Genomic DNA, 144,179 nt, shown 5'->3' on the forward strand with positions numbered 1-144,179 from the left:
AAAGTGGACGTGACTGACTATGTGCCTTGGCTGCTATGATTGGCTGGTGTAGCGTGGAATTATTTTTCATTGTTCACTGGAATCCAATGAATGAGACAATTAACACCACACTCACCGAGCACTTCCTGTTTTGGTGTGACCTTGCCATGGCAACTATGACGCCAGCGCCTCCTGCTTATGTCATCAAATGTGGGCATGTGTAACTGAGGGCTCTCAGGGAATGATACTTGAAATGCAACTTACACAATAAATGATTTAGAGAAATACACAAATCAGAACATCTTGAATCTTTATTTAAACTTAATCTTTAGATGGCAGCAACAGGTATAAGAACAAACTGAAAACAAAGAAAACCATGCCGTATTAGTATCCATTGAAGCCTAGACTTAGATAAGCTCCTCTGCACAGAGGAAGTACACCAGTTAAAGTCTGCCTCTCTCACAGTAGAGACGTACATGGCTTCACTCCTGCCTGATGCTGGGCACCAGGTCTTTGCATAGAGCTGTATGAGCAGCGGACTCTCTGCTGCCACAGTGTGGACACTGTGAGCAGTGCTGGTCTCATGAATGATTGTCAGTGGAGATCAGTCCTCCAAAGGATTCAGGCATGTGCTGGGGCCATTTCCTGTGCACACAAATATTCACACATGATATAATTTACCCCCTCCCTTCCCAGTCTACAGCCACACAGTGGCACAACAATACAAATCAAATACATAAAAAGATCACAGCCGTCATATTTATAAAGGCTTCATAATATAATGTAACATTATTTAGCTATAATACAGTCAGGCACATGTACAGAGGGCAGAGGAGCTGTCTACAGTAACCAACATACAGGAGGTATATGGCAGGAGCTTTGGAGCCACTGGACAAGCACTGTCCTATCCCTAATTAAAACTTCTACAAACAATCCCAGGATGGGGACAGTGTTACCGTGGTGACGACAGGGGTGTATAAACAGAGTCTCAGCAAAACACTTGAAAAGCACCTCCTCCATCTTTATGAACAAACACAGCCGCGCTCATAACAGGAGTGCACAGAGGAGAGCCCTATGCACACATCTGTCCAAACGCACCAGCAAGGAGCTACAACGCTAATGCTAACGCTACACATAACTTAGAAGAGAGCAATGACAGATACTTAAAACCCCTCAAGCAACATTTCCTTCACTCTGTTGCATTCAAGTTTCTAAATAAAACTGGGTAAAAACAAAATTTCCAAATAATTTTACATCCTGTGAGTTGTGAGCATGAATTATAAAAAAAACTGTTGAGAACAAAATGTTTAGATTAATGTAATTTAGCATCGGCATAACCTGAAAACATAACTGAAAAACAGACTTCTATTTCTATTAAACTGGATTTACAGTAGTATTGATCTTAACAAGCAAACATTAAGATTTCACACTTCCAATCAATGAATTAACAAAAAGAAAATATTTTTGCAACTCTACCAGAGAGTGTGGTATTTTTTTTTACTTGAATACTTTTTTTTTTATACAGCGTTTCATAGGCAGATCCTCGGTTGAAAATTGAAAGTGGAGAGAGGCGGAGTTAGTGCTGATAATACTAGACTAAGAATAGAGCAGCAGTTTGGCCGGCAACTTCTTCAAACAAAAATGCCATGCAGTTACTAAGATTGGCCATAAGAGGGTGCTGTATCAACCAGTAGTCTTTCCCTTCTATTGCTTCACAGACTTGCACAATCTCTAATAACAGTTCTTAAGGGCAGTGTCCAACATTTGCTTACAAAATACAGTTTTTGTACTTGATAGTCCTTTGGTGAGATTGTCAGCTGTACAAGGCAGTTAAATATCTTCTTTTACTCCAAAAATAAATAATAATTTTGTGGTATCTGTTATTAATTTGAGTTATTTGATGCTGGGAAGATACCAGTCTCAAAAAGTCCAAGATACTTTATTTTCCTTTGCACAAAAAAGTTTCTTCTTTCTTTTACAAGTGATGCATTGTACACCGGTTCTTTAGACCTCATTCCAGACAGGCATGCCAGTTCCAAGGAAATGTTTCTAAGCAGTGAGATCAGAAATAACAAGTTTCTCCATTTTGTTTCCAATGTCACCTGGGACGTGCAGTTCTTCTGAATCATAGTCATCATCAAATGACCTGCCAGAACACACAGACAGACATAAGATTACAGTAAGTGTTCATCCAGTTCTTCCTGTAAATGAGTGTGTTTTAGGTCCATATGTAAAAAGCATGCAGGGCTGTGCAATAAATGAATGAAGGTTTAGACTGTGTTCACAAAAGACTAAACTAGGACTTAATTTGGAAACTGGACTAATCCAGGAATAAACCAGGATTTTAACAGAACCAAAAACATAATTCCAAAAATTACAATGCAATCTAAGGTTGCACAATAGATTGAAAAAAGATTGATATCCAATACAAAAAAATCTATATCACAAGAAGCAAAATAAGTCACAATAACAGGTTAAGAAATTCAGAAATTTAAATTTAAAAAGGCAAATTTTAGTTATGATTTGACCAGTTTAGCCTTGTTTTAGTATTGGTTTAGTCAAATCAGTGACTAAACCAAATTCTGTTGTTAAGTTTGATTCTGTTAAAATAAAATGTTATGAGATAATTATCACAATACAATTTTTTTTTTCTTATATTGTGCAGCCCTAATACAATCAAAGTTATGCTACATATGTTGTAATATGAATGAAATGAAGTAACTTATTGGAGAATGGGGTATGATCAAATCAAAACTTTTTCCTTTCATTTTGTCTTTATGTACATTAACTCCTTAAAAATAACCCAAGAAGTTAAAACTTTTTCCTACTCCCTTTTTATGCATTATATTTTTATGACAAGTTGTGTTTCAATGGCCAAAATTAGAATACACATTCTACTTATACAGTGCAGTGAAATGCAGTTCAACATCTAACCAGAAGAGCAATAAAGGAAGTACTACATTTTCTACATATAACATGGATATATTATATTTTGTTGTTATTGTGCAGCTATATTAACGTATGAGTGAGTGAGTGCTTATACCCATCATGCAGCTGTTCGTTTGCCGTCTCCTCGGCGACCAGAATCTCATATTCCTCTGAGGCATATTTGTCCCAGTCTGACGGCTCCGGACCCTCGCTATCGATGTCCTGCAACAGCCACAAATACATGAGGAGGAGGAGTTGCTCAGATAGACTTACAAGTATTTGTGCTGTGTACAGAACTGCTTTACACGGACAGAGAGACAGTGTAAGAACTACAGTTTAAAGGCAGGGACTTTTCAACATACAGTAGGCCTAGGATTGTCATGTTATATGGAACAATATTTTTGGGAGTCAATATTTATCATGGGTACTTTTTCTTTGCACTGTTGGGATTTTTTTTGTTGGTTTTTTCTGTCAGCATGACCTGATTTGAGCTGAAGATGATTAAATTATAAACGAAAATCACACAAGTGTATCATTCGGCTAATTGTTTATTGCAGCTCAACAATATTGTACATTTAGAATACTTTTTTGTGAATAATTCTGCTTTATGGTTTGATTCCAGTATTATTGTGACTTCACCAATATAGCGCACTTCAAGTAGGACTAAATGATCTGATAATATTTTTATAATAGCAATGAATAAATGAAGGGATTTATTCATTCATTCATTAGGACAGCTATATAATCTTATAATCATATCTTTTTGTTACTGAAAAATTATTTAATGGTGACAGATACGTTATAAATTTCATCTATTGTTTTATGTTGATCTAAAACCATACTAAAAATGTAAGTTAAACTACATGCAACACTGCGTTACTTTCTGGATGATTCTAATAAAAAGTACAAAGCATACTTTCATTTCAGTCTATTTTATGGTAAAAAAGTTACATGGAGGTGCTTTAATATGAATTGTTTAAATTAATATAACATATTTTAATGGACAACATTTGCCTTTTTAAGCCCCCTGAATTGATTGTCATTATGATATCAGATAGAGCAAGTAAAAATTAAACCTTGACAAAATTTCTCATTACTGCCAAATACATAAGATCCATAAAATTGTGAGCTTTTTAAAAATTTTTTTGGTGATGAGTTTTACCTTTTGAACAGCGAATGGGTCCCTCTGCTCGTGGTCCAGATATTTCTCCAGGTTAAAGAAGGTATCGAAAAAGATATGGGCCATTCTGCACTTCTTCAGATCACTCAGTGTAATCCTCCCTACATAGACAGTGACACATATAGTACACCACACGCAAGCTTTAAGTCATTTTAATGAGCCCACGATCATTACATAGTGAAGATATGGCACTTAATACAGACATTCCAACAGTAATTCAAAGATCCCTGGTTCTATTTTTACTACAGCTGTTGTGTCCTTTGGCAAGACGCTTCACACACCTTGCCTCGAGTGGGCGGATGTGAGATTGTGGTGACTGGAATATGTGTACACACAATTTATGCGAACCTGCCTCTGTTATTATTAAATCAACAACATGATTTTACAGATTTGGGTCAAGGTACATTAGGATTAATGGTCATACATCACGCAACATTGACTCTTGTGAGCTTTAAGCCATGTTAGAATGTTGCTGCCTCATCAAAAACAGACCTGGAAACCCTTTATTATTATTAGTCTGTCTACATCTCCAAAGCTCAAATGCTCTGTTCCACCTTGTGATGTCATGTAGTGGTAGTTTTCAAGTTAACAGGTAGTTTTTGCCTTTAGTTCAGTAGAAATTGGCAATTCCCGGGCTGAAATTATTCAAATGATTACAGTTTAAGTGTATGGAGTTTTGTGGATTACCACATGACATGTTATCTGTTTGAGAGAAGAAGTCAGCCTAAATATGCAGAGTTAGAGTGTTAAACATGTGTGAATGAAACAAAACACAACTCCAGATCTGTTTTTAATGAGGAAACAAGAAAATAAATGCCAATATCTTGTAACACATATACAATTTCTTATACTGGGAGGCCGGGAGGGAAAAATGCCTTGCACAAGGACACAAAGGTAAAGAGTTCAAATTGGCCCAGATAATATCAAGTTAAAGCCAATGACACCCAAAGGCCTACAGCAGCACCCACCTAGATTCTCTGGTTTGACGAGATCCAACATTTGACACAGCAGATCCTGGAAAGGCAGAGGTTCTATTCCCATTCGCTCCATTCGCTCACACTGCTCCTCATAGAAGTACTCCAGCTCAAACATGGACAAGACTCCATCTCCATCCACATCCATGCATCGGAACCAGTACTCAATACTAAAACACAAGCAAAATACTGTGTTAAAGCAAGATAACAATCATAAAATGTTACCAAAATTAAAGATGCGTTGTGTGTCCATCAAATGCTTTTCTCCATGGAAATGTTAATGGTTTGTCTGGAATGTTTCAGAGTATGATATTAAACTTTTCCTTCTTCATATGAGCTATAAAACCACCTGTAACTAAATAAATGTAGGGTAGAGCAATTTAATGTCATACTGTGAAACATTCCAGGCAACGCAATGACATCTCCATAGAAACAAGCAGGTGACAAACCCCCAACCAAGTGGGGTTAGTGCACCTTTACTTACTTTACTTTCAGAAGAAGAATCTTAAAATGTATATGTGACAATTGTATGTGACAGTTACCTTGTGGGGTTTTTCTTGTCCTCTTCAGAAATGAGGAACCAAACGAATTCGGCGTAGCTCATGCGCCCCTCTCTCTGCACGGCGTTACCCCTGGCAACCACACAGACAATTAGAGCGAATACTTCCACAAGGATAAATAATCATTCCGTTTAGCCTTTGTACTGGAGATTTTTACTCACCGAGTCACAGCTCCAGAGAACAGCCTCTCTATGATTCTGTTTGAAGAAGCTGAGGATTGAAAAGGCACAGTGGATACAATGGTGAGTGATTGTGTATTCAAGTAGACGCTGTTTATACACAAATCATGTTCTAAAACACGAAAAAATACAAGATTTGAAGTGAGTGAAAAATTATTAAAAACAGGCAATGACTCTACTGTACTGGACTGTATCCAGCTACCATTGTTTAAAAAGAAAAGTGAAATTCTGATGGGCTTGGTTTAGGAGAAACTGGCTTAAATATAAATAGTCATTACTTTGAGACCCTGTGTGACCCTGCCCTGCCACGTATTCACACACTCAAGCGGTTTTCTTTAGCTGTAAAAGTGTATTTTTGAATTGAACAAATGCAAGATGATAAAATGGCAACTAAGAAATAAAAACTAAATATTACATATTTTGAATGGTGCACAAAACCTCAAAATATGAACTGGACGCTAGAACCAATGACAGTCTTCCTAGGATTAATGTCATAATGAGGGACATTTCAGGCAAAGTAATAATATCTCCATAAAGACAAGCAGATGGAGGATGCTCCACAAGAAAAGTTCCCTAATGCACCTTTAACTGCAGTACTGAACTTTGAAGTGACGTCATGCGGGTGTTGTTCAACATGCATGTGTATTGGAAGAATGTTCATCAGTTACCGTGGAGACACAATGCAAACACACAGACAAAAAAAGTTTAAGATGAACTGAAAATACAAAATAGATTTAAACAGCACATTTTCAGGAGCATGTGATCAATATGAGCGTTCATGGTGCTGTTTAGATGTTTGATTTTCAACAAAAAGGTGAGAGTGAGTAACAAAAAAAACTGTTGGGTAATTCAAGAGAGCTTGTGGCTGTAATGTTATTTGAGAGATACTTGTTTAACAGCATAAATCCTCTCACCTTTTGTAGTTCCAACTAAGTCAGCTCTTTCTGGTCAGATTGTGTTAAAATAAAACTCAGGCAGAGCATGCCTACAGTTAGCATCGCACCCACAACATAATAACTAAATGATATCTAACCATGATCGTTGTATCTGGAGAGGTCCTTGAGGTCTATGTAGAGGTCATGGTCTGTGTCCAGCTCCCAGAACTTGCAGTATATGACGTAGAAGTGTTCGTACGAAAAGTAGTCTGTGATCTGGTTTATGTCGTCCTCTTCCTCCAGAAGAGCCAGAGTTTGAAGGAAGTTACTCCTCCGCAGCTCCGTTGTGGTGATGCGCCCGGACCAGGAACGGTTCACAATGTAGTATATCCTCTGAATCACCTGAGAGGAGGGTTTTTTATTATTAAAGAGCCCAAATTGCGCTATCTTCTCTATGATACTGTATAATGTTGTTTCCACATCACAAACATACCTGGTGTTGTGTTTTGTTTAATTCATGCAGTTAACACACAAACCCTGCGTATTTATGGCTCTTCTCTCACAATGAAACACTCCCTTCCACCTTGTGATGTCATGTCCATACACCTTCACTAGAATCACTTGAATGATTTCAGACCTGGAATTGCTAATCTCTACTGAAATAAAGGTAAAACGTAGCTGTTAGCTTGAAAACGTCCGCTTCATGACATCACAAGTTGGAACAGAGCATTTTGAGCTTGAGCCTGTAGACAGGACTAATACAGGATTTCTCAAACATGTGTAAATGAAACAAAACACAACTCAACAAGATTCTAACATGGCTTAAAGCTCACAAAGTAAATTTTTTCAGTACATTTTTTTGAAATATAGAACCTGCTGTGATTTGAATATTGAACTTATTATGCCATTAAGAAATATATTAGCCACAAAAAATAATATGATTCCTTACATTAGTATTTGAATGTTAAAGTATAGATAATGTATGGATATTCTGTATCTGTATCCATGTGGGACAATATTTGATTCACCAACTCACAAGCAAATGTTTTGGAATTGGAATTTGGATAATACATTCAAATACAGGCTATGTTATATATTTGCATGAATGAACAGTACATAATAGTCACAATAAGTTACAACTTTAAACAACTTTATACTCTCTGTACAATACTCCTGGTCTGTTTTAAAAATGGCCCATGAGTCCAGAATAAAGAATAAAGATGATGATGATGAATACAATTTATTATCATGTCTTAGTGCATTTTTCTTTCTTCACTTACAAAAGGGACCATCTGCTTTATCTCTGTCTTGTTAGAAGCAGATACCACAGGGCACTGGGGGTACATAGTTCCACTGGCCTCCTGTTACTCATCAGTGGGTCTAAACTGAATGACCTGTCTTAATATGGGCATGTGGGGGTCTGGACCTCCAAAGCAGAGGTCACTTCCGGTCAGAAGGGGGCAGTGTGTTTCCGTGATGTCATTACAGCCTGACGCACAGACAGAGGCTTCTACTGCATCACTGACGAAGCAGCACAAGGTCTGACCAAACTCATCTTCATTTGACATTATGGTGTTTTGTTATAATTATGCTAATTCCAATACTGTATTAAGCAACACTTATACTAATGATTAAAGGGGCTATAGTATGCTACTTTTTTGTTCTATGTTATAATGTTGTTTTCTCCTCACAAACATACCTGGAGTTGTGTTTTGTTTCATTCACACATGTTTAACACACAAACCCTGCATAGTTAGGCTGAGTTCTTCTCTCAGTTTGAAAACACACTGTTCCACCTTGTGATGTGACGTGGTAATACAGGAAGTGCTCCACTGTGTTGTTAAACTCCACACACCTTCACAAGAATCATTTGGATGATTTCAGACTTGGATTTGCCTGTCTCTATTGAACTAAAGGTAAAATGTAACTGTTAACTTGAAAATGCTTCATGACATCACAAGGTAGAACAAAGAATTTTGAGCTTTGGAGATGTGGACAGACTAATAATAATAAAAACGTGTGAACGAAACAAAACACAACTATATTTATGTTTTTAATGCGGTAACAAGATTCAAACATGGCGTAAAGCTCACAAGAGTCAATTTTATGAGTTTTGTCTGGTTAATACTACAACACTTGAAACTAGCACAAAAAAAAATGACCAATAATTATAGTTATTGTATTCAATATTATGAAAAATCGGGTGTATTTTATTTAATTTAAAGGATAATTAAACCAAACATATTTTTACCGTCGTGATGTAGCGGGAATGGAACTCAGGTGCATCCTTCAGAAACGTCAGTCCAGGATGTGTGTCCACGATGTCCTAAAATTCAAAACAAGAGAGAATACATTTTAAGATGTACTGTTTAACTTTTGTCAAAGACAGTCGGTCATCTACCTGTCTCCGGGGACATGTTATTGGTTGGCCTAGATTGTTCCACAGTATGGCACTGAATGTAACAAGCACCTGACACCACCCAGCAAAGTCAGATTTGAGGAGAGGCAAGTCCACTCACAGCAAGAATTCATGCTTTCAAAGTACTTTTTTGTATAAACTAGATACTTTTAATGCCATACAGTGGAACAATAACATCTCCATGGGAACAAGCAGGTAGCAGACTCGCCACCAGAGAAATTGCATGGTGCACATTTAAGAGAAAATAAAAATGGTAATAGTAGATTCAGTGACAATGAAGTAAAAAATACATTGTCATTATTTGGGTGTTTTCCTACACTGACAGGGATTCAATGGTAAAATAGACTCTATGTTTCTTTCACAAATACTGAATGAAACACGACCCAAAGCCAAACAAAGAAAAGGTGATTTGATCTGTCCTTTGTACCTGAAGCAGAGGGATGAAGTCCTCTTGCTCCAGGAAGTTACACCCGGGTTTGGCCAGCAGATAAATGAATCTGGACGCGTCGTCATGGCAACTGTGCAGCAACCTGGAATAAAAGAGAGGAAGAGATCATTATCATTATGTGGGTCTGATATAGGCCTAAGTTATAAGACTCATGCACAAGCTCATAAAAGAGAATATATAGGGTGTAACTTTTTTGATACATACAATTTATACATGCATACACTGTAATAAGGTAAAGTTAATAGTTGAATTCAGATTATGTGCCATGTTTTTGCTGGCCTAGCTTTGAGTTGCCTTTTTTATTATAATTATTTAGTTGGTCTAGCAGTAGCCTGACATGTTTCACAAGTACATTATACATACATCTTACTCAATCCACACATAACCTTGTTGGCTGAAACTAGACAAACAAATATTGAAACCAATTGGACACACGTTAACAGATATTTTGTTGTGTTTAAAGAAAAAAATCATATACTATATTTCCGTATTAGTAATTTGATATGCTTCAATCTGTTTTGTGAATTTGTGTAGATATTTTATTTCGTGGGACTTCTTACTTTCTCCATGTTGCGATGAAAGAGTGAACAGAGACAAAGCCGGTTCTCTCTCCTCCTGCTGCGTAGAACATGGGGGCCTTCCAGTAAAGTGGACAGCCACATGCCTGAACAAAAACACAGCATATACAGTCATTATTAATACAACACAAAATACTATACAGTACTGTGTGAAATTACAATAAAGACCACGAAAAAAAATTATGAGAATCAACAATAATTTGCATCTATAACTTTTTATACATCACTTACTAAGAGAGCAACTGCCATTTTTTGGATCTATATATCTATTATATGCAACATTTTGAAGACTTTTTGCTCATTGTACAATATCTTGTTTTAATTTGGTAATCACTATGGCAACAATTCTAATAATAATATAATAACAAATGAAGGAGAGAGGCAAATGGCTATTATGCAGGTCTTTGCTGTAATAATAGGATCATGAGCCACATTACTATAACTGATGTAATCTGAAAGTTAGCAGCTGATTAGTTTATGTACATTTTTTGTCATTGTAAGACACGGTTTTGTGAAGTATTTACCCCAGAAGTGCCTGATTTCAAATTTTAATTCATGTCTGTTTATTGTTTTTATAACATTAACACATCTTATTATTTTGATCTGTGTACTTTTGTATATTAACTCTCCCTTTTTCTGTCTATGTGTACAGAACTAGTTTCCAGGAATTTGACCGGGCCGTCCCTCGTATGTTTTATGCTTTATCGCGTCTGCTTTCTAAGAACTACCGGACATCACATGCTCCTGCTACTGTCCTCACAGCTCTCTACAACAGTTGCTACACAGCTGACCTTGGCTATCTTCCCCATCTCGTAAATGTCTGCCTTCTCGTCCTCGAACTCGGTGAAGGCGGTTTCTATGGTAGCGATGGTGGCGTCATGGTTGGGGGAGGAGCCTATCACAGGAAGCCCGCGGGGGAAGTAGAATCTGGGAAAAAGAACATGGCAAAGTCAAATATTAGAGATTATAAAGAGGAAAGGAAAATATGCCTTGCAGTTTTTAAAATCCTGTTTAATACTTTTACTTAGCCTCAGTTTTTCACTTACTGACACATGATGAAAAACTTTGAAACCCATACATTTCATTAACAATGTTTATAATTACCATACCTATAATAAGTATGTACAAATGTATATAATGCTAAAAAAGTTACCTTGAAAAACATTCATTCTTACTGTGAGTTGTGTGTTTGGTTCTCCAGTGATCTGACCTGTAACTTCGCTGTTTGTGTGTATTTAGTTTAATGCCGTACTGTGAAACATTCTAGGCATCTCCATGGAGACAACCAGGTGGCGGACGCATAACGCTCATTTAAAAGTGATTTATTAACGTTTCCAATAATAATATCATACTATAATATATCATTGATTGAAATGAACCTACCTGGGAATGTTGATGGCGGGAGGGGGTGGGGTGACGATGACCGGGACGGGGGGCGGGCTGGGGGTGCGCGTTGCTGGGATGACCGTGAGCTCCGCTGGGGCAGGTGCGGCAGGAGGGGTGATTGGTCTCTTCTCTGGTTTGGACTGAACCTGGATATACACAAAAGAGAAGAGGAAGTCAGCAAGAATGACAAAGTGAGAATCCAGAATTATGTGTATTGTGCAAATATTAAAGATGTTATGTGCAAACTGAGGTACTGTAACAAAAATAATATACTTTGGAACTGATTAAGTTTACTATGAAAAATCATCACAGTTCATTTGAGTGGGCTCCATTATCCTTCAGAGTAATGGGGTGACACTATTTAAAAAAGCAGTCGTGTAAGTTTTATACAGCGAAAACTACGTCATAACAAAGCAATGCAAACATGTAATGTTAGAAGTTGTAGCACAGACAAATCATCATGGAAATAATACTTTAGTTATGACCTTGTCCATGTTTAATTCTGGGTTTAGTTCCAGTTTAATCTCAATTTTTTTTCAATTTTTTTGTTTTTGAAAGTGTGAAAGCCAGTAAAAATGCTATTAAATTACCTTGCTCTTCAATACTAAAGCAAGTATCGATAACTAGAGCAGCTTTTGATACTAAAGGCACATTCACAGGCCAGAAATGAAGCTTTTCCTGAATAACTTTAGAATGATCTTGAGCTTTATCAGAAAAAGTATAAGAGCACATAGACTAGTATATGCCCATGAACCATTATGGAATCTAACTGGACAACTGAGATAGACCGAGAGAGACAGATATAAGACCACATAGTAATATAAAAGAATATGATTTAATGTTGAAAGTCACATGTAATGGTATTGGTATGGTGTTGGAATCAGTATTTAATATTGTGCCTGTTCCTTAGTATCGAAATCGAGTCTGAAATTTTTTAGATTGTGACAACACTGCAATTTTGCATATGTATATCAGTGTACAAATAATTCAACATTAAGTCACCATTTCTGACAATAATAATAATAAAAAAAAAAAAAAAACTGTTAGAAAGAAGGAAAAGAAAAGTTTCAAATAGTCAGAATAAATTTTTTTTTTTTGGACAAATGTACACTTTAAAAATTAGACAGCCCTTATAACCAGTCTGAATGAAATAGAATTGTCCAGTGTGTCTTCCTGGTACACTGCCTGTGTCCCTGTGGTGTGTATTGAGAAGGACAGCTGGAGCAGCCCCTCCCTCTCTCCTCCAGCGTTCATTCTATCACTCTATTCCTACACCTCCTCACTATAAATACCCCTGTGGTATCTGCCCGGGAATAGTGCGTTGCCCCTGGCATGTCGGCGCAGCAACAAAATGCAACCGCTGTTTGGATTGGACAATATTCATGCCAAAATGTGTGAATATGGTCGGTGTTTTATTAAATTTATGATGAAATTTAGGGCTCTTTACATATTTTTTTAGTCCCATTTAATAATAATAATAATAATAAATGTTATTTATATAGTAACTTAAACATCTCAAACTGTGTGTGGATTCAGCAATATGAGGGCAATGGACTGGCTACAAAATTATACTAAATTGTTATTTTTAAGATCTGAAAATGTATAATATCAACTAGGCTATATCCCCTATATTCCTATAGAGTATCCAAAAGGTTAAAGATAAAAGTTAAGTGGATAAAAAATATAAACTAGGTATAAAGAGACATTACTGCTCTGTTTAACTTGACTTTAAAACTGCACTAGTATTTAAAGATGCATAATGTAACTTTTTGCATGTAATATCCCACTGTATGGCATTATCTCATCTCCATGGAGACAAGCAGGTGCAAGTTACAGGTCAGATCTGTGAAGAGGTGACCCCACTCACAGCAGCAATGTATGTCTGTTCAAGGTATTTTTGAGCAATAAAACTCTGTGATTGAATAAATGCATTATAGAGAAGATTAATGCTATACTGTGGAACATTCAAAAGCAAAGCAGTAACATGTTCAGAGAGACAAGATTTTGGCGGACGCCCTAAAAAAGTTAGATAGTGCGCCTTTAACTTTAAAATGAATTCACTTTTTTCTCAGATTTTTTTCTCCAATATATTTACCGTATATATATTGTAGAGGAGTTTTTTCATTTGTAGAAAGTAAACATCAAATTTTTTCTCCAAATCTTCATGATAAATTAACTGTACTAACTCGTAACATTGATTTTAATATTTTCCATCCAGTCACAAACCTGTTGCTGCTGCTGATAGGACTTGAGTCTTTTCTTGAAACGGGATGGGAGCACAAAGTCACAGCCTCGGGCCAGAAAGGCCAGCTCCCCCCTGAGGTCGGGGTCCCTACGAAGAGACGTCTCCTGGATCTTCATGGTGGGGGACGAGACTATAACCCCCCCACCTGTGTTAGCCACTAGTAAGGCTACTGTCCCAAGATCGGACACTGGAACAACTCTATGCTAAGCTAACAATTTCGCTATGTCCACTTGATGATGAGTTAGATAAAGTTCAAGAAAAAAAATCCAATATTTCAGAACAAATTCCAAGTCCAAAACCAATTTTCAAATCCAAGGATATCCGAAGAACACTGCAGCAACCGCCAATGATTACAATATTATAACCTGAAATAACAGCGGTCCAAGTTTTTCAAATAAGTCCAGGAATATATGACAAAATCCTATATCTCTTCCCAAATCCAAGCACATCCAAAGCTAATCCATAAATTTCAGATAGACATCCCAGAAGACTAGTCCATAAAATAAGCCAGGAAAATCAAAGCAGCCCCATCTCGAACTGCTTCTCTCCTCGGACTTCCAGTTGTGGCCCAGTCCTGTGCTTCTCTGGTGTAGCCTCCCTGGTGCCTGCTTACAGCGCCCTGTCAAACTGGGCACGGAAATCTGAGCCGAGTGGGTGACAACACACACGGACAGTCCCCAGCACTTGCTCGAAACTGCCCCAGGGGGAGGCGGGGCAGGGGTGAGAGAGAGGGGCAGATAGAGCGCGGGGGTGAAGGGGGGCGTGCTTGGGCCGTGTTGCACATTAGGGTGTACGTGTTTTGCAGGCTTTTGTTTGGCTAAAGTTAGAGGCTAGTCAGCTAGTGCGGTTGGCAAGCGGAAAGTTTTTGGCATACAGGAAGTGTGGGTCAGCGGTTTACTGTAAATTGATTGGACGAAGTGTTCTTAAACGTGTTTCCGTGGAGATAAATTGAGCGTGTGTTGATTCAGCAGCCAGCACACCTGTTGTTAGATCTGTTGACATACAGTAATGCCATATGACTAGTGCGTATTTCAATGCATTCCTCTGACTGGAACAGCGGCATTGATAATACGCACAGTCAGTCGTATATACTGATCCACACTCCAAAGTATTGCAAAGTGATTTCTCTTATGTGTTCGCACTTGTCGTTGGTTTAGCTCTGGTTTAAGCCCAGGATGCTGCCAGTGTTGTCACCATACTAAAATTTCAAACTCTATTCCAACGCTTAGGAACAGAAAAAAAGCATAATCTTTTTTTTATAGACACTCCATGAGCTTCAGCAACAATTTATCTCTTGAATGGGGAAAAAGTCCCAAAAATTTGGCACAAAGATGCTGAAATCTATGAACACTTGACACTTTCAATGTTACCATGTAGTCTAATAATAGTTCTGATAAAGCTCATGTCAAGTTTTTTCCAGTTTATGTACTTTTTAATCAGCGGTAGTATCAATATTTCTTTGTCTGTTATTGATTAGTATCTGACTTTTGATACTTTTGACAACTCTATTTACAGATTTTGACAAAATTGTGAAAAATCATAACATTACAACTTGTACTCATGCTCTTTGAATAGTAGGGTTGTGCAAAAATATCGTTTAATGTGATGATACAGTATTGATATTGTGGGCTGCTGTATCAATATATCGCCAAGAGTTATTTAAATTTTATTTTACTAAATTATTTTGTTACAGCGCTACAGTTTTGTTGCTTGTTTAGAGGAAGGAAACTCATGCACACATTTGACATTTTCACTGTTTTGATGATTTAAAATTGGTATGTTTCATATAAACTTTGGTTCATATGGTTTAACAAAGACTTTTCGTATCACAGCCATGATTTAGCCATTATTTTTTACTGAACCGTATTGAATCGATTTATAATATATCGTACTGAATCAAAAGTGCACTGTATCGAGATATGTATCGTATCAGCAACTTCTTAATTATACCCAGCCATATTGAATTGAGAAAATTTAGTATGATGCACAAATAAAATACAAATATAGAGGTCTCACATTTCTCAAACCTGAAGGATCACAACATATTGATACAGCTCATCATAACCATACTGTATGACCAAATTTTGAATATACACCACTACTACTTAAAACTTATTTTATATTTGATTATCTATATCTATGTACAAAACTTTACTCACAAGACCAGGCCTGCATAGGAGTGCATGCAAAAACAACTATTTATGCAGAAAAAAACCCAAAGAAAATCTTAAGCTAAGTCAGCCACTCAAACTTCTCCTTTCTGCTGTTGTCCAATATAAATTTAAATAACATAAATAAAATAGAAACCAGAGGCCAGAAGCAGTCCTAGAAGCTATACTTGGCTAATATCTCAAATATCAACTAAACCTTTTCACAGTCCAGCATGTCTTTTTAGAAGCCTCATTAGTCACTTTTATTTTAAGGAATATTAAATATGGTGATGCTACATTTGAACATCTTACTATAAATGACTCTAGAGCCAGTACATATGCTGCCTACTGTAGAATTACTTATACTTATTCTGAGCGGCCGCTTACAGAAATAGCTCGTTAGCCTTGTTATCTCACTGCACATAAATTGAATTAGCACAGATGCCCTGCAGACTTTGTGCACAGCTGAGGGGACAGAGCCATATGAGGCCATAGTTTAGCACCCTGCTCTGAACAGTAAGGGGTGCATACTGGAGCATAAGGGGAGAATTCAGGAAATAACAACTGGACTTCTCAAACTGTATTCGATGCTCTGTAAATATCAGAGGTTACATTGACTTTCGAAGAACGGTTGTAACCAGAATCATTAAGTGAACTATATGTGACGGTCTCCAGTGGCCTCTCACCATACCAAGAGCTTGTGAAAGTGTGAAACCAGATTGAACAGCATCCATAAGTAGTCCCATTCTCTACCAGCCGTTAAATAGTATTACTAAAGTAGAAGTAAACGTACATGGGTAAAAGTATTCCGTGAAATTAATGTAAAATGTATAATCTATTGTAGCTTAATTAATAAATTCCACTAACATAATTGAGGACATGAACCTTTACCTACTAACCTTGAGGACTGGCAGTTCTTCCCCACAATCTACTACATTCTGCCCTTGTGTCCTTGGGCAAGATACTTTCAGTTCCAGCATCTGCGGCTACCATTGAGTGAATGACCTGTAGACTGTTTGTCAAAGCTGTAAAGGCATTATTGTTATTTTTTCTTTAACGGTGCATTGCGTAACAGCTCTAGTGGAGGATCCGTCACCTGCTTGTCTCCATGGAAATGTTATTGCTTTGCGTAGAATGTTCCACAGTATAGATTAAGACAAGATTAGACATGAGGGAAGCAGGTTACAGCACGACGCTACATTACGATTCAGATTTGTGGAGAAAAGAAATTATTGGATTTTTTGAGCAACAGAAACACCTGTGATGAACAAATGCAAGATGGATATGTTTGGACCCTCCACCAGAAAGGTTAAGCGGTTCACCTTTAAGATTGTGTTATAAACCTAGCCACCGAGTCCAAAAATAATGAATCATGTTGTATCTATGCTAATTGTTGTTTACTCTCTCCATAATCAAAGTCATGTTTGGTTGGGTGACCTTGCTTCCGGCTCCTCGCTGTGTAAACTGTTAATGTCTCTTTTCCACTGCCAAATGGTGCGTGTCTGGCCAATGAATAAGTGACTCATCTCTCCCACGGTGCAAAGCAAAATGAAATAAATTCAAATAAAAAGTCTTGTATGGAAAGCTGTATGAGTGTGTGTTTGGGTTAACTCTCTACCCGCTGCTCCTTTGGATTCTTTCTGACAACTGTGTACCCAAGCCAAGGTCACATACCAACCACCCCCACCGCACACCGCACTTCTCACCTCCAAACAGCAGGGGGAAACATTATACAATCACTATCTGCGCTCCATCAACAAATGAGCACGATCCTCAAAGTGCTTTCCAAATCCCCCTGTATCCAAGATCATTGACTTCGCTTCCTCTGTTCGACCCCATTCACTTCTCCGTGCACTAGCGCTATCGTAAATCTCAATATAAGGAGCCGTGCATGTGAGTGTGCACGTGAGGTTGTGTGTTTTGTGTGTGTATTTTGTGTGTGTGAAACAGATGCCAGCGCACAGTTGCTTGCTCTTTTCCCATCCGACTGACAGTGGCTGTAACTCAGTCTTCTCAACGTGCCTCAACCTCGTCCCCGGGGCTAAAGTTTCCTCCAAGCTTTCAAAAAATCAGGTTAAGAATATTTGTACATAGCATGCCGCTAATTTGAAAGAAAACTGGCAATGTGTTAAGGGTTGAACTTTAAATTAATTGGGATGGTTCTGTAATTTAAGTGGGGATATTTAATACTGCTTTCTGTTCCCAATGGGACGAGTACACAGGGTCACACTTGAAAGTAACAAGAGGTCACCAAGTTATGCAGAAGATATAAATCAAATATTAATTTACAGAGGTGTTTATGTACTTATAACCAGATAGATATGCTTACTCAAATATTGTTAACACCCCCCATACTTCTACTACTATTACCTTATATAATGTTATTACAAATTATCAAAAAATGTGCAGTGATAACACAAAACGAAACACTGCTAATTTGCTAATAGTAAAATCATAACTTGTTGTATAAGATATTTATTATGCCAATTATTCACTGTCACCATGGAGATGTGTTGTTGTTGGCTGGTCTCTGTTTTGGTCACATGATCTCAAGAATGTGGGTAATTTTAGCTGCAGTGAAAAGTAAGAGGTACTGAAAAAGTAAACAGGTTAAAGTATACAGTATGTTTATGGAAAATAATATTACTTGAATAGAAGTTTTAGTGTTACAACTTCATTTACTACTTCTAATACAATTGCAGATGGTACAGTTTGGTGGCTTTTCGGTTGGGGGTCCGTCACCTGCCTGTTTCTACGGATACATCACTACTCTATCTAGAATGTTCCACAGTATTAAACAGCTCTACCTTATATTTGTTAAATTACAGATGGTTTTATAGCTCAAAGATACCAACAAAAAGAGGCATTCTGACTGTGAGCAGGTTGCCTCTTCACAGATCTGACCTGTAACTTGGCCAAGTTTGGTCTCCATGAAGCCAGAAAGCCATACTGTGAAACATTCCAGACAAAGCAATAACATCTCCACAAACAAAAGAATTTGACGGATCTTTCACCAGAAAAGTCGCCACGTTACCAAATATACCATTTCAAATTAATTGTCTTTATTAATGTATCTGCTTGTAATATTTACTTTGAGATGACAGCTAGCAAAAGTTTCAGCGTGGTTTACATACTTCTTAAGTACACTGTGTAACTTTTCTGGTGGCTGTGCCTGGAATAATCCAAAGTATGGCTTTAAACTGTATCTATCTCAATAACAGGCCAAGTTGCAGGTCAAGAACCCGATGACAGAAAGTAAAAAAACTATAATTCATAAAAGAAAGATTGACAGATTGCAAGACAAATTGTGAGTGCATATTAAAGGTGCATTGTGTAACTGTGTCTGGTGGAGGGCCCGTTATGTTACTGCTTTGTCTGGAATGTTTCATATAGCGTTAAACCTTTCTAAGACTAAACCAGACCAAGTTACAGGTCAGATCTGTGAAGAGACAACCCCGCTCACAGTCAGAATGCCTGTTTTTATAGCTATTTTTACCTATAAAACCACCTGTAAATGGTAAGAGCTGTTTAATGTCATACTGTGGAACATTCCAGGGAGAGCAATGAAACAAACAGGTGAGGGACCCCCAAACAAAAAGTTACACAGTGCACCTTTAAACTCCGTATTTGCCTTGATTGGCTTCAGTGGAGAGGAACCTTGCCTTCCAGTGGTTCACAGAGTTTGAATAGTGAGAACATAACAACTTCCTCCCAGAGCTCAGAGATACACCTGCTCTGAAAGGAGGGAGAGAGGGAGAGAGGGGAGGGAGAGGGGGAGGGAGAGAGGCCTGTCTGCTGCTGTAAAATTATCAGAGTAAATATAGAGCACACTTTTTTATGTTTATTTCAGCTGCAGGCGCTGGGCAGACTCCACATAGTTAAAACACAGAGACACGTGGCTCACATGAGGGGCAGAGGCAGAGAATGGGGAAGGGCATTCACTGAAGATTGCACAAAGACCAGAGTTTGTTATCATGGACATATTGACTCAACACTCAAGCTTTTGAAAACATTAAAATTACAATATTGGGTTTTTTGAGAAATAGAAAATCTGAACTCTTCTTCAGACCTATTTATTCTATTGTGTATTTTTTGTACAGTTTAAAAGAAAGAAGAAATCTTACCTCTATGTTATCAAGTATTTTTGGTCCATAGGAAATCATTATTAAGAGTAAAAAAAAAACAGTATAGCCTGCCCTAAAATTATATTTGTAATATAAGTAACTGCATAAGTAGTAGTAGTAGTACTGGTTGCAGCAAGTACTTCAGTCTAATTTACATGCAATATTTTTTTTCACTCAAGTACTAATCTTTATTTTCTTGAGTACGATTTAAAGTGCACTATGTAAGTGCACTATGTAACTTTTTCACCTGCTTGTTTCTATGAATATGTCATTGCTTTGCCTGGAATGTTCCACAGTATGACTTTAAACAGCTCTACATTACATTTATTCAATTGCGGGTGTTTTTACTGCACCCATATACCTAGAAAAACAGGCATTCTGCTTGTGAGCGGGGTTGCCTCTCTGCAGATCTGACCTGTAACTTGGTCTGGTTTGGTCTCCATGAAAAAAGAAAGGTTTAATGCCATACTGTGAAACATTCCAGACAAAGCAATAAAACCTCCATTGAAAAAATGACATTTGACAGACCCTCCATCAGAAAAGTTGCACAATGCTTTAAGTAACTTTTTTACTGGACCAAATATTACTTTTCCAAGGTCTACCTAAACGCCAATCTCTCTCCGCCTGCAGTTGTTCGTCCCATGTCTAAATCAGTCTCCATGGTGACGCCCTCTGACCTGGAATGCTAAGAGAGGAAACGCAGTTCTCACCGCGTCTCGATTCTTTTATATCCTGTCTCACTTCCTCTCAAGAGCGACCCCTCCCCAAACCACAGTCGCCAAGGGGACTCATCCAAGTCCTGCTCCACAACACGAACTGACCCCTGAGTGGAAAAAGGAGAGGGGCAGTTCTTTCATCACCACACAGTCAAGATACTACATCAGGTCGAAATATATATATATATATGTATATATATCGTTGAGAGATGCAATGTTTGAACTGTTTTACTGGTGATAAAGACAGGAAAGAATAAAAAATAAATAAATAAAGGGCCCATATTATGCAAGCTGATTTATTTTATAATGTTGTTTCGGCATCATAAACATATCTGGAGTTGTGTTTTGTTTCATTAACTCATGTTTAACAAAAACTGAAAACACTCCCCTTGTGATGTCATGTGGTAAAACAGGAAGCGCTCCACTGTGTTTTTAAACTCCATACACCTTCACTAGAATCATTTGAATAAGTTCAGCCCTGGAATTGCCAGTCTCTACACAACTAAAAGTAAAAAGTAGCTGTTAGCTAGAAAACGACCACTACATGACATCACAAGGTGGAACAGAGCATTTTGACCTTTGGAAATGTAGACAGCCTAATAATAAAGGGTTACTCAAAGTGAGTGAATGAAACAAAACAACTCTGGGTATGTTCTCAATGAGGTAAAAGTATGGCCTACAAGAGTCAATTGCGTGTAATACAGGACCTTTAACTTTTTTTCATTACTGTGATATCAAAACTGGCATCAGAATTTTGTCTGAAAATATATTATCACTAATGCAAAATTTTATTTTATTTTATTTTATTTTTTTACAAGTGTATTTGTGTCATGTTGTGCTGGAACAAAACTACAGATTTTGTCATTTATGGTTACGCCATTGTGAAATAGGTCAGCGTACCATCTCTGTTAGATATTGTGCATGCTTTTGTCGGCATGTGAAAAATATGCTCTCTAGCACAAAACTGAAAGGCGTTGCTATGGTCACCCAGCCACAGAATCCTTGACACATGATCACTATAGAGTGGTTTATATAAAGCACTTTTCTCAAAAATATAGAAAACCAAGATGAGCTTTTTCCTATTCTGCACAAAGAATTACTGTTGTAGTATTTGACCAAGTGAAAATCTATTATTTAAAGACTGCGATATTTCAGTGTACCTAGGCCTGTCACAATAACCAATGTTGACGCATGATATAATGCTACAGAGAAATACTGCAATAAATAATAATAATGAAACTACTTCATGCCACTGACACAAAACAGGATATTCTCAGTAAAATGCTTTTTAAATGTACTGCTTAAGAAGTTATTTAGTTATTCTAACCTCTACGGCTCAAATCTTACATCTTACATATTACATAAAAATCTCCCCACTTTTGCAAAGAACACATGATAAATACTAACCCCCAAAAATGGTTGTTCTATTTATCCATACACTGATATAAATGGACATAGCTAACACTCTAGTCGCCACATTCCAAATAGGAAGTTCGCATGCGGGCACTTCAAGCTCCTCCTGACCCTAGCTCCCATTGACTTACACTGGAATATTGTTGTCCCTCTCTCAGTAACTGCTGAAGTAATCCTCATAATTTTGGTCTTAAAATGTGCGTATTAACCCGCTCTACATGATACTGGTGTTTTTCTTCCACTCTTTTGTCAGTCCTATTCATAATATAGAGCCTGGCCCAAACTTCGCCGCTGTAACTGTTTCATTTGAGTGGAGCTGGACGCTATGGGCGACGTCACACGCTTAGTCCACTTCTTTATACAGTCTATGCATTTATCTTATATTGAATAACACGTTGAGGAAGTATTTGTCGTGGCATGCCTAAGACTACAGTACACCAGAATACCATAACTGTTTCAACTCTAACATTTAATTTAAAATCTTTTCCATCAGACAAACCCATTAACACTTGTTGCTTAATTGCGTGTTGGTGGGATGGCTGCCCAGCTCCAGGACTTGAAAGCTCAGACTGGCCCAAAGGAAATACCCTGCTGTCAACAAACAGTGTTCAATAACAACAAAGTCCACATAATATCCTTTCATTTTATTTTTACACTCCTGGCTGGTTTTGCATTACCCTGGCCAAGTCTATCTTAGGGCCCAGAGTAAGTGAGAAACTGTGGACTCAGGGAAGGGCCTCAATGTGCTGAAGTCTGGAGCTACAGCAGCAATTTTAGGAATGCATCGAATGAATAAACAAGATTTGAAATGACAAAATACTGACAGGAAATTATGAAATCTTTAATAGGTCTGAACTGTGTACAAATTATTAAATGATTTTTTATTATACAGCCTGTTCTCATAAGGAAGAGGTAGATAAGTGCACAAGGTAAGTACATCGTATATAAAACCAATAAACAATGTTTGCATATTAGATATTAATTGTGTAGTATTGTTTAATACTACTACTACTACTACTACTACTACTACTACTACTACTACTACTACTACTACTACTATTACTATTACTATTACTATTACTACTACTACTACTACTCCTATTACTACTGCTCCTACTATTGCTACTCCAGCTCCTCCTGCAACTAATACTGCTGCTATAACTACTTCTGCTACTAATCCTGCTACAGCAACTACTCCTACTACAACCACTACAACTACTACGTCTACTTCTACTACATTCATAGGTTTAAGAATGATGGAAATTACTCCAGTAACCATGGCATGACAATTCAAAACGGAATACTCAAAATTTCGAAAGGGCAAAGGTCTCCAAGATGGCGCCTATAAACAAGAAACAGAAACCTATGAGTAGTAAATTATACACATTTGATTTGAAAATATTTGTAGGTAGTAGTAATATTAACTATATTTTACTACTACATACTAACACTGATATTGTATCTCGTGTGAATGTGAATTGCAATAGATGTCCTCAAATACTCCTGTCAGTGCATGAAGCCTCCTGTAGATGGCGCTATTGTTCCCTTTTTGATTTACTTGACTTCAACCCAGTAATAGTTCAGTGAGGTTACAGGATCACTAGAGGGCAGCACCTCCCAGTCTCAGTCTATGGACACAAGCCCCATAAAGCTGACTGAATAAGAGGCAAAAGCACTGATCTGGTTTGAATAAATCAACCAGTTTTTCTCATAACAGATTTCAATTCATTAAACATGAAAAAAAAACTGTAACAAAAGTGTAAAAAAAATAAAGTCAAGCACGTCCATATAGTCAATATTAGCTACACAAACGATGTTAAAAGAGTTAAAAAGTAGACAGACTGTAAAAGCAACAGAAATGAAAACAGATGGAGGGAATAAATAATGTTACCAATGTTTCAACCAGTTTTTCTCATACCAACTTCCAATTCATCAAACTTGAATGAAAAACTGAAGAAAAGTATAAAATAATTAAGCCTAGCATGTCCACAGAGTCAATATTAACTACACAAACAATGTCAAAAGAGTTAAAAAGAAGATAGACTGTCGAAGCAATAGAAATGAAAACAGATGGAGAGAATAAATTATGTTACAAGTGTTGACTCAGAGCTGCAGTTTTTCTTTCAGACAAAAATACGTATAAATGTGACCCTTTGACTGTGAGGGCTGTGAGAATCTGCATTTTCACACGTTTGTGGAGTCATTTTGAGCATAAATCTGCATTTTTATCTTTGTACGTTTTCAGTGTTGTCGCTTCTCTGACAACTTGAAAACTAGACAAAAGAAAAACAAAAAAAAATTAATTAATGTCTGTATATATTCTGTAACTTCTGTAAGTCTTATATACCGCTTCTATAACAATAACTACTTCTAGCTACTAATAACTACTACTACTTGTTACTAGTACAACTACTACCACTTCTACTACTACTGCAAGTGCTGGCCTACTAATACTATTAATACTATTACTACTATATTACTACTATTACTACTATTACTACTACTACTACTACTACTTCTAAAAGAAGTACTTCAGCTACTAATTATTTATCTGTACAAATATAATGTAATAACATTTAATTTATTAAAATAAGTTCAAGAATGCAGCAAAGAAAATAAACAGAAAAAGGCCCAAGAGGCAATTCTGTCTGTGTGGGTAGTCTTGTTTATCTAAAAAAACAAACCCTTTAATGTGCAAAAAAATATGATCTTTTTGGTATGATAACAAAAATAGTTTCATCATTTACTTAACTTGATTTATTCCTAATATAATTCACCTTGAGCTCCCCTAGAGCTGCGGTTAAGAAAAGGGCAGTGGTGGACCATAGCAAACTGGACTTAAAGGTGCATTGTGTAACTTTTCTGGTGGAGGGTCCATTGAATGCTTTTCTCCATGAAGATGTTATCTCTTTGTTTGGACTGTTTCATAGTATGGCATTAAACCTTTCTATCTTCATGGAGACCAAACCAGGTCAAGTTACAGGTCAGATCTGTGGAAAGGCAACCACACAAGCAGATGACAGACCTACAACCAAAAAGCTACGTATTGCACCTTTAAGTAAAAAATGTAGGTATCTGCACTTTACTTAAGTACAGTTTAAAGTGAATGCTTTTTACTTTTACTTCACTACATTTGAGAGCAGGTATCTGTACTTTCTACTCTACTACACTTTTGAACTGGACTGAAAAGTAAAACTACTTTTTATTATTGTATGAGACCTGCTGAAAAGGCTAAGGCTTTTTATTTTTATGTCTGTAGTTTGAGCAAACACAAACATAAAAAAAATAAAAACAGCTATAAATTCAGTTGTTTATATTGAAAAAATAAACGTTGAAAAAATCAGCATTTATTAGAATCACTACATTTGAAGATTTATAAGACCTCAAAATCTATGCAAAATACTTTAACTTTTTGCTCTTGAGATACATTTTTATATGGGTTTTTTCATGTGGTACTTTTACTTTTACTTGAGTATTTCTTTGCTCTGGCATGTGTACTTTTACTTAATTAAGTAACAAAATCAAATACTTCTTCCACCCCCGGAAATGGGTGGGTCTTAACTGTATCCTAACTCATTGCCAATTTGCTCCCATAATAAACAACTATTGTCTAGACACATTCAAAGACGACCACACCCAAAAATCAGCTCAAACTGTTATATTTCTGTTTCCATAAGCCCACGATAATTCACCCTACACGAACCAATCAGATCGCGGCATTCATGTTACGGGGCAGGGGAATCCCAACACTTACAGGGCTGCCTATAAACAAGTTTTGGAGGTTTCCATGGTAACCAGAAGGGAGGGTCTGCAAAGTTACGCAGTGAATCCTCCCACGATAAGGCTTAAACTACAAAAGTGACATGCAGTATTTTTAAAAGGGGAACTTAGTCTCGGATTTGTACGCAGTGGAGAAATGCGTTGGAGGGTTGCCTGGTTTGGGAGTGGTGAGTTGTGTTGTCTAAGGGTGTAAGAGCCTATAAATAAGTGGGATAAATGTGGGAAAACAAGCCAAATGTGAATGAATGCTTGTACAATTTATAGGCAACAAGATTTAGGGATCTCACAATAGTAAAAAATGGTCCCATAAAGTAGATACTGAATCCACTGAGCAATAAAGAACTATTTTATGGTAAAGAATGGTTATAAATGCAGTCCTGACCCCCTTGTAACTGAATCTAGTATCTTCGGCCCTACAAATTTAAAGCTGCACTGTGTAACTTTTCTGATATAGGGTAAAATATGTGGAGAAAGGAGCCGACTCACATTAAGAATGCAAGTTTTCCAAGTTATATTTTGAGCAATGAAACCATTTGCAATTGAATATACTGTATGCACGATTATGTAAGTGAAGTTTAATGTCACACTGTTGTAGCCCCGCCTCCCTTCCCACCAAAAAAGTTACACAATGCAACTTTAACACATTTTCTATTATAAACTGAGATGACAGGACACAAACAAAAGCCGGTTTAAAGATGAAACTGAAAAATGAGCCTGCATGGATAACTCTGTCACATTTAAATGCTGTAAATCAGGGGTCTCTAATCTTTTTCCTCCGGTGAGCTACCTTTACAAAAAGAAAATGCCAAAGAGCTACTCATTTTAGCAGTAGGATGACCAGATTTTCAAAATTCATAACTGGGACACACCCAGGTTGGGATGGTTGATATAAATAAAACTGTGAAAAGAGCGTGCAACATAATATGAGGCACTTCTGACTTTTTTTTTTTTTTTTTTTTTTTGCTTTATTGTCATTTTCTGTATTTTGGCTAAACAAATTAAAATTTATGCTCCTCTTTACTGTTGGGGAGGATCAGATTAGTCAAAAATGGTGATAGTCCCGTTTTAGCCCTGGTTTAGACCTGATGTTGTCCTGGTTTAGTGTTAGTTTAGTCCTGGTTTAGATCAAATTGGTCAAAAATAGGAACACCTGTTACATTTCTTGTATAAAACTGGGACAAATCACTGGTTTTGTATAAATCACAGGGCTCAAAACTGGGACTGTTCCGGGCCAATAGGGACGTCTGGTCACCCTATTTAGAGGTCACAAGAAACTGAATATAGGAAAGCCTTAGATGGGGAACGGCTAGATATACTTATAAAACATAAACCTTTATCCATTTATTAGTGCACAAAGTTAGGTAGTAATTAGTTAGTTAATCCAGAAACCCCTTGGCAAGCTACGTGGAAGGGGGTGGAGAGCTACTGGTAGCTCCAAAGCTACAGGTTGGAGACCCCTGCTGTAAATAATAATAAAATGAACAAGGATTTGGGGAGAGTACTGCTCAAGTAATAGTAATTCAAAGAGTAACTAATATGACAAGAACAAGAATTTTATTAAAAACTTACCCAAGTAAAAACTTATTTGTATAGATGTACCTAAGTACTGAGTGCAATCTCCATGTAGCTAATCATTATGAAACATTTAAACTTTAACTCATGTCCACAGCAAAACAACTTCTTCCATTACACTATTTTTCCTGATGTAATATATTCTGTTGCAAGCCCCGTATTGTCCAAACACCTGAACCTTGCATGCTAGTACTTCAGTGTATTGGAAATGTCCTTTTATCATAGCAACCAAGGCCTTTTTTTTTTTTACATTGTGTGTGGACCGGTATAAATAAACCTATTCACTTGTGCTTTTTTTCTGTGCTTGGCCAAGGTTCTGCCTGTGACCTTATTTCCTGTCGGAGCAGCCGTGGAGCGATGATGTCACCCCATTCGCCGTCCCCCCTTAAAATCCCTCCTCCCTACACACACACACACGCGCGCGCACACACACACGTACAATGTCATTCTGCATTCAGGGCCTGTCTTTTTGAATGTCTGCTCTGAGAATTCCTCCCGACTCAATAGGTGTTTTTGTCCAATTGTATTTGTTTTAGCTTTTTTCTCCTTCCTGTTATTTCTTTACTCATGTGTTTCTTTATCACTCTGCTCTTTTGAAATCACGCGGCGCTGACTATCTTGAAGGTTAAGAGGTCACTTCCCCCATTTGTCTCACACGCAGATAGTGAAGGAACATTCTCAGTCAAAAACAAGGTTCAAGTCTGCATGCAAAGTAATTAAAGGTGTACAGTGTAACTTTTTTAGTAAAGCTTCTGCCACCTGCTTGTCTCCATGCAGGTAATATTGTTTTGTTTAGAATGTTCCGTAGTATGACATTAAACTTATTTCCAGGGAGACAGTGACACTACCAAGTCAAGTTACAGGCCAGATTTGCGGAGTGGTGATCCTTTATCTTAGTATCTTTTGAGTGATACAAAAACCTGTGTATTTCAAAAAATGCAAGTACTTAATGACATACTGTCTAAGATTCTAGTCAAGACAAGCCCATAACTGACTCCCCACCAGAAAAGTTACATAATGCACCTTTAAAGGGCCCATTTTACGCCCATATTTTCTGATCTATGTTATAATACTGTTTCCTTATCACAAACATACCTGGAGTTGTGTTTTGTTTCATTCACTCACTCAGGTTTAACACACAAACTTCTCTCAAACATAAAACACTCCTTGTGATGTCATGAACTAAAGGAAAAATGTAGCTGTTAAGATGGAACAGAGTATTTGGAGCTTTGGAGATGTAGACAGACTAATGATAAAGGGTTACTCAAACATATGTGAATGAAACAAAACACAGCTCCAGGTATGTTATATGTTTGATGAGGTAACAGCTTTATAACATGGCTTAAAGCTTATAAAAGTCGATTTATGAAATATAGGACCTTCAAACTGTTATGGTTCAACTTACCAGCTGGTCATAACAGTGTGACTTTTACATTGTGTTTAGAATTGTCTCATATTATTCTGATTTCAAACCGTAACTGCGATTCAACCGTAGCAACTGCTAAAAAAAAGTGGGATTGAATAGCCATTTGACACACAATAATTCACTGCAACATTACACATTTTCTCCAATCTTGTTAAATTTCGAGTTGGTTTTAAAATGATGTAATGTTTGTAACTAAACCCCTCACATAAATAGACTGAAACCCAACAATTTCTATTCAGTACTTAGATCTACATAGTTCTCTTTGACAGCTACTCAATGAAACCATCAGTGAATGATAAATGGACGGTTACAGCTGTAAATCAGGCTCCACTACAGTCTACACCTAAGAAAACAAGAGCCAGCGGATAAACATGGATACAGTAATTCAGCTTAAATATCAAGTTGCAAAAGGAATTGAAAAAAAAAATGCTTGAATTGCCATAATTTTTGCCTTTTACAAACCCTTCTAATGGGGCTGAAGGATTTGGTATAAATGTGTAATTGTAGTTTTTCAGACAAATAAAGTGATCATATTTACAGTTTAAACATGTCCAAAAGCATTAACCTTTGAGAGGGAACGCTGAAATATTAGCTAATGGATTATCTTAGAGAACAAGAGAGGTTAAAGGGCCCACACTACTTTACTGACTGATCTCTGTCATAATGTTGTTTTCTCATCACAAGAGTACTTGGAGATGTGTTTTGTTTCAACTAAAGGTAAAAGGAGCTATTATCTTGAAATGTACCATTAAATTACATTACAAGGTAGAACAGAGCATTCTAAGCTTTGGAGATGTAAACAGACTAATAATAAAGGGTTACTCAAACTGTGTGTGAATGAAACAAAACACAACTCCAGGTCTGTTTTAGAGGAGGTCAAAGCATTTTAACTTGGCTTAAAGCTTTCAAGAGTACTGTATTTTTCAGACTATAAGTCTCTGTGGAGTATAAGTCGCACCAACCAAAAAATGCATGATGAAGAAGAAAAACATATTCTTCATCCTCTGTGTCACTTCTGAGCAACTCTGCGACCTCCAGAGGTAAACGGAGCGCCGCTTCCTCTTCTGCGTAGCTCTGATCAGACTCAGCATCAGTTCCAGTTAGAATTATTCCGGCCTTTCTGAATCCCGGCAGGATGGTTTCAGTTGTCTTTATGTTTGTTTAATTTTTACATTGTCAGTGATACAGAAGTAGTGGTGTGATCGTCTGATATGATACCAGGCAGGACAGTGGCTCTTTCCCTTTCTTCTGCAGCCGACATGCACAGTAGAGTGCGAAGTGACAGTGGTACAGGAGAACACAAGCCTAGAGCGCCCTCTCATCAGGCAAGGCAAGGCAAGGCAAGTTTATTTGTATAGCACAATTCGTACACAAAGTAATTCAAAGTGCTTTACAGAATAAGATTAAAATCATAATAAAAACAAATCAAAACATAAATAATCACGAAGATTAAAATAAAAAAAAGAAAGACATAAATTGGAGAGAAGAGTGCAGTGAATCAGTGTGAAAATTTTAATATGTAAATTGCACCAGAGTATAAGTCGCAGGACCACCCAAACCATGAAAAAAAGTGCAACTAATAGTCTGATTACATTTTTGCATGATATAGAATCTTTGAGGTACACTTAATTGTCCTTATCATCTCCAGATCTTCAGCTAGTTCAGGACTACCTTAGCTGGGGATGTCTGAACTAAAAAAACAGCTGATAGTTAGATCACAGACAATGAGGGTATATCAAGCCAAATTACAATTCAGATCTGTTGAGAGGCGACCCCACTCACGGTACATTTCCCAAGATGTTTTAAGTATAAAAAATCGCACATAATGAAACAAATGTCATAATCCCATACTGTGGGAAATTTCAGGCAAAGCAACATAGACAGTGAGATGGCGGATCTACCCTCCACCCCACTAGAAAAGTTATGCAGTGTGCCTTTGAGCATTTTAATATCTCTTAGATAAATGAACCTTTCTGCCATTTTCACTAGTTTCAAGTACACTTTCAACAACCCATAACAGCACCACTATAGTCTCTCAGTCTGATGTATCTGATTTGTCCTTGCTTCGCCTCCTCTCCGCTCATTGCCTTCTTGTCTCCATGGTGTTTCAAGTTAAGTATCTGACAGGTGCAGAAAGCCCTGTATTAGCCTGCCAGCTCCAAAATCAACAGTAAACACTTTGAGGAAGGCCACATATCCGGATGTAACGTCCCACTTCCTCCTCTGGGCAAAAACCATGTGGAGAGGGCCATAGCTACAAGTCTCCAAGGGGTGGACAGCACAAGTGGCAGGGCTACTTTGAGCGCAAGGGGGGCTTGGCTTGTTTACACTTTGATTGGCAGTTTAATGTGGCGCTGAAGAAGGGGGCGGGACTGTGTTAGGGATATATTAGCATAATTCCCAGAGTGCCAGTGGTAAGATTGAGTGTCCCAGAGCTATTCCTAAACCGTGACCTACAGTAGCATTGGCTCAGTTTACCACAGAGGCCAAAACACTAAGGCTGCTTTCACATTAGAGCATACAACACTTCAAAATAAGGGCTAAACCAGTACTAAACCTGGTCTAGACCATGACTGAACCAGGACCAGAACAGGACTGAATTAGGACTAAAATCAGAAGTAAACCTGGATTAAACCATGACCGAACCAGGACAAGAACAGGAGTGAATTTGGTCTAAAACTAAACCTGGAGTAGACCATAACTCAACCAGGGCTTAACTGTGACTGAACCAGGACTAAACTAAGAATAAACCAGAACTAGACCAGGACTGAACCAGGACTATGATTTGACCATGGCTAAACCAGGGCAAAACACAGAACTAAACCAAGACTAAACCATGACAGAACCAGGGCTCAAACCAGACCTAAACCAGGACTAGACCATGATCGAACCATGGATAAAACCAAAATTAAACCTGGACGAGACCATGACTGAACCAGGACTCAAACCAGAACTAAAACTGGACTAGACCAAGACTGAAACAGGGTTAAAACCAGAACTAAACCTGGACTAGACTATGACCAAAACAGGACTAGGGTTAGTGCAAGACTGAACCAGGACTAAAATGAGAACTAAACCTGGACTAGGCTATGACTGAACCAGGGTTAACCAAAACTAAACCTGGACTAGACCATGACAGCACCAGCACTAAAACGAGAACTAAACTTGGACTAGACTATGACTGAACCAGGCTTAAAACCAAAACTAAACCTGGAATAAACCATGACTGAACCAGGACTAGGACTAGACCATGACTGAACCAGGACTCGACCATGACTAAACCAGGACTAGAACAGCACCAAACCAAGAAACATCATATAGCATTAAGAAAAACAGACACTAAGAAATCTTGAATCTTAAAACTACACAGTGTCACTGTTCTGGTGGAGGGAGGCACCACTTGCTTGTCTCCATAAAGATTTTTTTACTTTCCCTCAGATGTTCGACAGTTTGGCACTTACCAGTCTCCATGAAGACCAGTGGTTACAGATCAGCTCTGCAGAGAGTTGTATTTTGTTTCATTCACACGTTTGAGTAATCCTGCATTATTAGAATGTGCACATCTACAAAGCTCAAAATGCTCTGTTCCAACTTGTGATGTCATGTAGTGGTAGTTTTGAAGTTAACATCGACCCTTTTACCTTTTGTTCATTAAAGAGTGGCAATTCCAGGACTGAAATCATCCAAATAATTGTAGTGAAGATGTATGGAGTTTAAAAACAGCATAATATGAACACTTTAAAGTAATTTCTGAGCAATAAAAACACCCACTCAATTTAATAAACCCAAGCAGACAAAAGTTACAGCGTGCAACTTTAAATCTTCAAGTCTATATATCAGGACTAAACCAGGAGCCAGAACAAGTGTGAACACAGCCATACACTTCAATACCCTGACAGTACAGTAAAGAACATAGTGATTTGCTATGGGGGTTTGGTTTTAACTTGTGATAATTTGTGTGCAACCTAAACAAGAGTCAATTGTGATTCTGAGCCAACATTTCTCCGGTCATTGAGACAGGGGCAGTTTCATTTACACCCTGGCGACAGAGAGTCTGTTAGCGAGATGCCATAGTACAGAGGGGGGACAGATTTAGGTCCAGCTCTCACCTCACGCTGCCAGGACCGACAGGGGCACGCAGGGGTAACTGTACCGTTAACACCCCCGACGCCAAAGCACCACCCTACGCCCGCCACAAAGCCACGCCCCCCCTGTCCTAAATCCAACCAACTCTCATTGGAACGGTCTTCCCTCCACACAGCAACAACTCATATTTACCCAGACCAAAATAAACCAGGGGCCAATCACAGAGGGGCAAGAAGAGATATCAGTGAAGATTGATACCTGGCCATGGGAACAAAGAGACATCAGGGGAGAGGGGATGAGTGATGTTGGCGATAACTAGGCTACTGCATTACACAGCAAAAACAGTTGAAATGGCTTGAATTCAGAATATTAAAGGGCCCATATTTTCTGAACCATGTTATAACATTGTTTCTGCATCAAAAACATATCTGGAGTTGTGTTTTGTTTCATTCACACATTTTTAACACACAAATCCAGCATATTTAGTTCTTCTCTAAAACTGAAAACACTCTTTTCCACCTTGTGATGCCCCACTGTGTTTTTAAACTTCATACACCTTCACTAGAATCATTTGGATGATTTCAACCCAGGAATTGCCAATCTCCACTGAACTAGCTCTTCACTTGAAAACTATCGCTTCCTGACATCACAAAATGGAACAGAGCATTTTGAGCTCTGGAAATGTAGACAGACAAAAAACAAAGAATTACAAAACACAACTCCAAGTATGTTTTTGATGAGGTACGGACATTACAACATGGCTACAAGCTCTATAAAAGAGTCTATTTTGCGTAATATAGGACCTTTAATATTTTGCCAATCCCATGTCACTGGAGTAAGAAGTTGTATTGCGAGACATATAGAAAGTAGCAGTAGTTATTAAGTTAGTAAAAATGCAGAATTTGGCTGACAAATGCCACAATCTGTTATAATGATGTTTCGGAGATGATTGGAGCAGTCTGCACTCACGGCAACGGAAGGCTACCATGGCAACCTCACAAATAGGTGCCCTACATATCGGCGGGGCATTGGGTTACACTGCTCTGTAAACAAACACATAAACAGAACAGGCTACAAGAGGTGCTACAGAGGAGGATGTGTGAAGAAAAAATTAGCAGCAGTCTAATTAAGAGACACAGGGGTCAAGACAAACACGTAAACATGAAAAGCCTGCTTCTCCAGGGCCAGTGTTAAAGTGGGGGAGTCGGTCAGGCATCATTACTGTAATTGTAGCTCTTTTTCAACGCCCACTTCAAACGCATTATAACCTCCCCTTTTCTTGGTTTGTTTATGGAATAAATGGTGCTAAATTATGGGATGGGGATGACTGAATGAAGGTACACAAACTGGATTGTAAAGAGTTTTAGGTCATAACAAACTTAGGTCCACAAAACTGTAACAATATGAATTTCAACGATGGAATAACATGATTGCTTTTTGATTGCTGTATATTTTAGTGAGCAAAAAACTATGGTAATTTTCCACTTAAAGTTGCATTGTATAACTTTTGTGGGGGAGGGTCAGGCTTTGTCTGGTATTAACCCTTTCTATCTTCACATAGACCAAACCAGACCAAGTTACAGGTCAGATCTGGGGAGAGGCAACCCCGCTCACGTCAGAATGCCTGTTTTTCTAGGGATTTTTGAGCTATAAAACCACCTGTAATTGAATAAATGTAAGGTAGAGCGGTTTGATATCATACTGTGAAACATTCCATGCAGAGCAATGACATATCCATGGAAACAAGCAGGTGACGAACCCCCAACCGAAAAGTTACATAGTGTAGCTTTAAAGAGCCTGTATGTATTTGTTCCCATGTATTTGAGTAAAACTGGTCTTGCCCCAGTACTGAGACATATATATGTAGTAAAAGCAGCTTTCGAGGTCAAAATAAGTCTGCTGTCAAATCAGGAAGTGCATGTTAGCATTCTAGTTGTTGTTAGCAGAGGCCCTGATCTCTGAAAGTTGTGAAAAGTGCTCATAAACCTCAGATTGCCTAAGATATGTGAGGAATAACTTTGAACCACTGCAAACTGTTTAAAATGGACAGTAAAAATCAAGTCTTTAAGATGCCTTTGAAATAGTCATTTATGAGGTATTAAAAGGATTTGGGGATTTGTAATGCATCCAGATAAATCCCAAATGGTTTAGCTGGTCCTGCTACTGGGGGTGCGACAGGAGGGGGTCTCACCCGAGAAGTAAATCAGTGTAGGACCGCCACTGCTTGTATTTTTTTCCTAGATTCGTCTCGATTGACTTGTGGTGTTTGTGTGTTGTTTAATGTGGTCCCTTTGCTTACAATCTGACCACATTTGTATGTTCTTTTCACCCAATTTTAGTCCTGGTTCAGTTCTTGTTTAGATTAGGTAACTCTAATTCAATCCTTAAAGATCGCAAACTTGACTCTTGTGAGCTTTAAGTCATGTTAGAATGTTGTTACCTCCTCAAAAACATATCTGGATTTGTCACATGTTTGAGTAACCCTTTATTATAAGTCTGTCTACATCTCTAAAGCTGAAAATGCTCTGTTCCACCTTGTGATGTCATGAAGCGGTCGTTTTAAAGTTAACAGCAAACTTTTACATTTAGTTCAGTAGTGATCGGCAATTCCAGAGCTGAAATCATTCAAATAATTCTAGTGAAGGTGTATGGAATTTAAGAACACAGTGGAGCACTTCCTATATTACCGCACACAACTCCAGGTATGTTTTGGATAAGGACTCAACATTGCAACTTATATCAGAAAATATAGTTCAATATAGGCCCTTTAAATGCAAATCAAACCATGTTACATTTCGTTTAGTAAAGACAATAGTGTGATTTTAGTTTATAGAAGATGACACATGTTGCTTCACTTCCCTTCTCTTCACACCGCCTCTGTACCAGACAACCCCAAATTACCTTAAACACACACACAAGCTCTCTCTCTCTCTGGATAACAGCGCATGGAGCCAAACACCAAAACACACACTATGAAGCAGGAAATGTCAACAAAGCAGAGCCACTTCTCACACAATAACTGTTTTCTTCTATAAGAGACGTCCTCCTGTGGATGGGGATGTTTATCAAAACCATTAAGAGTCTTCGTCAAGGCCAATTCCGCAACAACAACTAAAGACTTAACAGAGATGGAATTCTTAATAAGCGGCTGACAAAGTATTCTTTATGATGGCAACATGCCTTTGAATCCACACAGATCATATTGTGCAAACAGAGGAAAGCAATGTTGACATAGCCTTGCATATTTGAAATAAGTTATATCTTAAAGTTTGTATATTGTGTGAAATTAATTCCGTGAGTGAGCTTTGAGCCATGTTAAAACATTTTTGGAGTTGTGTTTGGTTTCATTCACACAAGTTTACACACAAATCCTGTGTATTTAGGCTGAGTTCTTCTCTCAAACAGAAAAGACTCTTCGAAAACACTGTTCCACCTTGAGATGTGATATGGGAAGTGCTTCACTGTGTTTTTAAACTCCTTACACCTTCACTAGAATCATTTGGATGATTTCTATCCTGGAATCTCTATAAGTAAAGGTAAAATTTAGCTGTAAACTTGAAAACTACAGCTTTATAACACCACAAGATGGAACAGAGCATTTTTGAGCTTTGTCGATGCAGACAAACTAATAATAAAGTGGTACCGAAACGTGTGTGAATGAAAGAAAGCACAATTCCGGGTATGTTTTTGAGGTCACAAGAGACAATTTTGCATAATAAAGGATTGTAGTTGGATGTATTGACCAATATTAAGCCACGTCTCTTTTGTTTACTTGTTAAAAATAGTTCTGGCTAATGTTAACTCAGTGATGTTACAGCCTGCTAACCACACCAATGTGTTTTTCCTACCAATCAAAAGCATTACAAAATCAAACTCTCTATATTCTAAAAATATATCATCAAAGCTCCAAACCTCATCAGCAGAGAAGCAGTTCACATCAAAGACTCACTGAAGGCCATGTTAGAAGGCTAAAAGTTTGTGTTAAATTGATTTCCTCAGAACTGATATCTTTTAGACTTGATTTTCAAACTTTATGGCCAGTAATAGAGATGGTTATTTGCATAGAGAGTGGGCAAGTTAGAATCTTTTATCCTCTGTAAAAAGAATTAGTCTGGTCTGTATGGATATGAGTTCGGTTTCTGATGAGGAGAGGAGTTAGAATACAGTTAGATTAGGTCTATAAGTGAGTTACCATAGACTGTTATTTCCTTTAGACCGGTGTTAATATTGCCAACTAAAATATTTTGTCATAGTTTTTGTCAGCGTAATTTTAACTGAAAACGAAATTTAAAAAGTAGCCAAATGATAATGACTAAAACACACATTTTGTTAACTTATAGGTGCACTAACATTTCTAGTGGTGAGTACGCCACCTGTTTGTCTCCATGGAAATGTTATTGCTTTGTCTAGAATGTTCCACAGTATGGTATTAAACCTTTTTATCTTCATGGTATGCAAACCAGACCAAGTTACAGGTCAGGTCTACGGAGATGCAATCCCGCTCACAGTCACAACGTCTCTTTTTCTAGGTATTTTTGAACTATAAAACCACCTGTAATTTAATAAATGTAAGGTAGAGCTGTTTAATGTCATACTGTGGAACATTCCAGGCAGAGCAATGACATACCCACAGAAACAAGCAGGTGATGGATCCCAACCAAAAAGTTACTTCGTGCACCTTTTAGTTATAGCTAAAATTAGATTTTATTTTATTTTTTACTAAAAGCACTGATATTTTCTTTAAATACTAAAAATTAAACATCAATCTACTAAATGAACAAGTGCAGACAAGTTCCAAGTTCCACTTTTCAATCACCGACCCACAAACCAGACCACAAAGCAGTGCGGTACAACTTACCATTGTAAAAAAATAAAATAAAATAATTAAAATATATTCTCAGGCTGACTAAGACGTTATGGATTTAGTTTAATTGTCCTGATTTGGTTCAAAATTGAGCCCATTTTGGTGACTCTTTTGGTCATGTTTTCATGATTTCATGCAAGTTTAGTTACAGCTTTAGTCTCAGTTTAGTTCAAAGTCTCTTGATGGTGAATGTGCAGAAAGTGAACTCAAACTGACTAAAATTAGACTTTTATTGAGAAGACTAAGATGAAAACTAACCACTGACAAAATGACCACAGCTTTAAACCAATGCAATTTCAAAAAGCTTACAACATTACAACATTATAACAAAAATATGGCAGAATAAAGTTATCACTCACCCTGATCACTTCTGGAGTCTGCTGGATGAGAAGAGTCGACCCACTGTCTTTCACCACACTGGACACATTGGCCCCTTCACTTCCTGGTTCTGCTGTTGTCGTGGAAACGTGGGGCGGAGCTTCGGGTACAGGCTCTGATACAGTCAGAGGTGCTGAGGAATGCAAGCTTGCAGGTGTGGAGGAGTCTATTGATTTCGGCAACGGTTCTGATATGGTAACTTCAGTAACTGTAGGTGCTTCTGTGACTTGAAGAATAGGTTCTGGGATTGAGAGAGGCACTTGTTTAGGGGGAGTTTCAATCTGGCAACCAGGCAAAGGTTCAGGTGCACTTTCGGACATGTATGTTGTTAAGTGGGACTGTTTTGGTGGGATAGCTGGCGGTATTTCACTTGACAACAGGATCTGATGTTATTAGCAAATTTTCTAGCGGGGTATTTGACCTGCTAGTAGATGCTAACGTATCTTGAAGCAACCTCATCACCTCTCTCTCTTTGCCACTACTTCTTTCAGCACTTCCTGTACTCCCAGCCCCAGAGTCAACCAGTTCTTGAGCGAAACTTTCAATGCTTTCCAAAATCCTCATCAAAAGCGCTCCGTCTTCCTCCTCGCCAACTCCACCTTGGTTGCTTGGTTCAACGTGGGACAAGGCAACAGGAATTGGAGACTTTGACCTGGGCCCATTCATAGATACAGGCTTCTGGATTTGAAATTGCGTTGATTTGGGTTGAGCGAAACCATCATTATTACTGAGTTTATCCCGCTTCCTGGTCTTTGCTGGAAGTGGCGGGTTGCTCATACTTTGCGATAAGTTTTCTAAGTCCATCAACAGCTTGTCAATATCTTCGTTTCTATGCGTAACAGGTTGAGGCGTTGCCAGATTTGGTGGGGTAGAAGCAGGAGGCCAGCTTGGACTATAGCTGGAATTAACTTGTGGATTATTTGACATATGAAATTGCTGGTTTAGCACAGGCCCATTTACGTTACTTGACTGTTTTGGAGGAATTTCGACCATTTGTTCAGGCGGGTCTTCCTCTTCGATATACAGGGCCTCCATTGGGGATGCTGGGGGTGTGTGCGTGTACGGAGGCGTAGGAGAGGTGCGGAGAGGCGAATGAGAGGGGGAGGACGAAGAGCTTGATGAAGAGTACGTCACAGATGGGACAGTTAATGTGTGTTGACTTACTGACGAATGCTGTAGACCATTTGTAAGTGTAGGAGTGCGTGATGGAGAACTTATGGGTGATTTCGTGTTAGAATCTGGTTTCAAGGACGAAGAGATGTATGATTTTGTTATGGGAGGGGACTGGACTACATCTTCGTAGCGGGGTGGTTGTTCGTTGCCGAAAATTGGCGAGAAAGGCGATTGCTGAAGTGAGTGAAGACTGTTCACCAACTCCGCAAGCTCGCTATGCCCTTGCCCACTGCTGAGGCCTTCCAAATCCAAGGGTAGTCTTTTCAGATAGGAACTAAGTCTCGTCATCATCGCTCGGTACACACTATCAGGGCTGGCTCCTCCATCTTCGTGACCGCCGCCTGCTTTCCGGCGAATGCACTGCTTGATAATATCGGTGCATTTCTTCAAATCTTCCGAGCATTTGAGCAGGATGTCCAAACACGCACGGATATCCTCCCCTCCACCGCTGCCCGCCTCCGCTCGCGTTTTCTCCAGCAAACGAGCGATGAGATTCTCCTCCCCCATGGTGCTACGATACAAGGACGTAATCGTGTTCATGCTCTGGTCTAGGGAGCTGATGCTAGGGAGGCTTCCAGTAGAGCCCCCGCTTGCTTTGGTAATAGTGGACAGGTTGCTTGAGTTTCCTTTCTGTTTGGCCTCCTCTAAGCTTTTACCTAACCCAAATGACTGCACATTCTCATCATTGGAAGTACTTAGCCCATTCGTCATCCCATTAGCAGCGCCATTAGAAGTGACAGTGGAGCTAAAGTGCCCATAGATAATCTCCAAGTCTGCGGACCGCCGACTGAACGAATCCGGACGCACTTTCCGCCCTTTTCTAAAAGTGACATGATTTGAGGATGAGAGGCGGAGCTTGTCAAAGGAGAATTCTTTTAGCTTCCCACTGGCTAAATTAATAGCTTCTTCGGTGATATCCTTTAAACTGCCGGACAAGTTCCCAATAGATCCACTTGATGCTTTTTTACTTCGCAATGTGGATGTGTCTTCGCCTATGGACAAATTACCACTGCTCCCAGCTCTTTCCAGACCACTGCTGTACCCGCTATCTATTGAAATGCTTTTACCATGATTGGACAAATGTTGACCGATATTTCTAGACTGTACGGATGCGTTGTTTGCATCTTTGTATGTTATTTCTGGAGCAACAAGCAGCTCAGAGCAGGTTCCTCTATGGGCCAGGGTGCAGTCCAGTCCCTGTGATAGCGCCCCACATGGCCCAGAGCAGTAGTGCACGGCATGGGAGTGGGCGCGCCTGTCCACTACCACGCTATTGTAACAGCTTATACTGCTAACCACAACACGATATGCAGCTGCCATGATTGCGAATGTCCAAATGAAATGTCAACAAAAGATAATTATAAAAGTGATATTTTCATCCAGTTGATAGGAAGAAAAAGTTAAGGGTCATCTTGAAATAAAAACTAAAAATTTAAATTTAATGAAATAATCCAGTTCGCAATGGTTAGATTAGTTGTTGCACAAGTCCCAAGACAGGATAAAAATGTTTGCAGCCAAGCAAATAGAAAAGGAAAAACTTGAACTCCAAAATTTGCAGTAATAAAACAATGCAGCAAACCAAAAAAAAAAATATCAAAAATAATCCAAGAAATGCTTTAAATTCGTCACAATCCTCTCCTCTTCAGAAATGTTTAAAATCTCCAAAGCTGTGAATAGCAGATGTACAGTCCCTCCTCTCTCCACAGGCTCCCCTCTTAACAGCCCTTCATTACCCACTAATGACAGTCGTGATGGGGGCCACAGCGGAACATCCAGCTGGGGGTCTCATCACCCATCCCTCCTCACCCGTGCCCCCAGAGGCCTAATCAAAGCTGGGGGAGACTTCAACCACCGTCATACCCCCGGTGCCGGTACATCCCATGGGTAGTGATTTGACAAAAGTCCCCCTTATTTTTCTATTTGGATTGGTTTTGAAGCAGATGTGAAATAGTAAAAGATGGGTCGCAGATGGTTGGCTGAAGCTTGCTCAGTGTGGGCCAGTCACTCCGAGTCGCTACGTCTCCAAATCTCAAGAGGAAAGCAAAGGAAGTTTTTGGATAGGACAACGCCAACTGCAAGAGAAGAGAGAGATAAAATATGTTAGTGAACTATTCATTACAGATGATGAGGTGTAGACAGTTGAAAAGCAACAAAAATACACGAATGGCAACCAAAAATGTTCATTTTATCTTCTTGTATTGAAAAGAACAGTGGCTTTGCAGGGCTGCAACATAAATCTAAATCGAAACGTCTGAATGGACCCAATTAGCAAATTGCAAAGGCTGCAGTTTCTGAAGTACTGTAACTTCCTCCACAAACAAAATATCCTGTCTTGTTCTGCATAAGAACGGCTAACACTGTAGTTTAGATCTGTACAGACATATTCTGAAATATGATTCCTGAATACATTTGTCAGTTCAGTCTCTATAGTCTCTTTGACAATTCTTCTCAACACGTTTAAACATTCAAAAAGAATCTTATTATTAAAACATAAATTGCAATTTGATATTTTCCCCACATTGTTCAGCCCTGCTTTGCAGCTGGAATATATCAACAACTACACCTCCTAACTTATTATCTGTATAAAGAGCCAAAGTTTGTGGATGTTTAAGTGTTTCTTGGAAAACACTATACTGATTTATGCTCTGGCAAAACAATGTTGAATTTGGTATGTTTTTGATTTTCTTATTCTTAGCAAGTTTTCAGACTTTTTGACTTTTCAAGGGAGGATTTTCAAACTGTAAACTTAAAAATATTGCTTTTTCAAAAGGATCCAAAACATAAAAGTGTCATTAGTTTCCTCAAAAGATTTGGATACAGTAACATGGCATATATCCACTTATTATGTTCTAAAAGTCCTATATTATGCACAATTGACTCTTGTGAGCTTCAAGCTGTGTTATAATGTTGTTACTTCCTCAAAAACATAGCTGCTGTCATGTTTTATTCACATATGTTTGGATAATCCTTTATTATTAGTCTGTCTACATTTCCATAGCTCAAAATGCTCTGTTCCACCTTGTGATGTCATGATGCAGTAGTTTTCAAGTTAACAGCTACATTTTACCTTTAGTTCAGTAGAAATTGGCAATTCCAGGTAAGGTCTCTGTTTGAGAGAAGAACACAGCCTAAATATGCAGGATTTGTGTGTTAAGTACGGGTGTAACGGTGCATGTATTCATGCTGAACATCGGTACGGGACCTTTGGTTCGGTGTGGGGCTGTGCACAAGTGAGTTCACGCAATATGTGTGTGTTTACATTCAGCCACTACATGTGCAGCTATACAGAGGCTCGGCTCTTTAATATTCACAAGAGAACTTGTCCGTGATTGGGGCGGCAGCGTTTCCTTGGCCACCTTGACAGCAACTGTCTACCACTTTCACTACGTCCCTCCGAACCATGTGAATCCTCGCAAAACTCGCCGTGCCCTAGGCCTCACTCTCGCCTTTCGCTGGCACGGAAAACCGAGGTACGTACCGAATCGTGGCTTTTGTATACATTATACCTCTAGGGTTAAATATGTGTGAATAAAACAAAACACAACTCCAGGTATATTTTTGATGTGGAAACAACATTACAACATAAATCAGAAAAGAGCACAATATAGGCCATTTAAATATCCTTTAAGAAAACCATGCAAAGAATGTTACCTTGAGTCAATACTAAGTGGGGACAAGCGCTTAATCTTCAAAGAATATAAATTACAGACATTAGCCTATAATAACCCTGCTATGATCTGCATTCCTAATACAAAATACAAAACTATATTGCACATTCCTTGAGGTGTGCATTTGAATGTAAAGGTGCTTCCTGGTTTAGTGGAGACAGGATGATTGGTTGGTTTTGGAAGAGGCGGAGGAGGAGGAGGTGGTGGGCACAATGAGGCCGGGGGGGCTGTGGCACCTGGAAAAACAACTATTAAGTATGGAAAAAAACACACAGTCACCTCAGATCACTGTCTCCCTCTCTTTCTTTCCTCTCTCCTTTTCCCTCTTTCTCTCCGTTCCTCTTTTTCTCTCTCTCTTCCCCTTCCGCTCTCGTTCCTCCCCTTCTCTGTCACTTCTCTTTGTGTTTCTTTATCTCCCTTACTCTTTCTTTCTCTCTTTCTCCCTCCCTCTCCCTCTTTGCATGTCTTTCTTCTTTCTGTCTGTCTATTTCTCATCTCTTCTCCATCTCTTGCCTCTCTACAGTATGTCTCCCTTCTTTCTACCTCTCCTCTCTCCCCCCCTTCTTTCTCAACCCCACTCTCTTGTCTAACAAACTTTCGCCTCTCTCTTTCTCCCTCACCCTTGTACTTTCTCTCCCTCTTTCTTTTCCTTTCCTCTCTGTCTCTCCATTTCTCTCTCTCTATCTTCTCTCTCACACACTCCCACTCTCTCTCCCTCCCCTTCTATCCTTTTACCTTCCACCTCTCTATCACTCATCCTTCTCTCTCTCTCCCTCTCTTTCTCCCACAATCTCTACCCCACCCGCTCTCTCTCTCTCTCACTCCTCTTTCCGTCCCCCTCTTTCGCTCTCTCTCTCTTTTTACAAACACACAACAGCTGGATGCCGCCGTGGCGCTGAATCAGTCTTGGGCAGGAAATTACTCTTCCTGACAAGCTGTTCTTTCGCTTAAATCTGCACGGACAATTTTACAAATAGTCTATTACAAATAAGTCATACCAAGCGCCACTATCTCCTCTGTACAGCGCAGTCTTAATATATATGTGATACCAGCCATGTAAACAAACTCCACTCGTGTTTATAGCTCTATAGAAATACACAGACACACGCGCCCACTCACCAATACAGCGCATGGCTCAGTGACATCATGATGATTCAGGGGCTGCGAACACACCCATGTTTGTGTACCCAAGCCACGTGAAACCAACGTTTTATAGTAGTTTGTGAACAGTACAAGAATGTGCAAAGATATTAATTTTACATTCATAAGTATTGGTCTAAACTGGCAAAACTTCATGACAAAAGTGAAGTTTAAAGATCCTACATAACACAAAACTTACTCTTATGAGCTTTAAGCCATGTTATAACCTCCTGAAAAATATAACCAGAGTTGTGTTTTGTTTCATTCACACATGTTTGAGTAATCCTTTATTATTAGTCTGTCTACATCTCCAAAGCTCAAAATGCTGCGTTTTTCCACCTTGTCATGTAGTTGTAGTTTTCAGGTTAACATACGTTTTACCTTCTGTTCTGTGAGGGTCTAAGGAGTTTAAAAACACAGTGGAGCAGTTCCTACATTACTACATGACATCAGAGAAAAGCAGGGTTTGTGTGGTAAATGTGTGAATGAAACAAAACGCTGCTCCAGGTATGTTTATGATGAAGAAACAGCATTGTAGCATAGATCAGAAAATACTATAATATTGGCTGTTAAAATAATTCAAAATACCTAAATCTTCTTATTTCAGTTGCTACAGCTGCATTCAGGATTATAAGATTATTAAATATAGAACAGTGCATGGGTGACGTTTAATTAAAAAATGGTAGGGCGCATATTTAACAAGTAATGAAAGCCTCAGTATTAGGGCTGGGTATCATTAACAAGTTGTTGCTACGATACATACCTCGATACATAGATACATACGATATATAACTCGATACAGTGCACTTTCAATTCGATATGATATATTTCAATTCGATTTGATTCAATTCAAAGTCTTTGTTAAACCACTTCTTGTGCAAAGTTCATATGAAACAAACGTTTTACTCATCAAAACAGTGAAAATGTCAAATGTGTCACATAAACGACACATTTCACATTTCCTCTCAACAAGTGACAAAACTGTAGCTCTGTAACAAAATAATTAAGTAAAGTACACCCAAAAATACTCTTGGAGATATATAGGATACAGCAGCCCACGATATCGATAGTGTATCAGTACATTAAATGATACGATATATCGATATTTAGATATTTTTGCACACCCCTACTCAGTATAATGTATATCCTTTCAGAAGTGTATCTCAGGAATAAAAACTATAGAAAAGAACAGGTGAAAACTGTAATGTACCAGGGGTCCATTCATCAAAGTGCAATTCGGTTTCAAAACATCACAGTTTATGTTCAAGCAATGACATTCTTGTTTTCGGTCTGACACAGTTTTCCAGCTCCTCTCCTCTGTTATAAACCCCCTCTCTCTCCCTCTCTTTCTCACTCCCTTAATCTCTCTCTTTCTCTCTCTCTCTTTCTCTCTCTCCCTCTCTATCTCCCCTTCCATTCCTTTCTCCCCCTCCCTCTGTCCCTCTTTCTCTCTCTCTCCTTCTTCCGCTCCCTCCCTCCTTCTTTCTGAACCTGCCTAAAACAGTCCTCCTTCAACTTGACCTTCACAGGAAGCACTAAATCACCAGAGGCCACGTCTGTCGCTGCTGTCACCACCACAGGCGTGTTACAGCACAGTGTTGCAGCGCTTTTCAACATGTGGGACGGGCATACACAGAGTACGCAGGGGGTACATAAGGGGTACACAGGCTTTTTAAGGGGTATTTTAATGTTTCTCAGGATCGAGATAGAAGATTCAGATAAATAAAATACAAAAAGAACAGGTGCAGTTTAACGGTTATTCACAATTACTGGCACCATAACAAAATTAATAATTCACTGATTCGCATTAACGTTGTCTAATGTGTTCCCATTTCTTATGTGACCAGCTTTATTTGAATTTCAGTGCCGTTTTTCAGTTAGATCTAATTTACTCACAATACTAAATAAGATATCCAAAAATCCGTCCACAACTTTGGCCAGTTAAACGCCTTTTCCTTATACAAAAACATTACATCATGAAAAACTTCTTAAATGTTTTTTCCTACATTTATGTTTAAGTAAACTACAGAGAAAGTTAATTATCTCTATCTCTATCTCTCCATTTAAGATTTTGTCCTATTCACCTATTCGTCCTGAGTTTACTTGGGTCTCAGTTTAATTTTAATTTTAATGCGTCTTCACAGATCTGACCTGTAACTTGGCCTGGTTTGTTCTCCATTAAGATAGAAAGGCTTAATATGACGAGCTATAGGCTATACATTTGACGAGCCCTCGACCAGAAAAGTTACACAACGCAACTTGAATATTTTTTTTTTTTGTGTGTGTGTGGATTCAGACATTGTTTGTTTTTGTCTATTTTAATAATTTCACTTGTGATTGTGATTAGTCCAGGTTTAGTCTAGATTAAGTCCTGGTTTAATCCTGTTTTAGTCAAGTATTGAGACTCTTATAACACTGGTAATATTGTCTCTTCTGCCTTTCCGTAGTCAGATGCTGTTTACTTTTCGTGTGCATGTGTGTGTACTACTGGGACCCTGGAGCCTCTGAGGGTAAGTGGGGCCTTTGTTGTAGTGAAAATGCTCATATTAAATGCCCAAACATACCTCCAGGAAGCAGAGACAGGTCTGCACTGGCCCTGTCATTATCCACCAACACACGGAGACTTATGCAGGAGCTGTACGGACGCTTGGATCACACACAGAGCACAATTCAGAACCGCCCACTGAATACTACTGAAAATACACAACTGACATCCATGCAACAATGCTGGCAGAACAGTATCTACAATAGAGAAGGAACTGGTCTTCTATGTGCAGGTAAATGTGGTGCAGCTGTTTATGTGTTAGCCCTCAATCTAGAAGGTAAGGCTGTGCAATTAACTGAATTGTGATCGTGATTTCAATTTGTGTGTCAGACGATCTCCAAACTCATATAATCCAGTTGAAATGATTTAGCTTAACGTTTATTTTGGAATATTTTTATATAAATAAATATATTCATTTTATTTTTTAAATATAGAGATTGTAGAACAGCTGAATATGTAGTTTATTTTTTGATACATTTACGTTTTTCTATCCTTTATTTCATGTTCAAAGTACATTTTATTCATTTTATGTTTTATACATCGCAAAACTGTTCTAAGGTACATATTTGTAGCCTGTATTTTTTATTTGAAAGTTTTGCGTAACTTATCAATAACAAAGTGCTGAGAAGAAAGAGAGAATTGCTGAAAAAATACATCGTGTAACAAAAAAATTATCGTTTGAATAATTGTGACCAAAGTAATCGTGACAATGATTTTTTCCATAATCTAGCAGTCCTACTAGAAGGTGTACGAGTCAATCCTTGTGAAACACTGAAATTAACCAAATGATTTAGTGAAGGTGTATGGAGTTTAAAAACACAGCAGAACACTTACAAGGTGGTAATGGTCATGTGTTTACTGTTTGAGAAATTCTTATGCAGGATTTGTGTGTTAAAGATGTGTGAATGAATCAAAACACAACTCCAGGTCTGTTTTTGATGAGGAAACAGCATTATAACATGGATCAGCATAATAGTCATCAGCATGAATAGCATAATATGAACCTTTTAAGCCTGGATATATGAAAATAAGGGCATCTGATGTAAGAAAGAAAGTAGATCATTTCCCATAGGCCAAAAATGTACTGGCACTTACATCATAGCTACACTGATTAATAGAGAGACAGATAGAGAGAGTGAGAGATAGACTTGACTGATGCTCGAATGGAATTTCATTGTTACTTTTGACAATGACAATAAATCCTTGAATCAAACCCCAGAATGAAAAATCAATGCTTGACATGTTACGCATACGTAGATAACCCTCGTTTTAAGAGCTCATCTCTATTCTGTTCCATCCTCTCTCTCGTTCCCACACTATGATCAACATGTCCACATTATCTGCAGTTCTGACCCACTTCTCCACAGCACAGACAAACCTGAAATACACATGAATTATTTACTATGGTCCCGCTGCGTGCACAACACACGCACGAACACACACACACACACAAAAAGAGAAATATATGACAGCAACACTCAGCTACAAAGTCAAGCTAATCCACGACATCGATGTGGCTCCCCTGGCGAGGACACGCAACCAGCTGATGTGTGTCCTTGCAGAGAGAAAAAGAAAGAACGGGAGAAGAGAGAGAGAGGGAGGGAGGGAGAGAAAGACAGAGAGAGAGAGAGAGAGGAATGAAAAAGACAAAAAGAGAGAGCACGAGAGACAGAAGAGAGACACAGACAGACAGAGAGAGGTAGAAGAGAGACACAGAGAGAAAGAGAAAGAGAGAGAGACAGATATAGAGGGAAAGAGAGAGACCAAGAGATAAAGAGAGAATGAAAGAGAGAAAAAGAGAGTCTAAGAGAGAAAGAAAGAGTGAGAGAGGGACAAAGACAGAGAGATAAAGAGAGAAAGAGTGAGAGAACGAGAGAGGGGAATGAGAGAGAGAAAAAGAGCGAGAGTGAAAGAATAATAGAAAGAGAGAGCTTAGACAGAGAACGAGAGAGACAGAAGAGAGACACAGACAGACAAAGAGAAGCAGAAGAGAGAGAAAGAGAAATAGAGAGAGAGAAGAAAAAAGAGAGTGAGACAGAGATAGAAAGTAAGAGACAGAGAGAGACAGAAGACAGAGAGAGATAAAGTGAAAGAGAGAATGAAAGAGAGAAAATTAGAGAGGGAGAGAGAAGGAGAGAGAGAGAAAGACAGACAGAGAGAGAGAGAGACAGAAGAGAGAGTCAGAAGAAGAGAGAGAGAGTTAAAGAGAAAGAGAGAGAGAAAGACAGACAGAGAGAGTCAGAAGAAGAGAGAGTCAAAGAGTGAGAGAGAGAAAAGAGAGGGAGAGAGCTAGAGAGAGAGAGGAATGAAAGAGAAAAAGGGAGAGGGAAAGAGAGAAATAGAAAAAGAATTGAGAGAGAGAAGGACAGATAGACAGATAGAGAGAAAGAGAAATAGAAAGAGAAAGACACAGAGGTAGACAGAGAGAGACAGAAGAGAGAGAAAGGGAACGAGATAGAGAGAGAAAGGGAGAGAGAGAAAGAGAGAGAGAGAAAGCATGTTTTAATCATTATAATGTAATGGATTGCAGGGAACAGGTAGAGAAATGACTATGGTTTACAGTAACACGAGTCAGACACTATAAACACTTAGATTAGGTGAAGCTTAACTATACTGACTGAGTAAATGTATAAAAATATAGGAGATCAAACTATTTACTGATCAAAAACCTACAACAGTAAGGACAAAATACTGTAGGTCGGACCACTAGAGCATAACTTCTTCACCAATTTGACCTAATGAAACACAGATACTCAATACTAAGTTTCAAAACAAGACATTGCAGTATCAATAATGAAGAAAAAACTACAAAATGTGACCTATTTTAATAAAAGAGTTGTTTATTAAGTTAATTTGTGAACAGTCAGTTTTACTAGAAATTTCAAATCCACAAATTATTTTTTTTGTCACTGGGCACAACAGCAAGTCAAATATCATATTTAATTGTTTTTGTATTTGTCTTGTATTTTTGGTGCGTAATTTATTTATTATGTGTTTGTTCTGAATTATATTTTGTCTTTTCTCTTGTCTGCAAAGAAAAACGCATTATAAACAAAAATCCAAACCATTCATAGTTTTCCTATGGCAGACCGTCTCAGTGTAAACAAGGGGCCCCTGGACACCTGCAGCCATTGGAGTCCAGATGTACTGCAGTTTAAACTTGTAAAACGAGAGCAGGACCTTCACGCTTTCCCTTTGGCTCCACTGTTTTGTGTTCACGACGTGTGTTAGGTCTCTAGAGCCTAGTCAAAAGTGCTCTGGGGCTCTGGTTCAGGCTCTGAGGGTTGCCAGATATTCTCAGAAATCCCCCAAAATCTCCATCATCTACAGTCATACAAGTGTTAGACCAGATTATAAAAAACATGTGTTAACCACGAACAAATTACAATAATTATACAGATTTTTATGAAACTTGACAGATGCAGTGTGTTTTCTTTTTTCTCTTTCTTTTTCTTGTTTTATTTTTGTTAAACTATTTGGTCTTAACATCACAAAGTAAAGTGGTCACAAAAGGTCAGATTTATCAATTAGATGGACTGGTAAGTAATAAGTTCCACAATTAAAGAGGTACTACGTAACATTTCTGCTGGGGTGTCCACTATCTTCTTGCCTCCTTGGAGCCGTTACTGCTTTGCCTGGAATATTCCACAGTATAGCATTAAACACATGTATCTTCTGCCCATTCTAGCACAGGTGTTTTATTTTATATTGCTAAAAATAAAAGTCTAGAAAAACACATATTCTTACTGTGAGTGGGTTTGCATCTCCACAGATCTGAGTGTGGAACATTTTAGGTAGATCAATGTTGCTATGGAAACAAGGTGGCAAACCCAGCATGTGAGAAGTTAGTGCACTTTAATACTTTTACACATTCTTTTAGAGGTTATTACTTATTTAACTACTGTAAATTCCGGACTATAAGCCACTACTTTTTTCTCACAGTTTGAACCCTGCGGCTAATAAAACGATGCAACGAATATATGGTTTATCGCCATGTGATAAAATAAGTTATGATGCTAAATGAACATTAGTGAGCTGGATACGTCTTACCTGTATGCGTAAATGACAAGAAGAAACATCTCAAACTTTAGTAGCCGGACATCGACTTATACCTGATTGACAGAACTAGCCCCGACCCCCGAGAGCAGGGGTCTCAGACTCGCGGCCTGGGGGCCAACTGCGGCCCTCGGAAGGATTTTTTGCGGCCCTCCACTTAATTCCAAAGAATAATGTCAGAGCGGCATTATTCTATTATTATTATAGATGTACGCACAATCCCACCCCCCTACCGCGGGCCGGACTGACAGATGAAGCTGCAATCGGTTCCCATGCTGATTCACAAGAACAGATTATTAACACAGCTTACGTCCCAAAACTCAATTTACAGCAGCTGTGAAGCAACGAGTCTAAGTGGATCTGTTAATATAAGTACACGTGCACATACAGCGTTTTTTTTTCATGCAACCGCTATTTATCGAATACTCAATGCGGCCCAGCCTCACTCAGACTTTATCTAATGTGGCCCACAGGTAATTTGAGTTTGAGACCCTTGCCCGAGAGCCTGAAATTTGCTGAAATCCTCCAAGACACTGACATGATACAGACAGGACAGAGGCTCTTGCAGGAGTCATAGGCACTAGAGCACGAGGAGAGACTGGGGTGATGCACCGAGGAAGATGCTCGTTTGATTGTGTTTTGAACAATTATTTTGCACTTCATTCACACACCTTCCTCATGGAAAATACATAAAGAAATGCAGATGATGCAGCTGTTAAGTTAGCAGCAATTGATGTGGCTGTCAAAGAAGGAAACAGAGCTGCTGCACGTGAGCTTGGGGTCAATGAGTTGACGGTAAGAGGAAGTGTGAGGAACTGACTCAGTGCAAAAAGATGACAAAAGCTTTCATAGGCAATAAAAGCAGATGGCCCGAACTTAATAACGTTCTTGAGGACGTGGACACCGCTTATATTTGGGTGTGGCCTGTATATGTACAATTTTAAAATTTTGTTAAAATTTAGTTGATGCGGCATATATTTAGGTGCGCTCAATAGTGTGGATTTTACGGTAAGCATTTTTTCAGAGCTACAGATTTTGATCCATATTATTTACATTGATAAGTTGAGGGACTGGAATTACTTTTAACACTAACTGCAGTAGCATCGATGGTTTATATTTAGTTTTTTCATTCACTGACACTTCAAGAATTTCTTATTAAGTCTGATAAAGCCAGATGATGAAATCTTCAGTCAATGGCATTTCTTCCCTTTAACACCAAGGTAAAAATACCACCTTACAAGAATTCAGTTTCAGCTTTTGATTTACATACATATTTTCTTTTCCATCACTTTGTACATATACATTTTTTAACCTTGTGCGATAAAACTGCAACACAATGACTACAGCTCTCCTTCAAGTGAGATCAGCTGATGAGCAAGAGCCAGAGGATGTTTTTGAGGTCTAACAGGTGAAGGAAGCCCCTGACTCACTCCTGTCTTATCCACACATGCTTCCTGGTCACAACTGACAAATCAAACACCGCTTTGGTGAACAAGAGACAAATAAAAAACACAAGCACACAAGGTTTCACTGACAATAACATGTTCAAAATAGATTTCATTTAAAGGGCCCGTATGACACTGTTTTCTGATCGATGTTGATGTCGATAATGTAGTTTCGGGGTCAAACAAATATAGTTGTGTTTTGTTTCATTCACACATGTTTAACACACAAATCCTGCACATTTAGGCTGCGTTCTGCAAACAGAAAACACTCAGTTCCACCTTGTGATGTCATGTTGTAATGTGTTTTTAAACTCCATACACCTTTACTAGAATCATTTGGATCATTTCACCCCTGGATTTCACTGAACTATAGGTAGAAGGCAGCTGTTAACTTGAAAACTACCACTACATGACATCACAGGGTGGAACACAGCATTTTGAGCCTTAGAGATGGAGACAGACTTATAAGAAAGGCATACTCGGACATGTGAATAAAACAAAACACAACTTTAGGTATATTTTTGAGGAGGTAACAACATTATAAAAAGCTCGCAAGAATCCCTTTGGTGTAATAAAGAACATTTAAAAGATAATATGGAACATGGGCACATATATACATTGATTGGTCCACCCCTACTTCACCTTGTGTGAAAAAAGGTGTTCTAAAGCTTTTTTTTAAATCCATGCATGTGAATACTAACAATATGCCAATGGTTTGTGAGAGGAAGTAGTTGAAAACCCACTATGTTTTTGTAGTTTGAAAATCAGGATTATCTAGATAATCTAAAACAATTACCTTGGTATAATTTTTTTGTCAGTATAACCCAAAATGTCACCATAACCTGCCCTTTTCAAAGAACAGAACCATTGTAAAGTTGCATGGTGCTGGTGCTGGGTGAATGAGGTCTAATAATGCCCTGGGTTGGAGCATCGAGAGTGGCTGTTTGAGAGCCTTGTAAATGAGTGCCCACTTGTACAGGCATGAACACTGTTGTTAGCTCGTTGAACAAAAATAGGCAGCCTGGAGCTACACTTCTTGTTATTCACAAAGCAGCAAGAGAACCTCACAATCCTGCTACATGAAATATACAGGGTTTTCTGATAAATATACATAGTCCATATCATACATTTTACAGTGAAAGAACCACACAGCCCTGCATTTGGAGAAATCTGAAAGTGTTCAAAAACAGGAATACAGAAAAGCAAGATATAATTTTTGTCAAACATTTCCATTCTATCCAAAACAATAACTATCAATTCTTATCAAGCCATAGATGGTGTATTAATTTAGTTTAGTTTAGTTTAGTTTGCACTGCACAATGTAACTTTTGTGGTGGAGTGTCTGCCTTCTGCTTGTCTCCATGGAAGAATACAGTAGAAGGTTTGCAAAAAACCCAGAAGTGCGAGTTCAAGCACCAGCCAATCAGCAAGAGCCATACATTCTGTGTTGGCAACAATTCCTGAAATCAAGGATTTAAAACCGAAACAAAGTGAATTAGGTGAATTTTATCAAGGGGAAAGACGTTATTGCCCTTCTTCCTATGGGATTTGGGAAAAGTTTAATATACCAGTGAGCCCCATTAGCGGCACATTACATACATCACAACCAAATAGCAGTGATTGGCTAAATTTAAAAAGTACCCGCCTACCGTCAAGCAAATGAATCCTAATGCTGCGAGGTCAGACGGTTTCTACTAAGTGAAATCAGTAAATCAAGCTACCACAGTATGGCATTAAACATGTCTGCATGTGACACCACCAGGCCAAGTTAAAAGTCAGATCTATGGAGAGGCACCTCTATAACAGTAACTGAATAAATGCAAGATACAACAGAAAGTTTCATTATGAACGGTGGTGTTGCATTTACATTGAAATAGCAATGTATTTTTCTATTCAACCTTTTTTTTAACACACACGCTAAACAGCCAGGAGCACACACTGACCTGCTGTCTTCTTTGCTGAGCACATGCAGAGAGAGATGATGTCATACTTTTGCCAATGGGGATCGCACACTTTATTTTAGACCAATCAAATCAATCAGATCCACGCACGCCCAAACACACAAACACACCCGTCACCACAGAACCAAGCAGGACAGAACAGGTCGCACAAATAGACCTACGATAATGCACAAAGACAGCTGACCTGGATTCAAACACTCAACACTTCTGGATACCACCTACAACCTAAAAGTGAAGCTCATCTGCACCACGTTTCGAATAACAACTACCTCCTCACTTCAGACTGCAGGGACCTGAGATCATGTGTGAAAAAGGCTAATAAGCTAGTAAGTAAAAGCACTCAACAGGTCAATTTAAGAGGCGGTAACTGGTTTTATTTTCATGTAATAAAGTAAAATTTGTTTGGCCCTAGTTCAATAGCTCTTAACCATTTAACACAAAGTACCACTAACGAGAAGATGTGGCTTTCTAAGTACCATCAGGTCTGATTCAAGTACATAACAGGACAACTCCAGGTCTAATCGAGTGCTAAGCCAGGTCTAAAAGTGGACTACGTCATTTCCACTGCGGTTCTAAACAAGAAATTAACCGATAAAGTGGATAAAATTAACTCTAAATTAGGGAAACTACAAACTAAAGAGCTGTCCAAGTACCACCTGAATGTGCTTGTGTACGACCACAGTTTGAGAATCACTGCCACTGTACATTGTAAAAGCAGCTCTCTGATCCAAATGAGACTGCTGTGTGCTGTCTGCATTTAATTATAAAGCATTTTATCACCCGCAAACCAGGAAGTAATGTGTATGCGCTGTTGTTATACTTCGAAATCTTTAGATGCAGATTTCACTTTGCTTCATAGCAGGCGATGAATTTAAAATCCATCGCAGTACTATGAAAAAGTAGGTTGGCTATGGCTGTCTGTCAGAAGAGAATAACAAAGGGAACTTTTAATACAACATTGTATGATTGTTTATGCCTAAAAACTGTCCTAAGTTCATTTGCAAAAACATTCGAAAACACTATTGGAGACTCGCAATTTCCTCTTTATAAAGCACTGTTTTCAAAAGCATTCAATGTATTTTACTTCTATCAAACTATTACTGCATTCCCTCTTTTATTAAACCCACTAGACATTGTATTTGTTGATAATACCTATTGGAGATGGTAACAGAAAGAAAAATATGTTTTGGTAATCTTTCAAAATTTGTTTTTGCCATTGAACTCTTCATCTATAATCACACCTGCACCTGCTTTTAACGTTTTAAATGGACCTATGCAGCTTTTTTGTTTTGTTTGCATTGGCCAAACAGTGTGCTAATGCTAAAAAGACTCCCCTTATACTGCCACCACTCACTACATTCATACAGGGTTGGAAGTATTTTTGCTTAAGGATACAACAACAGCATACATGCACTGACTTCCACTCCAAATCTTATCTCATCGTTTACAACCAAGCAATTTTCTTATCTCATTCAAGAGGTAAAATGCAGCCAAATGAATCAATGTTTGGGAATAGCACCACATGGAAAAAATAATATAAAGTGTTTAGGCAAAGTTAAAAGCCTAAAAAGGAAGAAAACAGGACCAAAGGATGCTAGACTACAGGGAGCCATAGCCACAGACTCAGGCCAAATGGTGGGAGCAAAGCATTTGTTCAGGGAAAAGATGGATTCCCAAGATACCGCTGAAGTCTACACTGGGCCAGACTGCAGCACGTTAGGAAAACAGGGACTAAAGCAACATTTGTCTGGGTTAATTGGATAATAGCGAACAAGGAAAGGATTAATCTGACCACAGCAACTCAATAAAAGACACGGATCAGTTGAATACATTGTTACTGACAACTTAATGAGTGAGGATAGTAGTATTATTAGGAGTAGTGTTGACAAATGGTAAAATAAAGGAGGAAAACAGCTGTTATTCTGTTTAAAAACTGCATTACAAAACTGGATTATTCTTATCATATAATCATTATTTTAGTGGCGCTTTATCTTTTGAGTTTATTTTTGTATTTGTATTTATTGGGGATTGTATTTATAAGGGACAATCCATATTAAAAGCAAGATAATGCAAAATATAAAAAAATAAATAAATATGAGGGATAGTAGCCAAAGCTAATTTCCATCCTCAGTCCCCTGCTGAGCCAAGGACAGCCACATAAAACATAACAACATACAATAACAGTTTCCACACGCAACTCTCACTCGTACACTCCAAAACACAGACATATAAACTCACAAACCTTTTTTATATGATACATTATATTTATTTTATTTAAATATCAAAGACATGCATATAAGTGTGGCAGGATTGACGGGTTTAAGTACTCTTCCAAAATTCCCTCTTGGACCAAGTTGTGTTGTTGTGTCCTCAGAAGACTCTTCAGCCACAGAATAACGTGAATGTAGTTTGTGTATGAGTGAATGGTGGTCGATGATAGTCTGAATACTGGCTTGAATGTCGCCCTGGCTTGAAAGTCCCAGCTCAAAGGTCCCATTCTCTCGGCTCGAACGTCCCCCTCCTCCACCTAGGCGCCCCCTTCTCTTGGGCGGCAAACGGGTAACTGCTGTGCCCGGGAGAGGGGGGATGTTCTCACCGCCCTTTAGTCGGCCACGTCACGGACTGTGATGTATTGAGTTAGAAAATCAGCATTCTATATCATAATAAAATGAAATGTGAATGTAGTCAGACCAAATGTTGAGCCTTGTTCATGTCATTTTATTGATCTTCCCAAAGCGCCACATTTTGTCAGTATGCAATATCAATATGATCCTCATTTGCTCGTAGATGTTTACTGTGAAATCGTATTTAATTTTTTTTCCCTTGTTTCCCATGATTTGGGAAGAAAAGCTACAGAATTTATTTTAAAAAAAATCATTCAGAATCACTTTTAGGAAGGTCTTAACTATGTATTTCATTGTGTAAGATAACATCCTGAAATAACTGCGGCACAGTTAAGACCACATAATTTTTACATGTTTTTTTTTTTTTGTATGTATGTATGAACAATTGTGTTGAGATATATTGTAACTCGTGTATGTATATAATGAAGCTGGTTCCCGACTCAGTCTCACTTCCAGTCTACCCCAGGGCAGCTGTGGCTACAACAGAAGATTACCACTGAGTATGGAGTGAATGAATAATGCAATGTCTTGAAATGTCCAAAAAAGTGCTATATTGTCTGTGCATTATTAGTATAATCTAAATACATAATAAACTATACTGCATCACCAACCTCAAGCACATGATAGCAGGTACAAGCACAGCCACAACTCCAAACATTAGACAGAATACATGAGCGCAGCACTTTCACATATAAGAGTAAATTCACATCCTCATCTCGTATATGGCCCCATTTTCTACATTGAAAAAGCCATAAATATTAAACGCGTGCAATGAGCTCAAAGGCCTGTATACGAATCAATACAACATGGTGAAATATTAATCATGCTTTATGGAACTTTTCAACTGGCTTAACATACGACCCACCAAAACCATTTCATTCCTGGTGATTCTATTTTGGGAATCTGCACCAAAAGCAGGCAATTACAACATTGTTTCCTATATAACGTTTATAATACACACAATATGTTTCCATAGCGATTTTAAATTTTACGTTAGACATCCGAAGCCTATGTATTTAACATTGTCCACATATACAAAGTGAAAATATGTAAGATAATGATCCCTTTGGCTTCCTGAACTGCAGCAGCACACGTGTGGATGGTCGAGCTGGTGTGTTTATAACAGGACAAAGAGAAGTCTCGGGATTAGAGCTGAAACCCATATAAGAGCATGTTTAGGCTGGAGCGCTGGGACCAGGCCAGCTACACTGCAGAAAATGAACATCTACTCGAGTTAAAATGACTTGAGTTCATCATCTTGATTTGAGGACACCAATAAAGAACTTTTAATAAAATATAAGTAATGTTTTTCTATCTGTCTCTCTATGACTTCACATTTCCTTTTTGAAACTGTGTAGTTGTCGAGATATTATTAATTTCATCTATCGGATTTTTTGCAGTGAATCCAAAGAATTCTCTTTCTCTCTGCCTCCCTCTCTTTCTCTTGTTCTGTCCTTTCTGTCTCTCAGCCTTTCTCCCCCTCTCTATCTGTTCTCACTCTCTCCCTCTGTGCATCTACTATTTTCCCAGTCCCCCCTCTCTCTATACCTCTCTCCATCTCTCTTTTTTCCCTCCTTTTCTCTCCCTCTGTGCCTCTCTGCTATTCTCTCTCCCTCCCGTCTCTCTGTTTCTCCCACTTTTTTGATTCTCTCCTCCCTCCCCCACTTTTCTGTCTCCCTTTACCCTCCCTCTCTCTCTGTGTCGCCCTCTTTCTCTCTCTCTCCTTCCCCGATTTCTCTGTCACTCCCTCTTTCCTTCCTTCCCTCCCTCTCTCTCCCTGTATCTGTCCGCTGTTGTCCCTGTCTGTCAGCGGGTCATACGAGGAGCAGATTAGGGTTTCTGACCACAGACCCCTGTTGCTATGTCCCGGCGTCGAGGAAGAGGAGTCACCGTGTTCCGAAACGCCGAACTACAAAACGTCCCAGGCTCAGATCTGCAGTAAGACGCAATGCCCCAAAACCACAGCTAAAACAGGACTTAAGTATAGAATAGACTGGATCAGGTGTTAGGACATGGCTCACACTCAGATCTCTAAATAACATGCTGGGATGTGTATTCAAACCGCAGGATTTGTAAAGGCACACGTCTGTCTCTATGGATACACGATAAACCCAGCTAGGTATTACATGTATTTATTCATCTTATTTTGAGTCATGAGTGGCTCTAAGTCTTAAAGGTGCATTGTGTAATTTTTCTGGTGGAGGGTCTGCTACCTTCTTGTCTCCATGGAGATGTTATTGCTTTGCTTGGAATGTTCCATGGTGTGACATTAAACATATCCATCTAGTGTCTTCACTATGAGTGTTTCTATTGCTTAAAAATGCAATAATTCCTTCTGCGAATAGGGACAATTTTCTACAGATCTGAATTGTAATGTAGGATAGCGCTGTAGTCGACTTGTCTCCCTTGTGATAGATAGGTTTCGGCTACGTTTATATGATGACGCTCTGAACAGAAGACGCAAATGTGGCGTCACAACTTCACTTTTTATTCCGCGTTTAGATGAGCGTTTTCGGGAGGAAATCTGCGTGCATACGGTGACGCAAAAGTATGTGGAATTCGATTGTGTATGCATGCCAGGCAGCTAAATGGTGACGCTAGGTGGTGATGTATGTGACATAAACGCGTACACGACGTGAGCAGATCTGACCAGAGTTTTGCGTCTTGGGCAGTGTAGCTGGAAATGCTATGGTGGAGAGTATTCAGATTTCAGGTTTCAGAATTTTGCATTTTTAAGCCCCAAAAACGCCATCACTGTCTATATGAAAGGCACTTCAGATAAAATATTTTGTCGTTTTCACCCACAAGTGTTCTCATGTAAACAGGCCTTGTGTATTATACCTGTGCATTTTACAGCTCCCTATCCACAAACAGCCCTTTGATTGACTCTGACAGGCCTGTTTAAGCTAATTTGGAATTACAAAACAAACATTGCATGGATTAAAGCTGCATTGCTTGTATTTTAGAGGTGTTTTATATGACATTTTTTGTAAGGCAACCTCATGTCATAACATAAACTCGGTCTTACCAGCTCCTCAAAACAATGTTATTTACTGCTACAATATTTTCTGTTTCTCATGTGGCTCCATAAAAAAATGTAACTGCCCACCCCTGTGCTAGACAAAACAATAACATCTCCATAAAGACAAGCAGGTGGCAGATCCTCCACTACAAATTCAATGTTGTGCAGTGCACCTTTAAGGGGGCTATACTAGATTTTCTTCATGTAGTAAAGTCCAATTTGTCTTGCCCCAGTACAGATATAATGCAGCTCCCATTTTTATCGTCTTAGAGCCAGGAAGTATAGCTGGTGCGCTATTAACATGCTAGTTGCTGCTAGCATTAGCACTGTGATGGCGAATCTCCACTCTGGCTTTGAAAAATGTGCTAATAAACTCACAGCGGAGAATAATTTGAATGCTGGTTACAGATGACAGATGAGATTTTGGGAGAGGTAACCTTGCCTACACAAAGATTCCAATTAAGCAAATGCAAGATTGATCAGTTTAATGTCATACTTTGGAACATTTCCAGCAGACTAATGACATCTCCATGGCCACAGACACCCCCCACAAGAAAAGTTACATAGTGCACTTTTAAGCACAAATACTTATAGTTGTATGAGCAAGGCTTGTCGTAATATATTTTGGGCCTCAATATTTATCATGTGTACAATGTCTTGGGGAGATTTGAAGCATCTTACTGTACAATGTGAAGATTTGAGCTGTAGAGGGTTGAGTAAACAACTTCAATGGATAATTATTGGTTTATCCTGCCATTCATTTGTTGCAGCTCATGGCCTTTAAATTATGCTGTCTATTTACAAATGGTTTACCGAGATTATCCTGCCTTATTGTCATTGTGTCAGTGGCATAAAGTAGTTTCAGTATTATCGTTTATCATTACATATCTCAGTTATATATCATGTTTCAAAATTTGTTATCATGACAGGCCTATGAGCAAGAAATCTACCCTAATCTCCCATAATCGTTTTAAAATGTACATTTGGATCCAACTTGGCAGAGGTTGCTTTGGGTAAAGGGGAAATTTTGCAGACCCCTTATTTAACAAGGCACCGCTGACCACTTTTGTAACCTGCAATTACGTTTTCCATTATAATTCATAACATGCAGGATTTGGCCTAAATTATCCAAAGAGCCCATTTAAGGCAGCCATTAGTGGATTTTGTGTCGAAAACCCTTTTTGACAAGTAATAATGCTTTCTCAGTTAAATGATGAATACTATTAATGGGAAAAACGGTTGGATTTTTATGCTTAAAAGATAAATTGGATAGTTAGAGTTGGAAGTTAATGATGCTGTATTGTAATGTCTTTTACTTAAAAACATGAAAATCAGAACTAGTTAAAGGTGCACGGTGTAAATTTTAATGAAGTGTCCGTCAACAACTTCTCTCCGTGGAGATGTTGCCTGAAATGTTCTGCTAGTTTGTCATTACACTCATTTATCTCTACAGACACAGCAGGTAACACCACAGGGGCAAGTTATGTATCAGATCTGTGGAGAGGCGAGCCCACTCACAGTAAGAATGCAAGTTTCAAGTCAATAAAAACCCATTTTATTGAGTAAATGCAAGATGGAAAAGTTTAATGTCATAGTGGGACATTCCACACAATGCGACAACATCTCCAGGGAGACAAACAGATGGCGGCTCTTCCACCAAAAAAGTTACACAGTACACCTTTAATATTAAACTGTTTGCAGTAGGGATGTGAGAAAGTAAAATCACGATGTCGTATCATCAAAAGTCTCAATAATATCATGGGCTGTCACAGTATATCGAATTACAAGTTCCTTTACTAGTTCCTTAGCGTAAAATGCATTGTTTTAGTAGCAACAGTTTATAGACATAGGAAACTACATATCCCATGATTCATTTCAGTGCAGACAAAATGAAGAAATATGTTTTTACTTGAATTCTTTGGATTATGACAGAAATAATTCACACCCAAATTTTGTCAAAGTATTTTAAAAGTGTCCTATCTACAATTATAGTAGCCTCTCCAAAATATCACAATAAATATCGTACCGTTTGATGCATATCGTGATAATATCATACAGAGAGATTTGAATATCCCTAGATTGCAGTAGTTCAAAGTTATTCCTTTTCCTAACACATTCTTAGCATCCTTATTATTCACCGCTATGAGTAAATCAGCAGAGTTTTGTTACATTAAAGCTAACAACAACTAGCATGCTAATAGTGCACCAACAATACTTCCTGGTACACTTAATATTCAGATCCAGACAGCACACAGCACTAGAGCGGCGTTTACAATATCTGTACTGGGGGAAAACGAATTTGACTTAATTACATGAATAAAATCAAGTACAGTCACTTCATTCATGGTTCAAAACGGTTTAAAACAAAACTATTTCTAAGATCTGAGCAGTCTCTGGGAGCAGCTGTCACCCTGAGCCAGTTAAGGAGAATTTACAAGGCGAATTACAAACAAGTCTATAAAACTGGACTCCCTCAGCTCTCCTCCCCACCGTCTAGCAAACTGTACAGACAATTGAAGTGGAACAGTAAACCAGACACCAAGTTTAATTAATGGATTTTAAGAGTGTATTTAAAATTTAAACTACAAAGAAACCACGCACGCTGCTGTTTGGTCAAATAAATTGCAGTAGCCAGCCGGGATTTGTTTTAGTCATTACTAATAAAGATGTACATGGGTAGACTCAAATAAAATCCCTGTTCTAATTCTCCGTATGTTCCCTATAAATAAAATTCAGTGGAGGATAGAAAATAACTTGTACCTCTAAAAATAAGATTCTCAAAATATTGGAGTGACAATTACTCAGTGGTTAGAGTGGTTTGATCCCAGTTTGGACTGTGTTGTTGTGTTCTTTGGCAAGACGATTTCAAAGTGTCTGCCATCTGCTTGTCTCCATGGAGGTGTTATTGCTTTGCCTGGTATGTACCACAGTATGGCATTAAACTTTCTATCATGCATCGCGATTTGCTCAGTATCAACTTGGAAAAACATGCACAAATCGTACTGTGAGTGTCACTTGTCTTCATATACATTTAATGCCAGTCTGTGGAACATTCTAGGCAAAGCAAGTGACACAGTACACCTTTAAAATGGGTCCTTAGGTATATTTGAGTAAATACAAAATACTTTTTATTTCACCTTTGCATGATTCATTAACATTTTTTACATAATTTTAAAGGTACACTTTTCATGTGGAGAGTCCAACAAATGTTTCTCTCTATGGAGCTGTTATTGTTTTGCCTGGAATGTTCCACAGTAAAGCATTAGACTCATCTATCTTCATGAAGATGAGCAGAAACGAAACAGGCCAGGATACAGGTCAGATCTGTGGAGAGGCGTCTCATTGCATTGTCACTGTTTTTCATGGTATTTTTAAGCAATAAAAACACCTCTAATGGTATAAATGTTAAATAGACAAGTTTAATACCATATGGAATGTTGCAGGCAAACAATCTCATCCTGCAGAGATAAGCAGAAAAACAAAAAAGTTACACAATGCATCTTTAAAGGTGTGTTGTGTAACTTTTCTGGTGGAGGGATTGTCAAAAATGCTTTTCTCCAAGAAGATGTTGTTGCTTTGTCTGGAATGTTTCACAGTATGGTATTAAACCAGGTCAGATCTGCGGAAAGGCAACCCCGCTCTAGGCATTTTTGAGCTATGTAACTTAATGTTTGCAGAAAAGTGTCATGTCCATAGAAACAAGAAGGTGACCGACCCTCATCCAAAAAGTTACACAGTGCACCTTTAAGTAACCATAAAAAACATAAAATTTCAATTATTTTATTCCTGACTGAATACTTTCATTTGTGAAAACCTAAAAGTACATTGTAATAGTACATCTTAAAAGTAACTTCCAGTCTAAAGCCACATCCTCTCTCCACCAGGCTGCTATTTTCTTCCCAGTGTTTAGTGCCTATTCTGGGCTCTGTGTTTGTGCATGTGATCACAGTTGTTGCCTTCTCGATGGTCGAATATCCGGCTCCCATGGGTGCCCTAGTTCACGCAGCAGTCAGGGTGTCTCCGAATGCGTCACACCACCTTGTTTACATATACAGTGTCCGAATCACCTTACACAAAATATGTTTTTGAACACACCGCCACTGCATTTCTAAGAGGGTGTATTAATCATTACTGGGTTTCTGTGGAGTTTCAGATGGCATTATATAAGTTTTGGTTCAAGATGTGGGCAGGAAATATACAGCAGTCCATCTGAAAAATAAATGAGTGCAATGGAAATGTTTGCATAACAGTGTTTGGTCCAAATCTTGAGTCAGTTCTTCTTGATCAACTTCACTTCAACTTTATTCCAACTTTATTTTACTGATAGCACAAAAAATATTACACCTACACACATAACTAAATTCTATGTCTAGTGATTGTTAATGAGCTTATTTTGAGCTAATGTGGGGGATTAGATAGATACATGATAAGGGACCTTATCAAAAAATATATATTTTTTATATTTTTCTGAATAAATATAGGATAGAAGAATGTAATAATATCACACTCTCAGATGGGGGCTATAGAGCAATTTTCCCAAATTTATTACTTTGTATAAGAAATAAGTAAGTAAGAAAATATTAGTGACAAGACCCTCGAACTCTCTATTATACCAATAATGAGCATTTTGATCATTTTTTATCATTTTATCATTTTATTGATACTTTGCAGTGACATCATGCTGGGGGTATTCAACATGTCTCTTTATTGGTGGAATGTTCAGCAGTTACCATGGAGACACAATACACATACTAACAAACACTGTCAAAAAAGTTTGAAGCTCATCTGAAAACAACACATTTTCAGGAGCCTGTGATCAATACATTCATGGTCATGTTTAGGTGTTTGATTTTCAACAAAAAGGTGAGAATGACTAACTGAAAAACTGTTGGCTGATGCTAGCCAGCTTATGACTGTAATTTTATGTGTGAGAGACTTGTTAAAGCACACATTTCACATCTCACCTGTTGTAGAATAAACCAAGACAGCTCCCACTGTGTAAAAATACAGCACATTAAAGCATTAAAGTCTAAAAAAGCTTCAGACAGAGCAATGCCTACAGTTGGTTTCACTCTCCCAAGGAATGTTGATAATATCAGCTGCAAAGTACAAATAGAGTCATTTTCCCATATTGATTACATTGTATTAGAAATATTGGCAACAAGTGACAACAATATTCATTTCAACAGCGCCTATGTTTAGTTCTCAATATTATTATTTATATATGGGGAAAGCTGAAATGAATATTATGCTTATAGAATGTTAGGATGCCATCTGAATCCAGCAATATCCAGAAATACATTGATTACACAGTATTTTTAGATGAATTAGTGTATGAAGTCAAAATATATTACAACAGATATCTGCTTATTAACAATAGTCATTTTACCTCCCGAGAAAGTTGTACTGTAATCTAAAACGCTGCAATTAATGATATAGAAATACTGACTCTTAAACTTCTGAGAGAGCAACATCATCACAAAGTCAAATCTGGAAACTACCAATCACCACCGTGGTCCACACATGTAAATCTGTACGGCTCAGGGGACTTAGTTTGATAAATGTCCCGCAGTATTTCTTTATTTCCTTTCTCTGTGCGTTTCCTCATCTGTGGGAGACATCAGCGAGCACATAAACCCGAGCATATGCTGAATACAGATGCATGCTGGGATGTGGCTGCAAGACTGGATTAAAGTCTAGACTCTATAAAGAAGTAGCAGTCGTTTAACTTGATCACACAATTTATAATGTACTAGACTAGAGAAAAAAAATGTGATGGTTTTTCAGCATGGTAGCATGGTGGTACAGTGGTTAAAGCTACATTCCTTAACTTTTCTGTTATGAGTAAATTTTCTCGTCATGATAAAAAAATTTTGACCCATGATATATTGCTACAGAGGAATGTAACGATAAGCGATAATACTGAACCAACTTTGTGCCACTGACACTGTAAAAAATGCAGCAGTATAATTCTAGGAAAATATAATATCATTAACAAACATGAGCAACAACAAATAAACACCAGAATGAAAAAAATAATTAGTCCTGGAAGTTGCTTTTTCACCCCTCTACAGCCAAATCTTACTGTATTACATAAAAATAGCAGAAACCTCCCACTATTGCAACAAAAATAAGCACACAATAAATATAGAGCCCCAAAATATATTGTTCCAGTTATCATATGTTGAGTCAATAGAGGAAAGTGTATTGTAAAAACAGAACTTTGTGGTGGATGTTGCCTGCTGTCTTCATCTAATTTGAATACATTTTAAACTGCAAACTTGTAAGAATGAGCCATCTGAGTCATTATATGAAGGCTTGAGATGAAAGCTGACTGACTGAGCAATGGTGGTCCACCCTGTCCAGTCCAGTCACTCCGGTCACTCAGATATCACTGCATTAATTCTTCTGCTGTAATCCAAATAAGTCCTGACTACAGCCCTACTATAATGGAATTTTTTGGCTTATTTTTAGCATTCTAATTTCTTTTTATTTGCTTAAACATCAAATCAAACAAAGAAACAGCAGTCATTGGTTATAGCAAATAAAATTCTCTGTAGTAATGAGCAACAACTGCACAAATGAGTCCAAGATGTGCAGTAAAAGTGTCCTCAGTGGTGCTATAATTCGAAAAATAAAGACAAAACTCTAAAAACAGTGGATCTACAAATCTGAATACGTTCACACGTTTGGAAGAATACACAATTATCTTAAACTATGCAGAATAATATGCATAATGTTGTATTTTTTAATTTTCTGAATGCACAATGAATGAGATATCCACTATTAAAAATAATAAGTTACAGGGCCCCATATTACACTAATTTCTGATCTATGTTACATTGTTGTTTCCTCATCAAAAACATAACTGGATTTGTGTTTTGTTTCATTCACACAAACTCTTCGTATTTCAGCTGAGTTCTTCTCTCAATCTGAAAACACTGTTTCACCTTGTGATGTCATACAGGATGTGCTCCACTGTGTTTTTAAACTCTATACACCTTCGTTAGAATCATTTGGATAATTTAAGATCTGGAAATGCCTACGTATTTCTATTGATCAAAAGGTAAAAAGTAGCTGTTAACTTGAAAACCACTACTTCATGACATCACAAGGTGGAACAGAGAATTTTGAGCTTTGGAGATATAAACAGACTAATAATAATTATTCAAACATATGTCAGTGAAACAAAACACAACTCTAGATATGTTTTTGATGAGATAACAACATTATAACTTGATTTAAAGCTAATTTAGTCAATTTTGTGTAATATAGGACCTTTACGTGTTGAGTTGTAACAGACATCAATATAAATCCAGCAAAAGTCTACATGAGTCTAAGCTATGATCAAATCCACAAAAGATCACAGCACAATTGTTTTCTTTTCAAACAAGTTCGAGTTGGGTCATAAAATTCAAAGCAGACATCAATAGAAGGAATGAGGAGAGTTATTTCTGGCTTTAGAGTTGATGTTTACCTGTGTCTAAGGAACACATGTGGTTTCAATATGGGCCAGTGTGCTACTAAAGAGAATCCAAGTTAAGCACATTAGATTAGCAGAGCTACACTGTACATCACGTTGTTATTACAGTGAAACCAATAGTCCCATTTTGGTAAAGCTGGTCAAGATATAAGAATAACAGTTATGTTATTAAACTGTAGACTTTTATAATGTGAATGATTGTGACTGACTGTACTGTAAAACTGACAGTACTTGTATCAATCATGCTTTTCGGTGCAAAGTGCCAAGAATTCCAAAGAAAAACACACTATGCCCTAAAAACACATGCATTAACATATAATTTGTTAATATTCTTGATTGAATTTAATAAAAAAATAATAGATAAAAACAAAATGGTATGACTTGAATGGCATATCACTGACAATTAGAAATGACTGAATATAGATAAAATGTGAATAATTGCACAACACATAGTCAACATTTGTTAAAATACAGTCTGTGTAAATAATGCATAGTTAACCTGCGTGTATGGCCTCAAGCTACAGATCCGGCTCTCTGCTTCCTGTCACCTGCAGTGGAAGTGCACAACAATCCTCTGGCTGTACTTCAATGAGTCTTGAGTCCACAGACAATAGCACGCTGGCATGTACTGTATGACTCACACACGCACACACACACACACACACACACTCCCCTGGGTTAGGCTCAAAGAAACAGTCTCATTATGAAGACAACAGCGGTTCAAAGTCAACGTAGAGCTCCAACACTGGACTGTATCAAACCAAAAGCCCTGACTATGAACTGTGTAATGTAATGCTGTTGGCTACAATGTCCACTATAAACTTAAAGAAGACATAGTGCTTTCTGGGTAATAAACTATAACATATGTAGACTTAGACTTGCATTGATTCACAAGGGAAATTACACACACTTTACTATATACCGTATTTTTCGGACTATAAGTTGCACTTTGTTCATGGTTTGGGTGGTCCTGCGACTTATACTCTGGTGCGAATTATATATTAAATTTCTGCTACTAATGGTGCCCTACTGCGCATATGTCCTGCAGAAAAATCCGCCGTCATGCTGCAAGTAATGAAATATTCAGTCAAAAAGATAATCGAGCAGCAGAAAGAAAGTTTGGAGTGAGCGAGAAACTTGAGAGAGACTGACGAAAGGCGGGGTTGGAGAACACTGCTTCACGGTAACTGGGAGGGTGCGAAATGTCGGTTCATGGTCTCTGATTTTATAAAATAAATTTCCCCCAAAAAGTGCGATTTATAGTCCGGTGCAACTTATATATTATATAAGAAAAAACATGTGACAACATATTAAAATATATTTTAAACATATTATGTTTTTTTCTTCTTCATTACGCATTTTTTGGCTGGTGCGATTTATACTCCAGAGCGGCTTACAGTCTGAAAAACACAGTAAGTCAAAAGTTTGGACACGCCATCTTATTCAATGTTTTTATTTTTTCTTACTTCTTTCTACATTTTAGATGAATCACAGAAGGTATCAACTAGAAAGCATGAAGAAAAAAAAACAATGAATGAGCGAGAGAGTCCAAACTTTTGACCAGTAGTGTAAATCACAAGGTGGGGGGGAGAATTTTGAGCTTTGGAGACGTAGACAGACTTATAAACCAGGATTACTCAAAAATGTGTGAATGAAACAAAACCCAACTTCGTTTTGTGTAATAAAGGACCTTTAAATGTCAGTATCCAATTTGAAAATAAACTTTGCAACTGCTCTTTGTTACCAATCCAAACTGACCTTTTTCAATAGATAAATTTCTGGTGACATCATAGTTAAGTTCTCCAATCCTCTTCTTATTGCAACATCACCTTCCACAGAAAATGAAGTCACTTGCTCAGAAAAAGTACTATACTATAAATAAACGCAATGCAATAAATTAATAGTCCCTTTCAGTAAAACGTTGCTCATATACTTCAAATAAAACCTGAGTCAAATGGCCCAAATCCCTCATGCGTTTGGTATGCCCACACTGGCTCTCACAGGGGCACGCGTCCAGCCATAAAAGTTGAGACAGCAGTAAAATGTTAGAAGTCAGGTCCAAGTATGTGAGGTTCTTTGCCTGTATTTGAGCTGCGTTCATGTACATTTGACTCTACGTGTTGCCATATTAACAGCAGGCAGCATTGAATGAGAATTTTCCAGTGGTCAGAGCAGATGGAGTCATGTTAAAGGGGCCTGCCAAGTTGAAAATGTCGAAGTCTTATGTCTTGTTTGAAAGATCCTATATTACTTTAAACTGACTTTCATTCAGACATGTTTGAATAATCCTTTATTATTGAGCTGTCTACATCTACAAAGCTCAAAACGCTCTGTTCCACCTTGTGATGTCATGTACTGGTAGTTTTCAACAGCTGCCTTTTACCTTTCGGGCTGATTATCCAAATAATTCTTGTGAAGTTATATAGTATAGTAAGTATAAAAACACAGGGAAACACTTCCTGGACTACCACATGACATCACAAGGTGGAACGGAGTGTTTTCTGTTTGAGAGAAGAACTCAGCCTAAATATGCAGTGTGTGTAATGAAACAAAACACTACTCCAGTTGTATTTTTCATGAGTAAACAAAATTATAACATAGAAAATAGGTGTAGCTGTTCCCTTGAAGACTACCGCTTTATGACATCACAAGGTGGGACAGAAAATTTTGAGCTTTGGAGATGAAGACAGACTAATATTACAAGATTACTCAGATGTAATAATGAAACAAAATCACAACTCTAGCTATATTTTTGATGAGACATTATAATGACTTAAAACTCACAAGACTCCATTTGGCATAATGCAGGATGTTTAAAGTTAAGGTACACTCACTTGTCCTTGTAGAGATATGAGACTAAGGGGTCAAGAAGTTGCCCCTCTTCCTATTGATTTATATTAAAGGGAGGCCCGTGTGAGGTGTCTTGCCCCAGGCCCCCACATTTCTGTGGACGGGCCTGGTCAGGAGCAGTGAGCCAGTGAGACTCATCTCTAGATTAGCTGGAGGATTTTACTGAGGATGGTTTTGGTATTTCTTAGTAATAACAACATAGCATATTTTTTCTGTATTGCTGTAGGGGCTGGATGTGGTGCACGTCAACAAGCAACATATAATTACACCAATTACACTCAAATTAAATCTAGAAAGGTCAGACCTTGAAAAACACTGGTGAATTTCTTTTTTTTTTTTTTAATGCCATGCTATCGTCATGGAGACACAATCTGAGTTTCTTGTAGTATCGGCGCAAAGTCAAACACAGCTGCAGAGTCAGACACAGACACCCACACAGGACAAAGGGGCCAAACTCCTCCACAGAAAGAAAGAAAAGAAAACTCGTCTACCGCAAATATCTACAGGGTGCCAGGCTGGGCAGTGCACCAGCCATTCTCCACTAACAGTAAATTACAACAAAATCAGCTCACAGCCAAGATAATGTGAAAGTAGAGGTCTGCCAGCAGTGTTACTTCAATAAATCAAAAGAACAGTCAGATCGGAACAGTTTGAAAACTTACTATTGCTTTGATTATTTTACAATTGGACTACTGAAATTACAATGCCTGCACAGTTTTTATACCTGTTGAGTACAGCACCTGATAAGGTTGATGTTTTGGGGAAAATATCTGTGACTTTGATTGTGAGTAGATTTGCAATTCATGTTTAATAATAGGATTCTGTTCAAAGTTCACATTTTAAACACAAATAATTGACTGAAATATGAACTGACAAACTAATACAAGAATCACATTTCAGGGCATGTATGTACAGATCTAAACTACACACTTAAATTATAGTTTTTCTACGCAACAACACAAGATATTTTGTTGTTTGTAGAGGAAATTATGGTTCTTTGTGATTTGCTAATTTCATTCATTAAAAGCGCTACTTTGAATCAATTGCGATTTTTCTTGCCGTTCTATTGGAGTATGTGTTCTCCATAGTCTGTTCATATAAATGGACATAGGCAACTTGCTTGGTGCCGTGTTCCAAATAGGAAGTGAGCATGGATGCGTTTCGGCTCCATCAACTCAGATTAACCCACTCATGATCCTGGTGTTTTAATTTCACTATTTTGTCCATAATTTAAGATATCAACATATGAACAGAATGAAAGAATTGGAGACATTTAAATTTGAGCACAACACGCCAACTAATAATGCCAAGCCTACGCATCTTGGTGCTTATAAGGCATACAGTTGGTACAGAGAATAAAATATGGATCAAAGCTGTGTTTGATGAACGCATATGTCCTAAAATATGTCCAAACAAATGTATAACTCTGTCACTGCTTGAAATAATATGTAAAGGCAACACTGTTTAGCTTTCTGCAGGTGGCACAGAACATTCTCCATTCTCCATTCTCCATATATGTGCTTTATGTAATATTGTGGAATATTGTAGCCAGTGTAAGTTCCAAATAGGAAGTGTTCAAAGAGGTTCTTCCGGCTCCTTCAACTCTGTTTCCAATTGACATTACATTGAGAAATTGTCACCCCTGTCTCTGTTACTGCTACAGTGAGCCTCGTCATTTTGGTCTTTTCATATTTCATGTTTCATATTAACCTACTCTACATAATCCTCGTGTTTTTATTTTGCCATTTTGTCCATGAATAAATTCCTATTCCTAATATGAAGCTTGGCACCCCATAACTGCCATGAGCTTCATTCTGACTGAAGCCAAACGCCACGGATGACGTCACACTCCCTTAGTCCGCTTCTTTGTACGCGTGCTTTTCTATGTTTTTAAGTGCACTAAAACAGTGAAAATTCAATAAAGAACAGGTTTTTTATTTAGTCTATTTTGTAGCTAGATTGAGTGTTTTTAGTTGTTTCCAGGTCCCTCCAATATCCTTGAAGGGACTCAGACATTATCTTAAAAAGTGCGTCACTGCAGATCTTTACAACTGCGGCCAGATGTGATTTCATAATAGATTGAGTAAGATGACAAAACCTCATTGTTATATAAATCATGTGGCACTTCTCATGATCCATAACCATGATCAGAAACAGATTTCCTGAACTTCTTTTACACAAGATCGCATACATAGAGGTGTAGCTCAACTCTGTCGGAAACTCCTGTCTTTCCTATGGGGTTTGTGAGTGTGACTGTGCTGGCCTTTGAAGTCAGGAGTCAAGAAAAAAAAAAAAAACCTCTGGGAAAATGGCTCAGATCCACAGCTCGTCTCCTCCCCTTTAGTCTGTAACTGAGAGCAGAGCAGCCTTCCTCTCCCCTTCGTCATTATAAAGTCAAGAGAAAGACGTGCAGTTACAATGATCTATTCGACAAGGCCTATACTGCCTTTTTGTCAAGATTATGTCTACTGGGGCAGAGTCATTTCTAAACCATCACTGAATCCATTGAAAATTTGTCATACTTTTCTCTTCTCGTTCTGGGATTAATTAAGGATTCAGAAGAAGAAGATATGTGCTTATTATAATGAAATGGTCCGTCAAATCTAAATGATGAGAGAAGTGAGAGAGATAAAGACTTTTTATTAAGTATGCAAACCTTTTAGCTGGTACGAGACATGGGTTTAAAGGGCCCATATTACCACATATGATTTGTTATAATGCTGTTTTCTTGTCAAAAACATACCTGGAGTTGTGTTTTGTTTCATTCACATGTTGAAAACACAAACAGAAAACACCCTGTTCTACCTACTGATGTCATGTGGTAATAAAGGAAGTGCTCCACTGTGTTTTTAACTCCATACAACTTCACTAGAACCATTTGGATGATTTCAACCCAGGAATTGTCAATCTATGCTGAACGAAATGTAAAAATGTTAACTTGAAAACTATCGTGTCATGACATCACAAGGTGGAACAGAGCATTTTGAGTTTTGGAGATGTGTCAAACATGTGTGAATGAAGCAAAACACAACTCCAGGTATGTTTTCAATGAGGTAACAGCATTATAACAAGACATAAACCTCACAAGAGTCAGCTTTGTGTAATGTAGGACCTTTAACTATGGCAGCTCGGAAATGCACACATCCTACCAGAGCTCCATAGAGACAGACAGAGAGCAGTGGAGCAGAGTAAATGTTTGTCAGATTTCTCCATAGTGTTGAGAGAAAGGGCTACTGAGACTTGTAATTTGCGATCTGTCGTCTTGTTCTTTCGAAATGACAGGATTCAGATAGACAAGACTGTAAACAATGAGGCCAACCAACCGACATCATTGAATTTGGTGAAACTGAATAATCAGTGCATTGTTACTGTTAAATGAAATTCACTTCTTTGTAAATATGCTAAATAATTTCTATGTGTTTGTTATTTTCAAACAAGGCAAACAGTGGGGTTGCATAATGTTAATGTTGATGCTCAGAACTGTGTAGAGTAAATGCTTAGGAAATAGCTGACTTGTGTTGTTAAAGGTGCATTGTGTAACCTTTCTGGTGGAGGGTCCGTCAAATGTTTTTCTACATGGAGATGTTCTTCCTTCGTCTGGAATGTTTCACAGTATGGTATTAAACCTTTCTATCTTCATGGAGACCAAACCAGACCAAGTTACAGGTCAGCTCTATGGAGAGGCGGCCCCACTCACTCTCAGAATGCCTGTATTTCTAGGTATTTTTGAGTTATAAAACCACCTGTAATTGAATAAATCTAAGGTAGAGCTGTTTAAGAGCAATGACATATCCACAGAAACAAGCAGGTGATGGACCCAACCAGAAAGTTACGCAGTGAATCTTTAAACACGTCCCACTCAAATATCATTACAGTAGCCAACAGTTTTTGAGTTAAGCTTTTTTGGCTGTGTTTGCTAATGTGAGCATTGTGTCACCATGGTAACTGATGTATTGATTCTGCCACGCACATACATGTAGAACACCCCAGTGTAATATCACTGCAAAGTATCAATAAATGTAATGCTTTATTTAGTGGTAGGTATTATTAAATGTAGTAAGTATTAAATGCGGTAGACCTATTTAATGAACATTCCAGGCAAAGAATAACATCTCCATGGATACAGGCAAGTTGCTTCAAACCAGCTGGAGGAAGCGCATGGGGAGAGGGACGCCGGGGCATCTAGGCATTGATTAACAGATATTAACATTAACTGTATATTGGAATCTTCTCAGTGTAAATCCAAGAAACTGAGCTGAGTATTCTGTGAAAACTGTAGCGGCGTGCGTCCATAGGAGCTGTGGTGGGAGGAGGGCACGCAGAGGGCAGTGTTGACGTCATGAGGTGAACGGCCTAAATATAAGCCCTGGTGCCTGAGGCTATAGAGTTCCTGCTTTTCCCTGATTCAGCCTAAAACACAGATACTTCAGATTCCTCCTCTGTTATAGGCTCATGTAGTTCGCTTAAGGCTGAACTCTAATACAAATATATCTGAGGAAAAGTCGTGACAAAAGTGAAATTCTTATATTTCTGCAACTACATACAATGGCTGTGTGCATAGCAACCCTAACAGTAACTTTTATTAAAATCATAAAATATAAAATAAACAACCAATTAAAATTCAAATTAATAAAAGTCAAGACTACCCTATTGTTTTTATATGTAAATATGTATATATACATTAGGGTTGGGTATCATTAAGACGTTGCCGATATGATACATATCTCGATACATAGGCCACGATACGATACATATCTCGATACATAGGCCACGATACGATACATATCTCGATACAGTGAGCTTTTGATTCGATACCCTATATTTCAAATCGAATCAATATGGTTTAATAAAAAATAAAGGCTAAATCATGGCTGTGACAATAAAAGTCTTTCTTAAACCACTTCTTGTGCAAAGTTCATATGAAACATAAACATTTAATCATCAAAACAGTGAAAATGTCAAATGTGTTGCATATACGAGTTTCCTTTCTCTAAACAAGCAACAAAACTGTGGCACTGTAACAAAATTATTTAGTTAAATATAGAAAAAAAATACTTTTTGCGATATATCGATACCGCAGCCCAGGATATCGATACTGTATCATCATATTAAACGATACAATATATCGATATTTCAATATTTTTGCACACCCCTAATATACATATATGTATATATGTAATACTTCAGTGTTTTATGTTGTTTTAGTATTTATTATATATATATTTTTTCTTTTTTACACAAATCTCTACCTTTCTAAAAGCAGAACTGCCCTTTTATTTGTGTACTTTTTAATATGATGTCAGTAAATATTTATTCATTTTAGCTCGACTCAGCAAAAACCCCATAGATACACAATTGAACAGGAAGTAGTGATTCTAACAGTGTGGAATGCTGGGCGCTCTTGTGCACAGAGCCTAACACAAGAAATATTATGTAAACTTTGAGACATCCAGGAATAAGACATCATAAGTGAGTTAAAACAAAAACAAATGAACTTACTTGTGAAACGTGGTATTCAAGAAGCTATGTTAGTCCAGATGTTTTCGTTTAAAGTGGCTTGCGATGTAGACAGAGATGGTCATGCTCCACCTTCGAAATAAATGAAAACAATTTTCTCAGTGTCAAGTAATTATAGAAAAGTGCTACAAGGCTGATCAAATTAAACTACCCATTTGTTAATCAGTACAACCAGGATTAACTGCAAATTCTGTAAGCTCATATTGTAAATTCACAGACTATTTGAACAATCAGTGGTAGAGGAAATGGGCTAAAATAAGAGCAATTTATTATTTTTGAACGATATATTTGATTGTGTATATATGTGTATATGAAATAAATAATAGTTCCTCGGATTTAAATGTTTCATTAGTGATTGGTTAGTCAAAAATGTAATTAAAAGATAATTATTATTACAAAACAGTATTTTGTAACTAATTTGTATCAAACACTCCATCATTAATAATAAGATTACACAGTTAACAATCCCAAACACAAGTTATCATCTCTTTACTTTGCTCTTTGCTGCTGAACTCCACTGACTCTGCAGTATTGGATACACAGGGGACAATAGCCAACCATACATCATGTAACGGAAGACAAGAAAATCTGAGGAATTCTGTGTTCATGGCTCTGGGTGTCGAGTTCAAAGACTGTGACAAATGAGACGAAACAAGGTCCACTTTAAAGTCTGCTCAACTTCTTTGAGCCATATAGGTCCATACACAGGGCACAGTAATGCACAGGCTTATGTCTTATAATTAGGGATGTAACAATAACCGAAATATCGTGATATCGCATTGTCAACGTTCTCACAATAGTGTCGTGGACCATCACAATATATTGATTCGCATGTCTCTTTGCTTAAATTAAGAGTTATGGTGCAGCAATAGCTAAAAAAAAGATGGAGGGAACTACATAGACCATAATCCTTTGCTCCATTACAGTGCAGACTACATGAAGAAATAACAGTTCTAAGCACTTTTAAATCTTCTTTGAGTTAAGTCTTGTCAAGGTATTAACAGTTTTGTTTGCCTCCACAAAATATTGCAATAAATATCATACTGTGAGATGAATATCGTGTCGAGAGATTTGGATATGGTTAATCCATAATCATGAACCTCCCCACCATATCATGAGCTTTCCAACAATCTCGCAATAAATATCATACCGTGAGGTTCATACCGTGATGGTATTGTACTGAGACTTGGATATCATTACACCCCTACTTATAATCTTATCTTAAGGATATAAACTGTGAAAACTCTAGAGGCTTAGACTTGGACACAGTAGCTCACTCATCACATCACAGAAACTAAGAGAAAAAATGGTAAAAACAAATTCTAAAAAGTAGCAAAAAAAATAGCAAGACACTGGTGTCAGACAACAAGGCATAATTATATAAATGTATATGTACAAGTAAAAATAAAATTGAAAAATATCTCAGCTATAGTGTGTTAAGGAAAACAGTGCAAAGATGATATGATGATTGACAGGACATAGGGCTATCTGTTACATAAGGGTGAGTTGTTGGACAGTTGTACAGAGTATTATATGAATGTAGTCCTGTAACTCTCACTGTTTGAGTGGAGCTGTAGGAGCCTGTAATATTATTAAATGCAGTTATGTTAAAGTAATGAATATAAAGACCAATGTTTTCTTACTATGAAAACTGTCAATGAATTTAAAAAACTTAACCTGGACATGGCTGTGTTTAGAAGATAAAGAAATAAAATGCTGGGTTTCAGAATGATGAAAAATTAGGACCAATGCCATAGCAACTAAAAATCTTCTGAATGGGGAAAAAGTCCTCCAAATATTGCATAAAACAGGAAGCTGGAACCCATGAATAGACTATTCACGGGTGCAATTTTGAGAAAGATTTACTATTCAAAGGACAGATTTATTTTTTCAATCGCTTTATTGCTATAGCAACAGCCCAAATTTTGCATCAATCTGAAACCAGTGGACACAGTGCCTGCACCAGAAAGAGGACATTCAAACCACATTCACAATATCATGCACCAAAAAAGTTAATTTCTTGACATAAGATTAAAACTTCTGTTAAATACCTACTAAATATTTTATGATCTCTCTGTGTTCTATACATTCTGTGGTATTTTTAGCAGTGAGCCATTTGCATAGTGTACAGCAACTTTCTATTTTCACTCACTGTAAATGTTCTTGGCAGCAAAAAGCAGCATGAGTTTGGGAATAGAATAAGAAAAAGAGGAGCTTTGCTAGACTACAAAACACCCAAATATTCCCATTGCAACTAAACTGACGATGGTTAGAGCAGACATTTTATGAGCTGAATTCACAATCTGTATTTGAGATCTCTGTATTGTTATGTGCATCTATTTAAAATGTAGTTATATTTTTGCACAATGCTCTAAATTTTTAAAAGTGCACTATGTAACTTCTAAGGTGGAGGCTCCGCTACTTGCTTGTCTCCATGGAGATGTTATTTCTTTGCATTCTTTGAATATTCCACAGTAGAGCATTAAACATATCTTGCTTGCATTTGTTCAGTTACAGGGGTTGTAGCTCAAAAATACCGAATTCTTACCATGTGCAGGCTTGCTTCTCCATAGATCTGACCATTAACCTGTCTCCACTGCGATTACCAAGTTTATTTCCATATTGTAGAGCAGGGGTGTCAAACTCATTTTGGTCCGGGGGCCATATCCAATCTACTTTGATCTCAAAGGGGCTGGATCAGAAAACTCATGGCATATATACCCCAAAAATAACATTAAGTTCAAATATTTGTGCAGAGAAACGCAAATCTATTACAGAAATATTTTTCATTGATGAACTCTTTCTTTTACAAAATATTATAATATTATGAACAACCTGAAACTTTAAGAAAAATCCAATTTCAACACAATGTTTTAACTTTAACTTGTATGTAAATAGGAATAAGTCAATTTTTCTTGGAAAATTCTGCACTCGGCGTCCCCTTTTCTCATGTTGGACATTTTTCTGATGAGGGTGTCACGGTCGGCAGTCAAAACGATCGTCCTTTAAGAGCGTTTGGAAAGAGACAAGTCTTCATTTGTGCTGCACTGGTGGGAGGGGCCACGTACAGAGACGCTGGAGACACTGCTGTGCTAAGCGACGCAGAAAATTACCAATATTTTAATAGAAAATATAATTTAAATATTTTAGTAGAAAATCAGCCAAGGGCCAGATTAAAGGTCTTGGAGGGCCGGATCTGGCCCCCGGGCCGTATGTTTGACACTTGTGTTGTAGAATAATCAAGGTAAAAGAGTAATATCTCCATGGAAACAAGCAGATGGCAGACCCTCCACTAGAAATGTTACACAGTGCACCTTTAAGTTCTGAGTGTTCACATTATGTTTACTATGTTTCAGTATAGGATTAGACAACACTTTCAAAGTCCTGTATGCGATTTTGTTACTGTTAATTAACTTTGTCCCACTCTGATGTTGCACCATGACTGAGAACTGTCTGGTATAGTCTGAGATAGGGTTGGGCGGTATCCAAATTCTGATACCATGAAACCGTCTCAGGATTTTACCGGAGTATACGGTATTACCGTATTATGAAAATGTTTTAGGATGACATTGGTAAACTACAAAACCGCAAAGCTGTACGATCTATGTGTATGACCTGAAAAGTTAAAACACGAACTGTCTCCAACGTGACACACGCACAGAACAGACTCACAGTCATCCGCAACATCCTCTGTCGCAGAAAAAACACATATTCCACTGAAAAAACATATATCCCACTGAGTCGTGTCCTTTAGTCCGACAGAAACTGAACCATGTCAGCAGCACGAGAAGCGAGCTGTTTTTATCAGTGCTTACAGTTCATTCAAATTAGCCACGCGGTTTTAAGTTTTGCTTCTGTAAAACATAAAGAAATGTGCACCTGAACCAAAATGCTGCCAAATCGCAGAAGTACTAGTATTTTTTTTATTTTTCCCCAAGAAACATTATAGACACTATTAGATTTAAATCGTGATAACATTAAATTGAAAATACAACCACACATTAATTTGTGCTGAGTAAACTAATTTAGATATCAGTAAATTATAATATTATATTAGGTTCTTATGCGCTGCAGATTTTTTAAAATGACGGTAATTAAACTGATACTGTTGCTATTTTTTGATACCACGGTATACTGTAATACCATATTACCGCCCAACCAGTTGCATGATGGGACTTCTGGCTCTTTTATGGAATCCGAATCTTTGGACTTGTTCGAAAAACTGGCTCTTTCACTATTTATTTACATGACAGAAGCCAATGTGAGAACTCATTTTATCTCCTAACTAATCACAGAGAGAAACAACCAAGGCTCAGATTTGTTTAAAATGGCCTAAACTGGGAGTGGACGTGTGTTTACCCATGGAAATTATGCATAATCCAAATAAAACATTTCATGACAATCAAAATAACAAACAACACTGTTATTGTGATGTCAGATACATTTGTGTTCTGTGCACAAAGCTCTCTGTCGTGTTGGCTGCTCTACCTCAGCGCTGATTTTTGTGTTAGCTGTGTTAATCAGGATAAAAATGCATTTCAAAATTAGAAAGAAAAAGATTTGCCTCTTTTCAAACAAACGTCACATCGCTAGTTGAAGCTATGGTTCTCATACCACAACATCTAAATGTTCAAACAGATCATTACATTATGTTTGCCTATCAAACACCTTCACTAAAATCATGTGGACAGTTTCAGACCAAGAATTGGTCTTGATCTACACTGGCTGAAACTAAAATGTAGCTGTCAACTTGAACACTGCCACTACATGACATTTGGAGATAGACACAAAAATAATAAAGGATTACTCAAACATGTGTGAATGAAACAAAACGCAACTCGAGATATGTTTTTGATGAGGTAAAAATATTATAGCATGGCTTAAATCTCACAAGAGACAATGTTGCGTAATGTAGGACCTTGAACCATTATAATTATCAAGTTCAAAATAATAAATTGCCTGCCATATATCTGAGATTTGGACATGATCAAATTGCAAAACTGGGTCCAAACAGATACTACTTTTACATAATCCTGCATTCTTGTATATATATATGAGTTGTATGTTTTGTCTTCTGTATAACAATAACAATATGCACTCCTAGCACTCCCCAAGGACCTCAAATACCCTTTCTATTTCCCATGAGCACTTGCCACAGCCACATCAATGCAAACTGGTACAAAGATGTCTGTTTTTCTATTGTACAAGTACAATGTTGCTATAAATGCAATGGTAAATCAAAAACTTAATTATAGTGTTACTAGAGGGAGATTGTGGAGTAAATTATACTCTAGGGCCACGTCAAGACTGTCAACATGCACTTTAGATGAGAGCTGGAAAATGAAGCCTTTAATCAAGAAGAAATCTGCAGAGAGACAGTATGCGGGATTGTTATTATGTTAAGACAGAGTTAAAGTGCACTCTGTAACTTTTCTGGTGACGGGTGTAGGCGCTTGTCTCCATGGTGATGTTGTTTACTATGCCTGGAGTGTTCCATGTGATGGCATTAAACCAGAGTTGGAATAAAATGCTAAGATAATTTGTGATCAATATTATGTCATCAATATTTCCTGTAGGCTCTGTTCTGTCTGAACCTCTGTTACTCAAGTAGGACTTTAATCTGAACCCATATTTATCAAAGGCTCCTGAAAAAGTGTTATGTAAATCCATTTTGTAATTTTTCTTGAGTTTTAGACTTTTTAGGGGAGTGTTTGCTAATGTGTGCATTGTGTCACCGTGGTAACTGATAAACATTTCACCATATAGATACATGTAGAACCACCCCAGCATGATGTCACTGCAAAGTATCAATTGTAAAGTGTCTCTGAGTATCCAAAAGTGTAAAAGTAATAAGTTTGAAGCATAATTATTAGGCCTCATTAGTGAGTTTTTAACCAAATATAAACTACAAATAAATAAAATTATGTGATCTACTTCTTTCACATCACAAATTCTTTCACAAAAGTAATCTAGATTTCTCCCAGTCTCAAGCCATGGGAGAGTGTAGCACCAGGTAGGGCATGTGATGTAAAAACCTATTCCAAACCACAATACACCCCTTTCACAATATGATATGAGTATTTTCCTTTATACACTGAACAATAAGTACATAGAAAGTACTGTGACATAACTGTGAGGGGATCATTTATTTTTGCTACTTCCTGTGGATTTATGGAGGAATTTTGAGAGGTCAGCCTTGGTGCGGATAATGAAAAGAGCATGTTGGTTATTCCAGTGAGCTGTGGGCACCTGAACATGACATGAATTATTTGTGTGAGAAATCCTTGTTCTGTCTAAAGAACAGCAAATCCAACAAGAAAACACGCTTTCAATGTTACTGTCAGTTCTCTATCCCGAGTCTCTCTGTGTAGCCAAATTATGTTATTGTCAATACATCATGATTCAATTTCCAATAGTTTTAGTAATGTATGAGTGTTATTTTAGGAATTATGGCTGAGTTACAAGTTTAGGTTCACATTTTTATGAAACAAAACAGAAACAGATTCAATTTGTAATTTTTCTGGTAGAGGGTCAGCCACCTGCTTGTTACTTGGCTTTGCTGAGATGTTCCACAGTATGACGTTAAAGCATCTCTATCTCCATGGAGACAAGTAGGTGGTTACATAATGCACTTTTCAAGACTTGTTATTATACCAGCCAGAGACTAACATTGTTCAAAATTAGTTTGTGTCTAATGCAGTATATTTTTATTTATCCACATTTTTTTCTTTGCAGGATAAAGAATGTTGTGCGTTCATATCTTTTGTTATCATATCTAAATTTAGCCAGATATTTCTTAAACCAATAGCAACTGCATACTTTAATAGGGCTTTGTAGAAGATAAGTACTGAAGCTAAACAAGAAGTGTAAAACTACATTCTAACTTGTACTTTGTAATTAATTGACTTCCCCTGTTTGTGTGTGTGCAATTGTAATTTCCTTCATTGTATTAAGTAAAACAAAGAGCCCCAAAGTAAACAAACACAAAACAAGTGAATACACGACCAGAATAGTGAGACGACAGAGCTGGTGGTAGTACAGGTGCAGGGGATGTGTCGGTACAGCTGTTGCAGTAGTTCAGCACAGTGTCTTTGATTGAGTGCAGTTCAAACACAAAGCAGCTGAATCACCTCGCACATGAAAGAGAGCCAACCATATCAAACTTTCCCATCGTTATCACAAGCACCTGAACACACCACAAAGTAATTCACCAGTGCTGTGCTGACCGTGATATATAAACCATTACTAATGTTACATTATGGAGGCAGTTACTATGATAAAGGATGTCCAACTATAGTAAATCTACGTACTAATAAAACTGCAACTCATCTAAAATGTTAACAAAATATCAAATATACATGTGTATGGCTTTAAAAAGTAAGTACTTTCAAATTCTACTACTTCTACAAATAATACAACTACTACAACAACTATAACTACAACTACTACTACTGGTACTACTACAACTACAACAACAACTACCACTACTACGACTAATACTATTAAACTACTACTATAAACTACTAGACCTTTTACAAGTCTATTTCTTCTTCTACTGCTACAAATATTTTTAAAAAGTATTTGGCTTTAAACAGTAGGTAAGCATTTTTAAATTCTATAACATAGGTACTGCTACTACAACTATTACTATTACAAGTTTCCACAAATACTACTACTACTGCTACGACTACTATGACTACTACTACTTCTTCTACTACTACTAATATCAAAAGGTATTTGGCTTTAAACAGTAGGTAAGCATTTTCAAATTCTATAACATTGCAACTGCTACTACAACTACTACTATTACAAGTTTCCACAAGTACTACGACAACCATGACTAAGACTACTACTACTACTACTGCGACTATTATGACTTAAATACACTGGCAAATACTACTACAACTAATACCACTATTGTTATACTTAAAAAATAAAAGTAATGAAATAAAAATAATGAAGTGCTTTGAGAAGACTCATTATTTTACTGAAAAAAATACATGTATTATATATTTATTCATTGTAGTTAGATAATGAATATACACACACACATATAAATATGTTCTGTACAGGGATGAATATTATGGACCAAGTTCTCATGCTCACAGACACAGATTGATGTTTTGTATGTTGTTGAGCCTCAGGGCTGTGTTTGGGACAGAGGAGACGAGAGAGGGGACAAGACGAATGGACCAGAGACACAGGACAAAAAGAGGAGCCACAGACAGAGACTGGAGCTGTAAAATGAAACCAAATCACTACTAAGTTCATGAAGATTGTTAAAGGGCCCATATTATGCTGTTTTCTGATCTAATGTTGTTGTATAATGTTGTTTCCTTATCAAAAACATATCTAGAGTTGTGTTTTGATCCATTCACACAAGTTTAATGCACAAACCCTGCATATTTAGCCCTTGTTCTCTCTAACAGAATCTAACTCTTTCTAACTTCATACACCTTCACTAGAATCATTTGGATAATTTCATCCCTGGAAATGTCAATCTCTACTGAAGAAAAGGTGAAAGGTAGCCGTTAACTAAAACTTCATGACATCACAAGGTGGAACAAATTAGCATATATATAATGTTAATTTCTTTTTTCGGCATTTCCAGAATATCTTTTTCTCTGTTCTATCATTATCACCAACACTTCCACAGGCTTTAAGTGCAGTAGTGGTTGTCATAGTTACAGACTATTACCGACAAAGATCATGCTGAGTTTTGCTTACTTTATATGTAATAAATCTGCTTTTTATATCTTGCATTGAAATCAGTACTACTGCATTACAAAAACAAGCATCTAATGAGTACCTAAAAGTATTCTGGGTTTGAGTTGTTGCGTTTTAGCTTTTTCCACAAAGACAAAGCTACCCATTACTAAACACATTATATTGATTTATAATGAGTTTAACTGTAAGGGTCTTTCTGTGATTTCTTCCACAGATTAAAGACTGAAATACAATACGGGCAATTTGTACTTCTAATGACGTTTTTACTGTTTTGGCGTAGTCCTTTCTAGACTAGCGAGACAGAAGATTTTTGATCAATTTTGTATAACTTTATCATTTAAAAGTGCATGAAAACATTTAATACCATACTGTGAAACATTCCAGGCAAACCAATAACATCTCAAAGTTACACAATGCACCTTTAATTTGCGTAGTCATGGCAACAGATCATTCAATATGATTTGTCAAGTCATACTACTGTTCAATTTCCTGATGCCAAATTTTACAGGGAGGAAAAAGCAGGACCCAAGACAAAGATATCAGTGAAATAAAACCCAGTAACCTTACAGTTCAAAATCACAGAATAAGATAAAAGTTTGCCAAGACTGAAATCGGAAAACTTCGGTTGGAATTCTATCTGGTTTATGACAGATTAATTTACATTATTACGAGCGTCTGCAGATAGGATGTAGTGGTCAGACTGGCAGGAGCTTTGACCCACTGACTGTTCAAGGGCTGCCAACTCCTCACCACATTCAAAAGCACTGTGTATCCACTTTATACGTGGACTGACTTTGACCTGGTTTCATGCAGCAAGTCTTCATATAATACTGATGGGGTTGCATAAAATGAAATGGGTATAACCTGGGGCTAACCTAAGATAAACAAACACTAAATGGCATGGATCTAATGACATTTTTACTGTTTTGGTCTGGATAAACAGGACAATCGTGTATAACTTTATAACTTAAAGGTTCAATATTACGCAAAATGTACTCTTGTGAATTTTAAGCCATGCTATAATGTTGTTACCTCCTCCAAAACATGCCTGGAGTTATGTTTTGTTTCATTCATACATGTTTGGGTAACCCTTTATTATTAGTCTGTCTACATCTTCAAAATTCAAAATGCTCTGTTCCATCTTGTGATGTCATGAAGTGGTAATTTTCAAGATAACAGCTACATTTTACTTTTAGTTCAGTAGAGGTTGGCAATTCCAGGTCTGAAATCAATCATCCAAATGATTCTAGTGAAGGTGTATGAAGTTTAAAAACACCGTGGAGCACTTCCTGTATTACCACATGACATCACATGGTAGCCTAACTAAAAATAATACAATAAATAATAAAATTAAATGGGCATAATCTAGGCCTAAACCAGGATAAACTAACAGTAAACGACATGGATCTAAGAAGGAATAAATCAGGCTTAACTGGATTAACATTAAGAAATCCTAATCTGGTGGTAATGAGGATTATCAGGTTTAAACCAGGACTACACAAGGACTAGGCCTGTCATGATAACACACTTTGAAGTTCGATATATTGCTGTAAAGTAAATATAGAAGATAAATGATATTACTAAAACAAATTTATGCTACTGGAACAAAAAATCCAAGTGTAGATTTAAACCACAAAAATGTAATCTGAAAGGTGCATTAGGTTGAGGGTGCGTCAAATGCTTTTCTCCGTGGAGATGTTATTGCTTTGTCTGGAATGCTTCACGGTATTGTATTAAACATTTCTATCTTCATGGAGACCAAATTAGACCAAGTTACAGGTCAGATCTGTGGAGAGGTAATCCCACTCACAGTCTGAATACCTGTTTTTGTAGGTATTTTTGAGCTATAAAACCACCTGTAATTGAATAAATGTAATGCCATAATGCCATACTGTGGAACATTTCAGGCAAAGCAATGACATCTCCATAGAAACTAGCAGGTGAAGGAGCCTCCACCAGAAAACTTACGCAACACACCTTTAAATAAAACATGAGCTGCAATGAATAAACAGCAGAATAAAACATTTAAGTAGTTAGTTTGCATCTTTAATGAGACATGGAAGTTATAAATTCAAACTTTTACGGCTTGTAGTGCAAAGAAAATGTACACACGATAAGTACTGAGCCCTAAATATATAGTTCCATGTAACTAATCTATAGAACGATTAGTCCATATAGTAATTATCGTGACAGGCGTAACAAGGACTAAACCTGGACTAAAACAAGTATTCTAACATAACAGAAAACTGAAGTCTTCAGTTTGCTACAGTCAAAGTGCCTTTTACTTCAACTGAAATACCAACATATAAACATAAAACTGCCTAAAAGGTGCACTATGTAACTTTTCCTGTGCAGTAGTGATGGTTCTTATGGCTTTTATGGGATCCGAAACTTTCACAGTTTATTTATGTGACAGAGGCCAATGCGAAAACTCATTTTACAACAATCTTATCACAGAGAGAAATGGCCAAGGCTCGGCTTTGTTTAAAATGCTCCAAACTGAGAGTGGACGTGTGTTTACCTCTTGAAATTATGCATAATCCAAGTAAAACATTGCACTACAAAAATAATAATTGAACAACTAACTGTTATTATGATGCCAAATATGTTTTTTGTGCGCACAGCTCTCATCCGTGTTGCCTGCTCTGCTTCTGCTGATTCTTGAGTTGTTTCAGCGTCAGATTAGGTTCTTTTAAAAATGAGATCCGTTCCAACTGTTCACGTTAAAGGTGCATTGTGTAACTTTCCTGGAGAGGGTCTGTCACCTGCTACGTCATTAAACATATCCAACTTGCATTCATTCAATTAAAGTTGTTTTTATTGCTCAAAAATATCTTGAGATACATACATTCTTACTATGAGTGTGGTCGCCTAACACCAACTTAAAACGACATAAATTAAGAACATTTTACTTTATTTGAGTAGATTCAACTTATCTACCAGTGGAATAAATGTGTTTTTATTATTGAAGCAACTTTAGATTTGGTTTCTTTTTTTTTTTTATCTTAAGTGTAGCAAGATGTATTTTCATATTTCAAGAACAAAAACTTTTGTTCCATTGGTAGATCCTTTTATTGTCAAGTGAAATTGATTTAAATCATGATGAAACTTTCTTAACTCAAGCCATTTTAACTAGATTTCGTTAGATTTTAGTTTTTGCAGTGTAGCATAGACATATTCACGCACTGCAAAATCTAAAATCTCGTAACATTCTCAAAGTAGCCATAGTACAATACAGTAATTCTCCAGCCACACTCTTTCTAGTCTAGTAGCTGTGACCCTATTTCTTTGTGGAGTGATTACTGAGTTACTGTATCCTCTGTGGGAGTGACAGCATAATCAAAGACCAGGACTCCCTCTTGGCCCATGTTTATTGACCGAGATAAAGACGACCGCCATGGTTGTCTCCACGCCAACCTACTTCCTGCTTCCACCACGCGAGGAAGAGGAGGAGGACTGCACTTAAGCCTTGGCAGTGTCAGGGTAGATCCTATCGCGCCAATAAAGCTCCTTCACTGGATTAAATAGATTTGGCACAAACTTGTAGGTCAGATCAGCTTCCCTGTTTTCCCAAGGGAATTTCCAGTCCTGTTTTTACATGTTAATGCAGTTTTTAAAGAGAATGTATTATGGTTTGATTCATATTTTAAAACAAACCTGGGTCACAGTAAAACTAAGCTATATTTTATAACTCTAAAAGAAAATGTGATGCAAATGCTAGTATATGTCACTGGTGCAATGTAGAAATAAGTGAGGGGGCAGAAGACTGAACTTTATCTGTTCTTGCTTTTTAACAGAAGAACAAGCCCTATACCCTATACTTTTTGAATAAGAGCTTTAAGAATAACAGTGATTGAAGTGGGTATAGATGAAGAATAGGTTTGGTCCAACATACAAATAAATACATGTTCTCATTTCAAATATCAAGATTAAAAAATCTATAGCCAGTCCTAAAAAACAAAATCAAGTTGAAGTAAAGTTCATAAATAATAATATTTGGAACATAAAATAATTAGATGCATGATATGACATTTTTAGCTTAATTGTTGTATTTTCAACTCACAACACAGACAATGTACACAGCTTAGTAAAAAATATTGATGCCACATATCACCAAAAAATTAAATATTAGACCAATACCGATATCTGGGGTACTTCAACATAACTAATATTACCAGATACAAGGAGATATAGGAGAACAGACGATTGGCAGCACTTTGTGGAGTGGGAGGAGTTATGAAGATGGGCGGAGTTAGGGGAACAAGGTGCTTAGACCTCACAGCAACTCAGTGCCAGAGAATACAGCATGACAAAGCACAATTCCAGACATATTTTAATAAGGGAACATTATAATCTCAATGCATAAAAAAGTCAATTTCTGATTTCATATCCACTAAGAACTTTCTCCAAAACTCTGGATGACATCATAATAATAAACAGCACTGAAATAATCTTTACTCTTTTTCCCATTGCTGCACATATTATTTCTGTGGTGAAGTCGGCTGCAAATGTTCAAATTATTCAGTTTTTCAGTCTTAACTTTATCATTTTTCAGTTTCTTGCCTTATTTCATATATTGCCATCCGCTGCTCTGAGTTTGTGGTTGTGCAGTGAGACACATGGTCTAGCCACACTGGCCGATAAAAGCAGCCTTCAGCCTGTGGAGTTTAGTGAGTCTGTCTGTAAGAAGCAAGACCCTGAATTATGCATTGGACCTGTTTATTTTCAAAGGAGCACTGCCACAGCGACTTAGCGGATAGGACATAATAATCATGCCAACTGCAATACCAAAGGGCAAAGTCTGCAAGATAAAATATGCCATAAAAAACAGTTGTTCAATATGTTAGGAAAAGAAATATCTGGATTATATGTTGGGAATTATGATAAAAATGTCAAGTCATGTTACACACTCCTCTTGGACTGTATCGAGAATCTTAAAGGTGCACTGTGTAACTTTCTGGGTGGAGGGTCTGTTACCATGGACATGCTGTTGCTTTGTCTGGATTATTTCACAGTATGATATTAAACTGAATCTATTTCCATATTTTTGTGAAGAGGTAGGCTGATTACAGTAGAATATAGTTTTTTAAGGTTGTTAGTAAAAAAAAAAAAACACACCTACAATTAAATAATAAGCAAGTTTAATACATACTGTGGTACATTCCAGCAAAAGCAATCTCTCTAGAGTGTGTTCAGTGTTCAGTGTTTCCCTTTTTATTCTGGTGACCCATATTTTAAAAGTCACAAACCTTCGTGACCCAAGTCAATAGACAGTATTTGTAAATCACAAAATAAAGGTGGATTTGACCATTATTGAACATTAATGAGGATATTTTATTGTTGACAGAGTGATCGTGTTTCTCTGAACAATTAGTATTACTCAAGTTTTAAACAATGAAAAACAGTAATTGAACCAGCAATGAAAGGATCCGTAAGTCGCCTATTTGGACATTAAATTTAGCTCTGTATATTGCAGACCTACATGCAGATCGTGACAGGGCGACCCAAAAAAAACCCTCTTGCGACCGATCTGAGGGTCATGACCCAGTCTTTGGAAAACACTGCCCTAGAACATCTCCATGGACACAACTAGATGTTGCACAACTAGATATTGTACTAGAAAAGTTACATAGTGCATCTTTTTTATTAAAAAACACTTAAACTTAAAAAAAAAGTTGGAATAAGAGTTGAATAAAGCCTAATCATAATTTAATACACCGAACTGAATTTCAACATAAATTGCAGGTCAAGTTACATTGAAAATTCAGAAGAAGTTGCAGATTCAATTCCCAGTCCAACCACCAACTGGAACTAAGGATGCACTGATTCAGCTATTTCACCTCCAATACCAATTCCAATACTATAGCTCTAAGTACCTGCCGATACCCAATATCAACTGATACTAGTACAGAGACTGAAAACAGCATTTATTTCCTTTAAACTAAAATGAAACAAGACAAAACTGATCCAAATATGTCATGCAGCTGTTATTCATGTCTCAAATAATTACAGAACAGCTCTGTAAAAAATCTAACATTATGAGATTTTCTTGGCTGACTCCACCCAGCAGATAGTCTTATTACATACATTTATTGGACTAACCATGATTTTAGCTGATACTGGATCAGTGCATCCCTAATTGAAACTTCTTGTAATGTTCTCTTCATGTCCTCTCTATGTTACTGTAGTTTTTTTCTCACATTATAAAAACAAAACCCTGTACAATAGATGCATTGGTGACAGTAGTTTCAAATTTCAATGAATGTACATGAGAAGGGATGTTTGTGGGTTTGTGTGTCCCTAGGGTGCATACGTAGTCCTGGTTTGGGCCCTGTTTAGTCCTGATTTAGTCCTGGTTTAGTCCTGGTCTTGTGGAGCATTAGTTCCAAGTTTAGTCCTAATTTAGTCTCAGTTTTACATGCAGTCTCTGAACGCACCCTAAGCTGATTGTCCATTGTCCGATGCCCACAGAGAAAGGTCAAACACATTGTGAACTGTACAGGCAGAATTGGAGGATGTGTTCAAGAACAGTTTTTCCTATGGGGACAATAAAGCCCTGACTCGATACAAAGTCACAGCCACAAACAATGCAATAGATACAGATACTGACTGAATACTCCATTACTTCACTACTGCTAGAAATACTGACATAACAAGTCAACATCAATACATTTTAAAAGAGTATAGTTAAAGGACCGCTACGTAACTTTTGTTTGTTGCTTGTTTGTTATTGTTCTGTCTGAAATGTTCCACCCTATGGCATTACATTTCTCCATCTGCCTATATATTAAATGACAAAGTTTTATTGTACAAAGAATAATCTTGAAAGCCATGCGCTGTGAGCACGATCGCTACTCCACAGATCTGACATGTAAACTGGCCTATTGACGTCACCTGCTTGTCTCCATGGAGAAAGATACGTTTAATGCCATGATGTGAAAGATTTTAGATGAAGCAATAACATTTTATCTCCATGGAAACAAGCAGGTAGGATACACGAATAAAAGTTACACGATACACATTTAAATTCTAGCTGCTTTCCTCCGTGTTTTGCCACATTCAAATTAGATGTTTATAGCCTACAAATAACCACCAAACCACAATATTTAATTTTATTTGGAAGTGTTTTTCTCTGGTAATGCAATACAGACGTCTCTTCTGGACTCACAGTGTAACAAGGCTGAGAATAATGAAAAGTGCAGCCCACCAAAGCAACATAAAACCAACTGCTATAAATGTATTTTTAGCTCCACTGCAATGACTATGAATGGTGGTGTGAGCTAAAACCAGCTCTTTTTTTCTTACTCTCTTTCTGTCCATCAGGCTGAGCTAACTGGAGGAATGCCTGTTTCACCGTGCATAGATGTGCGTGCGTGTGTGTGCGCGTGTGTGTGTGTACAATTGGACAAAGGCTTCCACTGTGGACAACACAATAACACAATAAAGCAGTGAATGGAGCCTATTAACTCATCGCTCCCAAACGCACACACATTTCAGAGAGATTCACTTCACAGTCAGGCCTTGTCAACAAAATCAGAGAGCTTCAATGCAACCAAGAAATGTTGTATTGTTAAATGGGTTGTGAATGAAATAATGGCAAAAAAAAAAAAAAAAAAGTAAAGTTCACAGGCAAAAACAGATATCTTCTTGTTGCCATGTTCTACAGATATTATCAATGACAATAATGTACAGTGGAGTTTATCAAGGAGTGATGGAATATTATTTAGATTGTAGTAGAATACTGTTACTAGAGCCCGACCGATATATCGGTTAGCTGATATTATCGGCTGATATGGGCAACTTTAGGCATATCGGCTATCGGCTATCGGCTTGCTGATAGGGGCCGATATTTCACGTGGGCATGTTATACCTCGTTATAAAGCTTAGACTCTCTACATTCTGTTCATTTAATCCAATTTACAGACAGATAAATGTCCTAATATGTGGCTCCACATCAGTATTTATCTACGGAGTCATTTGTCTGTGTGTGTCCGTACTGTCCCTGAACACACCACAGAGTCGCGTCACTCACGTGTGTTTGTTTACACCTGCAGACACAGATCCAAACACTGAGATTATATTCTTTTTACGGACAATCGGTTTGAGTCTGGATTAAAAGGACATTTATTAGTGCAGATTTGTGATGTGAGGAGGAGCCTGTATGAGCGGTGAGTGTTGGAAATATGTCGACTTTGAAGCTAGTTTTTGTCATTTGTTATGGGTTAGCTGCTGTAGCTCCCGCACATAAATAAACGGGAGCCTGATCCTTATTGGGAGCCGTGTTTTCTCTTTTTCTCACTTTTTTTCTCTTCACGCCGCGTGATTCGTGGTTTGACAGCGGCAGCGGCTCAAAACGAAACTTTGAGAAATTTGCGTGTACGTAGGATTTAAAAAAAATAAAAAAAAAAAAAACGAGCATATTTGACTGTAGTTTAGCATAAAATAAATAAGTCCCGGTTTAGTCCTTTTTCAGTCCTGGTTTAGACCTGGTTCAGTCCTGATTCAGTCCTGCTTTAGACGTGCTTTAGTCCTGCTTGCAACAAAACAATCTGAAGAGCCACTTGGGAGCCAAAAGAACCAGCAGCTTTTAGTGAGCCGAGCCAAAAGAGCCGGTTCTCTAAAAAGAACTGGAATACCCATCACTAGTGTCTAGAATGTGATGCAAAAATGCCATTAAGTCAACCTACTGTCTGTAAATATGATGTAAAGAGGCAGAATAACAATAAATGTTGCCTAAATAAACCCAATTTAAAATCCACCAGAGCCAAACCTAAGTTTTTTAAACAATTCAACATTTACAGTGAATTTTTACATCACTAAATATATCGGCGATTATAACGGCTATCGGCAGCGCCAACTCTCATTATATCGGTTTCATATCGGCCACAGCAAAATCCATATCGGTCGGGCTCTAACTGTTACCTTTTCAAAATCTATACAAAGACTAAACCGTAAGCCTAAAATCACCTTTTAGAATGACACTTTCTGTTTTTGCAAATGAACTCTTCAAATATGCTGCAAAACAATTGGTACACTATGTAACTTTACTAGTTACATGGGCTGTATCTGCCTTTGGCCTTACCTGGAATGTTCCTCACACAGTATGGCATTGAACATTTATCTTATCTTACTTATCTATCTCCAACAAGACAAGCAGGGGACAGGTCAGTTCTGTGGAGAGGTGATGTTGCTCAGAAAAAATGCATGTTTTCACGGTCTTTTAGAGCAATGAAATCACTGGCATACCATGGAACATTCAAGGCAAAAGGGAGACAAAAGAGGCTTCATAAAGTTCCATAGGGCACCTTTATAGTTTTCAAAGTTTATTCCTGGTTTAGTCTCTGTTTAGTTATATAGTTCAGGCCTGGTTAAGACTCATTTAAGAAAGACCTACATAATTCAAAATCTGGTACCTTGTTTTGGTCCAGGTTGAGTTCTGGTAGAGACTATTCTTAGATTGGACCTAAACCTGGTTCATACCCTATTTTGTTCTGGCATTAATTTATTTTCAGTCCTGGTTTGGGCCTAAAATTTCGCCACACAATCACAAAAATCTAACCAACTTTGTTTCCTTGCTTGCAGTATCCCCTGATTACATCACTTCCAGATTATCTCATGTTTTTCTAATGTTATTCAACCCTTAACCACAACCACAAAGGATCCTGTCAGGGAGCAGCTAAGCATGATGGGAGATCTGTGAATCAAAGTGACTCTTCATCCCTAATCTTGCAGGTCTTCCTCCTCGTTCCCAGGCTGGATCAGATCAGAGGGGGTCTTGGGGGGGGTGAGTACCTCCCACAGACCAGTGTATGAATCGTCCCATTGTAACTCAACAGGAGTTCAGCACTGTAGCCTTCTGGTCCCAGACTCTGCCCGGGCTGTATTTTGGAAACTGCAGCTAGCAAAACAGTCTATCACATTTACCATAGAAATACATGGGAATAAAACTGGAAAACTGCAAGGTCAATCCAAACCAAGTCAAAATTACAAGTTGAATTTAGCTAATAGCAAAGACTTTAATTATTTAAAGGTCCTATATTACACAAACTTTACTCTTGTGAGCTTTAAGCCATGTTTTAATGTTGTTACCTCATCAAAAACATGCCTAAAGTTGACATCTTGATTACAATTATGAGCCAACCATTGTAGGACTGGTAAGAAAGCTGGAAAAGGATACAAAAAGATCAGCAGAGAAGAGGAATCATTTATGCTTTAACCTGAGATGTCAACAGAAGAATAGAGACTGTAAACAAGTAGGTGTGTTAGTTTCAGAGTAGTTTCATTGTAGTTAGCTCCTCCCTGCGGACAGTTATAACGAAGTACACACCAGCATTCTGACCAGAACTGGAGAAGCATCTTGGATGAGTTGAGAAACGTATTCTACCAACTAAACTTTTGCCCAGATGACAAATTTAATTTCTCCTTTGCCATGGATTCTACCTGGATGACTGAGGGATTTTTCACACATGCCTAAAGTTGTGTTTTGTTTCATTCACACATGTTTGAGTAACCCTTTATTATTAGTCTGTGTATGTCTGCAAAGCTCAAAATGCTCTGTTCCACCTTGTGATGTCATGTAGCAGTAGTTTTCAAATTAAGAACTCCTTTTACCTTTTGTTCAGATGAGTCTGGCAATTTCAGGGCTGAAATTATCCAAATGATTATAGTGAAGGTGTGTAATTAAAAACACAGTGGAGCACTTCCCGTATCACCACATGACATCACAAGGTGGAACAGAGCCTAATAGGTTGGAACTTGTCCTAAACATGCAGGATTAAATAAAAATGGCAATGTCAAAAATATTCATAGCCAGAGTGTGTACAAAGTGAGATTTGCATAGGAATTGCATTTTAGGTGACTGATGATGCCGCAATGTTTTTGACAACAATAATAAATCATACAATCTTTATGGGAAGTTAATATTACTCTGCACTTTTTTTTTAATTTTGAGAAACCAATTTAGCCAAAAATTATCAGCTGGCATGCAACTATTCACTGTTACCAAATAATACATGATCTATTTGCTTGTGGTGCTCCAGGTAAAGGCATCCTGAATTTTAAGTCATCACGTTTATTTCTGAGCAATAAAAAACAGCAAAGTTCAATGCAATACTGTGGAACATTCCAGGCGAAGTACTACCATTCTCACAGAGACAAGCAGGAGACAAACTCTTCACCCTAAAAGTTACAAAGTGAATCTTAAACAACAATCGTTTATCAGCAAACAAAAGATTAATATTACTAATCATTGAGTGCACTTACATAAACAAAATATTCTCTGTCTGCAAAATTTTAAATTCTATTCCAAATTTCAATAATGTTTTGTTTCACTGAAAAATACAGATAAACAATTCACCTTAGCCTGCTGTCAACAACTGCAAATAAAAAAAACAGAATTTCTAAACTTAAATGACCCATATTACATTATTTTCTGATCTATGTTATAATGCTTCTTCTGTTTCCTCATCAAAAACAGTTGTGTCTGGTTTCATTCACACAGGTTTAACACATCATTTCGAAAATTTCAGCCCTGCAATTGCCAGTCTCTACTGAACTAAAGGTAAAAGACAACTACTTAAAAATTAACTACCACTACATGACATCACAATGTGGAACAGAGCATTTTGAGGTTTGGAGATGTAGACAGACTAATAATAAACGTGTGAATGAAACAAAACACGTCACAAGGTATGTTTTTGATGAGGTAATAACATTGTAACACGGCTTAAATTTCACAACAACCAATTTAGCTAAAAATATAACTTTTAAACATATTTTTTTGCAGTTAATATTATTCCAGACAAAATTTACCACAAAAATCATCGTTGAACGCACCATTAGAGTCTGCCTTATGACTTTACAGCCTGAAGTTCTTGCAGTCTGATTAATGACTGGGTTGAATTTATGGACACCAAATCCCAGCTCTACAGCATATCACCCAAGATGTAATAACAGCAGTGATAAGTACAGCACTAAGTTACCGTGAGATTTATGGAGCTCTTACAGTCTATATTTGACCACTCACTGTAATCTCTCCATTCTCCAATAGCCTAGCCACAAACCACAACTTACAATGGCAACAGGTGAACAATGCCCTCACACAAAGAATACTCAAGTTACGGAACAGATTTTAGGCCTGGTTTAGACTTGGTTTAGTCCTGGTTTAGTCCTGGTTTAGTCCTGGTTTAGTTCTGAATTCATTAGTCAAAGTGTGTATCTGTTTATTGTTGTTTTAGACCATATTAGACCTGGTTTAGTCCTGGTTTAGACCTGGTTTAGTTTGGAATTCATTAGTCCACGTGTGTATCTGTATATTGCTGTTTTAAACTGTATTACACCTGGTTTAGTTCTGGTTTAGTTCCGAATTCATTAGTCCACGTGTGTATCTGCATATTGCTGTTTTAGACCATATTATACCTGGTTCAGTTCTGGTTTAGACCTGGTTTAGTTCTGAATTCATTAGTCCAAGTGTTTATCTGTATATTGCTGTTTTAGACCGTATTAGACCTGGTTGGTTTAGTCCTGGTTTAGTTGTGATTTAGTCCTGGTTAAATCCTAGATACAACTTAGTTTACAGGACCTGTTTAAGATCTTTAGTTCTGGTTCAGAGTCTTGGTTTTAACTTGGTTTGGTCCTGTTTCAATGTGCTTTATTATAGTTTATACTAGACTGTTGTAATTCTGGTTTAGTCTTGGATTAAACTTGCTTTAGTCTTGTTTTAAACCCGCTTAAGACTTTCCTTAGGTTTCGGTATAGTTTAATCCTGTCTTAGACTTGGTATACAATTTGCTAATTTCTTGTATCTTCTTGTGACTTAGTTCTTATGTCCTTATTTACCATAGCTCTAGATTAGATTTAGACTTCTTTTTTTTTTTTTTTGTTTTTTGGCATTTAATATTTAATTTTGGCATATGTTTTAAAGCCTGCATAGTCCAGACAACAATTACGATTATGAAAGTACAAGTTATTTTAAGAGTTAACTAGTCAGGATTAGCAGATTAATTGCTGCAGCCCTATTATAAATATACCAATTAGACACATGTTTAACCTGGGCACCTCACTGGCGGCAAAAGCAGTGACGACTCCACAGAGCAGAGTCAGGCAGTAACTTTAACCCCTGAGCCCTGAGAGCCCTCCCCCAAGCACACTTCTCACTATCACACTCACACTTTCCCTGTCACGTCTTCATTTTTAGCAGCCAGCCGCGCTAAATGCAATATGATGCCCTCCCACACACACTCAAAGCATGCTGGGAAATGTGAATGACAGGGTCCCTAAAAGTGCCATGGAGTCACTAAATACAATGGTTCCTCTTGTAGTAGCAGTGACTAATTGGACTGGTATTGGACAGATTGACGAGCACTGGTGTGAAGTAACTAGATATTTTTACTGCAGTAATGGACACTTTGGGAGTATACGATTATATGTACGCAGTTAAAAGTATGATGTGCTTGTACCTTAGTAGCAAGTAGCTGTAGTACCAACAGTTGTTAGGTCAGATCTGTGGAGAGGCGCCCCAATCACAGTCAGAATACCTGTTTTTCTAGGAATTTTTGACCAGATGTAATTGAATACATGTAAGGTAGAGCTGTTTAATGTCATACTGTGGAACATTCTAGGCAAAGCAATGACGTATCCATAGAAACAAGCAGGTGATGGACCCCCAACTGAAAAGTTACACAGTGCACCTTTTAAAATTGATGCTTTTATTTTTATTTCACTACATTTGAGAATCTGTACTTTATACTACACACAATTTTTGAACTGGACTGAAAAATAGTAGTATTTTTATGATAGTTTGAGACCTGCAGAAAAGGCAGAGAGTTTATTTTTAACATGTTCATAGTTTGAGCAAACAACAAAAATATACAAATAAAAAACTGTATTATCTCTTCTAACTCTAGCTATTCAATTGTTTATGCTGAACAAAATTCAACACAAATCTGTATCAAAATCACTACATTTGAAGCTTTATTAAATCTCAAAATCTAAGCAAAATACTTTTACGTTTTACTCTTTAAGTACATTTTTAAACAGGTACTTGAGTAGATTTTTCATGTGATACTTTTACTTTAATATTTTTTTCTCCAGGATCTGTGCTTTTTAATATATTTCAACTAAGGTAATGTACACTTTGGGAGTATACAATTATATGTATGAATTGATTGGTATCTGTCGTGCCAATAGTTGAGATAAGGTTGTTTATTTACTTATTTAATTGATAGGGACAGTGCATATTCATGAACATCTGTAATTAAAGTGTAAATATGGCAGATTATAGCAAAAATGCAAATTTCCATCTGTTGTCCCTCGGCAGGTGACACAAAAAACAATACAAAATACTAAACAGTTACAAACAAAACACTAAAACAACAGTTACAGCAGTAGCAGAAGCAATATTAATGGTAATAGAGGAAGTAGTGGTAATTAGTAGTTGTTTAAGGAGTTGCAGTAGTGGTTGTAGTAGTAGCAGTAGATTCAGTAGTACTGGTTGAAGTAGTCTTAGAAGAAAGAAGCAGTAGTCTTTCCAACAAGTTTATACTAAGACAAAGGTAGAACAAGTGATCCATATTTGAATCATTTTATTTAACTTCATTTTCTGGTGAATAAATGTCACTTTTGGCCTACGCTGATTGAAAAAGCACTGTTTACAGATGGGAAACACTGATAGAGGTAAAAGTAGTAGTAGTAGTAGTAGTAGTAGCAGTGGTAGTAGTAGTAGTAGTAGTAGTAGTAGCTTTTAACACAAACTATTTCTGTGTTTAGATTTAGGTAAAGGTTTATATAAAGTATAAAGTATAAGTATAAAGGCTATCAGAAGCTTTTAAGTTTGCTTCTCCCAGATTGCTGTATACTGTTACAGCCACAATATACTTATATACATAAATTATCCTTAATGTGGGTTTCTTTAAAAGTACGTGATCCGGTACAGTACAATCTTGGCCTGATTACAAGACTCACCACGCCTCGATAACAACTCCAACTGCACACCGCTGACGTAAACCTTAACTTCACATGAAAAATAAGCTCAAACAAGACTTAATTAAACTACTGTGGATGCAATCAGTGTCTCCTTTCAAACACTTGAGTTATACTGCACCTTGGAAGGAAATGTGGAGAAACCTGCCGTGACAAAAGACAGGGGTACATATCTATTTCCAAGGAATTTTATTTAGTAACTTTATAAATGAGCAGTTCTTTTCTTACCCAAGTATATTTTATGTCTTTTTATAAAATATATTTGGATTGTAGTAGTGGAAGCAGTAGTAGCAGAGGTTTAATAATGCAAGTGGAATTAAAGTATTGTAGCAGTTTATATATTTGCAAATTTGAGCAAAATTGGTCTTACCCCAGTACAAATATATTGTATAAGCAGCTCTTAGGGTCATAATAGGTTCACTGTGTGCTTTCTGGATTGAATTATGAAGGTTTTTATTGTCCGAAAATCAAACAGTGCACGTTAGCATGGTAGTTGTTGTAAGCTTTACAATGACAACAAACAAAATTTGTGAAAAGAGAATATAAAGTCATTGCTGTGAATAATTAGTTAATTATTAAGTAGGATGCTTTTTTAAGACAGTAAAAATAAGATAAAGTGCCCTTAACTGAAACTACTGTACTTCTACTGTTTTTTTGGGGGGTTTTTTTTACCTCTGTATTTCAAAAATCTATATATTTTCAACTGAGTGCAGTGACTTAATACCAAGACTGACTATGATTCATAAGCACACAAGTTAAAATTAAAAAATTAGATAGGGACTTGAGATAAACTCAATAGCTTGAGTTCAGATTTTTACTCTGCAATTTCAATAAATCAAGTTTCCTGTGTATTGCTTTTTCCATGGTATTTTGTTTTGCCAAATATTACGCAAAATTGATTCTTGCGAGCTTTAAGACATGCTAGGACATTATTACTTCCTCAGAAACATAGCTGTAGTTGTGTTTTCTTTCACACATGTTTTGAGTAATTCTGGATTATTTGTCTGTCTACATCTCCAAAACTCAAAATGCTCTGTTCCACCTTCTGATGTCGTGAAGTGGTAGTTTTTAAGTTAACAGCTACTTTTACTTTTAGTTCAGGAGAGATTAGCAACTCCAGATCTGAAATCATCCAGATGATTCTAGTGAAGTGTATGGAGTTTAAAAACATAGAGTATTACCGCATGATATGACAAGTGTTTTCTGGTATGCTTATGATGAGGAAACAACATTATAACATAGATCAGAAAATAGCCTAATCTGGTCCCCTTAAATCCAAAAACATGTTGTGAAGTCTGAGTCGACAGTTTCTGAGTCACTAATCTATTCTACAACCACCTTCCCAAAAGCTGTTCTATACCACAGCGATGACTCCTCGACGGGCCACTCCCGTATGATGTTGCCCTGGGATACTGTTACCGACACTGGCTCCCCTCACCTCTGTGCGAAATGAATAAAGCCAGATTATTATCATTATAACTCATGCACACCCAAGGGTCATATTCACAAACCTGGACAAAATAGAATACACTTTAGTTAGTGAATTTAGAAGTGATTTGAGTTCAGTTTGAGATCAGTATACTAGTAGCTTTGTTTTAGGGTCGCCCAAAGTATCGAAAATCAGATACTAATTGATATTAAAACTAGTGCTGAAACTAGATACTCATTTGAGCTGGTAGCAATTCTAAAAAAGTCACATTCAGAGGACAAAAGAGAACCTTTAGGATGACCTTAAGCTGTATCAGAACAAGTATAAGAGCACATAGACTAGTATACACCCATGGACCACTATGAAACTATGGTAATATAAAAGAAACTAATATAATTTAATGCTGAATATGCTGAAGTTTTTTATTATCAGTGTGGTATCAGAATCTAAGAGTCTCTATTTCTTAGTATTGAAATCAAGTTTGAAATGTTAGTATCGTGACAACACACAAAACACATTCTGACTGTGAGTGGTGTTGCCTCTCCACAGATCTGACCTGTAACTTGGTCTGGTTTGGTCTTCATGAAGATAGAAAGGTTCAATACCATTCTGTAAATTCCAGATGAAGCAATCACATCTCCACGGAGAAAAGGATCTGATCTGATACTCAAAACCTAATCAATGTTCTGAATTTCTTTATTTTTGACAAATTTTTAAGTGCAAAAAAAAAAAATGCACCTGTGAGAAAAGTCTATAAAGAATGATAAGAAAACCGTAGCTTGAATACAGAGCTCCATCGCCCACCCATCCTCCCACATATCGTCCATTTGGTCCAAAAAGCAAGCAGGAAATTATCATTCAACTTAACATTTGAAGACAACGCGACTGATCTGGTGAGACAAAAATTCTGAAAACTAAAAACTTGAATTATAATGTGAACGCTTCTTAAGACTTTCTCAGAACAAAAATGGATTTAATTAAAAAATCAACATCTACTAATTATGGAGAGCGTTTTTTGAACCCCTCAGACTTGGTATAATGATGGTATAATAAGTAAACCCTGGGACTATATTTATTTTAAAGACCACTACCAAGGTGCTGACACTACCTCATGAAGATTCAGTCCATGACCAGGTCTGGACTTTAAAGATGCACTATGTAACTTGTCCATTGTTACTTGTCCTGCTTGTCTCCATGGCGATGAGCCTAAAGCATGTCCATATACTTGAGAATCTGGAGGCTTGCAAAACAAATTACAGGTTAGTTTTGTGGAAAGCTTAGTTTAATACCACACTGTAGACAGTTGAAACCAAAGCATTAACATCTTCATGGAGACAAACAGGTTGCAGGCCCACTCCAGAAAAGTTACACAATGCATCTTTAAATTATAATACAGTAATAGTTATAATCTGGCGTTGTTCTTATTTATGTGGACTAGAGTTGCCAAAAGTATTGAAAATCACATACTACTCAATAGATACTAGATATTTATTTGATCAGGTATCGATATGAAAAAAAAACAACTAAAAAAATACATAGCCTTTCTTAAAAAAGATAACCAACTTTCTCATGAATTTTCTAACACAAAGCAGCCTAAATCTTAAAATATTCTAGTTGAAATCTTGACATTTTATCTTTCTCCGTAATTTGATAAGGACAAAAGTTATGCCAGTCTGACTTTGAAAACAGCACGGCGTCTTCTGATAAAAATGTCAAAAATAGTCCACAAAAAAGGGGGTAGAGTTAATAACATTTCTGTCAGTTAGATTCAATTACATTCACAGTCCATTCACAGAGCTTCATGTCAGGAGCAGCCAGGAGTCTGGGCTGCGGAACATGGTGACTATTGGGAAGAGCTGAATGAGTTTTATGCACCGCTATGTCAATGGAACGAAGAAAGAGAGAAGGAGAGAGAGAAGGAAAGCAACCCAAAAAGAGGGACAGAGAGAGAAAGGGAGAGAGACAAGGAGAGGAACTACAGAGAAAGAGTTACAGAGTGAGAAAGGGAGAGAGACAGAGAGATAAACAGAGAGAGTGACAGAGAGGGGGTAGAAAGAGAATGAAAGGAGCAGAGAGACAGAGAGAGGGAAAAGAAGAGAGAGAGACTGAGAGGGAGAGAGTGGTGAAGAGAGAGACACACACAGAGAGAGAGAGTGAATGGGATATTGAGAGAGGGGGGAGAAAGAGAGAGAGAGAGAACAAAATGAACAGAGAAAGAGAGACAAAGAGAGAAAGGAGAGAGAGAGAAACAGAGTGAAAGAAATAAAGAGATACAGAGAGGGGGGAGAAAGAGAATGAAAGTAGCAGTGAGACAGACAGAGAGAGAGAGGGAAAGGAAGAGAAAGAGACAGGGAGGGAGAGACAGAGGGAGGGAGTCAGAAAGGGAGGGAGAGAGGGGTGGAGAGAGAGAGAGAAAGGGAGAGACAAAGAGAGACACACATGCAAGGAAAGAGGGAGAGACAGAGAAGGAGATGGTGAGAGAATGGGAGAAAAAGGAGAGAGGGAGAGTGAACAAGGGATATTGAGAGAGGGGGAGCAAGAGAGAGAAAGAGAGAGAGAGAGACAGAGAGAGATAAAGAGAAACAGAGAGAGAGGAGAGACAGAAAGAGTTAAAGACAGACAGAGAGCGAGACAGAGATAATGAGAGACAGAGAGAGAGATAAAGGGAGAAAGACAGGCATAAAAGAGTGAGAGAGATAGACAGAGAGAAGGGGAAAGGAACAGGGAGAGAGACATAGAGAGGGAAAGACAGAGGGAGATAGAGAGAGAAAGGGAGGGTGAGAGATGGTGGAGAGAGAGATAAAAACAAATGATAGAGAGAGAAAGACAGTGAGAGACAGAAAGAGAGAGAGACGCACACGCACGGAAAGAGGGAGACAGAGAGCGGAAGGGAGAGACAGAAAAGAAGATGGACAGAGAATGGGAGAAAAAGAGGGAGAGAGAATGAGAGACACTGAGACGGGGGAAGAGAAAAAGAGAAAAGAGAGAGAGAGAGAGAATAAGAGAGACAGAGAGAGTCCTTGTACAACCTCAGGACTCAGGAAGGATGACAACACACGTGTGAATCAACAAGTCCATGCTATATTTGTGAACTAATGGGACTTATTTTTTTTTTTTTTAACACAGCCTATCTATGTATAGTCTGTATTGTATTTATGCATATTAGCACTTGAGCAAAACGCAAACCATAATCCTTTTCAACACAGCAACAATGAAACAATGAAAGATTTGAAGTCAGATGCCCTTCCAGTCACTGCCAATACAGGTCTATTCCACCACTTGTTTATTGTTACACTTAAAATCCAGACCAAAATAGAAACCACTGCTGTATCAGGAAGCACAGATTCAAAAATTTTGACAAATTTGCAATACGTGTAAGTAAAAAGGACCTTGTGACACACACTATGAGATTACAACGGTATAACACTGAGAAGAGAGCTAAGTTCACAGCAATGGGAAATCACTTTTGTCTGAGTGACTGGCCATGCCTCCATCTATCACTAATGTAATAGCAAATACAGATGTGCAGCAACCAACAAACAGCCAACTACTAGGCCTGTCACCATCACACGTTTTCAAGCACAATATACAGAGAAAGAGAAATATTGTGATAAACGATAATACTGAAACTACTCTATGCCGCTGACACAAAGCAGGATAATCCCAGTAAACCAATTTTTAAATAAATAAAATTCATTACCAGGCCTGAGCTAGAGAACAGAATGAACCAATGTATTCTATCCTCTGCAGCTCAAATCTTACCTTATTACATAGAAATGGTAAAAATCTCCCCATTATTGCAAAGAAATGTAATAGTTTGGTGCTTTGATTGTTGATTCAGTAAAAATCTGCACTGTTTCTCAGTCCTTCATGTAGAATTTTCTCATTTTTATGTACAAGTAGAAGGGGTGTAATGATATGCAAATCTCTCGATACGATATTATGACGATATCCATCTCACGATATGATATTTATTGTGATATTTCAGCGAGGCTAATATAATTGTAGATAGTAAACTTTTTTGCTTTTAAAATATCTTGACAAGATTTTGGTGTGAATTATTTCTGTCATAATTCCAAGAATGCAAGTCAAAAAGATATTTCTTCATGTTGTCTGCAGTGAAATGAATCATGGGATATGTAGTGCCCTATGTTTATAAGCTACTATAAAACAATGCATTTAAGCTTGTAACTCGAAATATTGTGACAGTCCACGATATTATTGTGAGACTTTTGACGATACGATATCACAATATTTCTGTTATGGTTACCATGCATTCGATTATCTTCCGGCTCCCACCTGGACCTCGGATTTGACGTCATGTCCACGCTTGAAGCATATTATTATGTTTTCACTTATTATGTTTTGGACTTGGAGAGTGGTATGTAGCCTCACCACAACACCAACTACCACACCCATAGGCAGTGATACGGATGCAGTAAGGCATTGCAGTAATACAAGTGACTGAAATTGTCATTTAAACCATCAAAGTGTCCAGACACAATGGAAACTGTTCATATTTACACGTCACAGTGGGCAGAGCCATCTTGGCTTCTGACTCGGGATCCTTGCTCAGTCTACTTTTTCTGCCACAGAGTTCCGAGTCGTGCCGTCCCAGGAAAAGGGGCGTGTTGCGAGTGTCACTAGGCAACTTCTTTGGAAAACCGACTCGGAAGGAAAATCTAATGCAGGGTTATGTTCCTAACAAGTAGCCATGTTTGTTTTTAACCCAAACAGAGCATGTGTCTCTCTGATTGGTTAATCCACCTGTCAGTCACACCCTCTGAAATCAAGGAGACGAGATGAAACTCCTGATCCACTTGTCTTTGTAAAGTTTTGTCAAAGTATGTAGTTCCGGCTGGTTAGGCAAAAAAAAAATATTTATGTTCCAGCTTTCATATATTGAACGATAAATCAATATAACTATAAAAATAGAATTATGAAATGTGGCTAAATTTTAACATACCAAATTAAATGAAAGTAGAAGACATGACAGCAGTTAAGAGCAGACAACTCGCAATGCTTTACAAATTTGTTGATTGAAAGCTGCTGTACTTGATTTGAGCAATCCTTTTTTTTTTTTAGCTTTCTAATTATCATGACAGACCTACTAACTGACAATAAAATCAAAGAATATATGAAATGTTAGCTCAGAAGGTGTCAACAAGGTCAACTGTCAAATCGGAAATAATAAATAATGAGTGATCTAGCAGGGCTGTTATGGTCACCCCATTAAACTGTCTGATTAATAAAAAACACCACACACTGTTTCCTATTCTCTTCAATTCATCCGGAGCTGTTGGAATGGCCTTCCAAAAGTCAGCATGTCCAGACAGACACACAACCTGTTCTCCTTTCTCTCCCCCTCTCTTCCTGTCGCTGTCTCATCCAACTCTCTCTATCTACTCTTCTATCTGTCTTCTCTTTCCTCCTGTCCTCCTCTTTCTCTCTCATTCTTTCCTCCTCCTCAGATCTTGTCACTCTCTCTCACTCTCTCTTCCTCCTGTATCTCTTCCTTTCTCCCTCAATCCTCCACCTCTTCACCCCTTTCCTCCTATAGCTCTCTCCTCTGCCTCTTCCGATAACTTTCTCCAGTTCCTCCTCTCCTCTCTCTCTCCGTCTATTGTCCTTCACCTCTTCAACTCCCTCCTCTCTCTCTCCCACTCTTTCTCTCTTTCCCATTCTTTCCTACTCCGATGTCTCTCCTCTGTCTTCCTGTCTTCACTCCACGCTCTCCCCCACTCTCTATTTCCCCCCTCCTTTTTTCCTCCCCTCTATCTCCTCATCTCCATCTCTCATCTTGTCCCACTCTCTCCTCCCCCCTCTCTTTCTTTCTCCCTCTTTCCTTCTTTCCTCAAACTCATTCTGATCTCATCCCCCTCTCTCCTCCAGTCTCTATCTCTTCTCTCTATCTGTCTCTTCCTCTCATCTTTCATCCCCCTGTCCAGACCGGGGAGCAGGCAGTTTGATGCTGTGTCTTTTATGAGTCATCCCTGTCATGGCTCGCTGCCTATAACACAGAAATAATGGCCATGAAATAAGAGCAATGAAAAATCAATGCACGGTAATACAGAGTGTCAACCAAACCGAGGACAGCGGAGGGGACACTTCCTTTAAGTTTAACAAGACACAAATGTGAAAAGTTAAAGATTGGAAATTGTACGACAACTTGGTTATAACAGGAACACTTTGTTTCGCAGTGGCTTAACGCTTTATAACTATTACAATGTTTTTCTATGTCTATTTACAATTTATCTACACGTTTTTAACTATAAACTAAGTTGTGGTGACTATTCAACTAAAAGTAACTCTTCTAATTTAGTCTAATCTAAGTTTTAAACATAGACCGTATAGAGAAGAGGACTAAGTGAGTGTGACGTCACCCATAGCGTTCAGATCCAGTCAAATGAAGTGCACAGAGGCTAGCGGTCACGGGGTGATTTTGGGGCCAAGTTCCACATTAGGTTTACGAATCAGTTTACAAAATAGTCAAATAAAAACACCTGGATCATGTAGAGCGGGTTAATATGAACATGTGAGGACAAAAATGAGGAGCCTGACAGCAGCAATTACAGAGAGAAAGGAAACAGTTTTTCAATACAAAGTGATTTGGAACTAGAGTCGATGGAGCTGGAAGCATGCCTATGGTCACTTCCTATTTGTAACGCAGCAGCTAGCTGGCTTGCTATATCCATTTATATACAGTCTATGGTTTTAACTTATAGACCTACATGTATTGTCAAAGCTTCTTGGATTAAAGGCAAAACATACTCAGAAACTCTTTTTACTACTATGTCATGACAAGTTGCAGAGCATTTATAGCGGTTATATTTTCATGGAAAACAATGTGAAAAAAATAGAAAATCCTTTCTGGTGTTGGCTTACAAGACCATCTGCAGTAATTCTCATTTGAATCTGGCATTAATCTTAGAATGGGTGATATATCCAGGTTTGGGACTGGCACAATCAGGTACATTGGCTTGACCTCACTACGGCTGGATTTAAAACCAGTCTATGGTTTCAGAATGATGAGAAACTAGCATTGTTACCATAGCAAATGACTATTTTAAACTATCTTAAAATATCTTTATCTTTTGAATGGTGAAAGGAAGATTTATACGGGCTAAGTCAGGTCCTAACTTGAGATCATGATGTCAGAGTCGTTATCCCTCCATCCGTGTTTCCCGCACACTGACACGGGCCAGAGGCTCTTCCTGTGGGTCAGTATGGGTCATCTCTGACGACTTTACAGGCTCGTAACGTGGCCGTGGATCTGTGTGAGCGCGCCTCGGCTATTCTGGGAGAATACCAAAGGGGAGACCCAGTGACTGCCTGCTTGACCCCCACCCCACAGGATCTGACAAGAAATCACCACCAACCACACCGCTAGACAACAGCCGAGCGCTTTATAACACACGCTTTTGTAGACTATGAAAGCTGTAGGCTACCTTTCCAAGACTAACGTGCAATCCAAAACCACTGGTAGACTGTGAACCAACAGACAGAGCTAGTTTGCATTGAACAGGTTGATTCCTCACTTCTCCGCTAGTATTTGCATGTCTCACCCTCTCAAACTTCCATGGACACGAGAGGATCCCCCCAATGTTTAGTGTCGCGTGTGTACGTGCACCCTGACGCACGCGTAAACACAAACTAAAAAAACAACACGCCCTATTCTTACTTAATTTAAAACTGCATCGCTTTTTTCTTTCGGCCACGACAATGAATGCTTTCTTTTCCAGCAAAGTTTTACGAGACAACACAAGTGTCCTTACCTCTCCCGCTCCCGTTCGTGTCTCGTTTCTTTAGCCCCAAAACTGAAGTCACGACGAAGCCAAGACGAAGCGAAATCAACCAGCCGTTTTTTCCTCCGGTGCCCAGCGAGAACGGACCGCTCTCTCGCGCTCCCGACGTGCAGCGGCGGCGGCTATACTCCGGCTCCGTGTGTGTGCGTGGATGCGTAAGTGTGTGTGGGAATACTTGAGTGTGACAGCTCATGGAGAGACTGAGCAGAGCGCAGAGGAGAGACCGGGGGAACTTAGGGGGAGTTCCCGGCAGAGGCTCGGCGGGGCGGGGTGTAGCGGTAGACTGACAGCCACGACGCGGTTCTGGACTGAGAGTATTCAGTCTGCGGCCACAAGACAGGTACATATAAAAGCTACAAGTGCTACAAGAAAAGAGACTGTGATTTTAACAGGCGCAACGTCAAGGTCACGTGGCATCGTTTATTGGCGTCTGTCTGCGTTCAACAACATTTAAAGGTGCACTATGTAACTTTTCTAGGGGACGGTACGCCACCTGCTTGTCTCCATTGAGGTATATTGCTTTCAAAAGAATGTTCCACAGTTTGACATTAAGCTTATCTATCTCCATGGAGATAGATATTCTTGTTCAAAAAAGAATAGAAAGAAATTTTTTTCATGGTCATTTGCAGCAACAAAAGCAGTTACAGGTGTATAAATGCAAGATATAATAATAATAATATATATTTTTTTATTTATTTAGTGCTTTTCTAAACACTCAAAGATGCTATACAAAGAATACAATTGAAAAGAGTACATAAAAACACAAATATATGCATGATTATAAAAGACATTAAAAAGATTTGTTTAAGGTTATACAACGAGACAGCAGGCAAAACCACAACATCCCATGGAGTCCAGTGTGGTGTACCCTTACCAGAAAAGTTACACAGTGCACCTTTAAGCCATTTCTCTGTCTATCTCAAATGGCAATAGGATAAGGTGACAAGATTTTCCAAATTCAAAACTGGGACACAGCCGGGTTGACTGGTATAAATGAAACTGCAAAAAACATGAGTAACATCGTCCATTCTCGACTCACTCGTGTCAGCCATAATCTGAGCAACAACTGTATGTGCATTTATTTATTTCTTTATTTTTTACCTTTGCCTTGTGCTTGTTTCCAAGCATGGCTTTCTGAAGGCCTATTTTAGCTAAACAAATGACAATATGTGCCTTTCTTTACTGTTGGCAGGTATAAGAATAGGCTAAAATAGGGACACCTGGGACATTTCTTGTATAAAACTGGGACAAATCACTGGTTTTGGATAAATCTGCTGGAACAAGGGACAGATGGCTCAAAACTGGGACTGTCCTGGGTAAATAAGGACCCTACAATAGGACCTAGTAATTGAGGACCTACTTTACATGTTCTGAACCCATGAAAAGACAAATGTGGTGGCCCAGTAGTCTATTAAATCTTCATAACGTTGAATGTGAATGTGAATGTGCAGGCTCATAATAAGTTTGGGGAGAGGAAAAAAGTCTAAATATGTTTAAAGGTGCACTGTGTAACTTTTGGTGAAGGGTCCGTCACCTGCTGGTCTCCATTGGGGATACTACTGTTTTGCCTTCGTTATTCCACAGTACTGAAAAAAACTTGGTCACAGTGGAGACAGGTTAATGGTCAGATCTATGGAGAAGCAAGCCTGCGCATGCCAAGAATATTCATGTTTTATAAGGTATTTCTGAGCTATAAGCTATAAGCGATAGCTGTAATTGAACAAATGCAAGAGAGCTATGTTTCCTGCCCTACTGTGGAACATTCTAGGCAAAGAAATAACATCTCCATAGAGACAAGCAAGTAGCAGACCCTCCACTTTAGAAGTTACATAGTGCACCTTTAAATCAATGAAGAATCAGGGCCATTTTCCGTGTGTTTTTGTCCTGGCCGAAGCCCATATCAAAATAATGTAATCGGGAATCAATGAAGCTAATTGCCGACTCAGTGATAAATCTCTGTGGAGGAAGCATTAAAAAAGAATTGATTGACTAAAGAAGATTATTGATTGTGGTCAAGAAATGCCAAGGTATTTATAGACTATAGGAGCTTTACAAACCATTAAGCTCTATACATAAACATGCATTTAAAGGTGCATTGTGTAATTTTTCTGGCGGAGGGTCCGTCAGATGCTTTTCTTCATGGGATGGAATTGCTGTGTTTTTACAATATGGCAGTAGTAAAGTTTTATCAGTCGTTCTATAAAACAGACCAAGTTCAGATCTGTGTAGAGGCAAGCCAGCTCAACACCAGAATGCCATTTGTAGTAGGTATTTTTGAGCTATAAAACCACCTGTAACTGGATAAATGTAAGGTAGAGCTGTTTAATGTTATGCTGTGGAACATTATAAGCAGACCAATTACATATCCATAGAAACAAGAAGGTGACAGATCCCCAACCAAAAAGTTACACACTGCACCTTTATACTTTAACAATGTAGATTTACCAAACAGTAGGGGGTGTTGAAATTGCTTCTGTGCACTGTAATAATATTGACTTATTTGATTGCATATAGCTGCAACATAAACACGCCAACCTCTGTGTACGGATGTCAAGCTCTGGTCCGTAACTATAAATAAAATATAATATCCTGAAGGGGAAGCAGCTCTCCGATCAGCACTAGTGGGTACAGTTTGTGCAGTTCAACACTAATTTGGAGAAGGCTTCACTGTGTGTTTCTATGGAGACCAGGTACAGGACTGAAGCACAGAATGGAGACTATTTAAACCAAAGGAAATCAGGTTTTTGTGTTTGGAATACGACTGGCAGCACAGTTTTACACACATGGTTTGAACTACTGCAATAGTTAGAATAAAAATTTCTTCCATTGAGCTGACGATGGCTTAGGTGGGATTGGTTGGCTTATATACTTGTCAGGTTGGCAGTACAATCCTAGTTTAGAGGAACCATATTACGCTATTTTCCACACAAACCCTGCATATTGAGTAATGTGGTAATACAGGAAGTGCTTCACTGTGTTTTTGAGCTCTGTACACTTTCACTAGAATCATTTGGATAAGTTCAGACCTGGACTGAACTAAATGTAAAAGGTAGCTGTTGACTTGAAAAGTATCACGTCATGACATTACAAGCAGGAACAGATCATTTTGAGCTTTGGGAATATAGACAGACTAATAATAAAGAGTAACAAACATGTGTGAATGATGAGAAAACTACATTCTAACATGATTTAAAGCCCACAAGAGTTAATTTTGTGCATTTTTGTGTATAATATAATAGTAGGCTATATGTCACGGTGTCCTTGGGCAAGACACTTCATCTGTGATTGTCGGAAGGGTGTTTGGCACTTTAGAATAACTTAACTTACTTGTCGAGTGTGGAGAGTGAGAGAAGCAAAATCAGACACATCCTTATCTCTAATGGAGTAATCAGTTTGGTAAAGGGTCACATTTTTATACAACACTTTTCTACCTTCAAGGCACTCAAAGCACTTTACATCAAGGAACCTATCACCTATTCACACACACATTCATGCATCAGTGTACGCAGCCACTGGGATTTGAACCTCCAACCTTTAGATTAGTGAAGAAACACTCAATCAACTGAACTACAGTCTCTTCTAATTATTCCTCATTGTCCAAAGACTGATTTAGGTAAGTTAACTCTAAATCTGAGACATAATCTAATCTGTTTTTAATGGCCATGAAACCGACTGACCCTTGATAATTCTGTACTCCATCTAAGAATTAAAGTGTACCCACATGGACAATTTGAAAATCTTTTGGTAATAATAAACTTTAAGGCGTAGTATGTAACATTTCAGGTGTGTGTGTGTGTGTGTGGGGGGGGGGTTCTTACTATGAGCAGGTTGCCTCTCCATCGATCTGACCTTTAACTTGGTGTCCTCTACTAGTCTCCATGGAGTTACAGTAGATCTGTTTAATAGCACACTGTGGAACATTCCAAGCAGGGCATTAACATCCCTCCACCAGAAATGTTACACAGTGCACCTTTAACTTCTCTTCTTACTTTACAGACAGCGCTGACACGACGCCTCCTATGTGCTTCCTGCATTATCCTTCCCATGTTATTGGATCCACATGGTCTGACTGGGTTTACCGAGGGGACATTGGCGCCACCGGACCGTGCACTTAAAACCCAAGAGTCCAAACGCCACTAAAAAACACGGAGCCTGCGGTTGCTGCGTGACGCCCGGGGTGTGAAGTTACCCCTCGATGAGTGAATGTAAGTCTGCATGATGGACGGGGGTAATGGGGTGATTAAGGGGGGCAAAGTCACACCTAGCAGAGCCCCCCTCTCCAAATTCAACTGGAATGCCTCTCCTGTAACAACATAAACGATCACAAGACTCCAATCACATAACAGGACTGTGTGTGTCTGCAAGAGGTGCATCGAAATGTCATCTGTCTGTCTATAAGGGGTAAAAATAGCTCAAACAGAAAACAAGAAGGGCCAGCAGGTCAAGACAACACATTTCTATAGTATGAAAAAGTAAAAAGTTTTCAAATTAAAGGTCCTATATTACGCAAAATGTTCTCTTGTGAGTGTTAAGCCATGTTATAATGTTGTCCCCTCCTCAAAAACATCTGAAGTTGTGCTTTGTTTGAATCACACATGTTTAAGTAATTTTTTTATTATTAGTCTGTCTGCATCTCCAAAGCTCAAAATGCTCTGTTCCACCTTGTGATGTCATGAAGCAGTAGTTTGGAATTAGCAATTCCAGGTCTGAAATCGTCCAAATGATTCTAAGTGAAGATGGTTACAGAGTTTAAAAACACAGTGGAGAACTTCCTGTTATCACATCACATGGTGGAACAAAGTGTTGTTTTCTGTCTAAGGGAAGAATTCAGCCTAAATATGCAGGATTAGTGTGTTAAACATGTGTGAATGGAACAAAACACAACCCCAGGTATGTTTGTGATGAGGAAACAACATCATAACAGAAAATAGTAATGGTAATATGGGCACTTTCAGTAGTAGCATGGTGACTTTCAAGATAAAAAATAAATAAATAAAAGAGTATTAGATAAACAATAACTGAAATGGCAGTGCTGCAGAGTAGGGCTAAACAAAATGTCACGATTTAATGGAAATCTCAGCTTCAGTTGGCACAATTATCAAATCACAAAGGCTGTAATTACTGAAACAATGTCTGGTCTTTTTATAGAAATATGTGCTTGGACGTGTAGTTTAGTTTAGAGAATAAACATGCTCTGAAACACATTTACTATGTACATGTATTAGCTTATGAGTTTATATTTCAGTCTTCTCACAAATGTTGTAGCTTCTGGGGTTCTTTACATTGTGCACTCTGAACATAATCCTACTTTTTAAGCATAAATCACAATACAAATAACAGTTACTTTTATTATTACAATTAGTATTATTATTTATTTTTATTTATTTTTTACTAATTTGTGCTGCACTATTGCAAAAGCAAAACACAACAGTATATTCTAAATCAAATCTAAATCAGTCTAAATCATCTAAGCAGAAATGGTGCTGTGCTATGTGTGCTGTTGCTACAACTTCTAATACCCTATACTGCTGTTAGTACTACAATTTCATGTACTACTTCAACTATAATCACTACTGAATGTGCGACTTTACTCATGAGGCTACTACTGCTGTATTTACTGAACTAAAACAAAGCTAAGTACTATGTGTCAGAGGCACAGAGGTACACTTTCAATAAAATACATAGTTTGCTTTTTGCCTTAGTCATTGCTGATAGACCTATAAAAATATTATCACACATTACCACCAAGTTGTAGAGATGCAAGAGCAACTCACAAAATATGTACTATCAATAAAAATACTTAGTTAGCTTTAGCGATAAGTGTAAGTAAGTTTGACAAGACTATAAAGCCCTTTTAAAGCTTCTCAGAGAATCAGTGCAGTGTTGACTTGTTGGTACACATGAAAACTGAACATTTTACACAAACGAACCTTTATGTCATATTTAATTGGTAAAACTTTGCTAAAATTCTCCATTGACATGAATGGGATTTCCTTTTAACCAGAAGTGCCACCACAATTAAGCTCTTTAAGCTATTTAATTGCTTCACATTACCATCAAGTTGTAGAGAAACAAGAGCGCATTTCGAAGTTTCCTAAATATTTCTATCTTACATAATGGCCCTGGTAGCACATGGCAAAATACAGACTGGCTGGTTCTAAATTAGCCTCCATGCCTGGGAACAGTGCCCTGATCTGCAGACATGTATTGAAACCAAAGCCGACCCAGTGGCACAGCAAAACCATGTGATGTTTATGTGGCTCACATATAGACCTTGTTGTCAGTGGGACTTCTCCAGCCTGTTTACAGTATTTTACTCATGATGATTTAATTATACATGTTTATTTTGTCATGTTTTTAATGTATTTTTAACTTTCTGGCATTAATTAGAATATACATGTCATTATGGAAAGCAATTCTAATGTTTACAGAGCCTAAATTACGGTATTTTCTGGTCCATGTTATAATGTTGTTTCCTCATCAAAAACACGCCTGGAGTTGTGTTTTGTTTCATTTACACGTTTAACACACACATTCTGCAAATTTAAGTTCATCTCTTAAACTGAAAATGCTATGTTCAACCTTGTTTTGTCATGTGGTTCTACAGGAAGTGCACCACTGTGTTTTGAAACTGCATGTACATTTGTCATTTGGAGATTTCAGACCTGAAATTGCCAATCTCTACAGAACTAAATGTTAACGGTAGCTGTTAACTTAAAAAGTACCACTACATGACATCACAAGGAGGAACAGAGCATTTGAGCTTTGGAGATGTAGACAAACTATTTATGCAGGATTACTCAAATTTGTGGATGAAACAAAACACAAGAGGACTAGGACACTAGCTCACAAGAGTCAATTTTGGGTCATATAGGACCTTTAAGCTATCTAATCATTTGAGTGGGCTTTGTTGAATGTCAATTACTTCCATTTTTGTATTAATAAAAAAAATCCAAAATCCAAAATGCTTAATAAATGTTGAAAAATATGAAAAACAAAACAAGTTCATTTTAGTTTGCAGCGGTCAAACCTCACTTTCCTAATGCATTCCTAACATCCTTATCATTACTGAGACTGACTTGCTTTTCAAAGACCACCTCCAGTAATGCTACAACCAAGTAACAACAACTAGCATGCTAACAGCTCATCAGCCTTACTTCCTGTTTCACGGACAACAAAAATACTTTACAATGCAGACAGTACAGAACAGACAAATTTTGGTGCTTAAGAGCTACTTTTACACTATCTGTACTGGGTCAAGACAAATTCAGCTTTATAACATTAAATTCTGGGTACAGTCCATTTAATGTTAAGTTTTGTTTCATTATTGTCTGCTTTGTTTGCAAATAACCCTGTAGTATTTGTCAGAATGCTTCAGATAGTAGTATATCACTGCGAGATATGGTCTAAGATATCTGTTGCTATGAGGAGTCAGTAAATCTTATCTAGTATCTATAGCATCTATATATCATCTAGTATAATCTATATTGCAAGACAGGCAATAAATCTAGATATGATGAGAGGAGAAATTCAATTCTGTCAACTGGACAAAAGTAGTACTTAAAGGTGCGCTGTATAACTTTGGTGGACAGTCTGTTACCTTCTTGTTATGGCTTTGCGTGGAATGTTCCGTGGTACAACTTTAAAACATTTCCATCTAGCATTTATTCATTAGCAGTGTTTCTTGTGCTCAAAAATGCAATAATTCCTTCCATGAACAGGGGTGACTCTCCACAAATATGAACTGTAATGTACTGTACTGCTGTAACCTGCTTGTCTCTCTCATGATAGATAGGTTTAATCTATACTATGGAACATTCTAGACAAAGCAATGGCATTTCCATGGAGACAAGCAGGTGGAATGTTACGCAGTGCACCTTTAACTACTTATTATACTGATTTTTATTAATTTTTTGTCCTATATATATCCAAAATTCCTGTAAAATGTCATTCAGTTTATACACGTACTAGAAACTCTGGTCTCAAAATCTTCAAATTTGTCTTTTCTGCCTTGAACCCATCATAGCACAATACTTTTTTTAGGTCTCCAAAAATGTTCTGCAGTATCTAAAATATTCACTTGGAAATATCCCCAAGATGAAAGGTGAAAGTACTCGAAATATTTTGTTAGTTTTGTTTGACCAATAGACTCGTTTCGGAAACCAGAGGCAGGAAAACAAACATCTTTTTGCGAGCTAAGAAAACAAATAGTTTAAATCAATTTATTTTTCACTAATCTTTTGTTCCCATTGTTCATTGAGAGTTACAGCCACTTTGGAGATTGGTTTCACTGCAAACTGCTGCTTTGTTTACTCGACTTTGAGCTGGTGTTTTGGCTCAGAAATGAAAAACACATCTCCGAAAGTGCAGGACATCGTGATCTGGAGCTGTGAAGACTGGCTTAAAGTTACTTACTGAAATATGAACAGCAAAAAAAAAAAAAAAAAAAGAACTGATTTCTGAATATGTATCTTGTTATGTCTGTTTAGTAATAAAGTCTATGCTATATTTGACTTTATTGGATTTGTTTCAAGTTTCTGACAGATTTCAAACATACTTTTCACTCTAATTTTGATCTTTCTCAAACAGTGGTGGAAGGTAACAAAGTAGTAGTAAGTAGTAAGAAGTAGTAAAGTAGTGTACTAGGTATCTGTAATTTATTTAAGTACATTTTATAGTAAATACTTTTTACTTCACTGCATTTGAAAGCAGGTATCTGTACTTTACTTTACTCCACTACATTTTTGAACTGGACTGAAAAGTAAAAGTACTTTTCAAACAATTTCAGAGGTTATTTTACTATATTTGTTAAAAAAAAAAAACTAAACAAAACATCATAACAACATTTTTTCATTCAAACTTCTGCTTTGAGCAAACAAAAGTAAATGCACAAAAATCATAAGAAAATTTGAGAAATTGATTTACTTTTACTTTTTTTTTTTTACTTTTACTTGACTTACTTTTATGTGAGTAATATTTTGACCTTTGTATCTGTACTTTTGCTTAAGTAATAAAATTTGAGTACTTCATGCACCACTCTTCCAAAGTAAGTTTTCAGCTTTCAGAATGGTCCACCCCAGTTTCAGTTTGTAAAGGTGCGCCTTTTTGGTTGAAAGTTGCCAACCTGCTTTTCTTTATGAGGATGTTATTTCTTGAATACATGTATCTCCATAGAGACAATACCACCAGGCGAAGTTACAGGTCAGATCTGTGGAGAGAAGTAACTTCACTCACAGTGAAATGAAAACATGTGTATTGGAATAAAGGCAAGACAGATAAGTTTAACTGCTGAACATTTTAAAGATCCTATATTACAGAAAATACATACATACAAACATACATGGAGTTGTGTTTTTGTAATGTTTTGTAATGTTTTTGTAATGTTAGAGTAATCCTTTATTTTTAGTGCTCATAATGCTCTCTTTCACCTTGTGATGTCATGTAGTGGTAGTAAATAAACAGCCTTTTGAACAGCCAACCTTTTGATCAGTTGAAATGGGAAATTCCAGGGCTCAAATTATCCAGATCTAGCGAAAACACAGTGAAGCACTTCCTGTATTACCACATGACATCACAAGGTTTGTTTTCTGTTTGATAGCAGATTTCATCCTAAATATGCAAGATTTGTGTTTTAGACATGAGTGAATGAAACAAAACATAACTCTGGGTATGTTTTTGATGAGGAAACAACAGTATAATAAAGATCAGAAAATTGATTAATATGGGCCCTAGCAGGTATACTTACATAGTGCACCTTTAACTAACACAGATTTCTTGGCCTATATTTCTAGAGTGTCGAGAGGCAAGAGGAGGAGAGAAAACAGCAGTGGAGGTGATGACGTATTGTGACAGATTTTAGCAGGTAGCAGCACTCGTCACCTCTAACGCATGGAGCTCCTATAGCCACATAGATTCACATACATGTAAACAAGACACCTGGGTTTCAGCCACTGTGGGGACCATGCCAGGAATACAGACCACACATTCGAGCGCCAAGGACGAACGGGTCAAAGACATGGTGAGCCTCAGCTGTTTGCGAATGTTACTGGCAGCCGTCCTCGAATACAAAGCCCCAATTAATATAAGCGTAGCCTGTAAATGCGTTTGTAAAAGGTGCCAGTCTGCGTGCTTATGAGCTTGTGTTGTGGTAATTAGCAGCTTGTTCACAACATCTGCATCATTGTGTCTGGTGACCTTTACTGACATGCATGGACTTAGAGGCAAGAAAAGGGCTGTTCTAGGATTAAGTATTGGTACATACAGTGTTATCAACAAGCAACATACTAGTACAATTTAAAGAGTCCATATTATGCTATTTTCTGATTTATGTTGTAATATAGTTTCCTTGTCAAAAACATACCCAGAGTCGTGTTTTGTTTCATTTACACATGTTTAATGCACAATTCCTGCATATTAAACTGAGTTCTTCTCATGTGGTAATACAGGAAGTGCTCCACTGTGTTTTTAAACTCCATACACGTTCACTAGATTCATTCTCTACTGAAAATAAGGTAAAGGGTAGTTGTTAACTTGAAAACTAAAACCCTATTCACACGGGATTAGTATTATTTGTGGACTTTTGGTGATTTGTAATAATTGCAGAGGATGCCTGAGATCTTAATCCTGTGCGAATGCACCGTGTCTGTAATTTTTAAAGTAAAAGTTCCACTGCAATGAATTTTTTTACGAAACACAGATGTCCCGTGATAATACTAGTCCCGTGTGAATCTGCATCACAGTGTTTGTTGTTGTAATTGTGCACCTTTTCTATCTCTTTCTTTTCTTTCTACATTCTCTTCTCTTTCAATCTCAGTCAGTTTCGGTAAAATAGAGTAATTTTCAGATTTTGCTTGTCCCGTGCGAATGTGCTGCAAGTAACACAGAGGTGGGGCAGTAATTTCCAAATTACCAGATGTCCCCAGGTTGTACTTGTACTACCAGTTGTATCCCATGCGAATAGGGCTTAATGTTGCATGACATCACAAGGTGGAACAGGGCATTTTGAGCTTAGGAGATGTAGACTTTTAATAAAGGGTTACATTATAACATGGACAAAAGCTCATAGAGCTCCATCTAGCTCCAATTCACTCGCCAGGCTGGCGCCACCCAGTGCCTCTGCTCAGTTTCATTTCACTCCAGTGACTAGGTCAGGAATCGGAATACACTTCTGCAAGAATCCCAGAAGTTGTAGACCACACACCGGCCAATAAGTGAAGAACTGTGAAGCCATGACTAGGTCCCTTTTCTGGTTCAGCACAACAGTAAACAAAGAAGTCGAGATGGATGTAGACGAAGCCAATGAAGACATTCTGTGTTGGCAACGATTCCTGAGATTGAGAAGCCGGAACAAAGGGAAAAGACATTATTGCTCTTCTTTCTATGGAATTTGGGAAAAGCTTAATATACCCGTTAGCCCTGTTGGTGGTGCATTACATACATCATGACCAAATAGCAGCAATTGGTTAAATGAAAAAAAGTACCCGCCTACCGTCGAGCGAACAAATCCTAATGCTACGAGGTCAGACAGTCTCCACGAAGTGAAACCGGCTGATGAATCAGGCTACCATTTCACTTCACTGGTCTTAAAATGATCATATTAACCTGCTCTACACGATCCTGCTCTACTCAATCCTGGTGTTTTAATAAATCAGTTCCTATTCCTAATATGGAATAGTGCTCCAAATTCACAATAACCACAAGCCTCTGTGAGCTTCATTTGACTGGCGCTGAATACTATGGGTAACGTCACCCTCCCTTAGTCCACTTCTTTACATAGTCTGTGTATTTGACTGCTCAGTTGAATGGAAACCACAATAGAAGCTCCAGGCCAGAGTTTCATAGATTTGCATATGATGTAACTAAAAATAAGGACAGCTGCAATTTGATCTGCGACAGACTGTGGTTGTGGTTTGTGGTAAATCCTCTGAGTTCAATTTGTAGCTTCAGTTCCTCCGAGATGTAAAGATCATTTGGACGAGACAGAAGAAAGAGGGAGAGATGGAAGGAGAGATGGATGGAGGGAGAAGGAGCGAGAGCTGGACAGAGACAGAAAGAGGGGGAGGGGGGAAGAGAGAAAGATAGAGATGAGAAAGAGAGACAGGGAGAGATGGAGGAATGGAGAAAGAGAGAGGAGAGAAAGGGGTAGAGAGGAGGAGAAGAGAGGGAAAGAGAAAGGGGTAGAAAGGAAGAGGAGAGACGGGGAGAGATGGAGGAAAGGAGAGAGAGAGAGGAGGAGAGAAGAGAAACAGAGAGAGATATGTAAGAAAATAGAGGGTGAGAGAGAAGGACAGTGAAGAAGGATGGAAAGAGATCCAGGGGGAAAGGAAGAACAGACGAGAGCGAGTGAGACAAGGACAAACAAAAAGAGTGAGAGGGAGAGAGAGAGTGTGTAAAAAAATTTAACTGACCATTATTGTGTTTATCTGTAGACAGAGGAGAGAGGGAGTAAGACAGAGAAAAATGAATGAACATATGGAGAGGGAGATGGGGTAAGGAGAGAGAGAGAGAACGAAAGACACACAGAGAGAAAGAGAAAGCAAGAGAGAAAAGGAGGTGCAATAGATAGAGCCAGAGAGATCAGAGAAAGCAAGAGAAAAAGAGAGAGATCAGGTGAGTGAGTGAAAGAAAGAGAGGGAGAAAGGGGATAGTGGTGAGCATAGATAGAGATGAGAGAGGAGAGGAAAGGGAGGAAGAGAGACAGGTAAAGAGGTTGGAGGACAAAGAGCGAGAAACATGGAGAGGCTAAGAGAGAGATGAGGTAAGAAGAGAGAAAGAAAGAGGAACAGAAAGTAAGAGAAAGCAAGAGAGAAAAGGACATGCAATAGAGACAGAGAGATCAGAGGAAGCAAGAGAAAAAGAAAGAGATCAGGTGAGTGAGTGAAAGAAAGAGAGAGAAAGGGGGTGGTGGTGAGCATAGATAGAGATGAGAGAGGAGAGGAAAGGAGGACAAGGGAGGAAGAGAGAGAAACATGGAAAAGGGAGATAGAGAGAGGGAGAGAAAGATGGAGAGGGAAGAGAGAAAGAGAAAATGGAGTGGTGGTGAGCAGAGATAGAGATGAGAGAGTTAAGGATAGAGACGGAGGAAGTGAGACAGGGAGAGGAGTTGGGGGACAAAGAGAGAGAAACACAGAGAAGAGAGGGAGAAAGAGATGGAGAAAAGGATGAGAGAGGGAAGGGTAGAGACAGAGCAAACGAGACAGGGAGAGGAGTTAGGGGACAGAGAGAGAAACGTAGAGAGAGAGAACTATACAGAGAGAAGAGAAAGTAAGAAAAAAGAGAGAGAGCTAATAAGTTTGGGAAGGTGAGAAGCAGAGAGAAAGAGAAGGACATATTGAGATGTGCACAAGTCAGTGATTTGAAGACAGGAAGAGGCAGCGACAGAGGAGAGGAGAAGGTCTGGTTTAGACAGCTGGTGTCATGTAACGCTCCAGTAAAAGTCTGTAACACATCCACGAGGGCCCAGACACACACACACAGGGACATACACACACACCCACCCACACACGCACAAATACAGATGCTGTGAATAAGCGGATAATTACCTGAACAGAAATGTATGTGAGGTGAGCTAACACATAGGGTTGTTTACACGAGAATGCTTGCAGGTAAAAATGACAAAATATTTTATCGGAAGTGCCTTTCATTTAGACAGTGACGGAGCTTTGGGAGCTTAAAAACGCAAAAATCTGAAACCACCCTCCAGAGTGGAAAAGTTGAATACACTCCGCCATCGCGTTTCCGTCTCCACTGCCCAAGACGCAAAACTCTGGTCAGATCTGCTCACGTCGCGTCTGCTTTACGTCAGGCAAAATGCTCGTCTAAATGTAGAATAAAAAGTGAAGACGTGACACCAATTTTGTGTCTTCTGTTCAGACCGTCAGCATATAAACGTAGCCACGGAGCCTCATAGCACAACTGTTAATCAATGTTTCAACCGAGCTCCTTCAGATGGTACTTGACAGGTTTTCAGTTTGTGGATTTGGATCATTTCTTGTTTAGAACTACAGTGGAAATGATGCAGTCCACTTTTAGACCTGGTTTAGCCCTAGATCAGACCTGGAATAGTCCTGTTAGAAATCCAAACTGTAAAAGGTCAAATTTTTATATAGCACATTTCCAGCTTCAAGGCACTCACACCATTTACATCAAGAAAACACTCACCCATTTACACAGACACTCATACACCAGTGTACGTGGACACTGGGGACAAGGTGGGTTAAGTGTCATGCCCAAGGACACAACACCTGTATTTGTCTGTGAGAGATGGAGCTGCACCACCAACCTGTGACCGACCCCACCAATGTTTAGTATGTCGAGAGCGATATTCGATCCACCAACCTTCAGACACCATCTGAGCTACTGACGCTATTCGTAATCTTTTTTCTTTTTTTTTTTTAGTACATGGGGTGAAAAGTTTGAGACACTGATTTAAATTATTTTTCAAGGTTTGAGGAAAATACAAAAAACTAAACTGCTCATCTCAATTAAATGACTGGGAGAGTTTGTGGTTTTTTTGGCTGTAAAAATCTTTCTCATTGACAGAACAGGGACAGAGCCAATGACACCTACAGACCTTTAGAAGCCGGATCGTTCCAGAAAGCAGTTTAACAATGACAACAAAAGTATTAAATAAAATAAATAAAAAACTGTGAGGCCAAAATTCTGAAGTAGATCGGATAATTGATTTATTACAGCCTACATTATGTCAAAATCTGGTCTGGTCCCAATCTTCTTCTTGTCTCGATCTGTGGAAATTCTGTCTCATCCCACCCCCAGTGTCAAGTCAAGGGCTCCAGCAAAGCACCACATAATTTATCAAAACCTGGATTAGCTTTTGATTCTTAGCAGCTGATGCCATCAACATTTCCTGGGGGTATGATGCTAACTGTAGGCACTGCTCTGTCTGAAGTTCTGTATTTGAGCATAGTCTAACCAGAAAGAGCTAGATAGAACTTGAACAGGTGAGCTGATTTGTGATGTTAAACAAGTCTAAGGTTACGTTCAGACTGCAGCCTGAAGTGATTCAAATCCGATTTTTTCACCCCTATGCGCCCTGTATCTTATCTTTTAATGACAGTCTGAACGACACAGATCTGATTTTTTTTAAATGTGACAAGGCCACTGTGGTCCTAAAACCAATACATATCCGATCTTTTGACATGTGACTTCAGTCTGAACGGCCAGGTCTCGCGAGAGTGGTACAATTAGGCGCTCACAAATGTACACAAACGTTCTTCTCGTCATCTGAAAGTTGTGTCTGAACTCTGTGTCAGTGAAGCAGCGAAGCCCATATCAATCCCAGCACTCTTGGCTCCGACTCCGCACCCACATGTTCCTTTGTACGGACGTTGCTGCCACTTCCCCACAAAACGCCATGGCCAAAAACCTCATCCTTCTACTTCTCAAACTCCTCCTTAAAACAAATAAGATGTACACGTTCTGGCTCTGGTACGACAGCAACTTGGTAAAATCGCCAGGTGCTCAATGCTTGCGTCCATGTTTAGGCGACTTCCATAAACACTGAGCATGCTCGCTGTGTGACATCATTGTGTCCTCCAATAAGCATGCGGGACACTTTTGGGGAGTTTAAAGTTCACACCGAAGATCACATACAAGTCACATTTTATTGGAAATGTGAACAACATTGTAAAAAAATCGGATTTCACAAAAAAATCTGAATTGACCATTAAGTCCTGCAGTCTGAACTTAGCCTAAGTCAAAGTTAAACAACATTACAGTCACAAAATAGCTACAATTATCCAACAGTTTTCGGTAAGACACTCACCTTTTTTGTTGAAAATCACCTAAACAGGACCATGAACGCTTGTATTAATAACAGGCTCTTGAAAATGTGCCGTTAAAATCCATTTTCTATTTTTTTCTTGAGCTTGGAGACAATCTTAAACCTTAATTGGCCGTGTTTGCTAATGTGTGCATTGGGTCTCCTTGGTAACTGGTGAACATTCCGCCAATACACATACATGCAGAACACCCAGCGCGATGTCACGGCAAAGTATCAATTCAGATTCACTAAGAATATGCCTATAACCCATATATCCCCCACAGTGATGGCATTTAAGTGTGAGTAATTCTGTATCCTCACTATACTCACTGCTTACTGCGCCCTAACAGCTGTCTCTTGTCAACTTCCACAGCAGCTGAAAAAGAAGAAAAATGGGTGGGGGACTTTAAAACACGAGGCTTAGTTCGTCCTGGTCATGGGGTATGTCCCGTCCAAAAAGGGGGGTTGGGGAAGGGTTTTAGGGAGGGAACATCAGGATCACATTAGGAGCAAAAGGCTCCCAGGACGGAGAAAGGGCGTTGGTCCTGTTTGAGTATAAGGAAATTCTAGTGTATTGTTTGGCTAATGCTGTTTATGTGTGTCCCATTTACAATGCAAGTGGTTCAAATTAGTGTTTATGGTAAATGCCATTGTTCTTTAAAGGGCCTATATGACTCTATTTCCTGATCTGTGTTATAATGTTGTTTCCTCATCATAAACATACCTGGAGTTGTGTTTGCTTCTCTCAAACACATCTTGTAATGCCATGTGGTAATATAGGAAGTGCTCCACTGTGTTTTTAAACTCCATACATCTTCACTAGAATCATTTGGGTAATTTCAGCCCTGGAATTTCCAGTCTGTACTAAACAAAACAAAGGTAAAAGGAGGTAGCAGTTAACTTGAAAACTATCACCTAGGGATGTAACAATAACCAAAATATCGTGATATCGTATCATCAAAGGTCTCACAATATAGGGTACTGAGAGATTTGGATATTGTTACATCCCTAATTAGGAGCCTCCCCACTATATCATGAGCTTTCCCACAATATTGCAATAAATACCTTACTGTGAGGTTCATACCATGATGATCTCGTATGATCACATAAAGTGGAACAGAACATTTTGAGTTTTGCAGAGCTACTCAAACATGTGTCAGTAAGACAAAACACAACTCCAGGTATGTTTTTGAGGAGGTAAAAACATTCTAACATGGCTTAAAGCTCACAAGAGTCAATGTTCCATAATACAGGACATTTAGTATCCTAATTTATTACAACACAAAATATTACAATTCAAGTGTTAGAGTGGTTGTCTTATCAACAGAAGGTCGGTAATCCTACCTAGTGCATACGGTTGTTGTGTCCTTTGGCAAAACATTTCAGACCAGGTACCTGTGACCACTGGATTTGTAATGTTATTTAAATATAAAATTTCACAATGGACCAAAATATTACATTTCTTTTAGTCTCATTTCTAATACAGTTGAACTATAGGGCAATACCAAAGACTTTAGTTGGGCAGTAATGGCTAGTACTGCATACTTTTGTTGTGTTATTGAGCAAGACACTTCACTCACCTTGTTTATACAAATGTGGTGTGAGTGATTGCTGTCTAAACCCATTCAACTCATTGAACTCAACCCCTCCTCTTTGTATTGTATATTTGCCCATTACATTATATCGCCTCATTCAAACACTACGACTCTGTCCCAAAGGTCAAAGTTCACGGTTGAGGCATGCAGCGTTTCCACATCAGTCCTGATTTAACTGTTGACCTTTGACCTCTGTACCCAGGCCCACAGCCATTCCGCCAAACAAATTCCAGCTTTTTTCCCTCATATTGTGGGATTCAATGGAACACATGAGCTGCACAGACCATGAGCTATTGGTGGTAATGGAAAAATTCTAGTCGGGATTTTCAAGGGAGGGCAAGACGAAAAGAGAATTTATGAATTTGAGGAGTGAATGAACATAAGTAAGCTTTCTCCCACCTGCGCCTCTAAATCAGTGTGTCCACCTGTCTCCTGATCTAGAGCTGTGAAACTAAAAATTTGAAAAGTATTATTTACAAATACACAAAAAAATTACTTCATTACTAATTAATGTGTAGTGTTATAGACAGATAGATGGATGTTTTTGATGAGGAAACATTATTATTTACATTTCCTGCTGAATTTTCATCACCTATGCCTACATATACTACTGATTTTGATTCCCATTATTCTGTTGTTCTGCTTGAGTTTCTGACCTATACATGTCTTACTGCTCATTTCATTTTCACCTTGACCTAAAAAATGCTCACCTGGATGTACAGAAGAGCTGGCAAGTTATAATTTTTTTAAGCATTTATTTTATAGGTCTAATTATTTCACTTTTATTAAGTGATGCACATAATTATTATCAATATAATACAGTTCGGTGCAATAATAACAGATTGGTGCAGCGTCTGCAATGATGCTGTCACTGTATCGGACCTTTGTGGTGAAGAGGGAGTTGAGCCGAAAGGCAAAGCTCTCGATTTACCGCTCAATCTATGTTCCTCCCCTCACCTATGGTCATGAGCTCTGGATAATGACCAAAAGGACGAGATTTTGGATACAAGCGGTGGAAATGAGTTTCCTTCGCAGGGTGGCTGGGTGCTCCCTTATAGACAGGGTGAGGAGCTCAGTCAAATGGGAGGAGCTTGGATTAGAATCGCTGCTCCTCCACATCGAGGGGAGCCAGTTGAGGTGGCTCAGGCATCTGTTCCTGGGCGCCTCCCTTGGGAGGTGTTCTGGGCATGTCCCACTGGAAGGAGGACCCGTGGAAGACCCAGGACACGCTGGACGTGTCTGGGGTGAAGGAAGTCTGGGAGTCCCTACTTAGACTGCTGCCTCCTCGACCCAGCCCTGGATAAAATGCTTGGATGGATAATTGTTATTATTAATATTATTGGCCCTCGGCGAGGGGTATTGTTCTTCGTCGGTTTCTTTTTTTTTTATTTTTTTTTTTTATTCCCTTTTCCGACCAAACGATCGCATTTTTGACCCCCTGAACATCGACGAAAAGTCCCCAAACCGGGGTCCAGATCGACCGGTCCGGCGAAAAATTCAATAAAACGGGCATCGCGACAATGCCCAAAGCCCCCCCCACTCAACAGCGCCCCCTTGAAATTTCAAAATTTTGAGATGACTGGGAGGCTCAGACGCATATTTTGGAGTAGGGTCACGAAATTCGGAACAGTGATAGAACTCATGGAGACAAACAAAAAAGCCAATCATTGTGCACCCGTATGACGAACAGGAAGTCGGCCATATTGGATCAAAAATTCGGCGCCGTTTCGACTTGGGGGTCTACAAAAAGATTCAAGTCCCCGGGGTTTCGTCCAAATGAGCTCAGATTTGACATGTCACATCTAGAGACATGAACTCACAGAAATTTTCAACTTTTTTTGAGATACTCCGTACGGTTCGCCCGTAGCACGCCGGCGAATAACGCCTTCGTTTCCTGTTTTTTCGAAGGCCTGTCACGGCCACAGGCATTGTCATAGAGAACTCAAATTCAAATCACAATTGCGTGACCCAGGCCTGAATGTAATGAAATATGAAATCTAATAAAAGTGAACTCTATAGCGCCCCCTAGCATAGACGTGAAACGTCAACATTATCGGATTTTTACCAAATTCGGAAATTAAATTCTATGCCTGATGACAAGCAAAAAAGTGCATTACGGACATGGGGTATTTTTCACAGTTGGCCACCAGGGGTGCAAAGACTCCCCCCAAAAAAAGTTAAAAATTGTATTACACAAACAGGTTTTGTCCGATCGTGCTGAAATTTGAATCACTAATGCATGATCCCGGCCTGAATATAATACACTATAAAACATATGAAAAATGAACTCTATAGCGCCCCCTACCATAGACATGAAACGTAAGCATTATTGGATTTGTACCAAATTCGGGAATTAAATTCTGTATATGATTACAAGCAAAAATCTATTACGGACATGGTGCATTTTTCATGGTTGGCCAGTAGGGGCGCAAAGACTCCCCAAAAAAATAATAAAAAAATTAAAGCCGCGCGCGGCGATGGTGGCCCTCGCCCCGGGCACGCACCGCCCCCCCTCGCGACCTCCGGGGACTCGCGACCGCCCCAGCACGCCACCCTCTCTTCCCGACAGGTCCCGAGGCCGACAGCTCGTCCACCAGAAAAATTACATAGTGTACCTTTAAATGTTTCAGGAGTCATTGCGCCCCTACTGACCAACCGTGAAAAATGCACCATGTCCGTAATAGACTTTTTTGCTTGTAATCATGCATAGAATTTAATTCCCGAATTTGGTGCTAATCCGATAATGTTGACGTTTCATGTCTATGGTAGGGGGCGCTATAGAGTTCACTTTTCATATGTTTTATAGTGTTTTATAGTGTATTATATTATATATATTATTTTTTTAACAAAAATTATTGTAAATGCCAATAAAAAATTATGTTAAATAAAAAGAAAAATACATGAAATTATCATGAACTTATTAGTTTAAGAAATACAAACAAGTAGTATTATTTTTAATGACTAATAAAAAAAAAAAAAATTCAGCACTATTTAGAAGTCAAAATGTAATTTTTTTTTTTTTTTTTTTACAAAAACTATTGTAAATGGCAATAAAAAATTATGGGTCATTAAAATGTTAAATAAAAAGAAAAATACATGAAATTATCATGAACTTATTAGTTTAAGAAATACAAACAAGTGGTATTATTTTTAATGACTAATAAAAAAAAAATTCAGCACAATTTAGAAGTCAAAATGTAATTATTTTTTTTATTTTTTTTTTACAAAAATTATTGTAAATGGCAATAAAAAATTATGGGTCATTAAAATGTTAAATAAAAAGAAAAATACATACAATTATCATGAACTTAGTAGTTTAAGAAATACAAACAAGTAGCATTATTTTTAATGACTAATTTAAAAAAAAAATAGTTTTTTTAATGAAATCTTTGGCACATTAGATACAAACATGAATGCAGAAAACTAAATTTATTAACATGCTTCAGAAATATTATGAATATGTGTTTTTACATGCAAGGTAACAATTAGTTCAATAGGCCTACATACATTTCCAGTATCTCTACAATTTGAAGAAAATTACATTATTAATACAACAGAATGTCTTTATTGTCACTACACTATACACTATAAACAGGTTTATTTACAGAGAGATGTTACACATTAGTTATACAAGTTATTGCACAGATTGTTTTGGTCAGTGTATATATTACATTAACAGGATGTTCCGGGTTAGAACATTTACATTACACTTAAGATTACAAGCAAATTGGGTTCAAATTAAATGAAAAAATATTTCACAAATGTACACATTTTTACAATGTCTTAAAAATTCACAGTATTATCAAGCAATAATTGTACATACATCTACATATTAAAACAGGAGAATACATTATATGCACATTACAAGGAAAACATTACACTAGAACCATGATGCATGAGCAAAAACCAATTAGCTGCTACGATATCCAAACCAAAGGCAAACCAATAAAGCACCAGGATAAATAGATTCAACAACACAAGCCAATCCAAGCAAAAACCAACCAACTACACAAACACCTAGATTATCAAGCCTTTATCAATTGCTAATCAGAAAAAAGAAAGCGCACAACAAACTGCATCAAGGACAATGTTGTAAGGCAACACAGCAGCTGAAAATTAAACAGACTAATTGTTTGTTATGTTTTTGTACCTGAAACAACATGCTACCCCTTCGTGGTCACTGAAATAAGTTGGTACAACACATGTGTCAACTTCAAATTTTGAGGACTTTAAATACATGTGATCAATTAAAGTGCCCTGTTCTGTAGTGGGAGAGGCAACACATTGAACAAATCCTTTTTTTTGCATGAAATTTAAAATATTTGATGATTTCAATATGTTGTCATTAAAGTCTCCCACAATAGCGATGTTACTATAGTTCGAATCAAGCCAATTTATCAGTTTGTTTAAATGATGTTTAAAAAGTGTCATTGGGTATGAAGGTGGTCTGTAGATGACAGCAATGAGAATGTCATGTTCTGTAAAATGTTTAGCCAAACATTCCAGATTAGAAGACTGCAATGAGACAGTGTTGTAAGAATGACCGTCTTGACAGTACATTCCAACTCCACCATGTTGTTGTGTCTGCAATTTTACAAGTGCAGGGTTATGGCTACTTTGATAAGCTAAACTGCGTGGTTGACTGTGGAAACTGTAACCTGAAATGTTATGGGTTTGTTCGAGTGACTGTAGATTTAGCCATGTTTCTGTAACAGAAACACAGTGGGGATGGAAGGGCTGCATACATAACTGTAAATCAGACACATGTTGTGGGAGTCCTTGCACATTCATGAAAAACAAGTTGAATACTTGAGTTTCTTGCATGTGCAATGACTGGTCAGTGACCACGAAAGGAAGCATTTTGTCTAATGCTGGCCTAATCTTGCCGTTCCAGTAAATTTTCTTTGGTTCGAAGTTTTGAATTATGAGGCCTTCCAAACTCCTGACACGGCTCAAGGCAACATAGGCTTGACCTGCTGTAAAAGTGTGGTTCAGACCCACCACAGCTTCATCAACGGTAAGACCTTGTACCTTGTGCACTGTGCAGGCCCACGCTAATTTAAGGGGAAACTGCCGCCGCTTCTCCCCCTTTTTATTAGCTTGATCTTCTACTGGTTCTATCCGTGTAGAACCAGTCAGGCCTGGTGGAGTGATAGTCCGGCTTCTCTTCTGTGCGCCAATTAAGTCCTCGTCAAACTTGACATAAATTGCCAGAGGAAGTCTTCTGTTTGGTGGATTGTCTATGTGGGTTACTGTGCCACATACACCATTCACCAGACCATCAGGTACATCCACGTTTTTAATCAGCATTACACGTGCATTGACACCAACAGGCAATTCATCAAGTAGCGAGGTGTTTTTTGTTTTAACAACTCCCTCCGTGAATTCAATCAGTTTACCAGTTTTTTTACTGTAGCTGTAATCTTGTGCTGTGACCGTTATGTAATCCGGGCAGGTGATTCGGACCTGTTCGAGATTGTGTCTTTCCACCTGTGTGTTGGTGGGAAAGATATGCAAAGCAGTGGAGTTTTGTCCCGTTTCACGGCTTCTTAAAAGATCTTCATCTTCTGGGAGCATGGGTGTCTTTCTTGACCGGGTCCTTAAGCGGTTCAGCAGATCTGCAAATGTGGTGTCTTGTTGCCGTACAACCGTTGTCAACTCCGCAATGCGAAACAAGTCTTCCCACAGATTATAACCAACTCGTGCATCATACAAAGGTTTACCTTTTACCGGAGGTAATTGGTAAAAGTCGCCAACTGCAATAATACTAATGTTACCAAATGGGGAATCGCCACTTTGTTTAATCTGTCGTAATCTACCGTGAATGTAAACCAATAAGTTGTATGAAACCATTGAAACTTCGTCTATGATGACAATATGAAGATCGTTGAACTGAACTCTCAGAGTATTGAGTTTGTCTTCACTCAGTGGTACGTAGGGGAGACGGCAGTCCATGCCGATGCTAAACGTGGAGTGAATGGTTGTAGCCTTTAGATTATATGCTGCTATTCCAGTAGGTGCAGTTAGCAAAACGCTAACCCCATCTGGAGTAGAACATAAAGGTGCCAAAAGTCTTGTTGCTTCGTATTGTATCGCTCTAATGAGATGACTTTTTCCAGTGCCTGCTCCGCCGGTTATAAATGTGCGCAGAGGCTCTGGGTTTTGATTCATAATTTTCTGCAAACACCACTGTCGAATTTGGGTGAAAATGGCCATCTGTTGGTCATTTAAGGATCGAATTAAACTTAAACCCTCTTGTCTAGTTAATGTTTTTGCTTTTTCAAACTGGACGATGTCTTCTTTTCTAACAGCCAATTCAGGAATTTGTAGTAACTCGGCATGGACTTCCTCTTCATCTCTTTCCACACCTTCGTCCTTATCTTCCAGCCTTTCAAGCTGTTGGGCAGGGCAGAGGGCACACCATGCGTCTTCCAAATTTGCATTCATGCTGACTTCGTCTTCAATTGCTTCCAAGTCTTCAGTGTGTTTGTCAAATCTCTTTTGATTTGCATCAACTACAGATTTTACAGAACACACAGATCCATTGGAAAGAACAATCTGTCCGCTGTTGTAAAATTCTTCAAATGCAGTATGTGGTGGAGGCATCAGGTCGCTGTCTGCACAATAAGGGAGAAACAGCTGTAAAATACTCTGAAAGAACTGTTCTGGACGTTGTGTTTGAGAGAACCGGGCATATCGAATAACAGCAGGTTGTGTATTAACTCTCTTAGTTATGGCACCCAGAGAGTTTTGGAGAAGAATCGGGTTCCGGCTGGTTTGACCTTTGTACAATACGCGATATTCCGATACAAAAACGGCAATACACATGTCGTTAAATGTGCTGTCATCTGGTCTATTCTTATAACGGTCGGTGATGTTAGTCATCCAAATGTCTTCAGATGAACTGGTTTCCAGTTGCTTTATGGGTTTTGTAAGACGGACAATGTTATCACCTGTGGGAATAAAAGACACTTTGCGGGAAAACTCTTTGAGATGCATTCCAGTCACTCGATAAGCAGCTTCCTGTGCAGACACCTCACGGTTGTTTATATAAACGCTTCCCAGTTTCTTCATAGCGTCTTTAGCATTCTCGTTGCCTTCCAGTGCTTCCTTTTGTGCACTTCCAAGCAACAAGCCCATTTCTTTCTCACCTTTTGAAATGTAGCTCACAATATAAGCCGCACAAGCATAGCCGTCAACCACATACTGAACATCAATATTTGCCTCCCAAATCGACAACAAATCCCAGTTAGCTTGGTTTATCCAGACTTCATCCACTTCTCTTTTTAAAACAATACATGTATGCCCGTCTAAAACTTGATACGCTTCTTCAAAAACATTCTGTGTAATCCCGACTTTTGCTTGCAGTTCTGCGGTGGTCTTTGCAATTTCATTCCGAAGACCATTTTGTAGATCAGACATGATGGTTTGTGCGCGTTCTTTGCCCATCCGAGTTGGATCATCTGGTGGACACACGCACTCTGCCTCTTCATTCTTCAAATGGCATTTCGGACAAATGGGTGTTTGCCGTGCTCTTTTGATGAAAGTCCTCTGAGATGGTGGGCGTGGGAATTTAAATCTGCAGACGGTCTTGTTTTTCCGACAAGTTTTAGAGTGATGTTTAGAGTGGGTCTGTAGAGTTTTAACCATTTCCAATAATTTGGGATCATCTTCTGGAAGCTGGCAGGTAATATATTTATCTACAAAGGCAATGACTTCTTCGTCTGTATTTTGATCAATTCTAGGTGCATCTTGTACCCAGAACAGGGCGTGGATGTGGGCAGAGCCTCTTGCTTGGAACTCTACTCGGTAAAAATAATCAACAATTTTACCAAGGGGATGAGCAGATGACAGGAGAACAAGCTTCAAAAACAATGCCATCTATAGTCAAACATTTGAGCTGCGACCACAGGATTCTTCCTCAGAAGGTTACACCGTTCAGCCCAGTTCAAATCTTCAACAGTCTGTGTTCTTCCCTCTTGGATCAAAAGTGCTTCAAGTAGATTTTGCCAGCGAAGGTCAGCTGCGCTGAACGAACAGAACCAGGTTGGAATTCCCAATTGACGAATCATTGCAAAAACGTCAGACCTGCATTGTCTCCAAAAAGCAGGACTACCCAGTATGGGTGACAAAAAACGAAAACCACCATTAAACTGAACGACGTTTCTTAAAGTATTACAGTCGTTGTCCTGAGATTCACCCGCGCCGATTGCATCAAAATGTCCTTTACGTGTGGCAATAGACACGCAAGAAATTACATTATACAAAATCAGGGTGCCATCAGCATAAAAAAGGTATTCTAGATTGTTTGCAAATCTAGTGTCAGCATTCAAAAGTCTTAATTTGAAATATTTTGCTAAAGTGAGTGGATATTTTCTGGGTGTATGATATGTATTTGTACCGGTCACAAAAATGGCAGGAAAACATTTGGCCTCATTGGTGTGATCATTTAGTGTGCTTACTGGGTTGTTTCCTTCAGCTGGAGCAACACTAATGACATTATCCAAATATTGGTCCAACGTCTCCTGACCCAAGTCTAAAGGCATAGAGCATGTGTCATTGAAAACGCCGTGCTGTTGTTTATCATATAGATGTTCATCTTGTGTGGCTTCTTGTGATGGTGGATTTGTACCTTCGACTGTTGGTTCGTCTTGTTCTTCCTCTTCTTGTTCTTCGGGGTCTTCTCTACTAAAATCATTTATCCAGTCTTCATTAAACTCGATGTCTTCAAAGTGGATGTTATTGTGTTTGAGCCAGACCAAAGCTTCTCTCAAATGTTGAGTGTTCACAAACTGATGTTCGTAATGACCTTTGTAAGACAGTTTACGCTTAAGCTTCACCTGGACTAAGCCGGGGGAGCCAGTGCGTGGCAACAGCTTCTCGGAGCATTGGGCTATTTCGCTTCTTACACACACGATAGGCCCTCTGATTCCTCGCTGTTTTGTCTTAGGCAAAGTCATGTATTTACAAAACATCATGTTTGGAGAAACAAGATGGGTTTCTATACTGTTTAGCCGTGCAAGTTCTTCTGGTACTGGTGGGAGTTCTAAATTGTTACCACCACATTCAGCTGGAATTTTACCTCTAATCAATTTGCTGTTACAGGTGTAGCATATGTTTAGCTTCCCCCTGTAGGCATGCATAACACAAGGCATAGGGCAAGTTATGTCACACACATGTACATATTTATCTGAAATACAAACATCTAAATCTGATTGGGACATGTTCACATAATGTGACCTTTTGCAAGCCATAACACCAGTTTGGAAGAAGCGTTTGTAGCACACACAACACACAAACTGTGGTCCAAATTTGATTCTGTCCAAGAATGTTTCCCTAACTTGGTCAAAAAGTTTGGATTTTTCTTTCAGTTGTTGTTTTCTGTTTTGGCTTCTGGATATAACACGTTGCCTATGTTCAGGGTTGCTATATTTACGTTTACTTAAATTTTTGAGGTAGTTGCGGTGATTTTCATCTGTCTTATATTTATGAAAGCTACGATTTATTAGTGTTTGTCTGTAGATTGGATTCATCTTATATTTCTCAATGCCTTGATTTATTACTGATTGTCTGTGGATTGGATTTGTCTTATACTTCTCAATGCTCTGGTTTTTAACGTTTTGTCTGTGGATTGGATTTATCTTATACTTCTCAATGCTCTGGTTTTTAACGTTTTGTCTGTGGATTGGATTCATTTTATACTTCTCAGTGTTTTGAATTTTAAGTTTTTGTCTGTGGGTTTCATTTGTATTGTATTTGTGGATACTTTGTTCCCTCTTTTTTTGTCTGTATGTTAAATTTTGAGAATATTTTTGTTTACTGTTTTTCTTAAGCTTTTGTTGATATTCTAGGTTGTTGTGATATTTCTGTGAAACTGTTTGTATTTTTTTAGTTCGTTCCAATTGGTCTACTTCATACTTTGTTTTGCGAAGCAGATTTAGTTTCTTCCTTATATACTGAGAGTGTGTGACTGAATATGGCTTTATCAACTGTTGTTGTACATTAATTGAGTTATTTTCCTGGGCTACAATTTTGTTAGATCGGGTTTTGTACTGTCGTTCATGAACATTAATATCTTTACAGAAGTTATAGCAAAACTGTCCATTAGGCAGAGAAACACAGATGACAGTTTCATAGTGATTTTCATTACAATGGTTCAAATAAATGCCAGCGTCTGACAACTGTTTAGAGTTACAACTATACTTTAGCCACCGATTACTTGTGTAAGTGTAAATATTAATTCCCAAATAATCGGCCATTGCTTGAATTTCAACTTGAGTGGCCCAAATGTGAATTTTGTCCATGTTAGTTTTCTGAATGTATTCTTGAACAGAAGAATAACCTTCACATAAATTTATGTATAGATTAGGATATTTTTTCAGCTGTTTTACTGTTGCTAATCTAAATTTTCTGTGGTATTGTTGTGTGCCACAAACTGCTTGGGAAATTGCACGGAAAAAACAGTTACCATCAGCAACAATACTTTCATTTTTGCACGGACTGCCCAACAAACCAACAATGTCAACTGGAGGAGAATCAGGTTTTACATAATCCACATTCAAGGTATTACACAGCTCTCTACAGACGTGTTCATGTAAAGGCTTAAAGAACATGGGTGTGATGCTCTCTCCAGTACACTCTACATCTGAATCAAACACAGCAGCATTTAGCATCTGACTGTCTATGCAAGGAAGTGTAGTGGTCAAGTTAACAACAACACCTTGAATCTCAAACTGCCTGTTTTTAAAACCTGCAGCCAATGAGCAAATGTGTCGATATAAATCTTCAAAACAACCAAAATATGCTACAATGCTTTTGCCATTAGGATCAATTAAACCAGCAGCACTACGACAATGAGAATCAACAACAGCATAGCAACCATTATTACCAATAATAGCACAGGTGCTGCTATTTAGCGTAAGAAGGCAAGAATCATACTGTGAAACAATCTTGGCTAAACCATCTCTTAAGCTAAAACATGTACCAGCCCGAATGAATTCACTGTCATTTACATCTACATTTCCAGTAACAACATCGCCAAATGCAAATGTAAAGTGCTGCCCATCAATGACATCTTCCTTTGGCAAATCAACAACAGACATAAACTTATGTTGACCAGGTTTATGATGCTTAGCATACATCTGATCACCCAAACGAACTACATTGTCCAAATCAAACTGTGTCCACGTTAACACACTTTTCATTTTATTCTGAGCAATAGCAACTAAAGCTATGGGCATGCACTGAGTACCAGGGTGCAGTAATGACTGGACACCCTGGTGAAAAGAACCCCGTATGTTGTTTGGGACAGGAAAAGAAGGCCTATTCTGACTGTCTACAGCAACACATGAAGGAGGATTTTCAACAGTAAGTATTTCCTCATCCGTGATCTCAATGTTTGGACTATCAGCAAGTACTTTAGCATCACATACATGAAGTGTAATGTCACCCTGACTGTCAGCTACAGTTAGCATTTCAGCATCTGTTACATCTAATGAAACCTTGGCACGGCGGCCAACAGCAACATTCAATGCACAGCAGCTTGCAACAACATCTGCGGCACGGCGGCCATCAACAGCATAAAGTGACTTAACTTTGGAGTCTTCATCAGAGCTTGACTGGTGATCTTGTAGGCTGCGTGGGGATGTAGTCTCTGGCAACTGTTGGGGCACAAAAGTAATAATGTTACTATAGAATTTGATTATGGTGTGGTATTGTAGAAGAGAACATTTATATAAATGGTGATGAATTACTTACCTCGTCCAAAAAGATGCCACTGAGGTTTTCCCCCGACGGTGACGGCAGCACTGGGTCAGTCTGCAGGTCATCCAAGCGCAGCTATTAAAAACAAAAATATATTAAACCAACTGCTACATTTATAATTAATTATATTAAACATTTCAAATTAAAAATGTAAACTGAGAAGGAATAACAAACCTCAAAAGATGGAGGGCTTGCAGAGGATGCTCGTCGAGTTGATGCCCGCCGCTCACTGACCTTCTGTGTAAGAAAAAAAAAATATATATATATATATATATTTTTTTTATATTTACTTAAGCCCCAATTATTTAAACTAATAAACCAGGAAATGGTAACCAACCTGATGCTTCACGTGGCGCTTGGTCTTCTGGGCCTTCGTTCGCTTGATTGAAGAAGTCTAAACAAAGAAAAAGCATAGTTACTATTTATTCATATCCAATAATGGCCAATATGAGTGATCAGTTTATGCCTCAGCAAGTCAAAATTACCTTTTCCACCATGACATCAGGTCCTTCACTGCTGGAGGGACAGATCTTCTCCATCTCTTCAGCCATGGCAGGGCTGAACACCGTAGGGGACAGTGGGATGCCGAACTCTGGAGCCTTAAAGAAAAACAACAGATGGGTCAACAATGAATTCTCTGACAAGAAACTTTAGGAAAAAAATTATCACTTTACAAACCTGCAGTGCGATCACAGAATATGGTGTCTGTGCAGTCTCAGGCGATGATTCCTTGGATACCTTTGGTAACAAACAAAGAAAAGGACAGAATTTAGTTAATATGTACACAGTGTAACTATTATAAATGCTAAATGTGTACATGAAATCAATGTTAAACTGATATATCTAGACTCTTATGACTCACCTTGCCACAAGGTACACTGCGCTGCTCCCTGGTGCCTCGTCTCGCGGGGGCTGGAGGAGACACAGGCACGGGAGCGGTGGGACGGCGGCGGCGGCGGCGGGGTCTGGCGTAGGTGGGAAACGGCAGCTTGGTAGGGCTGGGAGGAGGGCACTCCAACTTGCCGTAGCAGGCTGCCCACACCCAGTCCATGAGGATGGGCAGACCATGCTCATCACTCAGATGGGTCTGTGTGACATAAAAAATAGTTAAAAGCTGCATTTTAAGAACGTTTAAAAGTTATGCTTTATCATTATACTTACTCCATCTGTTGCCCACAGCTTGGTGTCTCTCACTGGAAACAGGTCAGCAATCACCTGGTACGTCACCTCTGTATAAATACAGGGAAAATGTTTATAAAACAAATCAATTAAGAGGTACATTAAAAAAGAGAATATGTGGATATACTAACTGGCATCAGCTGCAGCACGACGATATTCTTGCTGAAGAGCTCTCTGGAAGTCATCGTCGAAACTCAGACGTGGAGGAAAGTCCACCACACACACCTGTAAAAACACATATTGAATTAATATAATATTTGGACAGGAATAAATGAGCAAAACTACAATGTAACAGCAAAGAACATGTTTACCTCGCGCCAGGAATCCGTGACAGAGATCAGAAGGTCCACAAACGCGTCAACACACTTGCTGATGGGCGTCGTCTCACTAGGAAGGTTGGAGGGAGCCAGGAGACACAGCAAGTCCGGTTCTAAAGATGAAATTGTATACATTAGAAGAAGCATTTCTTGATGGGCAGAACATTGTTAAATGTTATGCAGTCTACATACCTGGGTGGTGCTTCTCTGTCACCGTCTGACGATCAGCCAACAGCCTCTTCTTCAGGTCAGCAGCAGTAGCACCGGGCTGCAGGAGAAGCCGAACGAGAGACGACCTTCAGGAAACCGCACTCTGTCGTCCACAAGGGAGCAGAGATGAGAGTCCCCAGCAAAAAGAACCACCTGCAAAAACACATACACATTTTAGTATAAAGGTATTAAGATGTAAATGTGCTATGAGGGAAAAAACATTTACCTTTTTGCCTGGGCTCTTAGTCGGCATGACCAATCCGTACCTCTCGGTCTTCTCGTCTTCATGGTTGTACTTCGGTGTAGGACGGAACCCGGTGCCTACTCCTAAATGACAAAATAATTTCAATTACATACTGTACTATTACAAACAATCAACTATAAAATAATGCATGTATGTATACACTTACGAGGAGGAGGGTGAGGAGATGACAGAACAACGTCAACTTCAACTTGCTTGGCAGACTTCTTCTCCAGCTGCTTAGCTCGCCTGAGCTTCGCAGCTGCAGAGCTCCGCGAAGGCTTCGGCATCTGAAAATTTAAAAACATACTCATTACTTGGTTGACTCAGATTATTACAAATGTTTAAGTTTATGGTTCAGTTTACTACCATTACTACTATTTTAATAGTTTGTAAAGAGGGTCACAGGGAGATGAGAGAAGAGGGGGGAGGGAGGGAATGAGAAGTGATACTACTATTTCTAATACTACAAGTGAAAATCAAGCAGAAATAAATGTGGCATGCAGAAAGCCAAATGGGCGAGGGGCATGGACAAGGAAAGAAGAATATTTAAATTTTAAAAAGGGCACAAAATTCTCTTTATTTTACTTCACATTATTAGCTAGAGAGGCGATATATTGTAGTAACTTTAAAATGCCAGCTAACACATAAATAAGCATTGTACATGATATTTAGTTGACTAAGAGAATATCTGATAGTGAAATTTCTCATTCTAAAGATATGCCATAAAGAAGGCAACAAATATATCTATATCCCAGAAACTGAAAATGACAAAAAACCTGTGTAGAGGAGTCTGTATTAAGTTTAAAGATAGTACTATTGAGATGAAAAATGGGGGAGGGGTGTGATTGGTTCATAAAAGTAAGAGAGCTGTGAATGAGGGAGGGGGAATTCATGAAACAATGAAAGAAGTAATCACTTTTTACACAGAGAAATTACACTGTGCTGGTTGTTGGTGGTTGTGACTAAACAAATAACCAGCACAGAAATTACATTATGTAATGGTGAAATGTTTAGACATTTAAGCCACTTAATAAGTAATAAGTGATATCAGAAAACATTTAGCTCTTTCGCTTTCAGCACATGTATATTTACCATAATCACAGAACATGCATGCTTTAGAGCAGAAAACAGTTCTTACCTTCTTGGCTGACACAAAAATCAGTTGAATATGTCTTCCCAGAAGATGTCCAAAATCTCCGATGAAACAGAAGGCCTTAGCAAAAGATTTAAAACAATAGTCCAAGAAAATAAAATAAATGTGAAAACACAGTTGTAGTCTTGATGACCCAATTGCTTTGAGAAAAGCAACCAGAGCATGGGAACACTGTCCTCTTTTTATACTCCTCCTGTAGGTGATAATTTCAAACTCCTCCTGTAGGTGATCGGTGGAATGTGATTGGTTGCACAATTTCAAATAGTGAAAAACGGGTGGAGCTAACTGTTCATCCGTCCCATGTCTCAAAAGAAAATGATGGACAAACCGTGCCTTGGCAAAATAAAGCAAGAAACAAAAGTTTGTGCTTAGTGTGGATTTTTGGAAAGGTAGGCAATTAAAATTTATTTACAAAAGCCACATTCTGGAAGTTTCAGCTAAGTTTCACTGATTGATGTGATAATTGATGTATGCTTTTTCTCAGTTTTCAGTCTAATGAAATACTCATAATCTCCTTACTTTTTATAACACTATTTAATATTGTCCACACTTCTTTAACAGTTATAACACTAATATTTTTTATAGTCAATTTGTTTTGTCCCTGCCTCCATCGTCCTCTTTTTATAAAGTTTCTGAATAGCCTTTTTTTCTTTTTACAAGCTTTTTGAAGACGTTTCTCTTTTTAAATTTTTTTTTTAAACTATAATATACAATTGGACAATTTATATTTTATAATTTTACAAATTTTTTTATAACTTCATCATAAGTACTCTGTATTTTGGATATTGTAAAGCATCACAGTTTTAAGAAAGAAATTTGTTTTTAAAGGCAGTGAAAGCTTGGTCTGACTGAATTTGTCTGTAGTATTGTATTTTTTCAGGTCCTTTTTATCTCAATCTGAGGTCAGTAACTATACAATTGTCAGATAATCTGTGTTATTGTTTTATACTAGTATTGTTTTTGTAATTGTTATTATTATTAATTTTTTTTCCAGACATTTTTTAGTGTGATAATTTTATTCAAACATTTACCTAAACAGAGGCTTCAGTGGTTGTATCATTTGGAACAAAGACAACTTTTGCTTTTGAGTCAGGTCAATTACTATTACAGTTACAGTTTCAGTCCACTAAGGTGAGGTGTTTTTATTGTGTAAATGTTTCCATCTAATGACTCATTGAGGGACAACTGTTCATATGCTGATGACAGCCGTTAGTGAAATCGTTGAGACAACCTTTAGAAACTGTATTGTTATTGTCTAAATATCAGCAGTGCAGTCACATGGATTCTAATTTTAATAGTTACGTTTGTAAGTGTACTATTCACTTGTAGTAAATGTAAATAACAGTTGTCAGTCTAGTAAAATATTCTCAAATTCATCTGTGTGTAAAGAATTTAGAATGGCTTTCTCCTTTTGGTTTATTATTTATAACACAATTTAATATTGTCCACATATCTTTAACAGTTATAATACGATTTCCTATTTTTTGCACTTCTTCAACATAGTTTTTATTATAATGTAGTAATTTCCTAAAATAATATTTTTTACTCAAAACCAAAACTGAAGTTAATTTGTTTCTGTATGTTTTATATCTAGTCTCTGTTTCCATCGTTGTATTTTATATAAAGTGTCTGAATAATAAATTAATAAATTTAATTTACAACTGTAATTGCTATAAGTTATGGTTTTACACTGAAATTGCAATGCTTTACATTATTTACAGTTGTGTAATGGCTTCACTTCATTCACCAAGTAAACTCCCTGAGGCATGCAGCAAAGAAGGACAAGAAAATAGAACTACAGAAATTAAATGTAAATTAAAAAAAAAAAAAAAAAAAAGGTCTGGCTTTTCTGGATAATGAGATTAAGAAAGAAGAAGAGCTTGAAGTGTCAAGTGAGTATTTAGTATATATTTGTATACAAAACGAAATGTTTTACACAACCGTTTAACTCTTTATACCATCTCTGCTTAGATATTTCTTTAAACAAGATGCTGCAAGAAACTGCCAACCTTCAAATGTGAATGATGACCAAGAGTGTTAATCTTTAGTAAAACTGTAAATTGTAAAATCAAACAATGCAAACTTTAAAGTTGTTTGTGTAAGCAGAAGCAGTTTTCTTCAAATATTTACCTAAACAGAGGCTTCAGTGGTTGTATCATTTGGAACAGAGACAACTTTTGTTTTTGAGTCAGGTCAATTACTATTACAGTTACAGATCAGTCCACTAAGGTGAGGTGTTTTTATTGTGTAAATGTTTCCATCTAATGGCTCATTGAGGGACAACTGTTCATATGCTGATGACAGCTGTTAGTGAAATCTTTCAGAGACAACCTGTAGAAACTGTATTGTTATTGTCTAAATATCAGCAGTGCAGTCACATGGATTCTAATTTAAATAGTTACGTTTCTAAGTGTATACACTTGTAGTAAATATAAATAACAGTTTTCAGTTTAGTGAAATATGCTCATTCTAATTTGTTAAGAAGAACATATAGACTTCTCATTTTCTGTACATTATAAACATAGTGCACCTTTAAATTTCTAAAAAGTGAACGATTCTAGAGGCAAAAGTGTAAAAACTAGGGCAGAGGTCTCATTGACTTTTATGATCAGGAGCACGTCAGTGAATGTTCTGCAGAGTTTCACAAATTAATGTGAATGTAATTTTTTCCCTTCACAGTAAATTTTGTGTATTGCTAGGTGGCTTGTAGCACTGATAATTGTGTTTGACATATCAGTGGAATCTGAGTCATGCAGTGTATAACTGATAAAAAATTCAGCATGATGGGAATAAAACGTGTGTGTATAATAATTTTTTAAATATTTTTTGGTGGAGTCATTCTGCCCCTGCTGGCCAACTGTGGAAAATGCATCATGTCCGTAATAGACTTTTTTGCTTGTAATCATGCATGGAATTTAATCATCAAATTTGGTACAAATCCGATAATGTCTATGGTAGGGGGCGCTATAGAGTTCACTTTTCATCTGTTTTATATTGTTTTATATTCATGCTGAGATCACGCATTAGTGATTCAAATTTCAGCACGATCCGATTAAACATGGGCATGTAATAATTTTTTTACTATTTTTGGGGGGAGTCTTTGCGCCCCTGCTGGCCAGTGGTGGAAAATGCATCATGACCGTAATAGACTTTTTTGCTTGTAATCATGTCTAGAATTTAATCCTCGAATTTGGTACAAATCCGATAATATTGATGTTTGTCAATGCTAGGGGGCGCTATAGAGTTCACTTTT

The 144,179-nt window shown here is 38.0% G+C and overlaps 2 protein-coding genes across 2 annotated transcripts; both read right to left on the bottom strand.

The window, feature by feature from the left end:
• Window positions 1-272: 272 nt before the first annotated feature.
• LOC110159685 (serine/threonine-protein phosphatase 2A regulatory subunit B'' subunit alpha-like) lies at window positions 273-108,873 on the bottom strand. Its single transcript, XM_055159243.1, is given in 16 exon segments — window positions 273-2,125; window positions 3,023-3,129; window positions 4,070-4,188; window positions 5,056-5,231; window positions 5,604-5,693; window positions 5,783-5,831; window positions 6,834-7,077; window positions 8,927-9,001; window positions 9,522-9,624; window positions 10,103-10,206; window positions 10,912-11,047; window positions 11,504-11,652; window positions 38,242-38,634; window positions 38,636-41,505; window positions 75,727-75,816; window positions 108,655-108,873. Coding segments are annotated over 14 exon segments (3,960 nt in total). The 5' UTR covers window positions 40,754-41,505; window positions 75,727-75,816; window positions 108,655-108,873; the 3' UTR covers window positions 273-2,028.
• A 20,526-nt stretch (window positions 108,874-129,399) lies between these two features.
• LOC129411312 (uncharacterized) lies at window positions 129,400-134,089 on the bottom strand. The gene has a single exon (XM_055161926.1). The coding sequence runs from the start codon at window positions 133,939-133,941 to the stop codon at window positions 130,186-130,188; it is 3,756 nt and encodes a 1,251-aa protein (XP_055017901.1). The 5' UTR covers window positions 133,942-134,089; the 3' UTR covers window positions 129,400-130,185.
• Between the last annotated feature and the right edge of the window lie 10,090 nt (window positions 134,090-144,179).

Source organism: Boleophthalmus pectinirostris, unplaced genomic scaffold, assembly GCF_026225935.1.
Source record: "Boleophthalmus pectinirostris isolate CB_2022bp ecotype Guang Dong unplaced genomic scaffold, ASM2622593v1 HiC_scaffold_10, whole genome shotgun sequence".
Classification (NCBI taxonomy): Eukaryota; Metazoa; Chordata; class Actinopteri; order Gobiiformes; family Gobiidae; genus Boleophthalmus; species Boleophthalmus pectinirostris.

Bases quoted from the DNA above. Each gene is read 5' to 3' on its own strand.
- LOC129411312 (XM_055161926.1), bottom strand. From the start codon at position 133,941: ATGGCATTGTTTTTGAAGCTTGTTCTCCTGTCATCTGCTCATCCCCTT.